This window comes from Triplophysa rosa, linkage group LG12 (assembly GCF_024868665.1).
Source record: "Triplophysa rosa linkage group LG12, Trosa_1v2, whole genome shotgun sequence".
In the NCBI taxonomy this organism is placed as follows: Eukaryota; Metazoa; Chordata; class Actinopteri; order Cypriniformes; family Nemacheilidae; genus Triplophysa; species Triplophysa rosa.
This window is the reverse complement of record NC_079901.1, coordinates 15021196-15165374: the sequence shown is the minus strand read 5'-3', so window position 1 is coordinate 15165374 and position 144179 is coordinate 15021196. Positions and strand designations below refer to the sequence as shown.

The 144179-nt window shown below is 38.2% G+C and overlaps 4 protein-coding genes across 7 annotated transcripts in view; 1 reads left to right on the top strand and 3 right to left on the bottom strand.

The window, feature by feature from the left end:
* The first annotated feature begins 66892 nt into the window (after positions 1–66892).
* Positions 66893–80792, top strand: rgma (repulsive guidance molecule BMP co-receptor a). Its single transcript, XM_057348425.1, has 4 exons — positions 66893–67415; positions 69204–69319; positions 75274–75791; positions 77460–80792. The coding sequence occupies exons 1-4, from the start codon at positions 67402–67404 to the stop codon at positions 78159–78161; spliced, it is 1350 nt and encodes a 449-aa protein (XP_057204408.1). The 5' UTR covers positions 66893–67401; the 3' UTR covers positions 78162–80792.
* Positions 80793–81437: 645 nt separating this feature from the next.
* chd2 (chromodomain helicase DNA binding protein 2) lies at positions 81438–118056 on the bottom strand. 4 transcript variants are annotated; one of them, XM_057348716.1, is made up of 44 exons: positions 116897–116999; positions 115372–115617; positions 114483–114508; positions 113854–113912; positions 113659–113705; positions 111221–111275; positions 107044–109036; positions 102726–102960; positions 102490–102576; positions 102256–102317; positions 100782–100904; positions 100155–100325; positions 99897–100033; positions 99520–99745; positions 99304–99404; positions 99172–99213; positions 98915–99084; positions 98613–98737; positions 92645–92861; positions 92467–92556; positions 92184–92374; positions 91809–91997; positions 91483–91645; positions 91239–91391; positions 90704–90775; positions 90158–90307; positions 89748–89896; positions 89542–89638; positions 89345–89440; positions 88841–89011; positions 88125–88294; positions 88002–88043; positions 87570–87709; positions 87352–87490; positions 86993–87143; positions 86744–86866; positions 85752–85868; positions 85489–85626; positions 84428–84544; positions 84139–84317; positions 83933–84032; positions 83661–83844; positions 83301–83544; positions 81438–83212 (listed from the first exon to the last, which is right to left on the bottom strand). In XM_057348716.1, exons 7-44 carry the CDS (start codon positions 107103–107105, stop codon positions 82915–82917), a joined length of 5421 nt encoding a protein of 1806 aa, XP_057204699.1. In that variant the 5' UTR covers positions 107106–109036; positions 111221–111275; positions 113659–113705; positions 113854–113912; positions 114483–114508; positions 115372–115617; positions 116897–116999; the 3' UTR covers positions 81438–82914. The 4 variants fall into 4 exon arrangements, with proteins under 4 accessions (XP_057204699.1, XP_057204697.1, XP_057204698.1 ...); XM_057348714.1 differs by lacking the exon at positions 114483–114508 and having other exon boundaries at positions 107044–107155; positions 107494–109036; positions 116897–116998; XM_057348715.1 differs by lacking the exons at positions 114483–114508; positions 116897–116999 and adding an exon at positions 117944–118056.
* A 5723-nt stretch (positions 118057–123779) lies between these two features.
* st8sia2 (ST8 alpha-N-acetyl-neuraminide alpha-2,8-sialyltransferase 2) lies at positions 123780–135181 on the bottom strand. Its single transcript, XM_057348728.1, has 6 exons — positions 134865–135181; positions 132770–132817; positions 131823–131978; positions 131474–131731; positions 128833–129126; positions 123780–126579 (listed from the first exon to the last, which is right to left on the bottom strand). The coding sequence occupies exons 1-6, from the start codon at positions 134960–134962 to the stop codon at positions 126294–126296; spliced, it is 1140 nt and encodes a 379-aa protein (XP_057204711.1). The 5' UTR covers positions 134963–135181; the 3' UTR covers positions 123780–126293.
* Positions 135182–141175: 5994 nt separating this feature from the next.
* The window catches only part of slco3a1a (solute carrier organic anion transporter family member 3A1a), a 39183-nt gene continuing 36179 nt past the window's right edge, over positions 141176–144179 (bottom strand). Inside the window, exons 8-10 of the mRNA XM_057347642.1 lie at positions 144027–144179; positions 143701–143765; positions 141176–142831 (exon numbers count right to left, since the gene is read on the bottom strand). The exon at positions 144027–144179 is cut by the window's right edge and continues 20 nt beyond it. Coding sequence (XP_057203625.1) covers positions 142458–142831; positions 143701–143765; positions 144027–144179 — 592 coding nt within the window. The 3' untranslated portion in view covers positions 141176–142457. The remainder of the gene's footprint in view (positions 142832–143700; positions 143766–144026) is intronic.

Sequence of the window (144179 nt, the reverse complement as noted above, 5' to 3'; positions counted from 1 at the left end):
TCACTGCTGAAAGGAAAACCTTCAAAACTCAAATGGAATGGACATGCCAGTAATGCCTTCACTAATCTCAAGAACAGTTTCACGACAGCACCTATTCTCAAACATCCCGATCCTAATCTACCTTTTATCGTTGAAGTTGACGCTTCTGATTGTGGAATCGGTGCAGTGCTCTCTCAACGCCATGGGCATCCAGGCAAGCTCTATCCGTGTGCTTACTTTTCAAGAAAACTTACTGATGCAGAACGCAACTATGATGTTGGGAATAAGGAGCTCCTCTCTATGAAAGCAGCAATCGAGGAGTGGAGACATTGGCTTGAAGGCGCCATTCACCCGTTTCAGGTCATCACTGATCACAAAAACCTTGAATATATCAAGAGTGCCAAAAGACTAAACCCACGTCAAGCCCGCTGGTCGTTGTTTTTCACACGTTTCCAATTCACAGTTACCTACCGACCTGGCAGTAAGAACAGTAAGGCTGATGCCTTGTCACGTAGATATGATGCTCCTCACATGGAGCCCATGCTGGAGTCTATTCTACCCTCATCTGTTATCATAGCACCTATCTCATGGGACTTGATGGAGGAAATTCAAAGAGAACAACAGAATGAGCCTGCTCCACAAGGTTGTCCTCCCAACAAACACTATGTTCCTCAAACTCTCCGGTTACGAGTCTTGCAATGGGTACATGCCTCACTGTGCTCTGGACACCCAGGCATCTCAAGAACTCTTCATCTCACACGAAACTCTTTCTGGTGGCCATCCATGGTTAGAGATGTGGTTAATTATGTTAAATCGTGCTCTGTTTGTGCACAGTCCAAGACGCCCAAAGAATTACCTTCAGGTTTGTTACGACCATTGCCCATTCCTCATCGCCCTTGGTCACATCTTTCTATTGACTTTGTTACTGATTTTCCCCCATCTAATGAATTCACAACAATCTTGGTTATCATAGATCGCTTCTCAAAAGCTTGCCGTCTAATACCCATGAAAGCCCTTCCCACTGCCATTGAAACTGCTCTAGCCCTGTTCCAAAATGTCTTCAGAGTTTACGGTATACCTGAGGATATAGTTTCAGACAGAGGTGCGCAATTCACTTCACAAGTGTGGCGGTCTTTTTGCAGTCAAATTGACATTAACATCAGCTTAACATCTGGATATCACCCCCAGTCCAATGGCCAGGTGGAAAGGCTGAACCAAGAGATTGGCAGGTATCTACTGTCGTATTGTGCCCTTGAACAGCACCGTTGGTCAGAGTTTCTTCCATGGGCAGAATATGCGCAGAACTCTTTAAGGCATTCGTCCACTGGTCTAACCCCGTTTCAGTGTGTACTTGGGTACCAACCCCCTATGTTCCCGTGGTCAGGAGAACTCTCTATCGTACCGGCAGTTGACGACTGGTTTCGTCGGAGTGAGAGGGTGTGGGATAGTGCTCACTTACGTCTGCAAAGAGCTGTCAGGCATCAGGAGATACAAGCCAATAGACGACGTCTCCCACATCCTCCCTACCAACCTGGACAAAGGGTCTGGCTCTCAACACGGAACCTCAAGTTGCGGCTACCTAGCAGGAAGCTCAGCCCAAGGTATGTTGGTCCATTTAAAATCACAAGACAGATTAATGACGTTACCTACCAATTAGAGCTTCCTGTTATTTATCGTGTCTCTCCATCCTTCCATGTTTCCCTCCTCAAACCGGTTCACCCGGCTGCTGACCCCAATGTCGAGAATCGAGAGCCACCTCCACCGCTGGACATTGACGGAGCTCCTGCATATGCGGTCAGGGAGTTGTTGGACTCTAGACGTAGAGGGGGTCAGCTCCAATACTTGGTGGACTGGGAGGGGTATGGGCCTGAGGAGAGATCTTGGGTAGCCGCAGACGACATCCTGGATCCATCACTCATCGAGGATTTTCATCGAGCCAGACCCAATCGTCCAGCACCACGACCACGGGGACGTCCTCGTCGAGCGCCAGGAGTCGCTCCTAGGGGTGGGGATTCTGTAACTCCACGCCAGCAGAGGGAGCCCTCTCCCGAGTATTGACTGGCTACCGCACTCGCTGCCTCACTGGTTACTTCCTGTTCTTGGACTATTTAAGCATGCCTTTCCATTTACCCATTGCGAAGTATTGCCAGTTTATCCTGCCTTACCAAGCGTTTATTGTATCTGCCTTGTTTCCTCTGTTATGACCATTGCCTGTCCTGTTCGGTTTACGTCTCCTGCCACATCCCTTTGTTACGTTGTTTGGATTGGACTGCTTTATGGTATTTTCCCTCTGCCTGTTTCACGTTTACGCTACCTGCCTATCGATTTGGATTTGTTTGCTGTGGATTTTAATAAACGACTGCACATGGATTCTGATTCGGCTTCAGCCTCATTACAACTGTAAGGTACTGTAGTCCTGTAAAGTAAATATTTCTTAAATACACACACCTTACCAATCAAAGGTTGAAGAAAAACTAATTTATTTAAAAAAGTGTTGTTTTCTGGTTGTTTTATTGTAGTTTAGATTCTATAAAGAAAACTTGCGAGTCCTGGTTAGTCCTATGAGATTATGTATATTATTGCACCTGCTTGATTAATATTCTTCTCACATTCAAGGCTGTTATTGTGTGTGTGTGTGCGTGCGTGCGTGCGTGCGTGTGAATAAATTTCACATTATAATTCCTCCTGGAAATGTATCTGTATGCTGCTGAAATCCAAAACAATGAATTTCCCAGTTGCTGCAAAGGTCATGACATCAAATAAACATCAACAGTTTGTATTGAATGGCCAAAACAAACTAGTGTGAATAGTGGTGCCAAATAAAATAAAATGAAAATCTCAAAAAACGTTTTGTTTAAATAATTTTATGGCTACAGTATTGTATACTGTAATTGGTTATATTCCTTTACTGGTCAAAGACAAAATTGACAACTATGTTTTGGCAATTTTTTATTTTAATTTAAGCCATTGCAATAGAATAATGAGTTTCTCTATATTGAACAGAATAAGCAGGACAGAAAATATTGAAATTCAGATATTGCTTGCAGCTGTGTCAGAGGTCAGAGCAGTAAGAGGTGTACCATCTTTCTTTATTTTTACTTTCTTCATTTTTCTCCCCTTCCTTTTTTCTTTTATAAGATTTAAGGTTTCTTAATAATATTATACATATACTGGGGGCTTTATCTGCACTCTTAATATTCCCAATATTCTACAAAATATTCCTGAAATTTATAACAAAACTGAAGAGAGGATAGAATTTTTTTTCATGTTGCTTATACTATGGCCATCACTTTTATTTTGAACATTTGTCCTTTATAAAGGTCAAGGTGAAATTAATCCATGACCCTCTTATTGAAAGAAGGACCCTATGAAAGAGGTGTTCAATGAGGTGCCTGACCCAAACACAGTCGGGTCACACACACTGCAAAACTGCATTTCTGGAAATGTCAAATGTCCAGCATGCCTGACTGGCTGGAAAAGATCACAGAATTCTGTAAACTACGGAATCTGCAGTGATTGTATCTTGAGCTAACAGACACAGACTGAGTCTCCAGTGGTTTTGTAAATGTAATTTGTGATTGTAATTGTAGTACTGTCAAATTTGATAAATAACTCAGTTGCATTATAACATTGTTATATATGCTCAGTCGGTCACTTCGTACAACACTGACCTTTTCGGTATAAGACGCAAATAAACAGTGTTCATTCATCCAATTGCAAAACACAGTTTCATTCTGTGTTGGTTTTGTCCTTTGAAATGACGAATTGACTTGACCCCACTTTTTGGCACCAATGTGGTGATTTTTATTTCCAATTACATATGAAAATATGTTCTTTAAGGACAAGTAACCTCAGACACTGACTCATCACCACCTTCCAAAGCACAAGGTCAGACAATTTACAAGGTCGCTTTGAGATTGGGCTCGTTTGCGGTCCGAACTTGATTGTTCCCGGCGCCCCCCGCAGCGTTGGTTTGGTTTCGCACTCAACTTGATTCTGTCGAACCGTGGTGCGTTTGCGTTCGTCTTACATCATCAAAAATGTGCACGGCGCATGACAGAAAACAGAACACGGATCAATATATTGTGTTTTTATTGATTTGGAAACGCAGAAATACGATGCAGGCTCACTCTTGCTCGAATCCAAGGTCAATCATCAACACTATCATCTCTTACATGTGTTTTATTGAAGGAAATACATCGTAATCGTCTTAAACGCATACGTAGGTCACTTTACTTCCTCATCAAGTGCGCACCAGGGTCCGTGTTGCTTTCATTTTCATGCGAACCGAGCCACAGTTCGAGATCAACCGACCTCAGACCACCTCCTTCAGGTAGTCTCGGGTTCGGTAGCAAGGTGCGCACCCGGGTTCGCTTGACAGCTTTCACATTAGCGATTTTTCATGCGAACCGTGCCCCGTTCCGAACTAAACTTCAAGTGTGAAAGCCACCTATGACGATGGAGGCGGCTGGTTTTATTTGATAATAATCACATAGAGTATAGAAACAACCCTAAGGACATAATGTAAATAAGTTTACTTCTAAAACGCTTATGATATAAATTTAATGGTCAAATCGTACAGATTTTCTGAAAATGTGTCTTTTCATTGTAAATTAAACAATATGCTTTTAAAGTGCAGTTGAGTACTATACAGTATAAAAGGGCGAGTACATAGAAACGTTTACTACAGAAAAAAAAACGTTTTATATGTACAGTTTATAGACAATAATGTCTGTACTAGTCTCAGCATTATATTCCAAGCAATCCTGGTGTTGTACAAGGTTTCAATGTCTCTTTTAGATCACTAAACTTTGATGAATAGCATCTGTTAGCATGAGTCTGCTATAAACATAACATAATCCCTCATAGACCTTTAGCATTCACCATCCCAAACCCCCAAATCACATTTTCCCTTTCTAATATTTCAAACCTGCAGGGGCAAGACCATTCATGATGCACAAGTGCTTGTAGATTAATTAGGTACGATTTTTATCAGTTGGCTCAGCAAATCCAGTGAAGAGTAAAAACAGCCTTGTAACCATTGTAACATTGCAGTTCATCCTCTTTTTTCAGAATTACAAAAACTAGAGCCATTATTTGAATATAAAGTTACAGTTAAGTCTGGTTAATCTTTTAAGGGATAAAGGAAAAAGACGAAATTTCACCTCAAGATAATTTTCTAACAATTACCTCAAATGTTTACCCTGTGCAATACTATAGTCCAGGTTTAAAACATTGAAGCTGAGGATCTTTGGTTGCTTTGGTCATTCTGCCTGAGGGGAACAATCAATCAGCGGTTATATTCATTAGTCATAAACTTATGTTTCCAGTGTAGTATGGTATTCTTAACAAAGCCACAAACTGAAAAAGCAGCACAGCTAGCATGCACACAAATTTACTCTTCAAACAGGGTCAACACCACTTTTGTTGATCCACTTAAAGTGTAATAATCTCCAAAAATGGTTTTGGTATGATAATAATACAAACATTGTAAAGTGTACTGTTGGTCTTGGTGTTTTTTATTTCCAATTATCTTGTGCACCTGTTTGCAATTACCTTGGCACTTAAACTAATGCCACTTACAAATCTGCATGCCAAATAAATGAAAACATCTATCTGCAGTCTGTAATGACTGGCAACACTTTCTATCCACAAATTACATTAGTATAATGCACTTATCGTAATCTATTACATACATTTTTAGCAAACACTGAATTTACTTTTTGCAATAAATTCCGTCCTTCTCTAGCTAAACCATACATCCTCAGTCGATGACATTCACTTTGAAACATTAGTGTTTGAAGAAACTTTCAAAGGTGGCCAAAGAGATCAAAACTATAAGTGATTGTCTCCCATGGCAAAGAGGGGCTGGCATGCTGTTAGCCATAGTCACCTCTGCTGGAGAGACAGATTTGGATGAGAAACACTTTTCTCTCACTTTTCCTGCTGCTGGCAGACCTCAGGCAAGCTTCATCTATCCAGTGACCTTTCTGGATGGGACGCAGGTGCTCAGAGGACATGGGACTGCTGTGCCAAATCAGATTTTTCAGATGGGGCAGGTGTGAGTGTGTGAAGGGGTGTTTGTATGTGTGAGTGTGTTCATGTGAGAGGGCTTCATGCCAGTTTACCCAACTGTCACCTTCCTTATGGGACCTGTGCTGTGTTGTCACTACATTTTACATTTGTGGATCATGGGGTTTTCCCAAAAAATGTAGTTTTCTGGGGTGTAAATAACATTAATATTGTATGGTATACTGATTTATATATAGCTGGCTAACTTCTTCAATCTCATTTATCTGTTTAAGTACGATATGCTTTCATCCCAGTGATGGTTGTTTTTAGGTGTTTAGGTGGAGCTTCATTCTTGTTTTTTTTCTAATACTGGTATGATTTTGTACGATTCACATCAAACAAATTCATACAAAATCTCATAAATGAATGACATTTTCCTGTGAGATCAGGTTAGGATAACATTCGATGAGCATAATGGGTCACAATGAGTTGAAAATTATAAAAAATCAGTTACATTTTTCATATTTCTGGCAAGTGAGAATGTTGGTAGGGCAAGTAATTCCCCTTTGACTGCAGACTTTCACTGTGGTATTGTTTATGTGTCTATCTCACATTACCCTTTCAACGTGATATAAACAGTTTCCAACACTACGCCATTTTTGTCAATCACTTCTTTATTAATAGGATTGCACCATTATTTAGTAATGATATTGTCAGGGACATCACCTGTGAATAATAAAATACTCTTTGTAAAATGGTCTCAGAGAAAAAAAAACAGATCAACATACATTCAACTGAAATCGATTCAGCTCTTTCTCACAAAAATGTAATACAATTGCATAAAGTAATACAAAAATGAATGTTTACCCGTGTCTGTGAGAGATTAAAAGATCTTTGCTATAATCCATTTATTCTATCATAGAAAAACTGCAATACAGATTATTGTGCCCTGGTCCTCCCTACTGAGTGAAGCATCTGGGTGCCAGTCTAATTTGGAGGAATGCATTTGAAATTGTCATCAAATCCTGAAAGGTTTTTGGACACACAAGGAGATAGACACACGGTAATCTCAAGGGCTCTTACATGTGTAAGTGGAACCACTTGCATTTTCTCTAGTACCCAAACAAATAATTGAAAACACACCCACATTTAAGCCCATTTGCATTTTGGCTATCTGAAGAGGACACTAAATGAGAGAATTTAAATGGGATTCGGCACTCAAGCAATTCAATCCTTTCATATTTTACAGCATGCTGCCCTTTCAAACTGTTGGTTTATAAAACAACATGCAGACTCGGGCTATAAAAAGTGTTTCAAAAGCCTAAACATCCAGCTGCTGCAGAAATACAGCAGTAAGTACTCATGTCGCATTACTACTTTACAGTCATTAAGACCTAATTGCTTTTCTAAGTGAAGAATTAAATAAGTATAGGTATTACATCTATGACACAAACCCGTTTTAAACATTGGACAGCATTCTCCAGTGTGGCCAATCTCCCAGACATTTGTGATGTCATCGAGGGCTGTTGTAAGTGGAATTTTTGACAGTTCCTTATAATAGTAACCATTAGCACTAACAAGGACTTCATTATGTGAGGTTAGACACCATAGAGCACAATAATGAAACGCTCTACACATGCAGCCCACAGCTAAAGCATAGAAAGGCAGCCCTGTATTAGCCCAGACCTAAAATAAAAATTCATTAATGTCATTCAGACTTTCCACACCAGACTGAATGGTATAAAATTACACGCCCTGTTGTTGTAGACCAACACTCACAGTTTGAAAACATGAAATGTATTCAGTGCTCGCTATGCAAGTTAGAGATTACAGATGGGCACTGAGGCATCCAAATGGTGAAGCGGAGTCCCTTAGCTCATTAGCATCATGGAGCATCACAGCAGAGATAGTTGGCTCAAGTACAGATGTATCTTTCCAGCAGGATTATCCGCTCATATAACACTCTTCCTTTCTTGCAAAAATAAAAAAAATAGCGTGGGGGAATAACCTTATCATAGTATGTAAACGACTGAACTAACATACTGAACAATGTAAAGGACAATGAACTAATATGAACTACATATTTCATTATCAGCTTTGTTTGTATTGTTACAAATGTAATATTCTCTTAAAAATAAGCCACCAATAGATTTAAAGCACAATGCCATGAAAATCCATCTATAAACTTTAAAGAAACACAATACCAATACACTGATCTGAAGAATTTATAAGGCTATCAAGAACCTTTGTCATCATCAGGGAACCACAGATCTCTTTACAGCAAAAATGATTCTTGATATAGAGTGGGTTCGTCGCTGAACCTCAGGGGCATTGAAAAAGCTTTAAGAGTGTAGTCACCTGACATCTCATGCCTTCCTTTGGTTTTCATTCACAGCTAGAAATATCTTCTCTTATCACCCATTGAGTCTGATCTTTTCTATTGTCACTTGAAACGGCTCAGACAGATTAATTAGAGGACCTTCCTTTCTCTCTTTCTCCTACTCTCTTTTAAACAACAGGCACAGCTGCAGGCTGTCTCTCATTCTAGTTTCCTCACCGTTCCAGCGGTTTGCGGTACATTTCTCTCAGGTGCTCTTTCATAAAGCAGCAGGAGTCTTGGCTTTGCTCTGACAGTCATTTGGAGGCTCTATTCTCGCTACTTGAATCCAGGAAAGCCATTTTCTAATCTAACAAAAAGCTGTGGTGGAAATTGTGTGTTACACTGTGGTATACAGTAATCCCCTGTTAAAACTTCACATAATCCATAAATTACACTGCAAGAAGAGAATTGAGAAGGGTTCAAAATTCTTTAAGGATTCTAAGTGACATTACTTGGTGAAACCAATTTGAATTGGATTGGTACAATGTCTTGTTAAACCAATATATACTTGTCAGGGACAAAAGCATTTTGTCCAACAGATTATCAATTTGTAACACACAACATTTATTTAGATGTATTTTTATTTTTAACCTCTTAAACCCCAATCGATGCATTTGCATTTGTTACATAAAAGAACATAGTAAGATGTGAATTTCTCCTGTGAAAATAATGCAAATAATATTCAATTTCATATTTGTAGCACACAAACTCACAAAACGTAGATGAGTTATATATCAAATGAAAGCTCTTATTCTAAAGAATATCAATGTGTATTTCACAGATGTAACACTAGACATAACATAATTGTCAAATTTTAGGCAAATTGTTAAAATTCTGTGGGCTTTTTGTAAAACGACACCAGTTTTATCAGTTTATGCCAATGTATTGGCAATGTATGCCAATGTGGGTTGGGCACTCTTTTAAATTTAGCTAAGAGGTTAAACAAGGATATAACTATAAAACAATTCAGCCGTTTTTGTTCCTGATGAAAAGCAAAAATTGCAAAGCTAAGATTGTGATACTAGTTGTTGCTATATAAATGCACACAAAACACAATGACTTCAATAATAGTGACAATCAACAAATGTCATTAAATAAAAACATAACCACTGAACATCCCTACACAATAATTAACACTGGAGAAAGAAACAACAAAATACTGCATAAATAAAGACAGTAATCAGTCTTACAATGTTAACTGCATAATTTGTTTGTGCTGCAATGCATTCTGGGAGGCCACATGCCTTTAACAAATCAGGAACCTGTATCTTCAGATAAATCAGTTAGACTGTTTCGGGCATCATCATTCATTGTGACTCATGTCCTGTATGCCAAATTAAATTAATTGTTTTTACAGTTAAAAAATAAATAAAAGTTAGGCTTAAAGGGATAGTTCACCCAAAAATGAAAATTCTATTATTATTCACTCACCCTCTTGTCATTTCAAGCCTGTATAACTTTCTTTCTTCTCCAGAACACAAATGAAGATATTTTAATGAATGCTTGTAACGGAACAACAGCGGTACCCATTGACTTGCATTGGTTTTGTGTCTGTAAGTGAATCGGTACTGCTGTTCTTTGGTTACCAACATTCTTCAAAATATCATCTTCATCCAGAATTTTTATTTTTGGGTGAACTATCCCTTTAACATTTATTCTAGGAAATATTATGTTTTTGTTAGCGAGGAGGAGTGAAGCATGTAGATTGTACATGCTTAACAAATCAATAGGTTAATCAATAGAGGTCAATCCACTGACCTGCTCTGGTGAACCCATAATTTGTTGCTCATATTATATGCAGATATCTGACAGACATTAGTCACTGGTAAAGACTTGTTGATTTTGTTGACTTGTTGACACCTGAGGCTGTATGTGTGAGCGATTTGTCCTACAGAGTGAAGACTACGACTCAGTATAGTGCCAGTGAAGGTCACTCCCTAGTCCCTACGGTTTGCTGTAACTATGGAAACAGAAGCAGCTAGATGAATAGAGATCAATATAACACAGGTCAAAGGCCTGATGCTGTTCAAAGATCAAAATTCAAACATACATTTTCTAAACATAATGAAAAATTAATATTATCATTATAGCATGAACAGGATAATTAATTTATAATGATCACAGATATAGAATTAAACTCAACCATTGTTAATCTTTGCAAAGCTCTACAATCTCTGAGTGACAAATAATGGTGCAGGTATGTAGTAATTATAGTGTTTTTATGAAAAGTACACTTTGAGACTCTAAATACTGTAAATTGCTGTTGAAATGTGATTAAATGTTCAACAACAGCAGCAGCCATGCACCTTATGTCTGTGTCAAAAGCCTCCACCCATAGCATCAATAGGATGAAATAAATACCACTTTAGGTATCTTCAGGGCAATCTCTCTTTTTCTCAAGAAATGTGATTACACGTGTTCTCATTGACTTGCTGTTTTACAATGTGTAAGAGATCTTTGTTAATAGGATTATAGTGTGCAAAGAACCTGCTGTTTTCTCACCCCTACAGCCGGTCACATATCAACTGAAATTAGATGAAGAAAACTGCAATACCTATATTGCATGGGTGTATTGTTATAAAAACAACTTAATCTGGATTACGATCTCGGTTGAACGTGTCTGTGTGCTGTTGTTGTTTTATGATTGTTGGGGCAGAATTTAACAAATTGAAACACCACTAACCTTAAGAATTATATATAGGCCACATCTCATCCCACTAGCTGTAAATGATGCGTCACATCATTGTCATTAGACAAAATGTAAAATGCTGTTTTTTTGTAAGTCGCTTTGGATAAAAGTGTATGCAAAATGAATATGTGAAAATATAAAAGGACTGATATTACTTTTTTAAACAATCTGATGATTAAATGAGTAAACCCCAATAATGCATGTCTGTTAAAAGGGCAACTCAAAACATACCTGGGCTGAGAATATTATAGAGGCATTAGGTGTGTTCTTTTGACCACCCTTGCGTCCACTTAGCAACCAGCCAGAACAGCCTAGCAACCACAGAGGAATACTCTAAAAATCACTCAAAACACCCAAACACGTCAGAACAGCGTTCTTCAGAAAATATCAATAGCCAATTTATCTTAAAATTATTGCACATTGCTTGTTTAAAATATTATTTACCTCCATATGTGTGTGGTGAGGTAATTACATCATTAATTTAAAATAGAAATTTTATTTTAGTTCACCCCAAAATAAAGTTTTGTCGCAATTCACCTTCATGTCATTTCAAACCTGTATGACTTTGTTTTTTTTATTTTCAAAACCTATTAAAATTATGGCATCATTTCAATAAAATTATTATTTCCACATTTTATTAGCAACTGCTTCCTATTTGATCATCCAATTATAACACTGAACTCGTAGTGAAAGGATCACAGCCTTGTCAAGCAGGACTAATGAAAGCTACATTCTCATTCACGATATGTATGAAGATGTTTCATTAAAACTCAGAGCTTAACTAATACGGTCAGTCAACCCGAAGACGATTGTAATCGAGCACGAGCAGAGCTGCAGAGTCTGACAGGGAGGATGATGAAAGGAGCAGGTTATCAGAGGCACTTTCTCAATGTTTTTAGCATTCAGGCTGAGCTGCATGGATCCAGACTGCAGTGGAGAGGATGACCTTTGGTCAAGTGGCTGTGTCTGATGACTTAATTAGGGTCAGGGTCTGGACTGGGATGACTGAGGGATGCAGTTAGACAATAGCGCTCTAGGATGGGTGATATCAACATGTCATACTCCTCCTTTGTTCATATGACAACAGGAGCTATGCTTTTGTCAAGTTCCAGATAAGCAAAATAAATGTTTTTCAATTTGTTTCATGCTACCTTTTTTATAGACGTTATTTCGTACGCACGCACTTGGCCCGAAGTTAACTTCCGGTTTGGTTTAAATTTAACAATATATTTTATGTTTCATTTATTAGTTGTATAAAATTTTATTAGAACTACTCAACAGTTAAAGATTCTTTGCGGAGGTCTATCCGGAAGTTAAGTTTGGGCCAAATAATGTTTGTCTATGTTGTTACCGCTGAAACTGACTATAAAACGTTGATTGTTTATCATATCTTAAAAGGATAGTTTACTCAAAAATAAAAATGCTTTCATTATTTACTCACTCTTGTGTCATTTCAAACCTGTAATATTTTCTTTCTTCTGCAGAAAACAAAAGAAGATATTTTGAATGTTGGTAACAAACAACATTGACCCCATTGACTTCCATTGTATGAACACAAAATCACAGAACAGAGACATTTCTCAGAATATCTTCTTTTGTGTTCTACAGAAGAAAGTGTCATAGAGGTTTTGAACCACACGAGAGTGCGTAAATCACAACTTAACTTTTATTTTTGGCTGAACTATCTCTTTACTTGAAATTAATTTTTTTATAAATTTTCGTATAATATTAGACATTTGTACTTGCTGAAACATTATTATAAATAAAAAATATATAAAAATATATTTTTTATTAAAACTTTGTTTATTATTCCTTTTTCCCCCCCTTTCAAATCCCCCTTCACTTCCCACTCTTTCCCAAAACCACAGGTCCGATCTCAAATACCCGACACCAAGAGAAAGCTGATAGCTGACAGTAGGAAATAATCTGTTCTATTGATCAGTATGTCAGCCAATGACTTCAGTCAGCGAAAGGCCAGACACGCATCCATTAACCCGTTACTGTGACAGAAAGTGAATTTCCCAGGGCAAGTCTTTAATTTTACCCACTTCAGCAGAGTTTTGAAACCCCTGTAATTGTATTACCTAGCATAATGTTAATGATTCCCTCTGGTCAGTTGTCATTTTTATTAAAGTGTTGTGTTAGCATTAACCTGTGAAGAGTGGCACGGCGAGCTCCGAGGATTGCTTACTGGTGTCGATCTCGCTAGTTTGCAGATCATAGCACATATCCCAGGAGACACTGATAAACGTCCCAACTTCAGCTATCACCGAGAATCGCTGCATTATGTCACTGCCGCTATTGCAAACGCGAAGAAAAAACTGATCCAATTGTTGCCCACAAGCCCAGTGAGTCATTGAATATTTATCATGTCCCTGATATTGGAAAAAGGTTCTTGAGCGGCTGCAGGCCTCAGGGGAGGGTAATTCAACACCCTATTATAGAAGAAGAGCAATATGGCTGTCATCAGCTTCCCCTCGGTTGTGTTTAATTAATTATCTGTTAGCCCCCGCTGTTTAAAAAGCTTCCCTCACTCCCAAAGACATGTCTGAACGCATCATTTTTTAGCTTTAAAGACTGTGCGGTAGAACAGACTTATTTCCAGTCTAATTTAAGATGTAGGTAAGAGCTGTATCAAGAAGGAAGGGTTGAGTAAATATATTCTATTACACTATTCCTTCTTAAAATGACAGCTCATCCGTCTATCTCTGTATCAATCCCTCAGGCACATATCATAATACCATTTCTGGAGGTTTCATAGTATCTGGATAAACAAGAGGTGTGCGGTTGTTTGTACAGTAGGGAAATACCCCGGTAACTGTGGTAAAAGCAAAAAAACTGTTCTTTATTGAAAACGTTATCGATGGTGCTCTAATCCTCCAGCAGTTTGCCTTTAAGTTCCAATCGCTGTGGTGTTACGAAGATCGATTTTCTACAACAGGAACATTAGCGATTCTCGAGTTGAGGGTATTACACTCCAATCATTGTGTTCTATTGTTTGGCATGTCATATTGATTATCTCCCAGGTTTCACTGGCAGGAGTGAAATATTGGAGCCCTCAACTAGCATGCACACAAAGAATACTCTTGCCTCTTTAAATGAATGTACACTTTGGGATAGCAGGTAGGATTAAATACCAGTGGAAGAATAGAAAACATACAAAAAGGTTTTGGTGGCTTCAATGCAGTGTTTGAAGATAAGAATATCATCTTAAAGGGGTGGTGCAACGGTGTGTCATGCATTCTGACTTCTTTACAATGTTAAACGTGCTGTCTTCTCATGCTTAACATGGTCAACTTGTCAAAAAACGAGTTGGGCGTATTAGGTAGTATTTCTGTGCTCGATACACTCCCCCAGCGATCGTACAGGTTTCGGAAAGTTTTTTTCAAACATATAAAACTGTTTCGTAACAATTTTTCTTAGTCCCTTATTGGATAATTCTCCCGGAAAAGCACCCAGCAGCAAGGAGAGCAGGAGAAGGAGCATGCGCAGACGTCACTTTCACTTGTGTGCAGGAGAGAGAGAGAGAGAGCATACGTTTGCGAAGTTCAGGTGTTTGTTTGTTCACTGCATTTGGGTGATGAATGTTATATAAACGATGGATATAACACTGGATTTGGTGATCGTTTGAAACTGATATATGGAGCTGTCCCAGCACTAAAAGATGCCGGACATGAACCGCATGCGGTGAGTGAAACTGATGTCTGTGTTTTGTTGGCAATGGATGCACACGTGCTTTAGTTCTGCCTCCCCCTACATCCCCCCCCCCCCCGCACACACCGTATGCTTTCGGAAAAAAACCTACAGCTGTATCTATCTTTTATAAATGTGATCAAACTAAATACTCTTCGAAGACACGAAGTATGCAATACTACTCTATAGGTACTCGAGATTAATATGAGATTGGGAGAAACTGCGTGTGTTAGGGCCGCTTTAAAGCAACGCTATAGAACTTTTGCTCATGGTTCCCCCATGTGGAAGATAAGCGCAACCGTCTGTTACCAGTGTTGTAAATAATGGCGCTGTATAAGCTTCCGTGTGGGCAGCGCAATACACGTGAATTTGTTTACTAAGCTGATGGAATCGGTGAATGCAGCAACGCTGTTTGGAAACCATGACGTACTCTTCCACAGGCAGGGGATGGGCGGGGCTGTGTGTACCGACCTGAACACAGAACTTACAGAGTGTGATTGTAGCCGCTATGTGGCTGCTCAGGTAGCAGCGGCAGTTGAATTCGTCCAGTTAAGAGTTGTTCTACTACTGAAATAATTTTAGAGACACTATTTTAAGGTCGAAAAACTACAAGGTGTTGCTTTAAGATGGATGTTTGTGTTTACTAGGGAAGAAAAGTTAAAGTCCCTTGAATGCACAGGTTGGTGTGTCCAAACCGAAATCTGGTTCATGTATGTTTTCATGTCTACAGCAAGATTTTACCTGAGGCAGTTGTCATTGCTGAGGGTGGATTGTCAGTCTGGTGTGTGAAGGTCAATACTGTACGTGAGTACATGAGTAGCCCACGGCTATCCAGACCGTTTGGACAGTGCGCAGCAGACAGCATAACGTGTTAATAAAATCCCCTGTAATATTCCACTGAAGCGGCGAGGGCTTTGACAGGAAAAGTTTTTCGATCATTAATATGCTCACCTCTAAACCCCTTATTATTTTATACCTGTTACAAGAGAGCTTGCCACCGGGTAGGCTGGTGGCGAACTTCGATCATGCCAGTCGCATGGGACTCACTCTGCATGATAAAGATAAACTTTCTTGCCCGGGCGTAGATCGATATTGCAGATTCACCAAGACAGCTCTCTCTTTTTCTCCGGCAAAAAACTGGTATGTGTTCTTTTACAAATCTGAAGGCAAAGCATTGCTAATCCTCCATTGGAATTGCACTGAATCTAAAGCATTTTGTTATGTAACAACCTTTTATTCGACACCGTTCATGCAGATAGAAAAACGAAATGATTTATTTGGAGTAATTAATACCCTCATGACTGGGTATGATAATTATATTTTCATGCCTTATAATTATGGAAATACAGTATGACAACAGAGAGCAGAAATATTATCTTTGTCTCAACGTTCTGCATTAGGATGGCTTATATGAAGGATCGCATTTTAATTGCAGATATTATATTCAAAGCGTACTGTGTGAGACCGCAAATACACCCTGAGACTCCTGTAGAGGGGAGATAAATTAGGAGGGTCCTGCAACATTTCACTAGAGGTTAAGATATCATCACAAAGCGGCATTACTGCAACGTATTACTATTTTTGATTACTTTCCAAATGTATAATTTGAGCAGGTGTATATGCCTACGATTTCTCAATTGTCCACCACAATTTTAATATTATTTGCACCTCATCCATTGACATAGTTGCACCCCATCTCACAGTAGATATTAGCGTCAAGTGTTGAATATTGATGAAACAGAACGACCCCAAATGACAGCCTCTCCATGATGGCCACCCCTCTTCCTACAACTCTTGGCAGGACTCAGAGAGAAGCTAATGGCCATGCAATGCCTGTCATAGTTTCAAAAGCACTGCCTTTGTTCCAGCACCGCTTGCCACCGCTCCCAACCCCACCCCCCCATCCCCCCCCCACAGGCCCAGCCCTTACTAAAAATGTCAGCGAATATTGATTAGGTGGGGAGCTACAAAGACTTCACTAAATGATAGCTCCCTTTGTGCTGCGCCGATGAAAGGGCTAGACCTTTCCCCACCACTCCGGAGCACTTCGATGATGCTTAGCCCATCAATATTTCATATCCGTCTTACTGCAAAGTGAAGACAAATTGATAGAAAGCAGTTTAATACGCATCCGAAAATGTTTACGGTGGGCCAACATGATGTATTTAATCAAACCAAGTTAAATACACTCACACAACAGGTTTGTTTGTTGCTACTGTTGTGTTTGTTTTGCTATTATTTAATACAGTACTATTGCGCTGATAGGGAATACAGAGTACGTTCACACCTGCAAAACAAACAGCACAAATGCTCGCTGATGGTAAGGGATGTAAGAGGATATGCAAATTGAATCATAGTTCCAACAGGCTCTTCATGTTTTTTGCTGTAGACTTCAAAGAGAAAGAATTGGGGTTATGGGGGTTGGGTTAGGGCAGCTACATTCGGTAATAATGCAAATTAAATAAAATATCTTCAATCCTCCCTCGGAATACCCACTGGTTTTACATGGATATGACCCTCTAGCATAAACAGTGGATTAATGTGATTTTGAAATTTTGAAATTTCATTTTTATTGTTTAATTACAGTATGTCTTGATGAGTGAAATCCTACCATACAGCAGTTACAGATGGCGACAAGTCACAACAAGCTATTTACATGTAATAGGATCACAGGGAAAATTATAAGAAAGTGCAGTGATAAGTTACAAACAAAGTAAAGTTTAATGGACTATTATATAATTTCTACACTGATCCAATGTGTAATTTTTTGGAAGATCTATATAATATACATATGTATAAAGACCTAACGTAATGAAGCGTTAGGTTTTTATTACCTTAGAATGAACAATTTCTATCTACATACGTACACTATGGGTCCCGTTGCATAGAATTTTCCATGTTGTTTCTACAGAAGCCATAAACAGACAAAGTGCTCTACATAGCATGTTTTGTAAATGCGTTGTCTCCTTCAGCAAAGAAGCAAAAAGTCTTTGTCCTGTGTCAGCCACCGTAGTGCTTCGAAAGGAAGGGGTGGAGTGAACCGTTGGTTGCAATTTGCAAACTCACCACTAGATGCCGCAAAATTTCATACACTGAACCTTTATTAATCAATGTTAATCTGATGTTAAAACAGGAAGCAATACTTTAAGGAATTGTCTTAAAGCTCAGCATGATACAGTGCTTCCTTTCCAATGTCTTGCATGACCAGCTTTCAATTACGCCTGTTTGAAAATGGCAGGAAACTCATTAGAAATCAGCGAGTGGAAATAGATGCTATCATATTAATGGAACTTTGTATAGCACTTCTCCTACGACCTTTACATCTAAAATAAAATGTTACATTTTAATTATACTGGTTCAGTGTGCTCTGTGAATCCTCTAGCGTGACACGCTTCTTTGAAGGTCAACAGAGAGGACATCAATGTACAAACACATTAAAATAACTCTCCAGTGCCAACTTTCTATTTGATTATGCTTTTATCATTCCAGAGCTCTATTAATCAAATACTTCATGCATATTTTTTCAACACCAACTTTCCATTTTTTTGCAACTCACCGTAAAACTTCTAAACTAGGAGCAAAGCTGTTGCTGAGGCCTTTAAAGAGAAAGGGAAAACCTCTGTGAGTCAAGATGCAGGTAATGAATCGAGACAAGTCCAACAGCAGCAATCTGGTTTAACAAGATGCATTGTAGTGGGCCGATAAGCTGCATCAGGTATCACCTCTAGATGCAAACTGAAGCACCGAAGCACTTAAATTGTGGTTTGAAGAAACTATCCAGGATACATTTGTGGGATTTTCCATATAAACAGGGTTCTAAAATAGTAGACATATCTAATGGTGTGTCACAGATTTTTTACCTTCATTCTAATCTCATTTACTTTTTCACCAGATCATAGGGTTCTCCGTAAGTGACCATTTGTGGATGTAATTCAAAATAAAAAGCTACTTTCTCTTCAGTTTTCAAGGCCTAGAGCGATGTTTCTTGCCACAGCGCTCTTTTGTCATGACTGATTTAATGTCATTTATTTTGTTGTTATTTTAGTACAGTAAAGAAATGTCTGATGGTATATTTTACTGTAACATGTATCAGTCATTCCTTCCATCGCAAACCAAATCAAAACCTTTCATTGGCAGAGTGGAAGGAAGGTTTGGCTCCGCAAGAGCAACTTTCACAAAGAAAAGAAAGAAAAAACATTTGAATGACAGCACTAAATCTTGCCTGCAGTATAGCTGCAATTAGTAAGGACAACCCCGTAGAGGTCAAACAAAGCCAGTAGAAACAAAGCTTGCTGAAAAGAGCTAAGACATGTTTGAGCAGTGTTGAATAAAACAATGAATAACCAGATTCATTCCTTGGCAGGAAAAAAACTAAGTTGAATCTTTAAGTAAAATGATAGTTAGGAAAGACATACAGCCAAATATAGATACAGGGAGAGAAAGAGAGAGTGACAGAGATTGATAATGATATGCAATATACTGTAAATAAATAAAGCACCTTGTGGAAAATCATGAACAAGGCAGGACCGTGACAGAGCACCCCCTTAATGAACACCCCCAGGTGTTCACCAAGGGGTCGACTAACAAGACATGACAGATTGGGACATAGATAAGAACCAAATACACATTGAAAACACAACCAAGGGCAATGCAGAAAACACAATAACTGGGTTGGGGTGGAACAGCAAAAACAACAAACATGGGAGGGGGGGTGAGGACAGACAAGGGTTCATAGGGGGCAGTCCAAAGGGGCTGGGACTGGGGGGAATAGTCTTAGTCCCCGAGTGCGCAGAGTTCTGGGGGAGCTAGTGTGGGAAGTCCTGGGGGGAACCGCCGACTGGAACGTCGGCGGGACAAGGCTGGGCGCCGGCTGGAAGGCCGGCCGCACAAGGCTGGGAGCCGGCTGCGTTGCCGGCTGGAACGCCGGCTGCACCGGACTGGGCAGCATACTGGGCACATGACTGGACATGGAACTGGACACCGGACTGCACGCCGGCTGGATCACCGGCTGGATCGTCGGCCGGACAGGACTGGACGCCGGCTGCACCGGACTGGACACCGGACTAGACATTGGACTGGACTCCGGCTGCTGCATCGGCTGGGACGAGGCCCGCTCTGCCCGCCGCTGCCTCTTTTCTTCAGCCGAGCCATCCGCCTGGAGGTCGGCTGAAGGAAAGAGGCGAATGGCACGGCTGGCTCCGGCTGGGACTCCTCAGACGTGGACCCCCAGGATGCTCGCCTCCGCCGCTTGCCAACGAGGCTGGTGGATGGTGGAGAGGCTGCCGAGATTGGGGAGGATGGCGTGGCGGTGCCCACAACCCCGATCTGCAGGGAACCACGCTCAGGGATCGTGACCAGCGGAGATGGGTAGCTGGTATGTGCTGAGGCCGTGGACTCCGATCGCTCCGCGGCAGACAGCCACACGGCGTCGATGTCCAGCGGCCTCAACGCCCTCATCTCCGCCCGCGAAAGTGGGTCCCTGAGACCGGAGTTAAATAGCACCGCGAGTTCCTCCTCCCCAAAGATGCCATTCTCGGCAACGTCCAGGAACCTCTCCACGTACTCGTCCACGCTCTCGCTCCCCTGGCAAAGTCCGCAGAGGAGGCGAGCTAGGTGGGACCGCCCCGTGCTCATGCTGCCTACTGGGTTCTGAAGTGGCTCTTGCGTTCTGTCACGGATGTGGAAGGAAGAACCCAATTGCAGGACAGCAATGAAGGGGTTAACACAAAAATACTTTAATAAAAACAAACAAAACACCCACGATTGGGGAAAAATAAAGGAGACAAGATAACTAAAAACTACTTACAAACACACTAAGACACGGGGTGCTAAATTATAAAGTGCCAGACCCTGATAGGGAATCCACAGGGAAGACTAGCACACAGGACACGGAATACAAGGCGAGGTTAACAGGCATACAGGGTACACCGAATACAACGCAAGAGCACAGGACAATGAAACATGAGGGCATTTTAAAGAGCTATACAAACGAAGGATAATTAACGAGGGCGGGTGGGGAACATGAGACACGGCAGGGATGCAATACAGGAAATGAGAGGGGCGGGGCCAATGACAAGACACGAGAAAGCACATGGGATGTAAAAACGTAAACAACTCATGACTTTCTCACATAAAACATAAGGGATCTGTCCCGATCCTGCCACATGACTAGAAAATCATGAACAAGGCAGGACCGTGACACCTTCTGTTTTATCTCTAAAGACTGCCTCAAAGAAAATCACAATTTAGTATGTAAATAGATGTTAGAGAGTAGACCAACTGGAACTTTTTTAAGTCTGTAATTGCTTGAGAAAGAACTAGATTTGCATCTCCTGAAGGAAATAGAAGCTCTTGTAAGGCAACTTTTAGGTTAGTTTTTGCATCACATTTTCAGTGTAAAAGCAGGCACGAATGAATCAAATGAAATAAAGTAAAATAATAATAATAATTTAATTATTAAAAAATGAAGCATTAGATATTAGAGGCATGGGAATGGATGTAAAAGAGAAGATAATACAGGTGCTGGTCATATAATTAGAATATCATCAAAAAGTTGATTTATTTCACTAATTCCATTCAAAAAGTGAAACTTGTATATTATATTCATTCATTACACACAGACTGATATATCGCCAGACAGCAAACTCGCCTGACCTTAACCCCATAGAAAATCTATGGGGTATTGTGAAGAGGAAGATGCGATATGCCAGACCCAACAATGCAGAAGAGCTGAAGGCCACTATCAGAGCAACCTGGGCTCTCATAACACCTGAGCAGTGCCACAGACTGATCGACTCCATGCCACGCCGCATTGCTGCAGTAATTCAGGCAAAAGGAGCCCCAACTAAGTATTGAGTGCTGTACATGCTCATACTTTTCATGTTCATACTTTTCAGTTGGCCAAGAGTTCTAAAAATCCTTTCTTTGTATTGGTCTTAAGTAATATTCTAATTTTCTGAGATACTGAATTTGGGATTTTCATTAGTTGTCAGTTATAATCATCAAATTAAAAGAAATAAACATTTGAAATATATCAGTCTGTGTGTAATGAATGAATATAATATACAGTACAAGTTTCACTTTTTGAATGGAATTAGTGAAATAAATAAACTTTTTGATGATATTCTAATTATATGACCAGCACCTGTATAAGGGGAGAGATGGACACCCCTAAACTGTAAATTTAACTCAAATGCCAATTGCATTTTTAACAGGAATTGTTTACTTTGTAGTGTGTCAAATGATTCACGATAAATAAATAGTAGAATATAATACAATCTTTACATTAAAGATATAGAGCAACACAATAGAATGTGTAAGGATCAATACAGTGCTCCTGCCTTATTAAAAGACAAAAGAAAAATACTAATACAATATGATTTTTATTTCCTTCATTACCATTGATCTTTGGGAAACGCATCTTTAAAATAGAATTTGGCAAGACGTTCTGAATGAAAGATCGTAGTTTAAAACACAAGAAAAACATCATTGTATTTCCATCTGATACATAATTTACGTTGTTTGTTCGTGAAGTGAAATCAATTCCTTCTTGTCTCATGGGCTCTACTTCTTCAATCCCCAAACAGTTTGAAAATGTAGCCACACATATCAAATCAAACTCAATTTGACAGTAGATTTTCCCTCACACGTTGATAGCTAATGTAATTTTCTTGAATTCCGTAGCAAAGTGTCTCCGGGGCTTTCACGCATTGCGTGTTTTCTTTTCTTCTGAACACAAATGTTCTGTAACAAGTAGCAAGGGATGGTTGGTATGCATTTGGACAGCCCTAATATTTACAGTATATCCTACAGCTGTAGACTTTACAGTATGGATTTTTCTTACTGGGCACAGATACAGATGTCTAGAGAGCGGAAGTTTTTAGATGGGACTCAATGGAGATTCCTGTGACAGATTGAGATTCATCACCAGTTTCACTTGGGACCTGCCTAAATGGATTGCATCTCATTAAAGTCTTTCAATTATTAATCTATCGTTCATTTGAGCTTAATGTCATAAAATATAATAATTCAGTGTTCTTTTACTTTAAATTAAGTTCATTTGACATAGTATAAAGCTATTTTTAACTGTAAAAAAATGTAATTTTCCAAAATTTTACTGTTTAATTAACAGATATTTCACATATTTTTATAATTCAATCAAAAACGTCAAATTACAGAAAATGACTGCAAATTTATAAGAAAATAGGAAAAATGTTTAATTTTACGGGAAAACTGTTATTTTTATGGTATTTATGGCGCCCCAGCTGCAGGAAAATGTTTTACTGTCTATTTTTGAAATATGGCCAAAAAACATCAAATAACTGAAAAGACCATGAAAGAAAACCATGTAATTTTACAGGGAAATATTGTTTATTTTACAGAATATTTCTGCCGCCCCAGCCTCCAGAAAATTTCATTTTATTTACAGGATTTTTTTACAGTGTAATAACGTATGTGAAATCATGTTAAATGAAAGCATAGTTGATACATGAAGGCACTTCGTCTGACATACTTTATTGGCTAGTGTCATAAAGACAGAAAGACCAGCAGTTGGAGGGAACAGTTTTAAGAAGCATGGAGCTGAAAGTCACACTGCAGCTTACAGCATTAGGTTTCAGTTGTCGAAGTGCCAGGGACCGTTCCAGGAGCCAGGTGGTACTGAAGGCCTCTGTGTAGAGGTAGATATCAGTCGAACACCAGCCTAATGAATCCTTAACTGAGCTGCAAAAATCAATGGTGCTCTAAATAAATGGGGTTGTAGCACATTATGTTGGCATTAGTTTTAATTTAATGAGATTGAACCATTCTGTGCTGGTGGGATAGATCTTTTTAATTGCCCTTGAGAAGTATGTTAAAAACGGAGACCTTTTCTCGACACCAGAAACTTTCTGTATAGATCTATGAGAACTTTAACTTGATTAAGGAAGATTCTCATGCATGACCCAGATGGATTTCGATCAGGTGCTGCTAATTGATGTCGTGTTTCATGGTGAGCAAAAGTGTCTCACAAATATTCTGTTTGAACTACCTCAGCAGACAGAGATCAACTGCAGAGGACAATTATAAGGCATATTTGCAACATCTTTTGTGTAAAACATAACAGTCACATGACCATTTTGCTTATAGCTAATAGCTGTCAGCAAAAACAAACAGTTTGTTAGCGGATTTTGTTGCAGGGCTCCAGCATTAGCACCATGTAATTGCAGCGTTCAGCACTGTTGCTCACCTTAGGGGACACTGTGGTAAAATTACATGGCCTTTTGTCCAAGCAATCATAATTATCCATGTCAATTATATGCAGCTGCATAATCTCTTTACAAAGACATGTGAAAACCTAGATTAGTGACAGAATGCTTTTCCCTCGTGCTTTGATGGCAATGCTGCATGACATCCGATCAGACTGCTTTTACTAGTCTATCATATATAATTAGGATTTCTCACAGGAATAAAACACATGCGGTGACACTAGGGGCTGTGTGTAATTGTGAAAACAGCTTATGTGATGTGTCTTTCTGCATGCAATATGTCAAGTGATCACCCTGCTGTCTTTGATTTTTCCCATGATGCACTGCCTGTGATGCCTTCAGGTGCCACATGGATTGGTGTTTTTCTCTGGCACCTGGAGAGCCAGTGTGAAACAATGGCAGAAGACTGTGATCTGATCTGCTTTATTCTTTCGCGAAATTCTGTTTTGAAAGTCACAGAGCAGAACAGCTTGATTCTAACAGAATCTCAGTGTGATTATTTACTACATGATGATATGTAAAGTACTAACTGTTTAAAATAATCTCTCCACCCTGGTAACGGGATCTAACTTTTATTGCATGTTGAATATTGTTAATTAATCATTTTCTTGTATGTGTAATATTTGTTAAAGGTGCTGTGTGTCATTTTTGGAGGATCCATTGACAGAAATGCACTATAATATACATAACTATGTTTCCAGAGGTGTATAAAGACCTTACATAATGAAATGTTATGTTTTTATTACCTTAGAATTAGTTATTTTTATCGACATACACCGCAGCTAGGTCCCCTTGCATGGAGTTTGTGTTGTTTCTACAGTAGCCCTAAACGGACAAACTGCTCTACAGAGCGTGTTTCGTAAATACGTTATCTCCTTCAGCAAAGAAGCGAAAACGTGACGACATCTAGTGCTGTGTCAGCCACCATAGTGTTTCGAAAGGGTGGGGGGAAGGTGAGCCATTGGTTGCAATTCGTAACCTCACTGCTAGATGCCACTAAATCTCCAAATTAGTCCTTAAAAAATGTGCAAAAAAAGAAGTTGCATTCTTTTTAATTTCATATTGTTTTATGAATCTTACTTATTCTTACGTTCTCATTTTTCTACCGTTTTAGCAACTATACAAAGTAAAAAGAGAGTACGATCTTTTGCATTGTAAATCCATATAAATACCCTCCCTCCATTCATTATTCCCATTGTCTTTCTTTCTTTCGCTTTGGCAAAAAAATCCCGCATCCTGACATCCTCTGTACCTAACATACCATTTTCCTTCCTTTTTGTACGGCTTTTGTTTGCCTATGAAAAGAGGCCACTTACGAAGAAGTAATTAGTGTATTATGTCCACAAACCTTGCCGTTTGCAAACTCTCTCAAGTGGAGTTCCCACCATTACTGTTGAACTTTGTTGAACACACCGTTTTAGTTTTTCATCTCATTAGGGGCTCAGCATTACACAACGATGTTTGCAGTAAAGAGATTGCTAATAAAAACCAACACAGTTTGTAAAGTATTCATGTATCCTCTAATCTAAATAACGTAACCCTATTCAGCCGTGTCTAGACAGGACGTGATCTGCCAGCAGTACCTCACGAGGTTATTATGCTCAAAGCTTCACAAATGCTTTTGAAAGTGTCTTGTCAGAGAAACAAATTGCCCCTGTGTTTTGTGGCCAAACTATTGAATAGCCTTTTCTAATCTGGCTCCTTTTCTGATTCTTTCAAGTTTTTGATTTAAAATGTTTTTCTTTTTTCGAAAAGGTAATGAAAGCACACTGCAGTTTGATCAGGGATTAGAAGAACTCTGTGTTTGTCTGGCCCAGCAGACCTCACAAGAGGTTGCTCATATAAACTCATTTGTGCTCATGAGGAAAGAATGTGTCACTGTTTATTAGTTGTATGCCATGTAATGTGACATGACAGCAAAAAGACTGAGCTCCATAAAAGTCAGAACACATGTCTGTGAATCCGTCATCATTTCTGTCGCTATTATCTTGTTTATGTTTTTATCTATTGTGAACACATGACATACGTATATTGCATTCATTAGTACTTTTCCTTTCCTACGAAATGAATCTTTTTCAACAACAAAATCAAACTTCCCCAAAATTCACAGAGGTGATTAATTGCCTTTGATACTTTTAAGTCTTAAAAGTAAGAGTTGTGAGTTGTGGAAGAGTTGTGTTTGAAAGCATTAAACAGTCAGCCAGACACCTTTGATGGTGTGTGTTTTAAGCTTTCTAATGCCCCTGACAGTCATCTTTAACAGCCCCAGTGGGGTGCTAGCATAACATGTATGTTATTGACCATTGTTGGGTTGTGGCGCCCTACCACCAGGGCTCCTTCACGTTGGAGATAAAGGACAGTGCAAGTGACCCAGTGTTTCTGTTTGTTCCCCAATTTGTTCTGCAGGATATCTGGCTCCTGCAAGGTGCCTTCGGCCAGAGCCAGGATGGCGGTGGCCTACGTTTGCTTAACTGCCTGAAAAATGAAGATTTATCTGCACATCTGTGAGGAACTCCCCAGACATAACCATGTGATGTATCTTAACTGCCCTCACTTAGATGGTGGGAGCGGACCCTAGGAGTCTTGGTGGGTAGATGACGGCGTGTAATGCACATATACAGTAAATGCAACTCTCTCTTTCTCCCTAACGCAGCCACGATGTGGGAATATTTACTGGGCAACAACAGACAATGATGTGAGCCAATTTGGCTTGTTTATTCTGTCAGTAGCAGGCTTTATAAGCCCACAGGGCCAAACCACCTCCATTTCCTGTCCTCTTTGCCCTCTCTCCCTCTATTGTGACCTCTCACACAGTGAACCCTATGAATGGACAATACTGGCCTTCACCACTGCCTCCAGGACAAGCAGCTCTGCAGCTGGGGCTGTTTGCTACTATGCTTGCTTGGCCGACCCTTAGGGCACACAATGAGATGAAGAGGATCTTTTGGATTCTGCGGGGCCACACAGACCTTGCTCTTTTAGTCCCTTTAAGCTTCCATATTATGGGCACAATGAATTAAGGGCAATTTAAATGTATGTTTTATATAGGGGTGATTCGCACTTTTATGTCCCTGAGCTTAAATTGTTACAAAAACAAATTATTTATTAAAGGTCTAGTGTATGACATTTAGTGGCATCTAGTGGTGGGGTTGCGAATTGCAACCAATGGCTCACTCCCCCCTCCCCCTCCCTTTCGAAGCACTACGGTGGCTGACACAAGACTAAGATGTCGTCACATTTTCTTTTCTTTGCTGAAGGAGATAACGTATTTACAAAACAATCTCTGTAGAGCAGTTTGTCCATTTAGGGCTACTGTAGAAACAACATGGCGAATTCCATGCAAGGGGACCTGCGGTGTATGTAGATAGAAATAGCTCATTTGAAAGGTAATAAAAACATAACGCTTCATTATGTAAGGTCTTTACACACCCCTGAACACATAGTAATGTATATTATATTGCATTTCTGTCAATAGATCCTCCAGAAAATTACACACAGCACCATTAAATATATTTTTTTTCTTGTACTTAATTTCATGCTTTATTTATGTTATATTAATGCAATAAATACTGTTATTATTATATTAATGGTAATTTTCAAATGTCTTTCACAATAATATTGTGGTGGCCGCCATGGCACCTGATAGAAACAGTTCTTCTTTGCTGAGATTAGGGTTAGGGTTAGGGTTAGTTATACACATCTAGATTTAGTGTAAACAATTCAAGTGACAGCAAGATATGTAATGGTGGTTGCTAAAAATAAGTTTGTTTTTTATCAAAATTGTTTCTGTGGAAATTATTAACAAGCCTCATACTTTTGCTGACACTCCTGGGGGCTTTATTGAGAGTTAAAGTGACTCATAACGTGCTGCCATTGTATTGAATCCACCCATCCAGATATTTATTAAATTGTCTCTTTTTGTGTGCTGCAGAACAAAGAAAGTCAAACTGGTTTTGAATGACATGAGGGTGAGTAAATTATGACAGATTTTTTGTTTTAGGGTGAACCAATCTTTTAAACACAATACATAATTTGAAGTCTGATGGATCTTGTGACAGAATTCTTTTGTGTGGCATTTATGTCCACTATTGCGTGTGGCTAAGCCAAATTACACAAGTGAGAATATGGAAAAGTGGGTTTTTTTATTTTGTGGAGTCCATATGGCCATAAGTGGCCACGTTTGTGAAAAAGACCCCGTAAGCAGAAGAGAAGACGGCACAGTTTCGGCATGACTCATTAAGAGTAGTTATTTGAATTTGTCAAGGTCAGCACTTTAGATTAATCACTGAATAGATGAAAATGCTTATATATTCATAGAAAGTGGGTGAAATTTTTGCCATTCTCTGTATGTCCTTTAAAATGACTTGATGGATTGCTTGAGCAAACAAGATAATGGATTTCCTAATTGAGCGATACAATGCTTTATGTTAGTATTTCAGGGTGATAATTTGTCATTCCTTTCCTTTATGCAAAGAGTTCAGCAGCTTCCTAGACCTACGGTTGAGAAATCCACACTTCACTCTATCAGTTGCTTTTGTTGCTCTGTGACTCCATAAAGGTCGAGACTCTGCAGGGAAATTGCTTCAGTCTTGTGGAATGAGCAAACAGAAAATAGGGGTATGCATGTCAAATTGCCCAACACACTGCCTCTTCAAGATATGTTTTGCTTTCTCTTCCCCTCCCTCATCCCTTTCTTTGAGATAGCACACAGTACAGGAGTCATGATGAAAGGCAGGGGTATTATGGGATTACTGAGAGGGTATCCTGAAAGGGCAAAGAAGCAGGCAGAGTGGTAAGTGATTCTTTTCAGTCAGTGGATTAACCCCTATAGGGTTGAAAACCCTAAACAAAGTCCATTATCACGGCGGACAACAATGCAGAAAAAAATGAATAAAAAATGGTTGTGATACATAATTTTTCGCTTTATTTGGCTCATCTATGTCCTATGAGTGTGCACGCTGTACATGAATGCTTGCGTGGCATGTGAGTTTGTGTATATGTCATTTGGAACCGGAATATCTCTGCCAAACAGTATTTATTTGCATTGTCAAATGAAGGGGAAAGCTTTGCTATTATTCATTCGTTATTGACCAACCAGAGTAAACAGATTGGGTGTGAACTGCACACAATGTGTGTTCCGGATTGCTGATAGCTGGATGATTGTATCCTTGTGTGTGTGTGTGAAGGGGGGTTGTAGCTTATGTTATGATTTCCTCTCAATTTACCTTCTTCTGGACTCAGAATCACACCCTGTTCTTTAGGTGCTATACACTATGTCCTGAAAATCTGAAAATGTCTCGGGGTGTTTTAAGCGTAGTAATTGAGGACAGATTTAAATTATAGAAGATTAATGCGCATCTGATGATGGTAATGTGAACCTCATTCTTGTTCATAAATCTCTTGTTTATAAAAGTGCTTTGTAGAAGAATAGAGCGTGAGTGTTTGCGTCGCTTCGTCTGTGGCTCTCATCACTGTTAGCCTTTAGCTTAACAGTGATAACACTGCAAGTTTTGATTTAGCTTTGCGTTATTAAAACAAGGGGTGTCACAATATATCTGTACCTTTAATAACCGTAATATTAAAAACCATGATCATATTAACATTGTGTTACAGAAAATTTTAAATTCTGTTAAATTCACCCTCTTGTCATATCAAACCTGCATGAATTTCTTTCTTCTGCAGAACACAAAAGAAGATATTTTGAAGAATGTTGGTAACCAAAGCCCACGGCGGTCCCCATCACTTTCAATTGGTTTTGTGTCCATACAGTAGAAGTGATGGGAACTGCCGTGGTTCGATTACCAGCATTCTTTAAAATATATTTTGTGTTTTGCAGAAGAAAGTCAGAAAGGTGTGAAATGACAAGAGGGTGAGTAAATGTTGACAGAATTTTCATTCTTTTAGTAGTGCACATGATATTATTGTACATAAGCACCCATTTAACAATTTGCCTTGGTTACAAACTCTTCCTCTCCCTACACTTGTATGGTGAATGTGATGCATTGACCAAGAAAAAAAACACAAAATAAACATGAAAGATTAATTTGACAGATTTTTATCTAAATGTAAAAAAAATTAATAGATATGGTGATAATACTGTTATTGCGAACTTTTTTGGCTGCATTAATTGTGTAATGAAAATCATGTTTTCTATGAACCTTGGAAAAGACAAGAAACTAATTGTCACATGCAATTCATACAAGATAATGTAACTAGAATAAATTATACACCACACTGGTATTTAGCAAATAGTGCTACTTAAAGCTGTGCACTTCTGTTTGAAATTTCACTGAAACGCAGGACTGTGCCGTCTTTAACTTTTCCTTTTGTGTGATGTGTAATGCCTTTCGGCTAAAGCTGAATGGAGCTGATTTCTTCCTGTCTTTCTTTTTGTGTAAGTGTCAGGGTGGCCGATGATTGGTTCATTTGTGTTGGAATATTTCAAGGCTAATTTAGCTCCCGTAATGAGAAATGTTCTTTGGTAGTTCATCCCCCTCAAGATCATGTCAGAATGTTTCCATGACAATAAAAGTTTTTGTTGCTTGTTTTGGTGTGTGAACCTGTAAAATATACTATGATGAAAGCTTCAGTTGTTTTGATTAAAAGGATGATTTATTGCTTTCATAACAAAACATCAATCGAAATATAAACTTTGCTCAGCTTGAGCCTTATTAACTTTTGATACTGTGTTAGGCAGTGTTCGAATTGTTTCAAAGCACTTGGGGGGTCCCCTAACCATCCCTCAAAAAAAAATACATAGACGGAGCTGCCAGTACAGGCACCAATCACATGATAGTTTGGATCACAGTAATTTGACCACATTAAAATGTTGATAATCCATTAAAAGAGATCCACATGTGGGAGAGACTGAAAGATATATTTCTTTATTTTTGGCAGTGACCATGCTATCGATCTTGTTGTTATTTTTTAACTTTGCATTGTAAAAACACATTTCTTAAGATTTTGCCTAGGTTTAATGTCTTTCTTGATGAGATTTCGCTCATTGTAAAATCTCTTAAATGTATTGATAACGATAAGAATGCGTTTTTCAAAATGTATGATTTATAAAAAAAATTCTTACTAATTGAGATTTTCCTTTCCTTTTATTTTCCTTTCTTCCTTATTTATTTTCTTGTCCTTTGATTCTTGTTCGTTATATTATTGTAATGCAGTGCTGTTCCCCCTTTTTGAATATTAATTTACAAAATCCTTGGAGCGAGTGAGGGAGAGGACGCATTAAAGTCAAAACGTCATGTATCTACTAAGCCTGACTCCGTTCTTCCACCTGTCTGTCTCACTAGCAGAAAACCAAATTTTTATTTCATGTAGACAGATAATTTTCTTAAACTTAATGGTAGCAAGACTGAAGTTCTCCTCATAGGCACTAATTCCAGTCTTTCTAGGTCCTCCAGTTTTTCTTTATACATTGATGATTCCTTCGTCTCACCTTCTCGCCAGATTAGGAACTTGGGGGTCATCTTTGACAGCACTCTTTCATTTGAAGCTCACATTAATAGTATAACTCGGTCTTGTTACTTTCATCTTCATAATATTGCTCGCCTTCGTTCATCTCTTACCCCACACAGTACTGCCATTCTTGTCCACTCACTTGTCACTTCTCGCATTGACTACTGTAATTCTCTCTTATTTGGTTTACCACACAAGCTTCTCCATAAACTTCAGCTGATTCAGAATTCCGCTGCTCGTATCATAGCCCGGACTCCATCTATACAACACATTACCCCATCTCTTCAACAGCTTCATTGGCTTCCTATCAAATCTCGCATTGAATTTAAAATTCTTCTTCTCACTTATAAAAGTCTCCATAACCTCGCTTCACTTTACCTCTCAGATCTCATTCGGCCCTACGTTCCTTCTCGAACTCTCCGCTCTTCTTCACTGGGTCTCCTTCATACACCTACGGCCCGTTTAACCACCATGGGTCACAGAGCCTTTAGTCGGGCTGCTCCTCTCCTTTGGAATTCTCTCCCCGCTAACATCCGTAATTTAGACTCGTTACCTCAATTTAAAGTTAAACTCAAAACTCTCTTATTCAGAATAGCTTATCCTACATGATTAATGTCTGCACTTTCTTTTTTTTTCGTAACTACTGTTTTTCTTCTTAGTGTTTTATTGACATTGATATTTGTTGTTGTCTTCTTTATTACTTCTGATGTACGGTGACTTTGAGTGGTTTGAAAGGCGCCTTAAATAAAATGTATTATTATTAAAAGTGGCTGTCTAAACGGTTCTCCCAAACCAGCCAGTCACCATATCAGAATGATAGTAACTGTTGAGTTTTAAGATAAACGCTTTCAATATGGTAGTATCCATACGTTGCGACATCTCTGTACAAGTCTTCATTGAACACCATGTGGTGCGCTTGAGCATGCATGATATTTTCTGATAAAAATTTAGTTTTAATTTGCATCTTATGAAATTTGGACAAATAACAGACAATAGTGTTTTGTTTTAGCGTGATAAATTGCCAAAAATATAATTTTGGGCTTTCAGTCTAGTTTTAATGAAATTCCATGGGACCCCCAAGTTCATTATTTAAGACCTTATGAGGGGTCCCCTAAGGCACAGCCCCCCCGTCAATTCAAACCCTGGTGTTGGGTCATGATTTGATATGCAATAAAGAAATGGATGCAGAAGCAAAACCATGTGAAATGTCATCATCGAGGAACACAATTAATGTTCACCGATCATCTTAGAAATATCGCCCTAATGATGTGTCTGTAAATAGGACATGACGTTAGACTGGAGCACACTTATCCAGATCCTCCTAAGAGTTGCAGACCCTGACACCTCTAAATGAGTGATCATTAGCATAATATGGCACGCTACTGCTTAGTGATTTCTTTTCATCAACCCCTGAGTCGCTTGTAATTAGCTTCCAGTTTCTAATACATTCAATTTCTGACATCCTTCGGTTGTGCAATAGAAGCGATTATACTGTATTATCTCCCTGCCTGAATGCTGATTTGCATGCAACCTTAAATTCCAAACCTGGTCACTTTTTTGACCTGAGCTAATGGAATTTCTCATTCTCATTTAGCCATCGGCCCATTGTATACCATCTCTGATGCTTTTTGTTGTTGGCAGTGACATTGTACCTGCTTATTGCATTACATTATTGAGTGATTAGGTTGATGTCAGCAGGTCAGACGCACGTTAATTGCATATTGTGAAGACCCGTGATTTATTAGTTTTTTATTAAGACACTAATTTCTGTCAGGACCACTGTCATCAAATATTTAACAACAGCATATATTTAAGGTTGGCGGAATGATACTGTTCTGGGCAAACTCTCCGCCCGTCCATGCAGCCTTGCATGGACATAGCGGGAGCGCAGCAATACATGTCCCCCCGCCTGGGGAACCAGAACAGTTCATGATGCGTAACAGGATTAAATTAAAGGGGTCATATGACGCGGCGGCTAAAACGAATATTATGGTTTGTTTTAGATGTAATGCAATGTGTATACACGATTTAAGGTTCAAAAACGCTGTGTTTTACACATACCGTGCATGTTTGTATCTCCTCTTTGCCCCGCCTCTATGAAAAGCGCAAATTTTTTACAAAGTTCATCACTCTGAAAAGCGAGGTGTGCTATGATTGGCCAGTTAACCAGTGCGTAGTGATTGGTCGAATACTGCAAGCATTTCACGGAAATGTAACGCCTCTTACCATATTCGGAACATCATGTTCGCACGCAATACTCCTGACAGGTGATCAACTGTCATCGGTACTTCCTTATATCAATTCGAGCCCGAATTTGATATGGAAAATGAAGATGATCAAGCCGATACATCAACTTTGCCAGCACGACTTGAGCAGGATGTAAAGGTTTGGTAAGGTTTAATAAAAAAATTATTATGTGAAATAGTTAAAAACTATAGCTAACTGTTTTACCTTTTATATACGACGTTATAAAGACTATAAACAAACAACCATATACATCATACAGAGTTTGTGTGAGATAGAAACAAGCTCGCATTACAGCAGGGAATGGTAACATAATTAATAACGCGAGCGCTTTGGCCCTTCTTGATCAACCAGTGTTACGCCACGTCTCGACGCGACTCAACAAAGACAATAAACCCCATTATAAACACGACATTTGTTGCCTCTAGTTGAAACATAATTACTGATTATTAGGACTTATGTTGTCTTTTTTCACGTTGCGCGCGTGTCTGCATTTGCAGATCACAAACACACGACAAACTCAACTCGCGTTAGTCCGTAACGAAGTCTTTTACAATGAAAATATACTTACAGGCTGCGAATTTGAAGCGCCAGCGAAGTTGTAATGGTTGAAACGGCCCCACTTTTTAACCAAAGCTTTCGCGCATATCCGGTCTTAATCTCTCTCCCACGTTCGTGAAGCAATCGTCGGAGAAATGCGCTGCACAAACTTGAACATTCGGATTGTACTTTTCTGTAACAGTGTTGTAAATAAAATGTAACCATTTGTTTTTAGTTGTCTCATCTTTTGGCAGGGTAAACAAAGAGTCTTTCTTTTCGCAACGAAACACACAGCGTCTCCGCGACATGGCTGCGGCGGTGATGATACAATGAGATTTACAAGTACGCCCACCTCACTTGCGTTTAGATTTGGGCGGTCTTAAGTCAAATCATGTTACGAAGTGACGTACATTCGTCGGGGTGTGGTTACACGAGGCGTTTCAGGCAGGTCTGGGTGAGCATTCGCTTTTAGATAGAATGCATCTTTTGTTCCGACACTTTAATTTTAGCAATTTTACGTGTCTAATACATGCATGGATAACTTATATAACACAAAAGACACAGAAAAACACGTATTTCCGCCATTTGTCCCCTTTAAATTATCCGACAGATACAGGCAGATATGGAGGAGATGGGATGGAGGTGGGTTTTGAGTGCAGCACGATTAGCAGCTGATAAGGAGCAAAGAAAAGCAACTTAAATAGGATGCAGTCTAGTGTGTGTTGTATGACAATTGGTTAATGTTGATTAGCTGCACCTGATGTGATCGGCTGATGTAAACTAGACTCACGTGACCTGCCAGAACTAACACTACGCTTGATATGTATGTCATTTCACCTGTCTCTATTATTATTAAAAATCATGGCTGCTTTTTTGTTATAATGCTTTGAATAAGCGTACATAATTAAATGATTCAAGTTCAATGTCAATAGTTCAATAGTTACGTATACAATACAATACATCTAAAGCGACTTATACTGCATTCAAGGTTCATTTTATCAGTATTTGTATTCCCTGGGAAATAAACCTATGACCTTTGTGCTGCAAACCCTATGATCATTCTCAGTTATTGATGCTCTAAATAAGTAATTTCAAGAATGGTTTACTTAAAAATAGATCTGTTTGTTCTAACTTTGCATCTACTCTCAAGGCTATGGGTGTCTCCGGAATGGTGCTACAAAGGTTCAGGCCTTACCTCTTAGGTAGGTCATTTAGAGTTTCCTGGAGAGGTGAGGTCTCTAAGTCACTTCAATACAGGGGTGCCTCAGGGCTCAGTGCTTGGGCCGTTGCTCTTTTCTGTATACATGACATCCCTTGGCTCTGTCATTCGGAAACATGGCTTTTCCTATCACTGCTATGCGGATGATACACAACTCCACCTGTCATTTCAGCCTGACGATCCGTCTGTTTCTGCACGCATTTCAGCATGCCTGAGTGACATTTCGCTCTGGATGGAGGACCATCACCTGCAGCTGAACCTTGCAAAACAGAACTGCTTGTAATCCCGTCCCACCCTAGTATCCATCACAACTTCTCCATTCAACTGGGCTCATCAACCATCACATCTTCCAGAACAGCCAGAAACCTGGGAGTGGTGATCGATGATCAGCTAAACTTCACATATCAGGTTGCCAGCACCACTCAGTCCTGTAGATTCATCCTCTACAATATCAGGAATCTAATATCAAATTAGACCTTTCCTAAACGAGCATGCTACGCAGGTCCTAGTCCAGGCTCTTGTTCTGTCCAGACTAGACTATTGCAATGCGCTACTAGCTGGACTTCCTGCTTGCACAACAAAACCTCTACAGATGATCCAGAATGCAGCAGCAAGAGTGGTCTTCAATGAACCGAAGAGAGCACACGTCACCCCTCTCTTCATTAAGCTACATTGGCTCCCTATAGTCGCTCGCATCAAATTCAAGAGTCTGTTCCTAGCCTACAAGACCATCACTGGTTCGGCACCCCCTTATCTTCATTCGCTAATGCAGACTTATGTACCCGCCAGATCCTTACGCTCTGCAAACGAATGACGTCTTGTGGTGCCATCCCAAAATGGTAAAAAATCGCTCTCACGAACCTTCTCTGGATCGGTTCCATATTTGTGGAATGATCTGCCCGCTGCTACAAGATCAGCAGATTCTGTGGCCATCTTTAAGAATCGGCTGAAAACACATCTCTTCCGTCAGCACCTGACCGATCAGTTCTGACTTCTATATCTTTTCTACTCTATCTATATATAAAAAAAATCTTTAAAAACTTAGCTCTGTACACTGTAGTAGGCTTTGTGAGACATGTTTTATTGCACTTATGCTTTTTGTTGTCCTAATGCTGACCCAATTGCTTCCGTTGTTTACCCAACTTGTAAGTCGCTTTGGATAAAAGCGTCTGCTAAATGAATAAATGTAAATGTATTTGTTTTACCTTTTATCTTTTTACTAGTTACTGTTACTGAAAAGAGCGAATCTTACACTAGTTTAATATGAATGGCAATGGTATATTTCCATGTATATTTCACTAAATATCGTTTGTCGTCTGTGGAAATGGCTAATAATAAATATAATTTCCAGCTGTGTCATACACACACTTTAAGAATATTTTGTACGGTATTCAGCTTCCTATCTGTCTAAGCTAGAAGCACCCCGAAGCCTTGCTGTCTTATTCCCATTTGTCAGAGAACTAATTTCCCTCCGCCGCCAGCCGCTGTGTGCTCAGAGCGATCCAGAGGATATTGTCATGCATTGTAGTATTCAGCTCTTCTGCGTCAAAGCTTTGTTTCTCCACAGGACATACAGTAATTGGAGTTCTGAAAGATAATAACAAGAAATAAATCCAGCGGCTTCAGAACGCGGCAAGAGACCACAGGGGTGGGGGGTTGGAGAGACAGAAAGAAAGAGAAGAAAAATGTTGTTAAAATTCATTGGGCGAGAGAAGGTGGCGAATGATGAATTCATTTCACAGAACTGGCGGTCTCAAGGACACTCGGAGGTTAGGGTGTGTCTGGCTCAGTGTCAAGTTTACATCGGTGCAGGTGTGTGTGCGTGTGTGTGTGTGTGTGTTAGAATGAAGAGCACTGGATCTACAGTAGGCAGACAGATTGACTTGCCACTGTCACATGGTCATTACCTCAAAACATTGTACTGTTGGGACCATTGGACATCTGTGCTTTGAGTTACAGCCTAAACTGTTTTCTCGCGGGCCAGTGTGCGGGTGTGCGAGCGCAGTTCTGACCTTTGCTGCTGGCGCATTGTCTTACAGCAACTGGGAGGTTGTGAGTGTTTATCAACGGGAGCGCTTGTGTAATGCTATCGCATCTCAAACCGTGATGGATGAGCTCTGCGTCTATAAGGAAAAACATTAACGCTTGGCATTTGTATCGGGTTTGCAATAAAACAGATGAACGGTTAGTTTGCAAATCACACGTAGTGGAATTACGCAGCATTTGAGCGTTCTGTGGAAAGGCCATAAGTTATGCAACCTCCTCTATTTTGGAACTGACTGTGTGTAGCATTACACACGTTTTTTGTACATTATGTTTTCCCTTATTTTATTTGTGCAAATAGTGGGAAGCAACAAAATGTAATGAGAGAGAAGTGGTTGACTTATCACAGTAATTATATTAACTATATGTAGTTACATATAGAATTACATAATGAGTTTCCTATTTTAGATACATTTTTTTACTATTGCCAACATTTCTTTGCTTTTCTAAACACTTTAGGTTTTTATAGTACACGCACACAGCTACATACGTGCATAAACACACTTCCCCCAAGGATATATGTGTCTGTGTCTCAGCAGTACCCCTCCCTGCAGCTGTACACCTGGAGAAGCTTCCATTCCAACACTTCAGTGAACCCAGACACCTGTTCACACCTCCACACACCGCTTACACCTCGACAACCATCTCACCCTACAGCACTGAACACATGTGGCTGCGCAGACACATACAAGCAACAGCTTTTGAAATCCTCTCTGACGTTCTCACGTGAAAAGAATTGGATCACTTGACGTTTAAAGAAATGAATGTCAGTCTTGTGTTTCGTTTTTGGTTTAATGTCAGATTTCTTATTGTGCTATATGGCGAGTGTAAGAACAGGTCACGGGGAGATGACACTGCATAAATGTGTCTATGAAATGTTGCCTGAAGTCTCAATCTAATTATGAGATTATGAGCATTAAAGTTTCAATCATTAATCACAATGACCTCGATCTTTGACATGAACTCACTCAGTCAATATTAAAGACATCAGGTTATATCATGTATAGGGTGATTTATGTCAAAAGCGGTTAATCACAACAAAATGACTTTAACTTTGTTTTCAAACGCAGGGTCACAAATATCCTAGTTTTCCAGTAAACGTATATCTAAAGGTATCTTGACATGTAATTCTGACGTAATGGCAAACACAATTCAGCTTTCTGACCGTAACGTTGGCTCCTAAATTGTTATGGCTGACCACTCAAACTGACACACATTTTGTCTTGATCGTGTGAGTTTCAAATACTGCCTTTATTCTTAGCCACAGTCCCCTATCTTCTGTGAGATTGCAAAAAGTGATTCCACAGACGAATGTTCCCTTCAGTCGAGCATCTGTCTGACAGGCAGACATTGATGGCCCATTCTCATTTGGCCCTATTGTTTTTTACAGCACTCACAACACAGTAAACCCCATCACCTGTCTTTCACTCTGACATGCAAAGCCTTTTGTGTGACAACAGTTTTCCCACATGTTGTTAATTTTAGTTCGGCAATCGGCTGTTTTACTCTACAAGTGGCAGAGCTTTATACAAATTCTCACCTGAATTAGCTTTTTCTTGGTTAGCATGCTGTTTAGTTAGAATGTTGGCGTGGTTGAGCAACAAGTGAAAAACCTTTCCATTTTGTTGTGTGTGAAGAGAAAACTAATGTGCCAACATATTTTGAGACAATAACGTACTTTGTACATCACTAAACAGTATCGGCAAATATTGACCCTTGGATATGTTCATTTAAAAAAAAAGCGTGCTACTGAAAATTATTATATCGACCATATGTTCGGGTTAAACATAGAATAAAGAATGTGGGATTGCCAGATGAGTGAAAACACACATTCGACCACCTCAACTTGTGGCCACATGTAAGACCAAAACATCATTCTCTGTTTGTTGTGACCTAAACAAACACCATTCTTTTGTGACACCTCCCAGAAAAGAAGCAGAAGGTCTCATCTGCTCATAACCTTCTCCTGGTCCCACACAGAGGTGCTAGAAGCTGTTGACAAGTGGCCTATCTCACTCCACCATATGCTTCGCTCTTACCCTTCTCTGGACCTGTTTATGGCTTAAAACTAAATGGATCTAGCGTAGCAAACAGAAACATGTGGAGGATAACAGCAGAGTTTCAGAAAGCTCCCACAGATAGTAAGACTGAGTGTAGTCCATCCAGTTTTGTTAAATAAATTGCTTAATATACTTTCAATTGTATCTATAATGTGTCAAGAGGTTTGAAACAGGATGACAACAGTGTGCTTTCAGTGCCGTTGAATGATTGAATAAGTGTAAAAAGAATGAATGAATGAATGAATGAATCGGTTAACAAATGAATGCTTCATGTTTGGTTCTCAGGGAAGGAATGTTCAAAGAAAGGCTAGGAGAGCTCTCCAACTCTGAGACTCTTGGAGTAATATACTTTCTCACACTTGCTTGGTCATTTGTACACAATGCTGCATATAAGCCTCGCCCACCACTATTGGAAGCCCAATTAGATTCCTATTGTCACAGGTCCGGCCTCAAGGCCTGCTTCCGTTCTAGTGTTTTGGGCTTGCTAGTTGCTTAGCGCTGCTGTATTCAGCATGCTCATTAGGAGCTTTCTGGCATCTCGGCTCTCCATACAATTTTAATTCCTGTAGCTCGTCTCTGAATTGATGGGAAGGGCAGTTGGGGATAATAAGCTCTAGTCTATGATTGGTGCTGGATCTACTCCACAGTTCCTCAGTTATTCTCAAGGCCCAGGTGCCTTGGTACCGAGGGCTCTTAGGCACGGATGCCACATCAAAGCTAAATCAGCCTGAACCTAATTGGCAGGCTGATTTATTTTTCAGCTTGGGCAGCCACTTCTGCCCTCCTGTCAGAGGATCTGCTGTTTGGCTCCCCATGGCCCCAGTGAGTATGTGACTACGCATCTACCCTACCACATTAGCGCACTAGACACAAAGCGCTTCTCCTGCCACATTGTAAATAAGAAGCACATCTGCTCATTAAATCAAATTTTCTTTTCCATGGGTTAGAGCTGAATCCTGAAAGTGTCCCATAGCAACAGTCGCTTTGTCTTTTATCAAATGGCAAGTGCTCCCGTGATGTGTTCTGTTACATACCGTGAAAAGTTTAAAGGAATAGTTCACCAAAAATTATAATTTATTTACTCATTGTTATGCCATTCAAAACCTGAGTTATTGTAAATAATTGAATCCAAAACATGCCTTTTCTTTACTATAGTGAATGTAAATACAATTGTGACAAACTGACAAACATTTTAAGAAATAGTTCACAAAAATGAATTTTAATCCATAATCTACTCACCCTCATGCCATCCTAGGTGTATCTGACTTTCTTTCTTCAGCCGTACATAATTTGAGTAGTTTTGAAAGATGTCCTGGCTCTTTCTTGGTAATGGCATTGGACAGTGCTCCATTTTTTGAAGCAAACAGTACATAAATCTGTCATAAAACTAATCCATACAATTCCAGGGGGTTAATAAATGTCTTCTGAAGTAAAACAATAAAGTTTGTGAGGAAAAACTTTGCGTGGATTGCGTTAGATTTTGAATATGTATAGATGGGAAAACAAAACAATCATGAGAGAAAAGTAGGAATGTCAAATTTGAATCATTTAAGTTTGGATCTTAACAATGAATCAGTTCAGCCAGTTCACTAAACACATTGAATGATTCGTTGACTCAGTTATTCAGACTCAACTCGCTTGACTCAATGAATAAACAGTTTCTTAGGAGAGAAAATAATTAATGAATAAATACTTAAATTTTAGTCTTTGTAAGAATGTTTGACTTTAAATGTAACACTCTTTTATATCACTTTTTGGTAGTTTTGGAACTTCAGTTCCTTTTGTTATATAGGAAAGAGTGGCCAGACGAATAGTCTTGAAAAATATTCCTCAGATATAAAATGTTTTAGAGGTTTGGAATGATGTAAATGCAAGTGAATGATAAGTACATTTTAGTTTTTGGGTGAACTCATTCTTTTAATGCGAAAAACATTTCAGAATGATGCATGTAACCGCATACAAATTGACCTCTTTCTCTGTTTCTGTGAAATAAGTGATTTTTGGTGAGAGTGCAGCATATGGACTAAATAGACACGGTGATCTTTGAAAAGAGAGGGCAGAAGAAAAGCTCTAACCTTTATTAGGCAGCCGTCTAATGGTGGGCTCTCTGGAAGAAAGGGCTGAACAGAGCATGGGGGTGGCCACATGAAAGAGAGTAGAATAAAGACAATCTTTAATGTGAGACTGAATGTACAGCCTGGACAAACTCCATTGTAACCAAGGAAACCGAAATGTTTCCAATGGTTGTCAGTCATTATGTCACGTGTCTTCCATCACAATGTGTTTGGAGGATGCCATCAGACCGGTCAAAAATTCCATACCGTTTCTTAGTAATGGCACATGTAGTTTCAGCATTACTAACAACCTGCAAATAAAGTATTATTTGCTTAAAGTGTAAAAAATTAATGTTTTTTGTACAGTTTATGCACTTTTTACGTGCAATAATATACTGTTAAAGTCTCCAGAGACACATCCAAGCAATTTCATTTCAAGTCTATGATGCATTTAAAACGGGTTTGTCAGGAACAATGCGAGCAGAACTATCACTGATGCTCATATAAACAGAGATTCACTGAGGTAAACACATGCAAACACACGTGCAAACACTCGCATACAGCCACATGTGCAATTTGACATCTGTGTGTTCATCTTCTTGTATTGTGGAAAACCAATTGTTTCTGTTGGCCTCTTTCCACTGGGGATTGTTTTCCACAGTTTCAACATCTGCTTACCAGTCACGTCTGCTGGACCGGCAAATTATCTGTAAGTCTGCCAGTGTCCGTGCATAATTTGGACTTTTCAAATTCGAAATGAGAATGAACTGGCCATTTGTGAGGGTACACTGGGAATTAATGGACGACAAGAGTGAGAAAACGGAAATCCAATTTAAACTAGGTTAAAGGAACAGTTCACCCAAAAATGAAAATTCCGTCTTTATTTACTTACCCCCAATTTGTTCCAAACCTGTATAAATTTCTTTGTTCTGATAAACACAGAGAAAGATATTTGGAAGAATGCTTGTTACCAAACAGTTCTTGGCCACCATTGACTACCATAGTAGGACAATTTTATTTGTAAATTTCTTTGTTCTGTTTAACACAAAAGTAGATATTTTGAAGAATGTAGGAAAGCAAACAGTTCTGGGGCACTTTTTACCACCATTGTCATTTTTCCTACTCTGGTACTATGGACCATTTCTGAAGCTAAATATGGTTTAATGAAGGAGGAAATGTGTTTGTTTATGTTGTAACCAGTTTTACAGGGAATGGTTGACTGTTTATGATCACTGTCATGGATGATGGCGTTTGGTCACGCTCATCTTCACGCTTGGTAACGTCAACTGCTCGATCTACCACAGAACAAAAGGAGAAAGGGAAGTGTGGTAGAGAGATGCAGGGCTGAGGTCTTGTGTGCCTTTTTAACATTCTCCCTCAACGCTCAAGATAATAATCGGGCAAATCCTCATCTTGCCATAATCAGGCGGTATACTTATACATGTATTTTTTTGCCTGGCTGCAAAAGAAGAGGAGGGCTTCTTATAAACACCCAAAAAGAGCTGCGCCTCCCACCCGCTATCACTTTTTTCTGTCTGCAGGTAAGAAGCCACCTTCAACTTTCAGTGCTTGTGCAGGAAATTGCTTTTTTTTGCTGCAAGGGTTCAAGGGTCACCCCATTCCCAGTGGGGATTTCTTTTCTAACACCAAAATGCATCAGGTATTATAGCTTCTACAAGAGGGCTTAGATCATTCTGTCTGTCTCTCTCTCTCTTTCTCCAACTTTAAATTCCTTTCTGGGCCTCTGTACCCCCACAGCCTCGGCTGAATGAGAAATCAGCATCTCTATAAAACGCCCTTTTACGCCTGACCCCCTCCTTCTGTATTCAACCCCCCCACCCCAATAACCCCTTATTGGCCTCTTCTCTGAAGTTAGGAATCCATTTATTTAAGATGCACTAAGCGTGAGAACGACAGGGTTGGGAAAATCCATCCGGCCATGCTGAATGGACGGCATAGAAGCATCGTGCCGTCATTCCAGAATTGGACATCTCCGGGGTCTTTTCTTACACGCTCCCAGCACAACTGGGTTTGTTCTCAGTCAGCTCAAACAAAACCAGCTGTCGCCCATACAGAAACGCCATTGCCGCAATGCCGCTTTCCCCAGTTGAGCCTTTCTGTGGTGTCACTGGAGGTCTTTTGTCAACATTTGTTGTCTGTAACTTGTTTCATGATTTGAATATATTAGATGTGCGATAGTGGTGTGTGTTTGAGTGACAGATACACAGAAGCAAGAAGCTGGCCGTAGAAGTAGAACAGAGGGGACAGATCACATGCTTTCTGTGAGGTTTAGAGAATGCTTAGTTACTGGGCATGAAAAGAGAGAGGCTCGCACAATGAGTCCCAGCAATTTTATTCACATCTCCCCTCATTTGGATTTCCTACCAAGATTGCAGCTGAGACCCTGTTAGAATACCATTAGAGAAAATGGGCAAAAATAGCAAGGACAGTGTTGTTTTTTTTCCCCATTTTCCAAACTAAAGCGGTGTTACCCGCAATGAGGTCCAATTCAGCCATCACCGATATGAATAATGCATCATGAATTTTATTTATCAAGTCAGTTTGTCTCACTGTTTTAGACTAGTTAAAATATTCATATGAAATATTAGCATTTCAAATTTTACTGCCTTGGCATCTTTGGGTAGTCAGTTTTAGTTTCAGAGGTGCTTGGGTGAAATCTTTGACCTAATCCATCATCTGACCCTAGACTTGCAAGATGATTTTACTGTAGTGCTGAAATACATGTATTAAAGGGATCATTCTGTCATCATTTACTTACCCTCTTGGAATTTCAAACCTGTACGTCTTTTTATTCTGATATTTTGAAGAACGTTGGTAACTGAACAACGGTGGTATCCCACAGACTTGGTTTTGTGTCCATACAATAGAAGTGAATGGGTACCACCGTTGTTCGGTTACCAACATTCTTTAAAATATTTTACTTTAAAAAAGTGTTCTGCAGAAGAAAGAACGTCATACAGGTTTGAGTAAATGATGACAGAATTTTCATTTTTGGGTGAACTATCCCTTTAACCTATCCAACGGTGCTGTTTTTTTAACTACACACAAAATGTAGTATTATTAATTTATTGTTTGCTCAGCACTGACATTTTTAGTAAATTAAACTCTAACTATAGGTAAAATGTGTTATATAGATAATAATCATTAAGATTCAGTTCAACCCAAACTGTTTTGTCATTAAACTGGAATTGCTCTATTAATCATTTAAAAGTATGTGAATTTATGAATGCAGTAATGATGTTTATACCCTGCATATTTATAAATTGGTGTATTCACAAAGCTTAAACTCTAATTTGTATCTTTTTATTAAACAAATGACTTTGAGGCACAAACTATCATTCAAATATTATGTGATTTCAAACGTTCATATAAATAATTCATTTACAATTAACATTAATAAGCATTTGAATGGGTGCACTATGGCATACATATTGAATTCTGTGAGTTTATAATTGTGATGTGTTTAATTTTTCTGGTTGTTCTTTGTTATGCTGATTTCTTTAATTACTTGTTTTTCTCTAATGACTGTGTTTTTTATGTTTATTTCTTCTGATTGTTAGGTTTTTTGCATTGCTTTACTATCAATTTATTCATTTAATGTATTTGAATATTATTACTGCTATATTAGGGTTAGTACTGATGTGCACCAATGATTCTAGGTTTAAACTGAATTAAATTGAATAAGATCTTAAAATCTTGTTTTAATAAATGACTAAGAAAATGTAAAAAATAGGGGTCTTTGGCTAGACTAAAACCCACAGTCCCTTTAACTGCTGCACTGAGACTTGATACGTTTACCAGAACATAGCCAGAGAGATTTATAGCATTCCTTCCCTTTACAGACAGAACTCATGCTTGAGCAATGCCCCAGTCTTTCCTACGCACCTTTGATAGTGCACCTATACGATGGCCACCTTTTTTCCCATAAGACCAGTTTTGTGAACGAAGCAGTCAATGAGACTAACCTGCATTTAACATGTTTTAGAAATGTATTAAAATTGATATGACAGTAATCCTCCCAACAATGTACCATGTTATGCCCCCCTCCCCATCGTTTTTTTCCGCAGAATGTGCTCAGACATGCCAGTCAGATGGCAGACTTGTGGAAAATGTGGAAAAACAGCTCCCATACGCACTGTCCCATTTCTCCCTGCATAACTCTTGATCGTTCATTGAACATTTCATGGCTGACAGATACTGAAGCTCGAGCCTTTTCACTGCCACTATGTCAGAGCAAAACAATACTGATGTGCTTTATATAGGTAGACGTGTATATTAATAATCTATTACCTAAATGCAACATTGACAATAATGCGTTTACAGTATATGCCTGTGGCCATAGACATAGTGTGTGATATTAAAAACAACTGAGTTATTGTTGTACCTTCTAAACGCTTATTTAACTCTGCAGCAACTGCTCCTGGTATGAACGGGCCTTTGATATGCTGCTGCTTGTTGGCCACAGAACTAATGAATGAAAATCACGTTGTGTTCATTTTTATGTACAGTGAAAACAGAGTGTTCAACATAAATACATTTACTACAGATTTACTATGGTGCATGTGTTTTGGAAGACATGGGAAATCATTTTCAGTGACACTAAGCGTTTCTTCCTTTATAAGCACAAATTGGTCAACAGCAGCTGTCATGCTTTTGTCATCACTTGTAATAAACAACATAATGATGGCAGTGTGGAATTGTGGCAGTCTGATCAACCAGTTTTAATTTAAAGCACTGGACCTATGGTTGATCGCAAAAAAGCCAGAATCCACAATGCACTTAATACATGAATATCGTTTGGCTACACATTTTAATCTGTCACAACAGATTCTGCGTCTGAAAATGATGTGCTTCCGCCATGCCTAAATACACACGTTGCCAAACTGAACACTTCTGAATCGTGCCAAAATAGACATTTCCGACCCGCAAATTTCCACACGCTGCCAAGTAAGGGTATATTTTTCAGAAATTATGCAGAGTGAGGCGAGACAGTATTTTGAATATGTGCAGAAAGGTTCATTTTGATTCAAACTGAGGGTGAATTTGATGGGCAATGATTGGGTAGGTGGGAGGGTCACAGGTGTTTTAAACAACAACAGGCAGGTTTGGCTGACTGGTAGACAGATGCTTCCGTGTCAGAGCAATACAGCTGACAGGTGGCTGGACTGGGCTGAATACAGCTTTCAGAATTCAGTCATAGAGAAGAACCAAGATTTAGGCTGCTAATGACCAACAAAACATGTGATAATGGTACATCTACATTTTTGATGCACAAAACAAAAGTATTATTTATAAAGAGTCGTCCTTTAACAACAGTGTCGGACAAACTAATTTAACCAAAATTGCTATGATGCATATCGTCGCTGTCCTTCCAAAACCTCGGATGTCCAATGTTGTTGGATGTTTTTGAGGAAATGGGAAAAATTTAGTTTTTAAATGATTAAATACTGTGCTGTCAAAGTTGATAAGCACATAGTATTTTTAGATATTTGCAAAACTCAGTGAAAAACAAAGGGTGACTATGATTTAAAAATAAAAGTCACGAAATATGGAGATTTATTAGTTTTTTATTGTGATTGTATTCATATTTTAAATTAGCTTTTATTTTTTGTTTCAGTTTTTATATTAATTTTATTTTATTTCAATTGATTTTCTTTTTTCTTTTTTTCCTGAAGTAATTTTGTTCATTTTCACTTATTTTTACTTTTTTGTTGATTTTGTTAATTTTGTTTTGTTGATTTGTTTTTATTTCAGTTGTAGTTTTGTTAATTTTACACTTTTTTTAATTTTGTGGATTAATTTGATTTCAGTTGTAGTTGTAGTTTTTATGTATTTTTAAATTACTCGTTTTTGTGTCTCAACTTAAACGTATTTCAGTTTATTGCTAAGGCAACATAACTTTTGTTTAGTTAAAGTTTTTGAAATCATTTTCTAGCCTTTTTTTACTTCAATTTAACAGAAAAGTTTTATTAGATTTAATAAACTAAAACCATTTAAATGCAAAGTTAAGAATACGGGTTGACAAATACGTGTGACATAGCAAACAAACCTAACAATGAAGATAAATCTCTCTCGTGCTATTTTATAATATACATATGAATATTAATAATAAAAAATAATATACTATTAACAGTTTGTTTTCTAAATGTTTGCTTTCACACCATAGGACACTTTACATTATTACTGTAATGTAGACATGATAAAGCTTAGCTCGCTCTCTCTCTCTGTCTCTCTTCCATGTGACTGCATTACAGCAAAGTATCGTGCACGTTTGAGTGTGTCTGCATGTGTACACTACACACTAGGTCAATGTTTGCATGTGAGTGTGTGTGTACTTGAAAATGTGTAAGACCTTGTCTCTTCTCATTAACTGGATCCATAACCCGCTCTAGTGGAACAAATGGGGTTGTAGTTTCAACTTGCCCCATTCTGACAAATGACTTATTCTCCTCATCCACTGCCTCCTGCCTGCCCGAGGTGCTGAAGTGACAATGATGCAGGTATTCTGTGTCTCAGCCAGCACAGCTTTGAGGTTTTCAGAAAGATCGCAAGCATGGACACCCCCAGGTGCATTTATGTCTACTCACACACACAACTGAACATAGATGGAGGGAAAATAGGAACATGCACACAAAAGGAACACAAAATAAATACTGAAGAGTGAAATCATCTTTTAACAGCTGCACCTCTGTAACACCTCACTCAAGTTCATGGATCCAAAGAGCAACAAACAAACACGCATGCACACACAGAAAGCGTGCATACTTAACATATCCAGTTGCAATCCAGGCCCTTTCTGTACACCTGAAGCACAGCAAGATTTAAACAAACATTCTCTCTTTTGATTGGTACGGTTTTGAAGAAAACCACAAGATGTTAAATAATATCAGTTTGTTTTGCCTGGATCTCCAGGGAGTTTTGTGTTTGTTCTTAGCTGGCCCTTAATCTCCCTCTTGTCAACCCAGATTTGCTGCTTTTGACACTCTGCTTTGCAGTGGCACAAATTCGGCCGACAAGCTGACAAACCGGGTCAAGGTGTAAAGTGATCTTGCACCTGTGGCTCTTTTGTTCTTCCAGCACGCTTTATAAGCATACAGACTGCTTTGGCGTTTTGAAAGCACCTCTAAATTATTTGAAATATGTGAAGTCTATTGTTTTTTACTGTTAAGCATAGTACAGATACTCTTTTATAGCTCAGGAGACTAAGTTATATTGTTATAATGTGTCCTCTTAACTTGTTAAATTGAATTGTTAACATACAGAAAGTACGTAAAGCTTTGGTGGTTTGTATAATAGCTCAGGTTTTTGGGTTATAGAAGAATTGAATGAGAAATGTTTGAGTTCATGAAATCTCTGATTTTTGATTGCAGATTTTGGTGTCTTGGCAAATCTGAGCACAGTCTGTGACATTTTTGAGACCTCTTCTGAAACTACACGAGACAGGGATTTAAAGGTATGGGATTTGTTTTTCAGAAGGGGAGAATAAGGAAACGTATGCAAAACTTTCTATTTCATCTCATTTCTGTTTAGGAGAAACAATTGAGACAGATGTCTCATTTGTGATTTTCATTTCCTATGGGTGCATTGTTGCTATGCTCCACACCAACCTTCCGGCCCAGCCCACCCTTTACCCACTACCCTGAGCACCTCCATGTTGTTAGAAGATATCCACACTGTAACCTAAGATTTCGTACCTGCCACAGTGTTGCCGCTGAACAAAGAAAAAAGAGGAAAAAGAAAATACACGTCAAGGCTTGTTCTGCAAGCCTGCTATTCTGACACACACAAAGACAGCACTCATCCAGGCTTTGTGTTAGGGATTACTAGAGCAGATATGCTAAATCCAACCAAACTGAGATTATGGCTTCTGTCTTTCCCAGACACATCGCACCAATTACAGGTACTGCCCTGTAACGTATTTACCTCTTCACTGCAGTTAGGGTCATTTCTCAATCACGGAGACGATGTCCATGAAAAGAGTCTGGACACTAAATCTTTCTGCTGGGATGGTGGAGGGGTATTACTGACAATGTACATGGGTTGGTAGGCGGGGCTGAGAGAACACATAATGTGTAACTGCTGACTAGTAGTATTAGTTTCTTTTGAATGATCGTGTCTTACCCGTTTGAATAGAAATGTGCCTCTCCCTACATGCCCTTTAGAAATTTGAGTTTATGTTGTTGTAAAAATCATGTCGTTTAAATCCCCAGAAGGATTTAAGTGAATGCGGCATTCATGTCAATAGTGAGGCAGAGCTGGTATATTTAATGCTTAATGAATGTAACGTTTGTAATAACTTAATGCAAAATAAACTTAAAGTCATATTAGGTCTGTGCACGTTAAATTTAACCGCTACCTTTTAAACCAGGTTTAGGTAGTTGCCAAAATATTGAAAATAAGAAAATCGAATGACCTTAAACGGCTTTTGCTTTTTCACATTGTTTGAGGCCTGATTTGGAAACTATTTTACAATCAAGTGACTCACATTAGTGAAGCATGCCTTTTCCTATTTATTCTTTCTGAAGCATTAAATGGGCCGCCTTTGCTTTCCAATTCTGGTCACAATCATTGTCACATCACTAACAAAAAAGCATTTTTGGCCATTTCAGCCTCCACCTGGAGTTCATCAGGTAGATCTGACAAAGCAAACAATTCATGAGGCTGATTTAGTGTATTGGGTTTATTCATGGCATGAAACCACAGTTGAGAGGTTATCAAGAGGAGCACAAGCTTGACTGAACACATATCTGTCATTTTAATAAATGTATTTGCGCCTCAGATGAACTTTTACAAGTTTGTTTGGCAAAGGTGGTGAGGACGTATATGAGATTTAAGGAAGGAATAACCCATTACTACACCCCTGATTGCAACAGAATTCAGAGAATCGATTTCCATGTGTGCTGATGAGTGACATGTAAATGGTTTTATTCTAGCGTCTGTTGACAGTGGTATGATGTTGAACCGGACGAACCTGATACCGTAAGTCACAGCGCACCTTTAAATAGCAGCTACTTGTTGCAGATGTCCTTGTTATAACAAGTAGTGTCAGATGCCAGTGCAATTATGTTGGCAGATAGCAGTCATGTTTTATTACCATACCCCAAATGCTCTTAACGTTTTCAGTCTATACAGTATCTGAAGCATGAGTATATTTTCTTGCCTTGTGTATTTATCAGGGCAGAGCAGTGAGAACGCCTTGAGAAACAGAAACTGGCTCGGGTGAAAAGTTGCTGAAACAGAAAGGCACAAGCCCAACTCGACTGCCATTGCCAAAATAATACCAGTGACTCACAGTTGCCTTCAGGCCACGCTGCCATTCTCTCTCCTGTTTCAACATGCAGTCTAGTCTACTCGCCATGAACTTTAATTAAACACACTATATATAGAGACTAGACTAGATCTTGACCACCTCACTGTTTGGAAACACTGGGTTAAACAACTGAAAGTGACTTTGATGTTTAAGGAATCTACCAAACTTGTTTTTGCTAATTCGAGATATGTGGCATCACTAAGAGTTAATCTATAACACGACTGATTTCTGCAGACGCTTTTGTTTCCCTCCCAGATGGAGGCTGTTTTATTCTTGCCATGTGGGAAACATCGAATCCAGGGTTCCTCCATGACATGAATAAAAAATCTCACTGAAACAATACCTGGCAAATCCTTTTGAAAACGACTCTGTTATCCAAAACAAGTAAAGTGTGGGCGCTTCGACCTTCGGGCCAATACAAATTCCCCTGGATTGGTATTCAGGCAACACGCTGCAAGTTTAAAACAAGTGTTTGGGTATTGTAGTGCCAAGATGGCCTTCTCGGCGAAGCTGGAGCAGAATGCCAATTCAAACACAGCGGTGTGGCAGAAATATGCTCAGCCCACTTAGTGCTTAGGACTTGTAGAGCTGAGAAAAAGCAGGATGGATAATGTTATGTAACCACAGTCCATTCCAGTGTGTTCGCGTCAATACAAACAGACAGCAGCAGTTTCGACCCTGAATGCAAAAATTAGACTGGCAAAATCTTTGCAGGCAGTAAAATGAATCCTTTGTCTTAAGCATACGGCAGGATGCATAGCGTTTGCTACAACTTATCCAGATGGTTAACACATGTTTTTTTTCCCTGCAGCAGTCAGTCACTTTTTTTTTTTTTGATGGTAAGGTGATCTGCACAAGCAGAGACTATATCTGTCTGTTTGGCAAGTTATATTGTTTTAGCAGTGCAGTGATCTAAACGCCACCACTCACAGTTAAGAACCACCTTTATTCCATTTGGCAAAGGAATGTATGCATACACACACACACACACGCACGCACACACACACACACACACACTCCAACCGCAAGAGGAGCAACGCTATAGCACATCCCCAGACCGTGCAAGGCAGAGTTTCAAAAAGGTGGAGGAGAAGGTAAAATGTGTGTTCGGCTAATACCAACAAATCATTTCTGCTAAATACGTTATCGATTCAAACCTATTGATTTGTGCAAATGTGTATATGACATCATGTATGTGTCTGCACAAGAGTGTGTAAACAGCTGCTCTTGTGACACATTGGCATTCCTGCCAATATCTCTCAGTATGGAGCTCTGAAAATAAATCCTGAGCTTTCAGCCGTCTCAGCCCACACAGAGGAAATTTGAAATCACACAGCAGTTTCGGATAAGAAAGTCACAGACTTCAATTGCTGCCAGCCAGAAACTGCCCGGGCTGCAGATGCTGTCCATACTCGCCTCTTCCTTGCATCTCTATCAATATTTAAGGAAGGTGTTGGCTGCTTTTGTAGCATTAAGTATGAGAGATGCTAAGTAAACAGCTGGAGAATGAATCGTCACTGTTCTTGAATTGTTTGATAGAAAGACCTCAACTCACTTCAGTCAACGGCGTTTCTTAAGATTTCAACAGATGATGGATGTCACTGCAGGGCTTATTCCCTTTTCTCAGTTTTTACACAGCAGTGTTGACTACATTTGTCAAGCTTCAGACTTCAACCCTGATACAAAGGTTAATGTAAGTTAAAATGATTCAACATTTTAATATTTTGTATAACTCATGCAGAATGTACTGTATGATTATTAACTACAAACCAAGATTTGATCACAGCACCTACTTAAAGGGGTGGCTCAGCCAAAAATGAGAATTCTGTCATCATTTATTCAGTTTTGTGTCATTCAAAACCCGTATGACTTTCTTCTGCAGAACATAAAGAAGATATTTTGAAGAATGTTAATACAACAATGGACCCCATTGACTTCCATTGTGAACACAAAACAACTAAGACATTTCTCAAAATATCTTCTTTTGTGTTCTACAAAAGAAAGGGACATATACTGTACAGGGTTTTAACCACATGAGGGAGAGTAAATCTTTTTATCTTTTGGCTAAAATATCCCTTTAAAGAACTCGAAATAATGGCTAGAACAAATTTGAGGTCATTTGTTGGTTCACACACACTCAAGCACCCCCTTCCTTTTACTCCATTCATGAAGGCGTCCCTTTGCACCTGCAAATGCTTTAACACAATGCAGCTAACTGACATAAAGGTGAAGCCTTCAATCACACCGAGGCAACTGACAAGCAATGAGGCTCCCTCATAAAAAGAAGAATAAAATACAATTTTAAAAGGCAACCAATGCAACCACAGAAGAAAACAGCAAGAGAGAGAGACAAAAATGAGTGTGTGTGTTTGTGTGTGTTTGAGAGTAATAGACAAAAGAAGAACAGTGGCAAGCCATACCATAATTTGGTGTTATTCGCCCAGTAGTCCATGTATGCTGAAAGATGAAAAAGCGCTACTGTAGCTATAGCATATTACTGGTTATGTGTCTGTTCTGTTTGCTGTCGTGATGAACAATTAAAGGGATAGTTCACCCAATAATGAAAATTCTGTTATCATTTACCTTCTTGTCATTTCAAACCTGAATGACTGAACACAAAAGAAGATATTTTGGAGAATTTTGGTAACCGAGTGGCCGTACCTATTGACTTGCATTCGAAGCAATAGAAATTACAATTGTCTACAATAGAAGTGAATGTTAAATAACCTACATTCTTCAAAATATTGTTATAATGTCCATTTTTGGGTGAATTATTCCTTTAAAAGAGTCATAAAGTTGTTGTTTTATGTATTTGCATTGTGGGTGATAAATACTGGGAAGATATACATTCCGCCCATAGTTATAAAGCCTGCTCTCCCCCTGATCACAATACTTGGTCAAATCAGAAAATATTCTGATCTTTGTTACTCTTATGCCATGAAAAAATAATTGTTATTTTCATCTTTGGTATTTTTCAGCCAAGCCGTTGGTTGATATGCAAAGCATGTGGGGGTCTTGGATGGAGTTCAGTAGTCTATTTCATCTTATTTTTAAAATGCAAATCTTCAAGTTGTCTTCTGCACATTTAGATACAGCTCAGCGGGGAGCTAACTGTCCCACAAATTACTTTCACATGCTTGTCATTTAGTGAGAAAATACCTTTTATGTTGTTTGTAGGTTTTACTCCATCTTAAACAGTTCCATTGAAGAAGGCAAGCTGAAGCAATCGCATTGTAATTTTACTGCAAGTGATCAATAATAGTGTAATTTAGCTCATCGGAACTGTGCCTTTGAGTCAGGAAGGCTGGTAGGATATCTGTAAGTCATTTTCTAGTAATCACTTGTCAGTGGATTTTAATTCTTCTGGACCTTCACAGACATTTAAGCAGCCTGTTAATGACTCAGAGTGCATTCAGTATAACTAGTTGAACATCTCTCACTAAACTCTTCCCAGCCCACAGGACATTTTAATCCCTGCAAAGTATTCCATTGTTACTGTTATAATAGCTAACGCTTAACTGCTTGATTAATTTATCCTTATAAAGACTGCTGAACAACTCCAAACTAAACCCATTTAAAATATATATCCAATTTATTGGATCAAAACAATAATTGACAATATATTTAGCAGAATCCAATATGTTAATCATTTAAATCTATTTGTACTGCCCTGATTAAGCTATTTTACTTAACAGTTATTTATTATATATATATAATAACATAATTTTGTGATATTTCTCGCTTTTTACCCCTTTAGTTTCATATCCCTGCTGTCCTTCTGAAACCTTGTATCTCCATATTTCGATTTCATAAATCATTATTATTAGTTTGTGTTTGTTACTGGGTTTTACAAATAACTAAATTTAATCATTTAAAAAGTACTTTTCATTTCATTTCATGAAAAGTAGGACAAAAACAGGAATTTGGACATCTGAAGTTTCGGAAGGACAGTGACTGTCATGGCTCTGCTTCCTTAGTCATGTTTTTCTTGGTCCTGTAGCAGAGCCATGACAAAGTCTTTGGTTATGTGTGGAGAGAAACATATTATTGTCCATTTGACAATAGTGTACGTTCTCTCCAGTGTCTTGTCATTGACCCCATTCCTCTCGTTTCCTCGTTATCCTTCCCTGAGTGTTTCATTACCCACACCTGCCCCATGTCGTTATCCCTCGTTTGTCTTACCCTATATAATACCCTCATGTTTCATTGTCCTGTGTTCGGTCATTGTATGTGTTTGCTATGTGCCGTGTGTTTCCAGTACGTTGTGTTATTCGTGTCATGTCCAGCTTTTTCGCCTGTTCCTGTTTCCCGCTGTTTTGTCCATTGTAGTAAGTGTTAGTTTAGTTAATCCTTGTCTAAGTTTTTGTGAGTCCAGTGTTTAGTCAGGTTACGTCCCTGTTACTTGTTTGATTTTCTTATTGTATTGAGTTTTTCCCCATCGTGGGTTTTTGTTTTGTGTTTTATATATATTAAAGTCTTGTGTTAACCCCTTCACTGCCTGCCTGCATTTGGGTTCTTCCACATCACCAGTCGTGACAGTGACGATATTATAAACTATTATAAAGGGTAATATAAACTTTAAATTGTAAATGGTTTGTTTATTTCATGGAAAATGTATAATTTTATTGCCCTTCAGCAGTTACGTGAGAAATTATATTTTTCCCACAAAACCAACTAATAAGCTGGCAATAAACATCATATCATTTAAGCTAATAATATAACTAGCTATTATTTCATGACTTATTAATACTTTTTTTTAAACCAATACATCATGAAGCAGTCCTGAAATGTTTTGATGCTGCAGTGTTTTAGTGCCATATAGGCTTTCAAAGCAGAGAAGTTTGTAGTTTTATAGTCTTGTTAACTTACATGTAAACACTGTATGTTTATTACTTAGTTGATGCAATTCTTCTGAGGTGGGACTACTTCTTTCGGTGGATGAACATTTTTGTGACATGGACATAAATTTTGTGGGTGGAGTTTACATAACTTCCTTGAAAACAATGTTTTATAGGTGTATACATCATCCCTTCAACCTACCATCTGAAAGTAACCAGATTTACTCCCTTAACAGATTTACAGGTTATGATATGAGTTGACAGATTTGATGTAACATTGTATAGACAGGGGTGGTAACCAATTGTATCACATTTATAATGTGAAGTGCAATGGGTAGATTTTCAAAATCACTTGCCTGATATACTTCTGTTATTACTGTATTTAATCTAAATGCATTTCCCTGAATTATATAAACTGAAGAAAGACTATAAAAGATTGTTTGGCAATTGACTGCATGCCACAGATGTGGTATATAGTTGCAGTTAGGTATGCATTTAGAAAAGATTTGACTCTGTTGAGATCAAATAGAGTAGAGCTGAGTCTAATTGATTTCTAAACTCTCTCAACAGGGAGATTCTGATTCAATTACAGCTCTAATCCATATCAAGCACTATGTCGAAACAGCGGTGTATTAAGCATACGTTTTGCTGGTGCGAGCGGAATTAACATTTCTCATCAAAGTATGGGCAAAGTATTCTGTTTATGTTTTTTGTTTGCCTATAATTAAAAGTGATTTTATCCAAATTGTTATGAAGAGAACTAGTACAATTGCTTTGAAATGATATCCGCTATTCCACATATAAATTTACAGCATTAAACACCTGAGCCACTGTAGAGCCTCTTAAAGTGTTGGTTCTTATTTAGAACCTGCGTACTTCATCTGAGGGCTCAGAGAAATCTGAGGTCTCATACATCATTTTTGTCTATTGCAGCTCTCAGGGCAGCTGCCAACTTCTGTCTGCCAGACACTGAAACTGTGAAGAATCATGAAGGGTCGATAATTGGCCCGCAGCTGTAGTCATTTTCACTGTGGACCTCTGGCCTGTGACTGGACATTACAAAAGGAAAAAAGGACTTAGCCCTACAGCTGTGCATACAAGACCACTCCACAGGACCCTCTTCCAATCTAACAACACACCCATTAGAAACAGGGGAAAACTGACATGAACCTGACATGAATCACCACCTAGTTGCTTGTTGATTCTTATCTCTGTACGCCACATGTTGTTTATGATGATCTCTGGCTTTAATAGCACAGTTGTGTGTGTGATTTATTTTTGTTTTTTAATACAGTTAAATGTGTTCTGACGGATGTGTTACTACTTTGTACTTTCCAGTAGATAGATATTTTGTAATGATTAAAATAACATTGTAAAAATTTATTTGCAAAATTTTAACATCCTACAGGTACACACTGATATAGGCTACAGATATGGAAAAATTACATTCTTATAGATTGGTTTCTCTTATTATTTATACTAATGTCTTTATAAAGGAAAGTAAAATGTAAGTCCTTTGTATAAAACAATGCTTTGCCATTAATGGTTACTATGGCAACAAAGATGACAGTAGCCATTGTGTTGAGGTCTCATGTTGAACACTACTTTTCACCATGAGCACAGTCTTTGAGACTCTACTACAAGAATCATTACAACAACAGAAGGAAATATAGCTCTACACAAGTAATTTGCTAGCTAGTTTCCAAAAAAAAGATTAAAATGTAGTGTTGTCATATGGGTAGTTGACAAATAAGCCGCACGTGTCCTGTGGTGTGACATAGCAAAAATTTACAAGGAAGATAAATCTCTCTTATGCTGTTTTAAATGATGACTATACATAATAATATGAAATAATATACTGTTAATAATTTGTTTTCTAAATTTTTGCTGTCACACCGTAGGACACATGGTACGGTTTATTTGTCAACTACCCATATCTGTCACGGCGGTGCGTGGTGAAGAACCCAAATGCAGGCAGGCGGTGAAGGGGTTAACACAAGATTTTAATAATAAACAAAAGACAAAACAAAAACCCACGATGGGGTGTAAACAAGAACAGGATAATAATAAGTAAAAGGGACGTAAACTAACTAAACACTAAACTAAACAACACTAGACATAGACTAAACTATACACTTACTACAACAGAATAAACCAGCAACAATAGACTCTGGCAACACAGGGACCATCAGGACACTAAACGCAGCACCTACAGCACATACAATGACCCACACAGGACAATGAAACATGAGGGTATTATATAGGGAAGACAGACAAAGGATAACGACACGGGGCAGGTGTGGATAATTAAACACTCAGGGAAAGATAACGAGGAAACGAGATGGCGGGAACAGAGACGAGACACTGGAGAGAAAGTATATTATTGTCAAAAGGACAATAATATGTTTCTCTCCACACATAACCAAAGGCTTTGTCATGACTCTGCTACAGGACCAAGAAAAACATGACTAAATGAAGCAGAGCCATGACAATATCTGCCAATGGCCAGAAAACTAGTAAATTATCCATGTACATGTATACTACTGGTTATTTTGCACTTCATGTTTATCTATTATCTATATTATTTATCTTTAGTCAATTTTATGGTTTTGTCTTTCTATTGGGCTTTTTATCGGGGCATTTGTGACAACACAGGTCAATGTCACTTAAAGACAAATCAGTCTTTTTCTTCCTGGAAACTCCACAAAACCATAAAAAAAAAATATAGGCCTATCGGTTATGTCACGTGTAGAACGTAGGAAATGCACGATCAAAGAGCGGTAGCTCCAGAACAGGTTTTTAATAATAAATCCAAGTGACCAGAATCACACGGCACCAGAAACACAGTAAGCAAAACAATAGCGGACAATGAACGAAAGGGACAGACAGGCTTAAATACACGGAACATAATCAGGTAAACAGAATCAGGTGAAGGACTAATTAACTAATAAGGACATCAGAAACAGAAGACAAAAACAAAACAGAATATAACCGTGACAGGTTAATGCAAAGAATATTTACATATGCTGCAACACGTCCTTTTGTATCTCCATGTTTTGTGATTTTTTGGCATAAATCCATATTATTAGTCACCCTTTATGTTGGTCAATGGGTTTTGCAAATATCTACTGTTTTTTCATTTCCTGAATTTTTTTCAAAACAGCCAATTTGGACATACAAGGTTTCAGAAGGACATCAAGCAACAATATGAAGGTTTATTCTTTAAAGCCGCAGTGTGGGATTTTAGCGGCCACTAGCGATGAGTTTGAGAATTGCAACCAATCTCTCAGTCCTCCGCTCACCCCTCCTTTTCGAAGCATGACGGTGGCCGCCACAGTACAAAAAGATTTTTTCTACACTTACAAGGAGGAAACATTACTTCTCTCGGAGGTTATGCCCATTTGTATCTCAAGCTATGAAACAATAGGTTTATTTACATTGCTAAAGTTGGATTAGTTTACCAGTCCAGCAGAAAGTCATCTGTCCCTACTTCATCTGGCAGAATTAAGTTTGCGCTTCTTTGCCGACAGAGATTCACACTCTGCCAGCTCTTGTGCACAATACGCATGGTCCTCCATTTGATCAAAACTTCTGACAAAGAACGATCTATACGCTTCAAATAAGCCAGATGTCTACTACTAGTAAGTTATTCCTTTCCTTCCTCCTACTACTACTTCTTCTTTAGAGTTCTTTATAAACCTCTGAAGACATAGTTTTGTATATTATATTGCATTTCTGTCAATATATCCTCCAAAAAAATCCCACACTGGACCTTTAAATTGTAAATATTTTGTATGTCATTGATTTGAAAGTCTTGCACATTACATATGGCTTCTTTATGGAGGGTCAGACTATGATTCTTAAGATTACATTGCAGTTCTTTCAAAGTAACCACCTGCCCAAATCCTTGTTTTGCATGATAATAACTCGGTAGTTAAGCAATTACAAATCATTACATTATGGCTCTGATGGATTTTGCCTAATGAAAAGATCTCTGTCTGAAAGGCTTATTTCCTTAATTACATTGTATAATCTGGTAGAAAATGGAATACAGCGAAAGCAACTTAAGTCTGGAACAGGACTTTTGTGATACACGTTTTTGAACCCTTTTGGAACTGCCTATGTAGTTTAAGAGCCTACTTTTGTTATGCACCTTACACCCAACTTGCTGACGTGGAAGTTATATTCATTTTGATCATCTCTATTTTGCCTTTGGGATAATTTTAATTGCAGACCGTACTTGCCTCTAAGTGCAAAGCAGGAATTAAAAGCATGTACAGCTCTTGGTGGACTGATATATCTGTTTGAGAAACATCTAAGCGTACCAGCTTTCAAGCTGGACGATGTTTACATAATAAGACGCCCCATTCCCCTGTCTGCTTATATGCTCTGCTAAGGATTCACATCAATGCTGTCGGAGTCTGATAAAGTGAATGTAATGATGCCTCCTAGGTCTCCCCATAAGAGGTTTTTGCAATGCAGACAGTGTTAGACAAACCCTCAATCGCACAGATAGATCACAATTTTAAGTCTTGTGCTATTCTTTGTGTTGTGGGTAGCGCCATGCGAATGGCTCTTGTCTTCCTTTATATCAGTCATCTGTTTCTTTTTCATTTGCTCTCAAGGCCAAACATTTAATTTTGTGTTTCATCAAGGAGGAAATTGCACGCCTGCGAGAAGAAGCCAAGGTGATGTAAGTGCACTGAGACACAGCGCACCACTGAATCCTTTCCTCTTTAATTCAGCGAACGTTCCTGATGCATAATGCATGTCTAGGCAGTCATCAGTGGGGTCTCGGCACAGCGGGTCTATGTATTGTGTGTTTGCATGTGTGCGTAATATACTGGAGGGTTTGGGAAAAGCAAATAACAATTTCTGGTCATTTGGTCTGTGAATCATTAAAGCAGATTTAAATGCTGGGATGTGAATTAGGATCTTTATTTTCTCTTATTTGATGCACTCAGGCATTACATAAAGTATAGCATGTTCACAAAGTACTGCATATAAGTGATGTAGCTATACATGAAAGTAGAGAAAGTTTAATGTTTCACTTTACAATGAGGTTGTATCTGTTAACATTAGTAAATGCATTAACTAACATAAACAATACACAAAGTTTTTTCAGTATTTGGTACATTTGCGCATTTGGCAGACGCTTTTATCCAAAGCGACTTACATTGCATTGTACGTTACATTTACATACCCATGACCTTGGCCACTGAGCCACAGGAAAGCACAATGGTAATCTTTGTTCATGTTAGTTTATGCCAATACAATTGTTGATGTTAGTTCATTGTGCATTAACTAATGGTAACGGTCACGATTCTCGGGTGAGGTGAGAGACAGAGGACCCAAGTGCAGACAGGGACGTAAGGGGTTAAATAAGACTTTAATAATATAAACATACAAAACAAACACCCACGGGGGGTAACATAACACAACATGGAAACAGGAACAAGGACTAACTAGACTGGACTAATACTAACTTGACATTAAACTACAATAAACTAGACTAACTAAAAGACAGTAACTCACCCACATGACACAAACCACGACACAACAATGGACCAGCACAGGACAAGGAAACATGAGGACTATATAAAGGGGATGAAATCAAGAAGGAACAGGTGTGGGAAATGAACTAATTAACAAGCAATAACGAGACGAAAGGGCGGGAACAGAGACGCCACACCGGAGAGAGGGAGTATATGGAAGGCCAAAACTGTCTCTCTCCACATAAAACAAGAGGTTCTGTCATGGCTCTGCCACAAGATCAAGAAAAGCAAGACAAGATGGGGCAGAACCATGACAGAAGCCCCTCCTTAAGGAGCAGCATCCTGATGCTCCTCAAGGAAAAAACAGGACCAGACAGACTGTGACAAAACAAACCATAACCATACATAACCAAAAACATGATACATAGAAAAAAACTCAAACAAGACATGGCGCCGGCTGGATGGCCGGCTGGACAACACATGATGCCGGCTGGATGGCCGGCTGGACAACACATGGCGCCGGCTGGAAGGCCGGCTGGACAACACATGGCGCCGGCTGGAAGGCCGGCTGGACAACACATGGTGCCGGCTGGATGGCCGGCCGGACAGTACATGGCGCCGGCTGGATGGCCGACTGGGAGACCGGCGATCACCGGCTGGGCAGGCCTGGATGTCGACGAGACAGGAAGTCAGTGGCTGGGCAGCGCTCTCTGGCAGCTGGGCAGCGTTCTCCGATGGCTGGGCAGCGTTCTCTGGCAGCTGGGAAGCAAACAAGGACAGGAACAACACAAACACATAGGGTGTCGACTTCGACATGCCTGGGTACCAGCTGGGATGCCGGCAGGGATCTGTGGCGGGAACAGGACACCAGCGGTCTCGACCCAGAAGGGGAACCCGACGACCTCAACCCTGGAAGGGAGCCCGGTGGTCTCAATCCTGGATGGGGTTCCGGCAGTCTCGACCCTGGAAGGGAGTCCGGCAATCCCGACTCTGGACGGGAGCCCGACGGCCTCTACCCTCGAAGGGAGTCCGGCGGCTTCAACCCTGGAAGGGAGCCCGGCGGCATCAACGCCTCCCACTGAGATCCCTCAGTCTGCTGGGTCCAGAAGTGGCTGGTTCATTCTGTCACGATTCTCTGTGAGGTGAGGTGAGAGAGAGGACCCAAGTGCAGACAGGGACGTAAGGGGTTAAACAAGACTTTAATAATATAAACATACAAAACAAACACCCACGGGGGGTAACATAACAAAACATGGAAACAGGAACAAGGACTACCTAGACTGGACTGGACTAATACTAACACTTGACATTAAACTACAGTAAACTAGACTAACTAAAAGACAGTAACTCACCCACATGACACAAACCACGACACAACAATGGACCAGCACAGGACAATGAAACATGAGGACTATATAAAGGGGACGAAATCAAGAAGGAACAGGTGCGCGACATGAACTAGTTAACAAGCAATAACGAGACGAAAGGGCGGGAACAGAGACGCCACACCGGAGAGAGAGAGTATATGGAAGGCCAAAACTGTCTCTCTCCACATAAAACAAGAGGTTATGTCATGGCTCTGCCACAAGATCAAGAAAAGCGAGACAAGATGGGGCAGAACCATGACAGGTAACAGTTTGATTGAACAACATTTGATTTTCAAAATGTATTAGTAAATGCTAAAATTAACATGAACTAAAATTAATAAATGATTTAGTATTGTTCATTGTTAGTTCATGTTTTGAAGTTTTGAAATCACTTAAAAAATATATTTGCTTTAAATGTTGCTGGACAATTTGGTGTCAATATAGTTAACAAATGTAGAATTCCCATTGCTGTGTATACGGATAGAGAAATAGGCTTGTGGTGCAGATGGCGTAAATGCACCATCCACCAGTAGGGAATAAGGGACATGCTAAACAGCCAAATCTTGATTCCTCCATCAGCTTTAGTTACACTCAACCCCCTCTTTTATTTTCCCTTAGGGACCCTCCTCTAAAGACAACTTGATGGAGCTGCCAGTTTCACACTGATTTTTCCCCAGAGTTCACCTATTACCATTAAACTTTACCAAGCGTCCTTCAATTGATCACATTTCCACTCAAATAGATTTTCCAATACTCACAGACAACTATGACACAAAAATGTTCACCGAGTATGCATAATTAATAGCTTTCTATTTCATTCGAATATGTAAAACAATCAGATCATTAATGATCATTTGTGCTAATGAAATAATTGAAACCCTGTATTTTTAGATATGGTCATACCTAAGCAATTATAATCACTTGCCGCCCATTCTAGAGGATTAGGTTAATGCATTATGCATGAAGTCTAAAGGAGAGGGATTATCCAGATGTGCTTTGGGAAAAAGAGATAAATTAAGGTAGTTATTTCACTTGGCACAGCAATCACAGATAGGGGGTTCCTAGCAGGCAGTTCTAACATATTTGTTTGGAGTTTGTCTACGACATGCTTTGCTTAATTTCTTATTAGTTATTGCTGAATCACTGAAGTACCTCATACGCTGGAAATGGCAACAGGGTCAGTCGGGGATTCTAGTCAATCTCTGAAGTTGTCGAGTCAATTTGCCTGAAGTGAAAGTCATTTTGAACTTTCAGACTCTCATTCTGCCACAGCAATTGTTTTGCAGATGAGAACAGAAGAGGGGAATTTTGTGTCATTGTGAACGCTGTCTGTAGAATCCTAAAAGAGCTTGTGCTCTGTGCCTGTGTACAAAATGGGGTTTCATGAATTCCTTAAAAATGGCCATCACCTTTTGCTTAAAAGCAATTTGTTTGGTCGAGGTCATGTCAGGATGAGTATTCTTTGCTATTGTAAGTCAGATGATTAGAAGGGTGATGAATGTGACAAATCTGTTTGCTTAACAGTGCTGTACAGCAAATAACTAATAGGAATGTACAAACGGGGCTGACTGAGAATGTAAACGAACCTGATTCCATCAGTTCTGTCATCTTCAGAATTTATAATTAGGAATGAGATTCCACTGATGTAATAAAACGTGTTTATGAGGTCGCCTGCTGTGTTGGTCATCACGAACAGTCCTGTCTGGAAATATTGTGAGTCCCTTATCATAAAAACTGTTCGAGCCAAGAAAATCACTTTCATTTTGGATGATTTTTAATATGTATCTAAACAACCAAAATGACTCTGACATTTTTAAACAAAGGACCTTTCTATTTATATTTATTATATGCAGACAGAGGTTGAACCTAATTAACCTTAAAGGGACAGTTCACCCAGAAATGAAAATTCTGTCTTCATGTACTCACCCTCAAATTGTTCCAAATCTGTATAAATTTATTTGTGCTGATGCATCAAATGCATCAGTTTGGGCTCACTGTGGAATAAATATATAGTATGTTTGGTTAAACATCTAATGTGCCTAAGACTTTTGCAAAGACATAACAGCAGGCAGAAAAACTAAGACTATACAACAGCCTTAAAGTGATAAAAACTGTCAACATTTACTCACCCTCGAGTTGTTCCAAATTTGTATACATGTATTTGTTCTGATGAACACAGAGAAAGATATTTGGAAGAATGCTTGTAACCAAACAGTTCTTGGCCACCATTGACTATAGGCCATGGACTACCATGACCAACATTTAATTTTTTTGGGTGAAGTGTCCCTTTAAATTGCTTTGTTATCTGCATATGTTTCTCAACTTTGAAAAGAAAAGAGAACAGCCGAATGGGACCCAAAGCATTTCACAAAGCATTTTTCCAGGCGCATGTCACTTGCAGTTTCAGGCAAGGTGCCCCTGTAAGCAAATGAGCATTAGAAACTATACACAAACTCCATTATTGCTGCGTTGAGCTGTGAAGATAACATGGCGACAACCCTGTTAAATTCTCGAAAATGCTGTTTGAATAGCTAGTGTGGACATTCACTAGTCCACATATACGCTGATAAACCCTCTAACCAAGGGTCAAAATGCCTGTCCAGCCATTATTTTAACTTATCTCCCTAATTACACTTAACACAATAGAAATTAGATTAAACCGTCCTTTGATCGTGTTTTTGGTATTCTTGTATGCGTTCCTTCAAAATGTGACCATGCTTTAGAGCGTCCGTAAAAGCAAACAAATCATTAAAATAAACGTTGTCTAGATTCAAGCGCTGTGCCCAATCTTTTTCCTTTTACGAGACAAAGTGGAAAATGAATGGTTTTCAGCTAGATCAGGATCACGTGGTCATTTTCCATAATTATGGGCTGAAAAGCTTCACTCTCTGGCAAGTCTCATCCTCACCTCAGATTCTGTTATAGTGGCCAGAGCTTTAAAATATGCCTAGAACTGACAGAGCGCCTATAATGAGTTACATAAAACATAATGAGATTGGCCCCGACAGGATTCAGTCAAGAAGCAAATGAAAGGAAGTCAACAGAGAGCAAAAAGGAGGGGTCTTATTGATTTTTCTTTTTTTTGCTGTGGTAATAACTATAACTGATTGTATCTGTTTTCATGTCTGAATGAGTGACCACAGAAACATATTGAAATGTCTGAGTCTTTGTGTTGGACCGAAATGTAATAAATTGCTTTCCCCCCTCATTCAGAGCATGTGTGACACCCTGATGTCAGACTCCTATTGCATTTCTATTTTCACTTACTGTGTTTTCTCTGCCAATTGCATATATGGCACTAAATGTAAAAGTTACAATGTCTGCCGAACATAGGTGTCAATTGAGCTTTTCTGTTTGCCCTTGCACCCCCCTTTTCTTGTCCTCCACCAGCTGTGTTTGAGGTGAATGTCCAGCATCCGGCTATTCTAAAGCCATTCCCTTCACACCAGGGTGGAAGCCTCTCCCTTGGAAACTAGCAGATCAATGTAAAAGCGATACCCATCCAGCAACTGTCATTGTAATGGGGACAATGTCAAATCACTGAAAATAAAATAGAATCATGTAACAAATAAAGCCTAAATTTTTAGTGTCGTTAAGTAAATATTATTGACTCCCATAGTATTTATTTTCCTTACTATGGTAGTAAATGGGGTGTTGTTGAGTAAATACTATTGAGTCCCTTAGTATTTATTGTCCTTATAATAAATGGGGGGGAGATCTGGTCTGTTACTGACACTCTTTCAAATATCTTCCTTTGTGTTTAGCAGAACAAAGAAATATATACTGGTTTGGAACAATCTGAGGGTGAGTAAATGATAACAGAATTTTCATTTTTGGGTGAACTATAATTTTAGATTAGATTAGATTAGATTGGGTACCAGCACATGACTCAGAGAAACCAGTCTTGTTTTTAGCACTTAAGTTTCTTTCTGGATCGATGCCATTTACATTTAGATTGTCTAATTACCTTTTTTTGTATCCTGAGTGGTTTTAGTGTTTAGATATTTGAATGACAGTGTTTGTGTTGCACATGTTATGCATATTTTTAAACGCAATAATAACAAAAAAAAAACCATGTAGGCCTAGAAGAATATGGTCCTCTTAAAATAAGAATAATGATAAATATTATGTATATTGTTGACATCAACGTGTTGAAAAAGATAAACCTGAATTCAGTGGTGGGGAGTTTTGCGACCGCAGCGGCGTCACGCAGCGCTGATCATTGTGTCTCACACTTTCAAACTAGTCATTTCACAACACTGAGGCGAGGAAACGAGCCAGCGCTATCAACAGTGCTACCCCGAGGGCTCTTCCTACTGAAGTCCCGAGAGCTAGAGAAGGAATTTGGGAATACCGCAGCAAAATGAAGAGCACTATTGATGCGAAAAGAGCTTCACGAGGTTTCCTTTTGAATCGTTAATGTCTCGCTAAACTGGTTGACGGATTCTACCCTCATTCGCCGATCGTCGGGACACGGATGAAAATAACATCAGACTAGATCAGCAATCCTTAGAGAAAAGACTATCTATCTCGCTATTAAAATTACCGGGGAGTGTTATAAACACAAGAGGGAGCAACATGCAGGGGCGACAGCAGAGTTTCACCTCTGTTTTAACAACGATGTATAGATTTAAATAGGATTTTGGATTACTGATACAAGCACGCGCTTCAGTTCGGATCCTACCCACTGTAAGCTTCATCCCGGTTCTGCAAAGAAACTCAACCCGAAAGTGTTGAAGAGCTCCATGCATTCGAAAAGGTTGGTATGTTTTAAAAACATATGTAACAAAACAACGTAACTTTCGTTCTTTTAAAATGCATTACTCTTGAACATTGTTACACACATGTTTTTTTTATTGGAACACCCCGTTTTGCAGCTATTTGTTCATTGTCAGTCACTGGTGGAAATTATATAGGCAGCATTGAACTTTATAAATGCATCGCGCTGCAGGTTTTTTTTTACTGTTGTTGATAGTGAGAGTTTGTTAGTTAATCAGCATTATATTACAAGCAGTCCAATGGTTTGTCTAATCTAAAAGGATAGCCTACATTGTGGTAATTTCAGTATAGTAATTCACAGCAAATGACTTATAAAATGAAACAGGGAATGGGGTTTTATATGTCATAAATATTACCATCACTATATAGGCTAATTTGCTGTATTGTGGTCATTTGCTGTAGCCCCAAATTTTAATATTTTATATTGTCTGATTATTATTTTTTCTTCTCTCGCCTTAGCAGAAACTAAATACGTTGCATTTTAACTATAAGTGATAAAATAATTGTTTTCCCCAAAACGTTAAGCACGAGTATGTAAATCTGGAGATATCATTCATTCTCCACCACTGTGCAAGCGCCATCTGTTGGATTGCAACAGCTGACCCCCAAACAAACCACACAGAACAGTCACTTTCCCTCCACTTCATAGAGTAGACCCTTCAATTAGTGACTTGGCTTGTAAAGATTCCAGAGTTTTAAAAGGAATTTTAGGATCTTGTTTTTTCTATTTTAACTCGAGTTATACGTCATCTTTTTGGTGAACAGTATCTTTATAGCACTCCAGTTTTATATTTACATAAATAAGAGTAGTTCCATGAAAACTGTTTGTGCTGCAGTAATGTGTTTTGGACATATATTTTGCATGCTATTGTGATGCAGTGGATTAGGCCATAATAGAGATCTGTCTGATTCTTGTAACACACTGTTAAAACTGAGTGTAGAAAGTTGTTAAATAGAGATTGGCTTTATTTTGACGAATATGTATGATGCTCAGAAAGTGCATTTAACATGGTCGTGCATTATGATGTTGTTTAGACATGAATGGTGTAGGATATCTTTCCCATTACTAATTGTAAATACCTTTAATGGCAAAGCATGTCTCCCCACACCATGCCCTCCCTAAAATCAATATAGCCTACTGTCTGTATACGTAAAGCATAAATGTCAATGTTAATTAACATTATGCAAAAAATTATTTAAAATTCACTTTTTCATTAAAATAAACATTTAATGGTTAAACAGTGTATACTACACATTTTGTATGCATTTGTTTGTTATTTGTTCACTTGACGGTTCTTTACATTTAGATGTTCATGTATACATATTTCCACTTTTTGGCCAACTAGCGTCAACTGCAGAATTGAAAATGCGTACACATTGCATGAAGGTATTATTCACATCTTTGTTTTTAGTATTAGGCTGTCTATTAAAGAGTAACAAGCGATACGTTCATTTGCACGGGTTCTCAGTTTACAAGGCGAACGGCGAAGTAGTTTTCAAAGCTCAGGCGTAATTTGAAACTAGTGAAGGGTTGGTGGCGAAACAGCGACTTCTTATTGGTGCTCTTCACAGTATAGGCTGCACCCTCTTGACTTGGCTGGAAGATCGATGGCACGTTTCTAGCGAGGCTTTGGGAATTTGTGAACACTGAGAATACCTGAGAATAAAAAACGACGGCATGATTTCGGGGTGTTGCGATACTTCAGCAACTTATAATCAAAGGGAAAGTCGCAGTGCTCTGAATCCTTCACTTTGTTGGTTTGACTAGGGAGAGGAGAGGAGCGCTGTCCCGTGCTGGATGGATGGTTATGGGGAAAGGAGCAGGACTATCGGCGCTAGAAGTCTGCGAGTTCCTTGTGGTGTTTCTCTGTCTGTTTCCAACAGGTAAGAAAAATGCATGTCATAACAAATAAACAAATCTAATGTATCGGAGTCTGGATGTGTAAAACGAAGACGTGTTTATATGTCTCTGCATTTGTCGAGTTGTTAATGTAGCTTAATGGCTACAACGTAACAAAAACAGCGCACACTCGGAGCAGTTAAACGTGTTGTAATAAGGCGAACAATTACATACTTTGTTACGTGGTTGCAAATTAAACGCAGTTGGGTGTACCTGGGTGTTTTGTTTAGTCATTGCCCAATTATGTTTTGAGAAAACGTATCATAGAACTTGTCAGTGTACATTGCTTGTTAAATATAGGTGATTTGTTGAATGATGTTATTGTTTGCAGCATTTCAATTAGTTTCACAAACTGAAAAGATATAAAAAAAAATGCAAAGAAGACATTTTGTTCTGTTTATGCGCCGTTATTTTACACTCAACGTTGTGTTAGGGAAGTTGTTTAAAATGTGATGTAATGTTATACTATGGGGTTCGGTTCGGGTTTGCATTAATACAGTGTTTCCCACAGCACTGTTGTGTTTGGGGGAGGGGAAGCGAACCCGCGTTAATGGCGCTTTCTCGACATCTAACATGCCTTCACTGTTCTTTCGTTGTATTTGTGAGGGCCACATTTACGGAAAAATCCCCACAAACACGGGCTTCGAAACACAGACTGGCAAAGAGCGACGTTACCATTAAAACAAGATTCATAATGCGCTAAAAAAATCTTAGTCGAATTATAAAAATACAACGTTGTTGAAAAGTCAAAGGCGTTTGTGTTTTAAATGTGGTCTAGATTTGTGTGTGTGATGATTAATTCATGTGTATCTCAGCATAATGGAATTTATATGGAAATGGTGTTGGGTTCTGTTGAGGTTCTTCTGGTCAGTTGTATGCAGTGTTCAGTTTGATTTCACACTCTGTGTCTCAGTCCCTTTCAAGTTATTTAATGGTCAACAAAGGACAATCGTGCAAGGGCTAGTTGTAGACATCTTAAATTAGCTAATTGTCTCTTATCAGATGGATGATAAATGCCTTTTGTTGCTGGTAGGTGGAAGATGTGTTAGCATTTGGAAACAAAAAGCTTGAGTTGTGAAGAAAATCAAACAAGTGTACTGTAGGCTTTTAAAGTTTTGTGTTGATGTTTCTTTGTAGAGTAATGCACCATGAAGGAGTTTACACAGGATATGTATTTTTAGTTAGCGTATCCTCAGATTCACTGAATGTCATTGTTTTATTAAACACAAAAGATCATCTTTAAATACAAAACACATGATTTAAAAGCCTCCAGCCTTCAAATCTTGTAATCCGAGGAAGGGGGAATGTGCGTTTGCCTTTGATTATGGCCTTTTGCTCTGGACAGGTGGCTATCTCATATCCAGTTTGACCTGTGGAATGGTGAGATCTACCATGTGTTCCACCCATTGGTCCTGGAGCCAGTTTCTCTCCAGAGATCCTATTTCTTTCTAAGGCAGTCCTCAGCCCCCTTCTCTCCTGCCCTGCATGGCTGATGAAACTCTACCTAATCCCTTTACACAGGGCTAATTTATGACTCTGCTGGTTTCTTCTCAATGGAAAATTGCATTGTCTTCATTCAGGCTCTACACCCCTCCCACGTGCACACAGACAGCTACCCCCTTCTGTTAAAGCCTTAAGTAATTTTTTTCAGATGTGCATTTGCCCTCGCTTCTTGAGGTCACTGACACCCACAGACCTTTACCAAAAAGCACCCCCGCGATCTTCTTAGCAATGCAAAGAGACAGCTCAAGGTGTGAATGTGTGTGGATTTGATATGAGATGATTAGCACTTCTTTATAATAGACTTTTGTCAATGCGAACTTGTCACGCTTATTTCCCGTTTGTTTTAGTGCTGTTAATCTGAGTTGCACCTCAGACAATGTGTGAAATTACTATATATTAATCTGAGATCTGGAAATCAGTCAAGAGGTTTTCAATATAGCATACAGTCAGTTTGCCAGTATAAAGTGATGTCATTCATGGTGAGGTAATGAAGTTAGATAAGCCTGTCAAGGGTTTATTACTTTGTAATGATGCCTATTTAGATGCGTAGTGCTTTAGGTTTTGTATCTCAATAGCTGTTAAATGTCGGGCCTTTACTGTTCTATAGGCATAATCAGAATATTCCATTAACATTTTGAATGTTTTGCATAAAACCAACTAGGGCTGTAGCTATCAAGTATTCTTCTAATTATTCCATCGATTAATCGAGTATTCGGATTATAAGTACTTTTTCTTTATTAAAGAGCAATACTAAATATACAAGAGAAAATAAGACAGGTTTCTTAAAATGAACATCTAATTTGTTTCCTTTTTAGAAAAATATTTTTTTTTATTACTGAAATTGCACACATTAATGTCTGCGTAATACAAATATATAAATAAGAAACTAAAAATAAATAAAAATAGAAAGAATAATTTCAAAGGTAAACAACTAACTTCATCTTATACATGATGCATTTACTTTACCTTAATTAGTTTTAATTTTTCAAAGTTCTGGTTTTTAGTTTTACTATTAAATAGTAATACATTTGTCCACATAAAACTACTGTAGTTAACCGGACTTTTATTTTGGCAGGTAGTCGGAAGACGCTTATTTTTTAGTGTGTGTTTGATAGCTTCACTTCACATAGCTTCACTCGGTAACTGAACTGTTCTGAAATAAACTGTCAGAGCAACTCTGAGTGGAGATGCAAACACACTTCACACAAACAAGCCGCACTGTACAGCCCTGTTAGCCGCGCAAGTGTTTAAACAGCCACAAAGACCGCTTTCAGCCTTTGGACATAAGACGTACTGTAAACATTATGGGATGCGCGCTAGTCAGACAGGATAAACTGCTGGCTGAAGTCCTAAACGTTCGGTTTAAAGATTTAAGGAACGTACCAAGCACAATGTTCTCTCATCATTCACGCACACACGCAGTCTCGCAGTTATCAGAGCAGAGATGAAAACCTCTGCCCTCTGTATATTTTTCTGTAATTTATTGTGCAGCGTCTTCTGTGTTTACGTAACATGTCCAGAGTTTAGCGGGCTGTGCGTCAGTAATAATGGTCCGTGGGGAAACGCAGTGCTCCATGTGTACTGTAGTTAAATGGTATTAAACGAAGCTTCAAGGCAAAAAAATTGCCTCAATTATTTTTTGTATTCAAATTACTCGAGTTATTCGAAGAATTGTTCCAGCCCTCAAATATTGCTTGGCCTACTTTTTTGCATTTTATTTATTTATAGTTTAAATTTTAGGCCACATCCACACGTAGCCAGAGCTTTCCCTATCCAATCTTATTTTTTCCTTTCACGGCGTTGTCTCAAGAAATATCTGCATACACAAGAAACAGTTCAACCGACTAAAAACAACGTAGTATACCCGCCAAATCAGTATGTGGCGCTGTAATTCTGCCACACAGAGATACACTAAAAACGGAGAATAAGACTTGGAGCATGCTCATAAACTGGGGTAATGACATCGTTTAAGAAAATATACGAATCGGCTGTACACACAAAAACGCAAGGGTGGGGTTTTCAGATTTATCCACTCTGCAACCCGGTTTAAAAAAATTGCGGATCCGTGTGGGCGAAATGCCGATATGATACAAAATCGTTATGTATACAGCTAAACGCGTCTCCGTGTGGATGGCCTCTTAAAGGGCAACAGGACAACAATAGCCTTGCTTTATTGTACAGGAAGAGCACTTAGACTTGATTGAAGTTGGCAAAACACAGAGCCTTGGAATTGGTTTGGAATGTTGCTTTTTATTACCGATGGAATTAAAGCCTTGCTTTGTCCAGATGTGGAGAGAATTTGTGCGTTGTTATTAGCACCTAAAGCACAACTGGCATTTATGAACAAAACATAATAAACCGACCTTTATTTAAAGTTCAGTACTGAAATAAGTTAAATAAATGTGTATGTCTATAAATATACATATATATATAATGTGTGTGTGTGTATGAAATGTTTTCCTGTAGTGATGTTATAGCTAAGGTATGGCAGACTGTTGTGTCAAGAAAACAGAAATTTCACACTTCTGTTTCTCGAAAGTCTTTGTTTTATTTCAGCTGTTAGTTTACAGGGTTTTTCCTGGCTCAAAATGAGGCGGAGGTGGTGCCATCCTGATCTTGTACACACACGTAGGCCTACCGTACCTTTAAGGGGCTTAACCAAAATGAATTTGACATGTTAGAAGTTGATTAAAATGACAATTATTAAGTTATATAAAACATTACTTTTATTCAACAAAACAGAAATGTTTTTTTAATCAAATAAAGCTTTTTATCATTTTCAAATAACTTTTAAGTCCACTATAGCCAACTGAATTAACCAGTCTTACTAAATGACTCAAATGAGCAAAGCTCATTCACATCTTGCATTCTCTGTGGTTCACTTTAAATGATTCAATGATCTCTTATATTCGCTAGTGACTGAAAAGTTCAACAGTTTAAATGAATAGGTTCAAATGAGACATTCGTGTGCGAGTCGTTCTGAACGCAATGTTGTTCATAATGGCGAACTTCCTGTGTTAAGTATAATGCTGATTCAACGATGCAACTGCACAGCTAAAGACGTTACAATGATGTACGTCATGTTAATTTAAGAAATTTCAAGAAATTAAACGTACTTGGATGCAAAACAAACAGCCGCGAAACACAGCCAGCTCTTGTTCTGCAACTCTTTTTATAGCCTCAGTGTGCTGATAATGAAACAGCGCCTCTACTGTGGCGTAATGCCGCAACTGCAGTTACAAATGACAGTCTGTTAAATGCACGCAGCATTTCTTGTGAAGACACTAGGGCTGTGACGGTGGCAAAGTGCCATGACGCCACCGGCGGTAGTGCACGTCACTCTGACAAATATAGGTGTAATAAATATGAGAGTTGCGATAACGATTGCTAGTTGTAGCCTTTCAGTTGTGGATGGTTTTATTTGAAAGATTTTACATTAACAGAAATTATTGGCATACGTTTCCGTCGGTGCGTTCGAGCGCGGGCCTGCACGGCAAAACCCAGGTTATTCTGCGGGTTCTGCAATGGATCTTGTTGTGAAATGAACAGATACGTAAAATCAAAACTGGCTATGACCCGCTTGCTTTGTGTCGGAGCGCGCGCAGGTTTTGCCGCGGTTGCGGAGAGACATCTATTCATTTGCGCTCCTGCGCACATCTTCTGAACGCGCATTTAGTGCAGCTGTACACATTTTAATTTGGCCAATGTCAACAAGTAAGCTTCACATTAACGAGTAGGAAAAAGTAAAGTTTTTATGGCAATCTGAATAGGAAAGCCAATGTAGGTTTAAACAGTTTGTTTCAAATGGAATCGTTAAGGACAGTAAGGGTTAATATGCCACTGACTGAAGTTACTGCAACGAGCTTTTTTATTTAGTAGGCCTATTTAGCTTTCTTATATCATTTAAGTTTTCATTATTTACTGATGTTTATTTAAATGTTTTATATGCTGTAGTGTGCCATTTCACTGATGGATTTGCGCGTTAAACATTGACGGATGTTTCATCCTCATTTATTTCAGATATCATATTTCAATTTCAAGTATTTAAATAAGGTCTATATTTCTCTTCCACTCGTCATGTGGTTGCATCACGCAAATATAATAATATAAATATTATTTATATAAATAATATATATTTCTCAACCACCGCGGTTGATTTGTCTATTACCACCGCTGTGGTAAAAAACTGCCACCGTCACAGCCCCAGAAGACACCCAACATAGTTTTGGTGAGAGTCTGAGGCGGCACGACATTTGACGGAGGCGGCCGCCTCCAATTTCTCTATGCAGGAAAACCCCTGGTTTATTCATTTACAACTTTATCTCAGCTTTATCTGTTTTGTCAGCTACTCTAAGTTGATACTCATACTGATTTAGTTTACTCTAAGGTTGGTTTGCTCTTGGCAGTGTTTACTGTATCTCTCTTTTCTTTTCAGCAACTCTGCAGTGCAAGATCCTCAAGTGTAACTCCGAGTTCTGGGCCTCCACCTCCAGCTCTGGCCCAGAAGAGGAGTTTTGCATCGCTCTGCGAGCTTATAACAACTGTGTCCGTCGAACTGCCCGTACATGCCGAGGCGACCTAGCCTACCATTCAGCTCAACATGGCATAGAGGATCTAATGAGCCAACACAACTGCTCCAAAGAAGGACCTACTAGCCAACCTCATGCCCGCACACCCCCTCCCCCGGTCCAGCCACCTCCTCAAATAGACACCCATGTTCCCTCAGATGGGCCAGAGGTGTGCCACTACGAGCGGAGTCTACCACGCAATGCCGCACCGCCCAATTACACCCATTGTGGCTTTTTTGGAGACCCACATCTCCGCACATTCAATGATGACTTTCAGACCTGTAAGGTTGAGGGAGCCTGGCCACTGATTCACAATAAGTACCTGTCTGTGCAGGTTACAAACACACCGGTTGTCCCCGGGTCTTCTGCTACAGCAACTAGCAAGGTAATAACCTTTTTTGACTTTCTTGAAGTAATCTGAACAAATGTATGTGGTCACATTTTAGGAGCAACTCTTCAACCATAGTTCCATCAAAGATGGTTGGCAAAAGTTTTCAGCAAGGAACTAGTTAATAGTAAAAGTGTGGTTTTACCAGTGGGAAGAAAAGGCAGGCCCTGACTGAGTACATACTCTAGTTAACATTTGGATCGGTTCCACAGATGATGTGATAAGCGGAACAATTGATGAAAATCTGTTAAGTTTTTTTAGGGAATGCCAGAAGTAAAACAGAGGTTATAACAGCTACCAGGCTCTTTCATTTTTTTAGGCTGCCAAGACTAGTGTTACTGTATCTGTGGCAGTCCTTGCAATTGTTTTCTTGTAATTTACAAGCCTTGTTGTTTTAACTAAGTGCACAGTTCTTACAGGAAACTGCTGATATTTTCTCTGCCTTAGTTGGCCCTCGTACCTCATAAATTATCATTGTTTTGCTTTACGGTACATTGGATAAAGTGGGGAGCTGCCTTAGAATTAGCCCAAGGTAGAATCTTTTTTTCCCCTCATGTCTGATGTCCAGTTGAACTTTTTTGAGCTCCTTCTAGAGGCCCCTGTTGTAAAGCAGTGAGGGTGGGAGAAAAACACAAGAACTTTGTGCTCAGTCACATTAAAAAACAGACCAATTTTCCATCATCAGAAACCTCTAATGATTCACCATTAAGTAGATGGACCCAGAGTTTTAAAGGGATAATGATATTTTTCTTAACCTGGCTGGTTTTAAATAAATGATAGAGGTTACTCAGCTCGGACAAAAGCGAAAACGAGTCTGCAAGCAGATGGCACCTGTGCAAACAAGACGTCTCTTGTTTATTGATAGGCCCTTTGCTTTAAACAAGCTCTCGCTGTACTGTGAAGAACTAGCCTTGGGTGGGTGGCGCTAACCGGGGGCAGATGACAGCACAATTAGTGATTATAGGGTGGTTTGGTTTAACTGACTCTCCCCTCAAATCGGCCACAAATGCACACATATCATCGCCCTCCCTTCACCCAAGATCAGAGCAGCCTGGACATCCCGAGGTCACACATGTGTCAGCAGTCCATTGGCCTCCTAATGGTGGCTTGCTGGAAGAGTCAGAGGTAGGAGCAGCCTTCTCTAATTAGCCCGTGTGCAGGCTGTGCTCTCTAGCTGGCGCAAATCCACTCCCTGGAGCTGAATCTGGGGTTCACAGGCAGGCTCTGAGCAGCATGAATGGATTGTCTTTGTGTCTGCATACTGAGGCCTGCTGTAACATAGACTGGACCTGTGTTTCTCCAGAGTGCGTTTACATTGGCCCCCTGTATCTTGAGCTGCTGTTGAAATGTGACGTTACGAAAGCTGCTGGCTTGGAGGGTCTGCACTACACAATCCTTTGGTTTTATAAATACAAGGCACAGTTATGTTGCATGTAGTTGCGTGTAGTACTTCGCCACCATCTTCTTCTACATTTGTAATGGTGCATGAAAAACTTCATGTCCTTGGCTTCACTTTGTTGTCTTAACAACTGTGGCATATTTCACAACAAGTCAAAACATTGTGCACTGCAGTTGTTCTGTAGCTAGAAGTATTTACTTCCAAAATAAAACTGATATCTTGTAAATAGTTTGTTCACATTTTTCCTTTTTCTCTCTTTATCACAGCTAACAATAATTTTCAAGAACTTTCAAGAGTGTGTAGACCAGAAGATGTACCATGCGGAGACCGATGAGCTACCAGCTGCTTTTGCTGACGGTTCAAAGAATGGAGGTGACCGCCACGGGGCCAACACCCTACGTGTGGTGGAGAAGGTGCCTGGTCAACATGTGGAGATTCAGGCACGATATATTGGCACCACTATTGTAGTTCGGCAAGTTGGTCGCTACCTCACTTTTGCCGTGCGTATGCCCGAGGAGGTGGTTCATTCAGTAGAGGACCAGGACAATCAGGATCTTTACCTCTGCTTGCATGGTTGCCCTGCCAACCAGCGAATTGACTTTAGGAGCTATAGAGCACGGGCTGCAGAGAGCCACGGCTTGGGCAAGGGTCGACCTGGAAGTCCTCCACATGGCTTCACCTACCAGTCAGCCATGACCAAGTGCAAAGAGCGTCTACCTGTCGAGGATTTATACTTCCAGTCGTGTGTTTTTGATCTGCTGTCTTCTGGAGACATCAACTTCACCATGGCTGCCTACTACGCTTTTGAGGATGTTAAAATGCTCCACTCCAACAAAGACAAGTACCACATCTTTGAAAAGGATACGATATTCAACTCTGCCTCCAAACAATTACGTATTAGCTTTTTTGTCCTCTTCAGCCTTGTTACTGCATGGTTGTATACTGACTTGTGTTCCATGTGTCTTTAGTCGCTCATTGTTGAAGATAATTGTAAGAAGCTGTATGCATGTGATATGCTGCTCTCACCGTGTTGCATTCCATCAACCAGAGGCTGGGCTTCTCAGCCAGAACCTGAGCTTCTGCCGAGGGCTTTCATTCTGGTGTGTCTTGTGTCACGCTCATCTCTTGCCATCATCATGTATGTCCATTCATCAGACCCCAGAGTAGGAGCGTTCCTGCAGATCCACCGGTCTCTATGGTCATCTTGCTGATCCTATAACTGCTCCGTGATGGGGAATGCAGTGCTGAGAGGTCCCGAGACTCGGTTCAGATTAAACCCTGCTGGTTCCCACCAGGGTGACATGCCACTGACAGGAGTAAGAGGGGGATGATCCTTTGCAGAAAAAAAGTTTGGAGATGTTTTTCAGTTCACTTGATGCCAAGTGAGAGGTGAAGTATGTGTCCCGGAGCAAGGCTGGAGGACATGACAGGAGCTTTTATTAATGTCTCCTAAGGATTGAGGGCCGCCAGGAGTCCTCTCTTTGAAGAAGCTCCAGCTTTGGAAAAGCGTTAGCTTTCTAGAGAAAGCCCCCTGGCCAAGGCCATGTCAGACTATTAAATCATGTTGTCTACAGTGGAGATTAATAGGCATAACATCAGGCCTTTTGTATAGTTTGTCTGTGTGTGTGAGTAAATGAGAATGGTGGTGTGTGAGTGAGCAAATCATGTGTCATTGTGTGTGCGTGCGTGATTATGTTTGTGTCTGTGTGAAGTGTTTCATAATAGCTGTATATTGCACCCAGGGTCGTACTGTAGCTCTGGTGTGGTAGTTCATTGGTCAGTAAGATATTTTACTGCCTGCCAAGAGCTCTTCTCTACACTTTATAAAAAAAACATGTGTTCGTTATGTCAGTCAAAGTGTCAGACAATATACAACCACACTGCTTAGTTGTTAGAAGATTGAAAATATTGATTGTATTTTCTGTCAAATTGGATGTTTGAATTTAGTCCAAACTCATTTTCAGGCACATAGAGAACAATCTTTGTGTTTACAGAGTACAAGCAAAAATGCCATAGTTTCATTAAAAACAAATAATCCAAGCCATACAGTGGTATGGTCGAAGACCGAGTTGAAAAAAAAGAAATTGAAAAAGTTATGCTGTCATTTTGCAGTAAGTAACCTAACCTAACAATCAAGGAGAGCCAAGTTTCACATGCAGTTTAAGCAGTTTGAGATGAGACCCACAAGCCCTATAGGCAGATCCATCAGTCATCCTTATGGCTTCTTAAAGAGTAACGCCTAGCTTTCCATTTCAAAAGGGTGTAGACGTGGCTGTGCTGTAGGCCTCGTTTAACACGCAACTCTGTAGATCTGTGAATTTATGGCAAAGGCTTTTTGCCAAAGAACAAGTTCTGATGCCAACATTTCCCAAACAGCTGAATTTTCTCTTTCTTGCTTTCTCATGGGGCCTTTGTGGTTTACTTAAATATTTGGGCTCAAACCAGATGTCCTGATTGTGTATAATATTGGAAGGTGCTGCTAACTACATTGTGGTGCAGGGAGCTATTGAGGACATCTGCCATTCATATCTTGTGACAGTTTGAAATGGAGGGAATTCTCTCTTAAGCCATTCGCCGGCACAGGAGTATTGGCACTCAGTATTGTCCATAGCAGTAGCAGTATAGTGACAAAACATACGACACGTAGCGTCACTATTTTAGGGGTGGGACGTACCAAAAATGGCTTGTTTGTTAGATCATAAGTCTAGATCAATTCTCTAGTTAATAATGTACACTTTTCTCTTCAGGATTAGGTTGAAGCGCATGCCCAAACTTACGGGCCATGTCTAGAAAGTTTTTGGCAGATGAAGCCCAACGCACATCTTAATGAGATCATCAAAGCCCTTTTCTTCATGCGAACATTTGTCATGCTTTTCTCTTAACAGTGTTTGTTTTCTCTTAGTAAGAGGTTTTAACTATGAAATTATGGTTTAGATGCAATTATACATATAGAATTCTTTGAGGGAGAGAGAATTGCTTCATGGTAATTTATTCTTACACTGTAAAGTTTTGCAAGCCGTACTACTGCTAAGAAATATTGTGTTGATGTAGTTCATGGCTTCAAAGAAATTTGAAAGTATACAAAATGATTGTAATGATGTGTGCTTAAGCGTGTTTGTGTTGCCAGTGCTTTTTGGATTTAAATGTGTAATGTGACGTATTAAAAGTATGTGCGTGTTTTTTTATCAGAGGGTACGGTGAATTTTACCTTTAAATTTAAAGGGATATTGTGTTCACAAACACCACAATAACAACAGGATCATATTTGGTACGAGAATAAAAAGGAGTTGTCATGTCCTTAAGTAAATAATATGTAGGAAATGTGTGACTTGTGGTGTTTATGTGTTGTTTATAACAAAAGCACTTTATGTTTCGAAACTTTAACTTAGCTCTTACTTGGTTTTAACTTGATGTGGAGAAAGTTTATCAGATTTGTAACTAAATAAAAGTAATTGACAACATTTTCAAATGTATTAACGTTGAATGGGAGATGCCAGAAAGCTGTTTTTGTATGTAGGACTAAAGCGGTGCCACACACCACCTGTATATACTGTAAATTATTTATTTGAAGACAAAATAAAGTGTCATGTTAAATTGTATTTGACGTGTGTATTATTGTATTGCGTTGTGCACCATTTGTTTGCTTATATTTTACTATGGAAATGTTCTCTAGGATCGCCGTTTGTGAAATAGTCAAAGGCTTTCAATGAAAGTGCTGTACATTTGGTTAATACTGCCATCTGATGGTATTAACGGTAAACGTTTATATATTGAACCATTGAACCTATAATTTTTATTGCAGCAAAACTTCAGAAAGCAAGAAGCAAAAAGATGATTTACGATTTCTTCGATTATCTGCCATTTTGAAGGAATAAATTATATGCGAGATACATCGAAGGAACGTTACCATTACTCCAACTGTATATAGTATATAATTTGACTGTAGGTAACATACAATCTAATGCTATTAATATATTGAGATATATATTTAAAGTTATATTTCAAAAATATCAGAAATATGGCATGAAATACATTACCTCAGAAACCGCAGCCGTTCCTGTGGTGGAGTCAAGCGCACGCTGGACAAACAAAAAACTCGACAAACGTTGGCACGTTTTTCCTCTTTGGGAATTTAAAGTCAATATAATTCTAAAACCACTTCGATGAAATAATAAAAAATAATGCCGACCAACGTTGTTTCTTTTGCATCACATTGAGTAATAAAAGACACAGACATGTCCAAGATGTAGGAAACTTTAATACATATAGGTCTATAAACATTATGTACAGTACAATTAATCTGAACAGTGGCTTTTCACAAATATAAATTATTTAAGTTGGCTTATCACGAAGCTTAACACACATCTGTGGAGTGTGAGCAGGACCTTGATTGGGAAGAGGAGAAACATCTTCAATATTTCAGAGCCCACATCTCACTTCACTGCCACCATGATCTTTTGGATTTCAGCGCACCAACTTGTTCCCCACCCACCATAGCTGGCTGAACATGCATTTCATTAAAACTCCATCCTGGCAAATGTTTTAAATACACAACAGAATAATACTGCATCTCATACATCCTTATACCAAACTGGTGTTTCAGTCTACACAAGAATAAGGCACAGATGGAGAAACACAACACATAAACAATCAATGAATGGTATTTACCAGCATGCCAGTCTGAGAATGTTTGGCACGAAATAGCTTGTGACACCCAATCACTCTATGAACACACATCTTTCCATACACACAGTACTCATATTTCCACTTGAAGGTCAAAAAGATCGGCATTGTTAGCACATTCAAACCGGGAAAAGAACTTGAGAGGAAAATAAATTCAGGTAATGTCTATCATTACTACATATTCAAAAACAAGCGAGTAGCTGTCCTTTAGTGCAATACAAAGATGCTACAGTACAGATTATACGACAACTGACCAGAAAGTGGATTCAGATGGTGCCATGTGTTACAGAAAATAAGACAACGATAGCTTACATGTTATAATTATCTAGTGTTCTGACAAACAGGTCTTCATAGACCCTGAATACTGTTCAGCCTAATTTTCTTTATAAGGCTACTGTCCTCTGAAAGGGTCTTTGTGCATTGCATTACAAAAAGAGGACCTGCACACAAATTTAATTCAATAAATTGAGCAAATGTTCATTCTGCTGCATCACAAATACAGAATTGATAATATCGGAGACCGATTTGTTGTCTTCAAAATATGTTTGATGACAGGAAACAGGGAAAACATATCCTACATGTTTTAAATAGCTCAACAGAACAATGACTAAACATCTGAAGGTGCAGTTAAAATCATTTTTCCCTACAAAAGGCTACTTTCATTAACCATTTTTTTTTTTTGCACAAATCAAAGTTCACAAAACAAAAGACATGAAAATCAAATTAAGGTTTGCTTCTGGGATACACACAAAAAATACACGAGGCACTTCCAACTTGGGCATAATTCAACACTCAATTATTACACCATAGTCCATAGGACTAACCATGCCTTATTTGTTCATTATCCACAGTCAAGAAAATGGCAGACCTAACCTGGTCGCTGAAACCTAGAAGACAGTCAAAGACAGTTGATAGGAAGAGCTCCAAAATTTGGACCTGGTTATGTCTCCTCCATTTACTGGGTGGCACAGACAATGGCCTTTCTGCCAAGTGGCAGCACCAGCGGTCTCTGCTCTGGCCAAATATTTACTTTAATATTCACGTTTTCCTGCTGTTCCAGTTGAAGTCCGTCACAGATTTCTGCTCTCCAGTTCTTTCTGCAGGTGAAATTGGTTCGAGAGGGGATTTTTGGGCTTGAGGGGAACGAGGATCAATCAGGGGTGGGGGTTTGTCTGGGTGAAAAGGGCGGTAGTGATCGGGCCCCACAGGGCCGTGATTCCCAATCGGTCCCCTGTGATCAGGCAACCTCCTGAAGTCTTGTGGATGCCCTCCTCCCCCTTGATGGTAATTCGGGGAACGGTATTCATCCGAGCGCCTCCTCTTGGGGTCTGGATGTCTGAGAGCAAAACAGCTATATCTTAGTGGTCATGCAATTATTACTCACCCTTTTGTTTCAAGACGGTCTAAAGAACAACAATGCTCACCTGTCATAATAGTCTCTGTGGCCCCGATGATCTCTGTCATTACCATATTGGTCATAGGGACGCTTGCGAGGTGAACCACTGTTACGGTAGCTCCCTGAGCTACGGTAATCATTGTGAGGCCGGCGATCGCCATAATGGTCCCTGTACCTGTGAGTGTCGTACGGGTGATGCCGATCCCCTTGCCAGGGTTGACTGCTGTTACCTGGGTAGCCATATTTACGGTCCCTTTGCCAATCTCCCCTGTCTGCCAAAAGATGTACAAGCACCACATGAGAAGTCACAAAAATGGCATTTACATAATTTGATTCCAACATCAAACTGTATTTGAACCAATCGAGGTCTGATAGTTCTGCAGCTCACCATCATTAGGGAAAGGCCTTTTATTAGATTGGTTGTATGGCTCTCTGTGATGGACATGAGGGGGAGGAGGTCCAGGCGGGTGATTGGCTGAAGGGTGAGTGCCTGTTGAATCCCGGCTTGACCCTGATGGCTCAGGTCGAAAGGGCTTCTTCTTGGCAGGACCGTCCTTTTTCTTTTGATCCTTCTGTATGAAGCATGAGAACAGAGTGAGTAAATGGTGGATAAAAAGAAGTGTATCTGAATAAACCTTTTAGCCTTTAAGCTGAGCTTACCTCTTCCTCTTGCGAGCGCTTCTTTTGAGCCATCTTATACAGCTTATGCAGCTTCCGAGCCCCAAACTCAGTAAATTTGGACACGAAAATCCAGAGGTTTCTGAAGGAAAAAATGTCAGTTAATGTTTTTCTTCTCAGAGTTCAGCATCGATATAAAGCGATGGAAGGATGACGGTTGATGTTTAGTGTGCTTGTGTGTGAGATACCTGCGCCACGTCTTGACGTGCTCGGGGTCGCTGTATGATTTGAGGCACTCAGTGATGCGGTCTCCGATCTTCAGCAGGCAGGTACGAGTGTGCTGCAGCTGTTCTTGTACTGACAGACCCTCATCTGGTTTATCCAACTGCTTCAGAGCTTTCTTCACTGGCCTCATCCTCTCCTTACACTAAAACATCAAAAGCAAATATTAATCACACAGTAGTTTGTACATACTAGTAAGATGTCTTTTAAAAGAATGACAAAATATCAGACACAAAATGAGAATTTAACACTCACAATACTGAATGTCTCCTGATCCAACTCATCATCTTCCTCTCCAATTGGTATCGGCTCACTTCCAGCAGTGATGTGCACTGGACCCTGAGCCTTCTTCCCTTTGCCTCCTGGTTTGGCCTGAAAATTTGAGAAGTTGAGCAGATGAAAGACACAATCTCATTCACAGATAATATATGGTTTTATTTTACCTCTTTATACTGGTATTCAGGTTTACAGAACCTGGATTCAAACACACTTAAAGGAACAGTTCACCCAAAAATGAAAATTCTGTCTTCATTTACTTATCCTCAAGTTGTTCCAAATCTGTAGAAATTTCTTTGTTCTGATGAACACGCAATGATGAACCAAAACAGTTCTTGGCCACCATTGACTACCATAGTAGGAAAAATGGCTTTATACATTTCGTTGTTCTGTTGAGCACAAAATAAGATATTTTGAAGAATGTACAAACGCAAACAGGGGCACTTTTGACAACCACTGTCTAATTTTTCCTACTACGGCAGTCAATGATGACCAAGAACTGTTTGGTTACAAGCATTCTTCCAAATATCTTTCTCTTTGTTCATCAGAACAAATACATGTATACAAATTTGGAACAACTCGAGGGTGAGTAAATGTTGACAGTTTTTATCCCTTTAAGGCTGTTGTATAGTCTTAGTTTTTCTGCCTGCTGTTATGTCTTTGCAAAAGTCTTAGGCACATTAGATGTTTAACCAAACATACTATATATTTATTCCACAGTGAGCCCAAACTGATGCATTTGATGTATACATACTGCAACCTAGTGGTACCTTTTAATAATGCATTTTATCTCATGCACAAAATGCAATACAGCCTGAATACAGCCTAAACTTAATTGTTTTTTTTAAAGAGAAATTATTATATTGGGAACGTAGACAATTAAGTTATAATAGTATAATTAAACTTTTGGTTTGTTAAATCAACTCACAACCATTGAGCCTAGTATGGTAGTGAAATATAGCACTTAAGCCCAGGTGTCTAAAGGAAACACTCTGTAGAGAAACATAATACTAAAGACTCAATGGCAGCATCTGAAATACCTTCTCTTTTTTGGACTTGCAGCGCTTTTTGTCCTTCTCCCCCTCCTTTTCTTTTTTAGGAGTTCCTGTTTTTTCTTTGTTCTCTTTGTTATCCTTTTTCTGTTTCTTCTTTGTGGGTGATTTTTCTGCTCCGTCGTCCTGGAAAAAAAGAGAGAATTGTAAAAATGCAGTCTAAGCGGTTAGGGCTGTTTATTTAGATTCCTTATGTTGTTGAGTCTATAGTGTTAGACAGTATGAGATGTGGTGCACTGAAAATAACATACCTTCACTTCTCCCTCCTCTGATGGGTTGTCAGAGAGACGAGGAGAGGAAATCTCATTAGCCAGCTCGTTGTTTGGGGCCTTTTTTTTCGTTCGAGGTTTCCTCTTTTTGGCTTTGGTCTGGTAAGTGGAAGGACATAGTTTAATCTTCAATCATTTTAGTCTGCAATTTATTCTTTGAGGTCCAAAACTAGTTGGTTAAATAGTTGTTGGAAATTATATGAAAAAATATTCAGGAGGAATACACTAAACCCCACAAACCCCTCAGACTGATGATCAATGTACATTGGGTCTCATTCATGAAACACGAGCAGAACAAATTTTTGTGTAAATCGTTCGTAAAGTCATTCCAACATAAATTTTGGGATTCATGAAAATGTTTGTATTTTCAAAATGTTAGTTGGTATGAAAGAAATGTACACCTGCTCCATACCACGTGTAAATAGTGCGTAAAACCGCATGTAGCGTTCTGTATTATTTTAGACAAACTGATGACACTGCATTTTGATGCACTATGTATCATAATGATATTTCACGAGTTCTTTTGCCCAGTCTTTAAACATTTTTTACTTTTTAACTTTGGGTAAAACGCAGAGCTCGTCACTGTCCGTTTTTACACAGCCGTCCAATCACAGTGAAGAAGAGGCGGGACAAACACTACCTTGACAAACCATTATGCACAACAACGGAGAAGTTAATATTAATGGTAACAGCATTTTCATATTAAGTAATATTCTTCTAAATAAGATACTAGTAACAAGAAGGCTAACTGTTGCGGATATTCTAAATCACAGCAACCAACGCATGTCCGGAATAAAGCGCGGTGCCTCCAAAGCGCTCTCAGGCTCCTCCAGCTGGTCGTTTTCAGAAGAGCATCAGGTATTAATATTTTAGCTGGCTAAAAACGCTTTGGTGGACACAGTTTAACAGATTGGCGGGGATTATGCTAATTGTGAATGAGCGTGCATGCTTGGTTGTAGATTGCTTATGATCACCTCATCTCCTGCTTTTGCTGTATCTTGGTTTTCCTGTTCTTTCTTCAGCATCTTGAGCAAGTAGTCCGCTCGCATCTGTAACTGCTTTGCCTGAGGTTTCTTGTTAGGGTCATCTGGTAGAATCTACAAATACGGACAACAAGAAAGTACTTAACGTCAATTACACGGCCAACCTGAGCATCAGAGATCTCTATTTTTTACCTCCCAGGAATTTTTGAAACATTCATTGGCAAAAAACTGACTCTGTACCTTCTCTGAGAGTTTGAGATCAGGGTCGGTCTTAATCAGGTCCCAGTTGCTGTAGCCGTGCTCGAAGATGCCCAATAACAGCTGAGTGTCATCATTAATATCCCAGTCTACATCAAAATGGGGTGTTTTCACTCGACAGGTCAGCTGAAATCTGGCCATTAAAAAAGAAGAAAGTCATTCATAACCATTGCTCAGCTTTATGAGAACCATCCAATCAAATTCAAGAGGGTTGTAAATCTCACTCCAATGACCAATGAGTATTCCACACTGCAGTCAAGTAATATACAACTACTGAATAACGTCCTACAATAAACAAAGATCACTATAATACAGCCTTGACATTTGTGATCCGGGCTTACTTGCTCCTTTCCGCAGGATTTGAAGGCACAGATTTATGGAGTGGCTCTAAATCTTCTTCATGCTGGATAATGGACTTTGCATTGACCTGAACCCCTGAGATCTTGATGTTGATGCCTCTTCTTTTCCCAGGTCCTTTAGCTTCAATAAAAGTATTACATACATTAAGAGAATGTGTCATCTAATATTATTTTACTTCAATTTGGTAACATTGACAGACCTTCCACAGGGTTTTCCTTCATGTGTTCCTCGTGCTCTTGTACTGCAGTCACACAGCTGTTGTGCAGCAGTTCTCCCAATCGCTTCAGGTCTGCTATAGATTTATCTACCAGCTCAGAGTCACGGGCAATCGCCTCCAACCTGAAGAAAACCAGCCGTGACCGGTTAGAGTATTGCTTTTTACACCACATGAAAATAAAGATACGTCATAAAACTAAGAGGGTCAAAACACATGAAGATCATTAATTAAAAGTATAAGCCCATGTTCCAAGCTTTCGAAAGCCATAAAAACCTTTGTGTGATAAACATTACAATAATACCAGTTGTTATTCCCCGTAAATCTTGGTAAATAAGTAGAAAAGGAATATTTTTGAATTACAACACAAAACATCTAAATTTATTGTTCTTCGTAACAAACTGGTGTATTTCTTACTTCTCAAGCGGTGCTCCAAATTTCTTATATGCCTTTATGAACCTGAAAGCAAACAAACAATTAAGTGCTTAAACAGTTTAAATGTCTCACTTTAATAAGAAACTGGATGTTCTGTTCTCTTACCTGCGGATCTCAGCGTCTGTAAATCCCTCGACGTTGTTTTTGCGAGCTCTCGGCCTGCCTCTTCGCTTGGGCCGTTTGTCATCCCCGCTGTCATCTGATTCGCTGTCAGAGCCTGAGGTTCTCTGCTTCAGTTTTGATCCCACATCACTGTCACTGTCATTAGCTTGTGCCTAAAAACATCATTAAACTGTTTTAACAAACCCAATCACCATGTTTTCATGTAGCTTTGCAGGCTGTACTGTACTTGTATCTGTTGGTTTTATGCCCTTAACCAAACAAAAGCAATATTAAAAAAGTGATTTAACTCAATATTTTGCGCTAAAACATCTAAGCAAAAAAATCAAAACAAGAGTAATGAGCATGTGGTTATTAACGCACACATTCTTATCGCTGGGGAGTCCAGCACGCTGTAAAACTTAATGACTCATTTCCAAAAGCTACGATGCCACATATTTGCACATGTTCTGCTATCCCGGGGGAATGCAGCACTCGGCTATAAAATCTAATGAGTCATTGCGGTCTGCGTAACATATCACAGATCCAGCTTAAGGAGAGAGGACGAGTGTTGAAATGCCACAGGGAGCCCTTCACACTGCCCTCTCATGTACTTACATTAATGACATATGTGTAAATGTACACTGACTTGCATGTATGTACTGTACATATGGTGACGCTAATACGTGGATCATCAGGTTATTCTAGAAACACCTCCTCACCCTTTTGTTGGAGCTCCTACTTCTGGGCAGCATGTAGATGTCTTCCATCTCTTTCTGTTTCTGTTCCTCCTCCACCTTCTTTCGCTGGTCTTCAGGAATGATGTCATCCCAGTCTCGCACAGGCTTCTCCTCAAGCTCTGGAGTGCTTTCATCCATGGTGAAGTTTGCTACCTGCCAGAAAACATACCTAGTTCACGCTCAGACCAATCAGAAGCCCAGGAGAGAATTTTAAGGTTTGCCGATTAACAAAACCCTAGAATAGAAATAATCCCGCACTTATTTTTAATATTTCAAGTACAGCACCAGTCAACTCTGGAAAAAGTGAGAGGTTAATGATATTAACCCTTTTTATTAAAAAAAATAGTTCGCAGACAATATCAACTGTTTTAATTTTGTAATCAATATTGTAAAAATAACTTTTGTCTGATAGTACTGACTGCAAATGTTTTTAGATGTTTCAGCATCATCTGTGTTTGCATTTGTTGTCCATAAACTCCTTAGTACCTTGAACTGTGACAGAAGCTCATCTGTGGCACTCCCTAATCCCTGATCACTCTCTCTTGTTTCAGCAAGCCGCAAGATCTCATCGATGTCCATTTCCTGTAACAGAACGTCGCCTCATTACCCAACATATAAAATTCTCCAATGTCTATGACAAATGTGAGATTAAACCAGCTTATGTTTTTGATGATGGTACATACCTGTGGTTCTGATTCCTCTCCCTCAGCTTCTTTGAACAAATCCTCTGCTCCAAACTTTAAGATTGCTGTCAACTCTTCTTTATTGAAGGGGTTTGAGCTAGAAAAAGTGAACAAGTAGATACACATTACTTGTTATATTTTGAGTTGTAAACACTTTTTGTATCCTCCCGGTCAATATTGTCCCCGTGTAATTTTGAGGTTCACACTTTGAATTTCCAGAGTTGTTATCCAGGACGGTTCGCCCAGTGGTGTCCATTCTCTGAATGACGAGATGGTCAAGAACCATCTTCTTTTTTGCCCTTTCTATAATGTCCTCCTCCACCGTGCCTTTGGTGACCAGACGATAGATATTCACCTATGCAGGTAATCAAGTACATAAATTGAATTGCATGCATAGACGCACGCACTTAATATTAATTTATTTAATATGTTTTTGTATACGAATTGTGTTCAATTGAATTAAAACTACTGAACAGTTATAGATTTTTTGTTGAGGTCTACCGGAAGTTAAGTTTGGGCCACATAACTTTGTCTATGTTGTTGCCCCAGAAACCGACTATAAAAATCTCATCCTTACCAATGCGTGGTTACACATTACATCAAAAGTTTTACATACTTGTTTTTTCTGGCCAATCCTGTGGGCTCTGGCCTGGGCCTGAAGATCATTCTGTGGATTCCAGTCTGAGTCAAAGATGACCACCGTGTCGGCAGAGGCCAGGTTAATTCCAAGCCCTCCTGCACGTGTGGACAGCAGAAAACAGAAGTCCTGAGGAAAAAACAGAGAAATTAAGTTGGATGATTACATTTTTATCACTGATTAGGCTCAAATTAACTGTATAGAACCACAGGACAGTAACTAAGTGCTTAACATGATTTGAGCTGATTTTTAAGGTACTACATTGGTTGCTTTTATATGTGCAACATACATTTGCCTTTATGTACCAATCCAATGCAATAATTTAGATTTGAATGGCATTGTCGCTCTCCTATCTCCAAAAATTGCTCTAGGCCTGCATTTCCCACAGATCATGCATTCCCAGCAATGAGCTCAACTGAGCTCTGACGTAAAGCGTTGATGGACCATCACAACCAAAACAAATGTCTCAGGACATTGAAGTTCTGCCCATAAAAACAAACAGCCATGCCACATATTGCTTCTTACCTCAGAGCCTTCAGCATTAAAGTGGTCCAATGCTTGCTTTCTGATCTCTCCCTTGATAGAGCCGTCCAAACGCTGAACATTAAAAAACACACAGACACAGTTAAAGAATGTCAAACCTGGCACCTCAACCAAACTAGGGCACCTCCGGCTAGAAAAGCTTCCACAAAATCCCAAAACCCTCTTTAAACCAATATTCCTTTAAGTGCGAGTGAAGATATTTTGGCACACCAAAACAACATCGAGACGCTAGCTGTGTGAACGTTCAAACGATCAAAAAATAACCGGTGGATAAAAATAGGAACTTGCTGTCAGAGCATCCCAACTGCAAACCTGACACATGATTCCCTAAATCATCCGAGCCAAATACCAGCCGGCTCGAACACAAGCTACACCTCAAAAACTTACCACAGATCTAAAGCTAGAACAAAAGAGAACCTGCAAATAAGTAACTCAAATTTTTTTAAGTAAGTTGTATTTTTCTGCATTATACCTATTAGCACTATTCCTTCAGCACAGTGGTTATCTTAGATCATACCTGGAATTGATATCGTTTGAAAGACAGGTAATCTGCAAGTATGTCCAACATGCGGACCATCTGCGAGAAGATGAGAACACGGTTTCCTCTCTCCCTCAGTCGTGTGAGCAGCTTATCCAGAAGAACCAGCTTCCCACTGCCACGCACCACAGCCTGAACATACACCAACCAACACCTTGAAACTAATGTTCTACAAAGACCAAATCACTGTTTTCCAATTTCCACACATCTCAGTCAGCTGTACCTGCAGCCGCTCTTGTGCCGTTTCAGTCTCACTGTCCTCCGGGTGTTTGATGAGGAAACCATGGTTACAGCATTTCTTCAGCTCCATCACGATGTTAAGAAAGCCAGAGGAGCTGCCCCGGGTGCCCTTAGACAAAGCTTTGTAGTTTCTTGTTAGGATCCACCTTAAAAATGTCACAGGAGCAATGATGAAAGACCTGCATTCCAATTGAAATCTGGAATCTAGATTTGGCTCAATCATGAATTTGGCATTTAAGAGCTACGTTATCAAATGCACGAGCCTGCAGACTTGGAAAGTAGCGTGAAATTGGATGAAACTGTCCTTACTTGTAGAACTGTTTCTGCTGGGCGGACATGTCGACTCGGAGGATTTGCTCCACTTTAGCAGGCAGGGATTTCTCGACGTCTTTCTTGACACGCCGCAGCAGGAAAGGCTCCAGAACTTTGTGCAGGCTCTGATATCCGTTCTCCCTGCCTTTACCATGCTCATCCTCAAAATCCTCCCAGGACTCAAACCTGATGGGAAGTAAAGTCAAAAGCATTAATGGCTGCTCTTTCATCATCCAAAGTAAACCTAAACAGAGCATCATCCAGATCTTGGTTCCTGTAACCAATGATAATCAAATATGCAACACATTTTTAAATGGGCCACGTACAATAACATTTTCGACGCCCTGAACTCTCATGACTGTGTCCACCTACTTTTCAGGCATCAGAAAGTGCAAAAGGGACCACAGCTCCTTGAGGGAGTTCTGCAGCGGAGTCCCTGTGATGAGCAGCCTGTGATTGGATCTGAAGTCAATCAGAGTTTTGTACAGAAGTGAATCATCATTCTTAAGCCGGTGAGCTTCATCAACTCCCAGAAAGGCCCAGTTTATATTGCCCAACACTCCCTGCACACACAAGCAATATCTCGCTTATTAAGCATGTATTTCCACGACACAGATTAAAACAAAAGTGAATCAAATCCAAAGACTTGTCATACCTTATCCTTCAGTAGAATTTCATACGTGGTCAAAAGTGCATTGAACTTGATTCTTTTTGTCTGCTGATGGATCCATTCGTAGTCACGGATCTGGTCAACAAGAGATGGTTATAGCTCAAGATGGCAAAGTAAGAGGTCGTTTCTGTATTTGAGGTTTGATTATCTCAGCATGGCTTACTGTCTTTCTGCTTGAGACATCTCCCAGGTAGACCACTACATTCATATCAGGTGCCCAGATATTAAACTCCCTCTGCCAGGAGGTGAGAGTTGACAGGGGAACCACCACCAGGAAGGGCCCATAAAGCTGATGTTGATGGAAAAGGTAAGACAGGAAGGAGATGGTCTGAATGGTCTTACCAAGACCCATTTCATCAGCCAAGATAACACTGTTACACCTGCAGAGATGAAAAAGAAACACTGAAAAGGTTATAAAATGTCCAGCCAAAAATATAATTCTAAGAGGAATCACTTTTACAAAAGCATGATACAATCACGTAGTATAGGGGTTTACAAACATTTTTGTCATTTTTCAGGCCAAGTCATATTCCTTTAACCGACACTTTATCTAAATAGTCGAAACCAATAGCGTTTTAAAGGGAGATGTTTTGAACCACTTTACGTAGTACTGCCAGTTTGCGTATTATAAAAGCTATTTTAAATCTATGAAAAATTATACTTGCCTAGACAAATAATCAACCATCTACAACTTTTCAGTGCATTTTTTAATTTATCTTATAAGACCAAACAATGTTTTCCAAAACTCTTAATAATTAACAGAAAAAAAGAACAAAATAAAAGCACCACTAAAGACCAAACATTTTGCTTGTATTTGTCTCCAGAGTGCTTTTCACTTTTTCTGCCTTTGGCTGTGAAACCATATTCCTGAAGCTTGGCTACACCTGACACCCGTCTCAGTGTTTGACTAGCTAGAGTGACTAGTTACAGTGTTTGACTAGCTTTTCCAAGGCGACCGTTAAGAAGGTAGCCTATCCCTTTACGTCTCCCAGCGGTAAGTCAAAACTTTAACCATAGTCTGTGTTCCTCCCACTCATCTGTTATAAATGTTACTGCTTCCAAATGCATAGAGACTGTGTCTGTCCCCCGAATAATACTACAAAATAACAAAATAGCCAAATCTCAGAGAAAAAATCTAATCGTGATTAAACCTGAGGACAATGTAATAAACGACCAAAACAAACTCATAAAGTTCGGCCTACTTAATATTAGATCACTAAATTCAAAAGCAGTTATTGTAAATGAAATGATCACAGACAACAATTTTGATATACTTTGCCTTACCGAAACCTGGCTTAAACCAAATGATTATTACGGTCTAAATGAGTGTACACCACCAAGCTACTGTTATATGCATGAGCCACGTCCGGTTGGTCGAGGTGGCGGTGTCGCAACAATCTTTAGAGACTTTCTTACTGTAACTCAGAGAACGGAGCATAAATTTAAATCATTTGAAGTGCTTGCGTTGAACATAATTGTTCCAATTGACAGTAAAAAACCATTGCTTTCTTGTACGTTGGCTACAGTGTATAGACCCCCTGGTCCCTACACTGATTTTCTGAAAGAGTTTGCGGACTTCCTATCGGACCTATTGGTTAACGTTGATAAAGTACTAATTGTCGGAGACTTTAATATCCACGTAGATAGTGCTAACGATGCATTAGCAGTGGCGTTTACAGAGCTATTACACTCTTTTGGAGTAACACAACACATCAATGGACCCACTCATCGATTTAATCATACACTAGACTTGATTATATCTCACGGAGCCGATCTAACCAATATAGATATTATACCTCAAAGCGACGATGTCACTGATCACTATCTTATAACATGTACACTGCGCACTGCAGAAATCAGCCGTTTAACTCGTTATCGACAGGGTAGAACAATTACCTCGACTACTAAAGATAGTTTCACAAAGAGCTTGCCAGATCTGACTCCTTTAATAACCATACCAATAAATATAGAATCGCTCGATGACATGACCAGCAAATTGGGCACTATTTTCTCTAATACATTAGAAGCTGTCGCACCTATGAAGTCAAAAAAGATTAATGAGAAAAACGCAGCACCATGGTACAATAGCACCACTCGCGCCCTTAAAAGAGAAACACGTAAACTGGAGCGCAAATGGAAACAAACCCAATTAGAGGTCTTTAAAATTGCGTGGAAAGAGAGTGCAAACTGTTATAAAAAGGCACTAAAAGCAGCAAAGGCTGAGCACCTCCGTAACCTCATAGAAACTAACAAAAACAATCCAAGGTTTTTATTTAGTACAGTTGCTAAACTAACAAATAAACAGACTTCACCTGACCTGGGTATTCCGCCGCACCTTGGTAGCAATGATTTCATGAATTTTTTTACAGAGAAAATCGAAAACATACGAGACAAAATAGTAAAAACTCAACCTCCAAGTCTGTCCTATAAATTAGTACCAACCATCGCCCCAAAAGAAAGGCTACAGTGTTTTTCACCTATAAAACAGGAAGATTTAATTAAACTTATTGCAACATCTAAACCTACAACTTGCTTATTAGACCCCATACCAACTAAATTATTAAAAGAGTTATTACCCGTTGCAATTGAGCCCATTTATAACATTATCAACTCGTCAATTAATCTAGGCCATGTCCCAGGAGCCTTTAAACTGGCCGTCATTAAGCCTCTTATCAAGAAACCAAACTTAGACCCCAATGAACTAGGAAACTATAGACCGATTTCAAATCTCCCTTTCCTGTCTAAAATACTAGAAAAAGTAGTGTCCACTCAGTTGTGCTCTTTCTTACAAAATAATGACATACACGAAAAATTCCAGTCAGGCTTTAGACCGCATCATAGTACTGAAACTGCGCTCGTTAAAATTACAAACGACCTGCTTATAGCATCAGATAAAGGTAACATCTCACTCCTAGTCCTGCTCGACCTTAGTGCTGCGTTCGATACTGTAGACCATAAAATACTTCTAGATCGCTTACACAATTATACCGGTATTCAGGGACAGGCACTACAATGGTTCAGATCTTACTTATCAGACAGACATCAATTTGTCCATTTAAATGGGGAATCATCAAATCTAACGCAAGTAAATTATGGATTACCTCAGGGATCGGTTTTAGGACCCTTGCTATTCTCCATATACATGCTGCCCCTTGGAAACATTATTAGAAAACATGGAATTAGCTTCCACTGTTATGCAGATGATACTCAGCTATATATCTCATCAAGACCAGATGATTCCTTCCAACTATCCAAATTGGCAGAGTGCATCGACGATATAAAGCATTGGATGACTTGTAATTTCCTTCTTTTAAATTCTAATAAAACAGAAATATTACTTATCGGACCAAAGACACGTGAGCAGAATATTTCGGATTATGACCTGCAAATTGAAGGCTGCACTGTTACTCCAACAAATACAGTTAAAGACCTTGGCGTTATATTAGACAGCAACCTGTCATTTAAAAATCACATCTCAAATGTCACAAAAACAGCCTTCTTCCACCTTAGAAATGTTGCCAAATTGCGAAATATTTTATGTGTGGCTGACGCAGAGAAGCTTATTCATGCATTTGTGACCTCAAGACTTGACTACTGTAATGCACTGCTTAGTGGTTGTCCTGCAGCATCAATAAACAAACTACAGTTAGTTCAGAATGCAGCTGCCAGAGTTCTAACCAGGTCCAGAAAATACGATCACATAACCCCAATGTTATCAACCCTTCACTGGTTACCCATTAAGTATCGTATTGACTTTAAAGTTCTTTTAATTACTTATAAAGCCTTAAACGGTTTAGCCCCTACCTACATAACAGAGCTTCTACCACACTACAACCCATCACGCTCTCTAAGATCTCAAAACTCCAGACTTTTGATAACACCTAGAATAACTAAATCCACCAAAGGGGGTAGAGCTTTCTCATACGTAGCACCTAAACTCTGGAATAGCCTCCCCGATACTATTCGAGGGTCAGACACACTCTCCCAATTTAAATCTAGATTAAAGACACATCTTTTCAGCCAAGCATTCACTAATACATAGCTAATGAACAGCAGCTACGCTAATTATTCTCTTTCTGTTTCTGCCCTCGCCTCGGGATGCCCATCCCGAGGTAGGGAGAGATTCCGCCAGGCCCAGATGAACGTCATATGCCCATCCACAACTAGAGATTACGCCAGCTACATCGGAAAATCCCGTGCCATCCTCCTGCGAGAGCCTGCGGACTGACTGACCATCCAGCTCCATCCAAGGCAATTCCATCACCACCCAAGAAAAAGGCGACCATCTGGCCGGCCCAGCTCAGACAATTCCATCCCCAACCGAGAGCAAAGACGGACTACCTGTCACATAAATGCTAAATTTACAATACTTGGTATTTAATGCTAAACTTACATCACACGACAGCAGTTTGAAGTTATGGCTGCACTCAGTGACTTTGATTGGAGGTAGCTGGGTGGGTGTTGTAGGGAGTGGGGGGGCTTGTTGGTTGTGGTTCGGGGCGTTTCATTTGTTGGGACTGTGTGGGTCTGGTCTGGTTGGTCTTGTTTTGTGGTCGATGTCGGACAACAGAGGAATAAAGTTAATTATGCCATTACTACTTTTCCCTGGTTGTTCCTCTGTTGTCTGTTGTTGATCGCGGAATGGGACCGGGTTGGACCTGCACGGTTTCGGCGGGTGGGGCTTCCTGGGTCGCGGCTCGTGGGCTCTCCCTGTTCTTCGTGGACGTTGCTCGGTGGCTTTGGTCGGGGTCACTGAGTGCAGCTATGACACGTCAGAGGAGATCTGGCCCTCCCGGCTGAGCCTGGTTTCTCCCGAGGTTTTTTTTTCTCCATTATTCAGCATTGGAGTTTGGGTTCCTCGCCACAGCAGAGCAGTGCAGTGTTGGCTTGCTCACCGGGAGACTGCATTTATTTATTTATTTATTCATTTATTTATTAGATATTATTTATTATAATGATCTTGCTTGGTCTATAAACACCATGCACTGTGCTGTGTTTTACCTTTCTGTGTTTTTCTTATTTGCTCCTGTAAAGCTGCTTTGGAACAATGCACATTGTGAAAAGCGCTATATAAATAAAATTGAATTGAATTGAATTGAATTTAACATTTCCATGGCGACGCGGCACTGCTTATCATGTGACACACCGCAGAGCCACAGCAGCTGTATGACTGATGCATTGCCTTTGTGAATTTTTTTGAGTAAAAAAACAAAATTATGTAAACTTTTAACTATGTCATGAAATATCTGACATTCCGATTGTCAAATATGTGCATGTGAATGTGTTTTGTTGTTTAAACACTTTTATAATGATCGCGTTAGTTGAGCTATAAGCGGGCGCCGCCATGTTTGTTTCTGCCGTGGTCTGAGATCTGTCGGATTTACATCACGTGAATTCATCCACTTCTCTTAAGAACACAAACGCAAGTGCCTGGTGAACTGGTAGAAGAATTGAGTGATCTTAACAACTGCTTACATTGCAGATCTGTGTCTGATGTGAATAAAACACATCCGTCAAATTACATTTGAGGAGATTGTTATTGCCGTTTCCATAGACGTCAGTGTGTATTATGCAATCTCTAAATGTATTTTGTGCTTGTAGGCACGTGTATATGTCTGAAGCCTAAATTAAACATTATGTGGTTGAAAGCACTGCGTAGTTGTGATATGTGACAGGACTGAGTCTGTCTCTGGCTCAGTGCCAGCCAAAGCCCTGAATGTTCTGGCAAAGGGTTAACATTATGAAAAGTGAATACATTTTTATCTGTTTTTAAGTTTCTTTATGTACGTTTTTGTAAGTTTATATCAGAAGTATTTACATTGCTATTATTGTATATTTCAGAAAATTATAACATTTAATATTTGTGCAATGTACAATTACAAGTAAAGTACGTTTAATGTAAAAAAAAACATTTAAGCTTTTACATTTACTTACAATTAAATAAGTAACATTTCTTTTCAATTTCTTAGTTTTTGACCAGAGAGTACAGTATAGAGAGAAAATGATTGGATGAGAGAGAGGGGTAACTCGGGTCGGCCGCAGTGCTTTTTGCGCAACATGTCACATCATGTTAGTAAATGCAAAAAAATAATTTAATCTAAATATTTTGTCTAAACTTATGCGTTACATACCTGCACCAGGAGTGGCCGAGCCAGTTAACTCCATCTAACTGGTAATCTCTGAGTTCAAGGTTCTCATCTCCAATGTAAGAAGGCTGTTTCTTCAAGGGTAAAAACCTTGGCCTCTGTTTCAACACCTTGGAAATAAAAAGACAACAGGGTTTAATGTGTGGTGCACATCACGCTCTCCTGGGGCCAGAAACTGCACCCACAAAACTCCATAGAAAGTAAGTAAGATTTTGACAGAATTGGAACTCCAGTCATTTCCATCCGTGAACAAATAAATACCAGAACTAAAAGACTCTCTTCCTCACCTTACAGTCTTTGGAAGGGATCGTCTTACAGGCATTCCTGGTTTGGAAACTATCAACGCACGACTGGAATTTCTTTGTAATTAATGCTCCATCCTCCCAGGTGCACTCGGCATAGGGCAGTCCCATCCACTTACACAAGTACTCGGGCTCACTGGAAGTGCTTTTTTGGGCTGTTGTAAAACATTAGACATTTATTACTCACAGTACAGAACATCCCCCTGGACTGTGTACATCAAACATTAAAAAAAAAAACTTACGTGAAAAATCTGAGGATGCTTGTGATTTTCCTGTTCTCGTGGCTAGCAAATGAGAGAAAAGATGTGATGTCTTTACACGTTTGTGGTGTTTGTAAAGGTACGATTATTTCATTCTATAACATATTCACTTACCAATCACTCTCTCTACAATTTGGAATTGCTTGCTCAGGTCATTAGTTAGTTCTTGCTGGCAGTTGTAATACTCTAAATCCTCAGGTGAAGCTCTTTTCATCCTGTAAAAAATAGAAAACTGTAATTTACAAGTATTTTTCATACGCAAAGTCGGGAGTTAAGCTTTGAGATATATTTTTAAACATCATATAGACATGCATTTGCAGTGTTCCTCACCAAGCATTAAGCTCTTCGTTTTTCTTCTTGAAGTTGTCTAGCTTCTTTATCCCTTTGACCTTCTGCTGCGTGAGAGAGTCCACACTTTCCCAAGTGTTGTGGATGTAGGACCAGCCTTTCCACTTGATGAGGAACTGAGTTTCCCCTTCCTCTTTCTCGGGGTCAAAGTCTGCTCCAGGGTCTCCATTTTCCTCAACAGCATAAAAGGTTGTGGAAGCTCCAGTAGCTGTAAACAGAGAAAGGCGGTGCTTCGAATCAGATGAACATACTTCATTCAAAATTATGAGGTTGTATGGTTCATGCTGTATGTCAGACAATTTAAACAAATCTTCTTAAAGTTCTAACAACATTTAAAAGGTAAGTAACCTAGGCCTTACCTCCTTTCTTTCCTATCCTGGTCTCAAGAACCTTCTCAATGGTCTCACTGTCGTCATCCTGTTGCTCCTCAGCACCTTCTGCCATTTCAATGAGATCATCTGAGTCCGTCTCAAAATCATTCTGATCCTCCTTGTAACTGCAGACACATGCTTTATTATTATTATTCTATTATTTCTATCATTGAGTCACAATACTTTATGCATCTCCTAAATAAACACACACAGTCACAACTCTTGCTGCTTAAAAACAATCCCCACCTGACTTTAGTTGCTGCTCTGCGCCTTGTTTGTCTTTTTGGGGTATCCTCCTCATCATCATCGTCATCATCATCATCATCATCGTCATCATCTTCTTCTTCGGAAGACTCTTGTTTCCTCTGTTTTCGTGCTTTTTGGGACTGCTTGCCTGCAGATGACTTGGTCTGTGGTCTGGAAGGAGAATGCACACACTCGCATATTAACCACTTATTCTACACACTAGACTACTTGCCTCCCAGTCCCCCATCCCAGATCTTGATCAAATCGTGCCTGATTTGCTAGTGTAGCGATTCATTTGCACGCCTATCAGCCTGACTCATGAGCCAGTGGCCTTGAGACAGCTTTCAGACAAACAAAGCAGTTTAAATGTTCAAATCAGAGCTATTGTTTACATTTATTATATGCTATGCAAGAATGAATACATTATATTTACCAATGTGGCAAAAATTGGAAGCATGCTTTAACAAGTAATAATTTGATCAATTCTATGAGCAAAATCACTCCACCAATTTCATTCAAAGCATAGCGATCATTGTTATGGTTTTATTCGCATTGGAAGGTAATAAGAAAGCTGGCGTTATACTTCATAATGTGCTGTCTGAAGGCCAGGCTTCGCTACACTCTTACCTTCTAGCAGGAAGTCGTCTGGATCTAACTTTTTTCTCTTCCTGCTCACTCTCTGAACTGCTGGCCTCTTCCTCATCATCATCATCATCTTCACCATTTGAGTCATCATCTTTCCAGGTTTTACTTTCAACACAAAAATACCAAAGATTCACCTATTGTGCCTCTAATAGCTTCAAACCGCTACCCTACCGAAATGCTGCAAGCCAGTCAGTTCCACCCATTACCCACCACACAGGAAGTTCAGCATGCTGTGAGGGGTTAAAATGATTCAGTGAAATGTATTGCAACTATAATCTATTTAGTTCTATACAAATTGTGTGTAACTGGTTATTTCAAACTAGCTTTACTGTATTTGGATAGTTCTAGCAATAGCAAGTTAACTGGAATTAACTCTTTGTAACTTTTTCACTCCCTTTCAATAATAGTAAGGTCAATAGAACTACAAAATAAAATACATGTAAGTATAGGAATTGATGAATGAAAACTTGTTGGATTCTTTGCCGTCACTATCCAGCCGTTTAAAAGTTTTAGTTTAAGACATAAATATTATATAAGAAATATGCACACAAGATTTATATTTACTACTTAAAAGACCTTCTATACATTACGAAACATATTTAGTCAATAATAAAACGTTTGACTAGTGTGTTTATACATGTACAAACACACACAACTAAGCAAATGCATGAATGTACTAATGTAGCTGGTTTTCCACCAACATTTGAAATCAGATAGTGTCTAAATGTGACCCTGGACAACAAAACCAGTCTTATGGGTCAATTTTTCGAAATTGAGATTTTTACATTCTCTGAAAGCTGAATAAATAAACTTTCTGTAGATATATGAGTTGTTAGGATAGGACAATATCTGGCTGAGATACAACCGTTTAAAACTCAGGAATCTGAGAGCGCAAAAAAATCAAAATATTGAGAAAATCACCTTTGAAGTTGTTAATCAGGGGCACTGTGGCAGACCATCCACTCACAAAAATAAAGTTTTTATATATTTAAGGTAGGAAATTTACAAAATATCTTCATGGAACATGATCTTTACTTAATATCCTAATGATTTTGACCCACACAATGTATTTTTGTCTTTTACTAAAAATGTTCCCGTGCTACTTAAGACTGGTTTTGTGATCCAGGGTCACAAATACATTGTCTTAATATCGGGTATCTACTGTTTTATCATGTAAAATCTAACAAATCTGATTAGCATTTTGTTTTGTTAATTTTGTTAGTAATGCAATTGGTTCAATTTTTCAAATATTCTTGGGTTCACTATATATGAATATAAGCATGTAGTATGTGTGAAAAAAATCCAGAATACATTTTACATGAAAACATGAGGGTGAGTTTATGTAGCAAGCAAATCAAAATTACATACAGTCAACATTTATGGGAAAGAAAAAAAATCACATTTCCAAGTAAATTATAGAAAACAATGAGCTGAAGATTTATTTTAGTACACTTACTCTTTCTTTTTCTGACGTGAGCCTTTTCTTTTGGGACTTTCACTCTCTGAACCACTGCTGCCCTAAAAATCCATCAGAATCCATTTTGAATGCATGGCACCATGCTTAAATCTTAGTAAGCAACCATGTCATTAATTATTGAAATGCAACAAAAAATCATCCAAGTGTTTCAACAGTTCAGCTACTACACTAGGGGTCAGTGTTGACAATGAAACGTCTGTACAGCCAGCCTACCTCAGCTCCAATGTTGAGGCGGGCAGGCTCTTGTCTGCTGCGACTGGATCTTCTAACACCATAAATATCTGGATGTTCTTCCCACATCTATGACCAGTAAGGATGCAGTTATTTTAAATTAATGTAAATTGCTTAAACACTAAATTGTAGAATTAGGATCTCAATGGGGAATGTTTGAGGATTTCCCAAATTTTGATTGATTTTTCTAATACGCTGGCCTATCTTTAAGCCATTACCTTCTTCACATCTGCCAGGTTGTCTTTCTTTCTGACTGGTTTGTCTTTGCCCTGTGCTGAAGTCTGGCGAGACTTGGACCCAGTGGATTCACTCTCCGACTCTGAGTGGCTCTCTGAATCTGAGGTGCTGTTGGACTCGGAACGCCGGGAACGAGGCCTATCACTTCCTTGCTCACTCTCCGACTGACTCCCAGATTCTGACCCAGAGCGGTTTGATTCCTCTGACGCTGAGTTGCTACAACATTAAATATGCAGATGTTCAGAAAAAGTTAAAACATCTCAGCTGTTTCTAAATCATCTTAGGTGCACAAAGTTTTAATTTCCATAACCTCCAGAAAGACCCAATGATTCATCTTATTAACATCAACAGGTGACTTTGTAAATAGATAAAACTCATATTTATGTATGTTTGATGGTGGAAGTTTTTGTTCACCTTGATACAATTTTGGTAGTGTTGGGTCACCACTTATGTCTTATGTAAAATCTGGGTCTGAACCACTAACCTAAAGCACTTAATCAACTTACTTTATTTAGTAAATTGGTTACATACTCACTCTGAATTGAATGTCTTAAACCATGCTGTATCAGAACACTGTAGCAGAATTTCTACTGATGTATAAATTAGGGGTGCAACAACACACTCGGCTCATGATTCAATATAATACACAATACAGGGTTCACAATCACAGTATTATATTAATATACAACATGTTAATTTTATTATAATTTTTGTAATGGTATGTTAGTTGTTTTGAATTAGTTGTCTGTTGTTGTTATTCTGTTTTACGTTATGAAATTTATATGTATCGGGACCCCCTTGAAAATGAGACTTTTGAGACAATTGGTATATCCATAGAATAAATTTGTTGAACGCAAATAATGATTTATTTTTAAAACATTATCATATGTACATCTAGTTAACAGTACTAACAAATTCTACGTGAGAATTAATTCAATTTAAAACACAAAATAAAAAGAGAAATAAATTAAAACTAAGAAAGGAATTAAGCTAAACCCTATCAAAGAACTAAATTAAAAACACATATTAAAGTTGAAGCAGGTCAGGTGTTGGCTGCTCAACCAATATGATTAAACAGACGCCATATATTAAATATACCGTCATAATAAAACAATCCAGTATCGTGATACATTGCAGCATGATATTGTTACACCCCTATTATAAATTTAACAGCAGTATGCTACAGTAACTTTTGACACCAAACATACTTAACGCCTTGAGAATTTGTAAGAATTATTTATTTGACAGCAGTTTTTTTATTTACTGCTCAATGGTCAACAGGCACTTAAATATAATTGGATTATTCCATTTATTCAACTTTCATAGCAATTGCATTGGAAACTGATATCATTTAATTATAATTCTAAAACTATTTGAAAAAACTGTGAATGTCATTGTTGTCTTTCAAATGCACAACTCTAAATCATTCAAAAACTACTATTTAAAAATAACTGAATGATTGTTATCTTTCAAATGGGCAAATTCTAAATCATTTAAAAACTACCATTTAAAAAATGTAATATGATTGTTATCTTTCAAATGAGCAATTCTAAATTATTCAAAAACTACTATTAAAAAAACTGAAGGTGTTTCTCTTTCAAATGCTCATTTCTAAATCATTTAAAAACTACTCTTCAAAAAAGCCGAATATGATTGTTAGCTTTTAAATGGGCAAAAAAACTATTTAAAAAAAACTGAATTACTCTTATCTAAAAAAAAACGGTGAATATGATTACCTTTAAAGTGTGCAATTGTAAATATTTAAAAAACTATTTTTAAAAGCTGAATGTCAGTGTGTCAGTTATATAATGATGCTCTCATAGAAACATTTAGACTACACAATGAGATCAGCTAATCTTATGTGACCATATCATCTGCTCCCCTTTGCCCTTTGAGTTTAAAATTGGGTGCAATGGCCTCTGTCTGAAACAAGGCACCCCCATCCCCCAACTGTAAATGTATCCAACCTTTAAAATAGAAAACTCACATCTTCCTTACATGGCTAAAAAATGAGCTAAGCAACTATGGTGTGAAATATTAACCATTATAAGATACAGCTTTACTTTACTAGAATTCATCTTTAAAAATGTTCATGTAATTTATTCGATAGACTGGTATTGCTATGAAAACAAAATGCAGAGCTGAATGTGATATCTGGCACATTAAGTGGTCTGACAGAATGCTAGATACAAAGGCTTCTGTCATTTGCTAGGTGGAGAGTAAGGCCTGCTGACAAAGCAGTCTCACAGGCCAGACTGTCCTTATATGGTTGATGACATCACATGTGTGCAGATCCAACCTCTCAACTACATTTTCATTGGTTGGTTATTGCTAGGCACAGGAAGGCCCAATGAAACAGCAGAATGAAATCACATGACCTCACAAGTTAGTTCCTGTGTCCGCTTCCTGTAGTTCCAAGAACCTTTTATATAATGCAGCAACACTAATACAAGCTATGCAGCACAAAGCAAGAGCCATTTTGTGACTTTGAGGACTTTCAGCCATTTAATGAAAGCAGTCTCATACAGTGATGAAACAGAACAGTGTTTTTTTATGCAACATTAAACCATGTAAACACTTCAAAGAAAGTACTAGCATCAACCTAGAAATAAAATATCATGCATAACATGTTTTTCAGCCCTTAGTATTGTTTAGAAAATGGCTGCCTGTGCAGCTGAACAGAACAACAATCCTTGCATTAAATATATCATTTTCTTTTGACCTATGAATGTCAGCATGTTCTTTTGAAGCCATGGCAGCATGACAGTTCTAAAAACACAGAAACACTGTTACATTTCTATTTCAAAATACAGAAACAGCATATAATAAACCACATTGTTTAAAATGATTAAACAATCTGTTGTTTTACACATATGCAGGAACTTGCGTAAAATTTAATTTCTTGACAGATACAACCATGAGAATAATAACAAATCAAAACACAAGCATTACAGAACTTACTAACTTTAAAGCATTCTTGTGCACTGTAGTGACACGCTGACCACTATGAGATACACGGTGATGCTTCAAAATAATTCAGCTTATACATTACAAGTCTACCTTTAATGTTGACTGTATAAAGCTGTATAAAACATTTCAAATGAAATTCTTCAACTAATTTTATGTTTTTACATTTAAAAATTTACTAAATAATAAAATGTGGACTAAAACTGCACCCGTGTTTTTTACTCAAATTCCCATTAGAAAACCTGTGAAGAATAATTAGCCTAAACAAATAATACATGTATTATATTACAAATAATAATAAAGTATTACTTAAGACTGTAATAAACACAACAACAATAGGAAAACATTTGGAATTAACTATAATTGTAAGTTAAGTGACCATAATAATTTATTTCCATTACTGTATTTTTTTCATAGGGTTTTTAGTTTTGAAATAGATGATCGACTGCTAAACATTTCATATATTGATATGGCAATGTGAGGTAGCATAACCCATGCCACTGGGGAATTCTTAATAAATGTTTGGTATCTTAAAGCCAGAGTCATATATTCACATGCGTGACCCCAAAAACATAACCCTTAAAAATGGGACACAACTTTCGGTATTGTTTTTTTATAAAAAAATGTTAACACCCAAAAGTGATTAACATTTCCTGTAATAAATGTTAGCAATTCAAGTAAAATCAGACAATTGTACAGTAAACAATAAAACATATTTCTTTGCCAAATCTAAAAAAAATCTAATTAAAGGATGTGTGTGCATAAGATTTTTTTAACAAAATGCAATAAAGTTTTTAAACATTTTTAGTGGTACATTTCAGTACAACATTTAATAAAACCACAAACTCTTTGACTCTGTGTCAGATTGAACAGGCAGTGTGTAAATGACTGCATCAATTTATAGCCATCAAATACTAAACTGTATCACAACACCTGTAATGTTAGAGTAAAACTGATAATAATATCATTATCTTTACATAGAATGGTGCAATGCAGCACATACTAATCAGACAAGGTCATTTCACACTGTCACTTTAAAACTGAAAATATAATAACTCTCAGCAATGCTTAAATCTTAATAAAAACACATGGCATCTTAAGTATAAATCTGTGTAAAGTCAATCAGTAAGGCCATGGGCCTTGCATTCAGTTTTAGAAATGCTAGCAAAATCAGGGTGTGGCTATACATATATCCCAAGGTCAATGATATGAAACTAGATTATTTCAGACACATTGTGGTTTAAACTTCTGCACAGGTGATCAACCATGCTTGTAAAGGTAAACATTCAAGACAGATGTTAAAAAAAGGAGAAAAAATAGTGAAGATCGTACCTGGAAGCATTGCTTTGGGTCGAGCCTTCGTCTTCCTGCTTTTTATTCTTATTCTTCATCATGATTTTGTCTTGAACTTTTTGTTAATGATGGTCTTTTGTCCAGGTAATAACTGTCAAAAGTTTAAAGTGGGATGAACCATCAAGCGAGTCAGTCCGCTTTCAAAGGACGGCAAAAAGTCTCGACGTTGCGAAAAACTCGAACGACTTAAAATAAATAAACGTTTACAGTATTTCTAAAGTTATAAAGCATCGGAAATGAAATGACACCTGCTCGACTCTATTCGTCGTCATAAAAACCATGTGTCGATAGCATATCAAGCAAATAGATTCACACAGCCACATACATAAATTCCTACTGCGTCATCAGACAAAGGACGATTAAAACAACACGATGAAACACAACGAAATCGACAATAGAAATTAAACAATATAAACAATGTAAACATACCTATTCCATTGACAGGAGGAGGATTGAAGCACTACATTCACATCTGACAAAAAATGCGATTTGTAACTTAGTCCATTAGAACAAAAAATAAAAATATTCCACAATTCAGGTGAAAATGAAAATCGGAATAATATTCGAAAAGAAAAATAGCTGCTATAATCCAAGGATGGCTATTTGAATAGAGAGAGAGTGAGAAGAGCCCAGCAGAGCGCACTAAAAATGGAGGACCGCAATGGCTGCCAGTACAAGGCAGGGAAAACAACGACTGGCCACTCTACGCACGCAGCACAAGGTTTTCGACGAAACAAGTCACAAAATCTACGCATTAACGTCTATATATTCCGAAACGTAAAATAAAGAACGAATTTGCGCAATAATTAAGTCCCTAGTGGGATCCAAAGTTCACCAAAGTTGAGATACAAGTGCTATTGAGAGCCCTGCGAGGCTCAACGCTCTCCCGTTCCCAAGGTTCATCCGCCATCTAAAGCTCCTTCCCAGCTCTGAGAGCTTAGCCTTTGATTGACGTTCTCTCCATTTACCCAGGACTCAGGTGATGCACCCAAGTCCCACCCCTTTTATTTTAAAATATAAACTAGCTGTTTTATATTTATTTTTAATGTTCAAGTTATAACAACCCTACAAGCATTAGAATAAATGATTAGTGGGCATCAAGAGAAATCTTTTTGTGCTTTTATGAAAAAAATATTTCTGAGCCTTCACTTCCTGCACAGACAGGAAATGAGGCAAGAGGAGCCATTTTGCAGTGTTGGACTACACTGGACACCATTTTAGACCATTTAGTTTTAACCCTTTACACTTGGCTCTGCATATGTAATTGTATTTCATGTTAACAGGATATTTGAAGATGAATGAAGACTTTGACGTTGTTTTCTGGTCATTAACTGCCTATTTTATTTAAAGAAATCAGTGGTTGTATCAATGATTAGAATATTATAGGTGCCATAAGCCAAAATAATTTGCAAAAGCCTTATTATTGTAGGGATATAACAAGCCAGTTTGGCTAAAGCCAATTAAAGAGCCCTAAACCTTGGTTCAATTTAAACATATTGACTCGCAATGGTCCAATAGTAATTAATTGTTGATAAATGAAGTAGCGAAGCAAAACAACTAGGCAACTTAAAAATTTGTTCAATTAAAATGGAAACAAATTAAACCCGGATTTAGTTGAGATTGGATGTATACTGTAAATATGTAAATATCTTTAAAAACGTAATGATTTTTTCATCCAATAAGAGCAAGTCGCAAAATGTTCAATCACAAAACTTTTATTTTTCTAATAAAAACAAAATAGCATACTGAAATACAGGCATAGTTTCAACAAAACAAAAACAATAAAATATGATAGTGAGGTACATGTAAAAGAAAAAATACAAAGATTGAGAACATGAGCGAATTCGCACGTCACAGCAAATCTTTCTTTCCAAATCACAAGCAAATCTTTCTTTCCAAATCCAAAAGCAAAACCTGAGCCGCCATCTTCCTCATTAAGCAGTCGTCTCCACTTGACTGTCCAGAATTGGTTCTTTAAATCAAAAAGGAGAAGGGAAAAATGTAAACCCCAAACGTATTCGAAGTTACGATGATAGCTTTTTATAAAAACTAACGCATAGCTAGGGACAAAACAATCCGCGACAAAATTGATGGTTATAAAAATAAATCCAAACTATTGTACAGTCCTCTTTCAGGCAGTTCAACTAGTAATTAAAACTCATGAAAGTTTAAGATAATATCTAACCTCCAGAGGTAGCTTAATATGGTCAACTGTCATCTGCAATGTCAACGTTAACTGACATGCATAACTCCACCATAAAAGAAAATTATAGCAAAATGTGTTTTCCATATATGCACATCTGATAATAAAATGCTAGCAGTAGCATGCTATCTGCAGATTGTCGCAGATGCTTTTACACAAGTTTTGTTACATTTACCTACAAATGTATATGGCAATAGAATTGGACAATTTCTAAGTTACACATGAAACAACTCTAATTAAATCCTCAAGAAAACTTTCAAAAGAAATCATAGTACTTAAGCCACTTTCCAGTTATTACATTGGTGCTCAAAGTTTCATAACAGCAGCACAACACAATCTCAACATGCATTAACAAAACAACATACACTGACTATTTTAAATACTACAGTGCTACAACATATGTCTGTCATTAGCTAACGTTTTCTGAAGAAATTGGTAGATTAGTATTTTTCCTTTATGCTTCATGTATTTGTTTAAAAAAGGTAAAAAAAAAGTTATTAAAAACTGTGTCAAGTATAGATGTATAGACTGAAAAGCAACATCAGTTGCCAAATGTAACACATGGATGAAAGCCAAGTAAACAATGAAAAATTCAATTGTTTAAAATATGGCCGTCCATACCATGTTACAACAGCATTATTACAATGTGTATAAGAAAATGTGAAAGATGGGAAAGTTTTAAAAAGAGAATTGTAAATGTTATATTGTTGTCATTCAAGAACATTTGGCCCCCAAGATTTGAGTGCCTCCAAGAAGTCCTTATATTACTAATAACTTTTGTCATCAAGTTATGTTAAACCACCACAGAAATGAGGATGCTGAAAATGCATCAGGAAAACAGCACACAAGGAAAATGCACCATTCTAGTGCATATATGATGAGATTTTGTTTTTGTAAAGATTGTGTCTCATAACATGAACCAACATATGAGACCTACAAGCTGAATGCTAACAAGATAAGACTCTGAGGTATGTCTTAAAAGCAAAACCTTTCAAAAGTGTCACTTAAAAAATGGTATTGAATTGAAAATTGAAGTCACTTCATTCTCAGTGAACACATGTCATTTGTTTATTCCATGGAAAAGTCAATAGCCCAACTCATCACTATGTAATAAGAGTTGACCAAATTAACCAAGAAATGAGTATGAACTGGAAATGGAATCCTTTATACTCATTTGTCCTCCAAATGTTATTATACAATAATTAGATGGCTGCTCAAATTGGACAGCCCCAAAGATGAGAACATGGGCTCATGCACTGAATGAGGCTCACTATTTGGAATCTAGTGGAAAAAACCTTGTTGTCAGTTTCCTTTGAGTAGTAGTTCTCCATTCTGATCCAAAAATCATGCAAAAGGTTGAGCCATCACTCAGGTAAAAAGAAACTTCTGCGTACTCCAGTAAATGCGACAAAGCGCAAGTGAGAATCAAGCATTAACTTGGCAAATGAAGCAAATGAAAACTAAAGAAGAGGCCAATTGTGGCACAGAATCAAGAAAGATGTGTAAAACAAAGCTCCACAGGACAAGACGTCACTGATCTCAAGGACGTTTTCAACTGAATACAAGATCCAACGATGACAGCACCCAAGAATGATCAGGTACTCAAGGAAAGGAAATGTATGGTCAATCCAGAGCAGAACATGCAGCCTTTCCAAGCTGTGACAGGAAGCTGTATTAAAAATTGTTCCATTCCTCTGAGGTTTGAATTTCATTTCAGACACTGGAAGTTTTTCATTTTCAGCTAAATCAAAAAGAACTGCAGCAATTCCAAAATTGTTTTGGACAAAATGTAATTTCTTTTGCTGTGTACACTGCTTCAAATTACGAACTTTTCTCACAATAAACATTTACTAGAGGCAGATATTTTTAGAGCTGTAGGGTCTAAATTAAGCTAAAAATGACAGACATATGAGGTAGCACCTTTATAATACAAATACCACTGTGATGACTTACAGAGCAGTCTTCTATTCCTTGGACGTCTGCTGCAGAGTCCTCAGGCAAACTTCTCCTGCATGGAAAAAAGACACTCAATGAGATCAGATGTATAAAACAAAACAGATACTTTTTCCTCTCTGTGATTTCTTGAACAACTGTCAGTGGAAAGTACTTTATGAGTTGGTACTGTTAGCATCACAAACTAACTAAATTACAACCTGTCTGTTGTGTTTAGTAGTTTGACTGTTGAAACAGACTAAGTTTTAAAGGGATAGTTCAAGCAAAAAAAATAATGTTATTTATTAAGCCTCGTGTAATTCAAAACCTGTATGTCAATCTTTCTTCTGTGGAACACAAAAGAAGATATTTTGAGAAGTGTCTCTGTGGTTTTGTGTCCATACAACAGACGTTAATAGGGGCCATGTTGTTAAAAATAAGTTCTGTTTTGGTCTGCAGAAGAAAGTCATAGAGGTTTGGCATGACATCGGGGTGAGTAATTTATGAAAGAATTTTCATTTTTGGGTGAACTATTCTTTTATGGAGTGTCTTGTGTAATTTAATCACAAGTCGAGATAGACATCTAACAGTAAAATTCATCTTGTAACTGGATTTTAAGGACATGGTCTCTGATTCAACACTAAATACTATGTCAGTAAATGAATGCATGTTTATAAAGCACATTTAAATAAAAGTTTAATCAAATTATAATTATTAAGAGGTATTCATTGTGATATGGTTTGTATCACTGTCCATTTGTACATCGTTTCCATTTATAGTGGTGAAACTTTTAAACCGATCACTTTGAAATACATTATAATACCAGGTGTAAATGAGGATCATAGTCTATTTTATTCAATTGTGTTGGTGAACAGAAATGATGGCAGATTCATATGTAAATTATAAGATCATTCTTTAGAGTTGTAAGGAAAAAATTAGGAAGAATGAAAAAGATCGGCTAGACATTGTTTGAGCAGCGGTTCAGTGGAGTTTATGTTGTTCCCACTTTTCACCGCATTGCTATTTACTTGAGTCCTGTTGCCATTTCATTGGCATTCTTTTTTGCTGCTCTCTTGCTTGTCTGGAGAGAGTGTGCACATCTGACGACTAGTCAGTCGAATTTCAAACTAATCTGAAATAGGGTTGTTCCGATTGACGATACTATCATGTATCGACAATACTCAGACATATCAGCAGTAGCTGATTCCTTCGACAGTAGTTGGCTGTTTGCCAATATATGTTGCAAATTAATATTACAAACGCGCATTGCGCATTTCTTTGTGCAAGAGAGCTTGCAATGCACGCAGCTCAGGCTTTTCCTCAGGCCAGAGAGTTTATAATGTGCGCGGAAAACTCAAACCCCGCACAAGATAGCTTGTGATGCGTGAGTCTCAGGCTTTTCTTCGCGCCAGAGTGAGTTTGTACTTTTCGGTTTTTGCACACGAGAGAGCTTGTGATGCGTGCAGCTCGGGTTTTTCCTTGCAGGAATTGCTATGTGCGTGTTAAAGATCTGACCACGAGTTGTTCCCGTTTACACCGCGGGTCAATGGCACATTTGGATAAGTGATATTGACCTACAGCAATAGTTTACTTTCTCTGGTTTAAAAGGTTGTGGTGGGAAGTAACAATGTTGCCAGCTGCACTGAACTGCTAATTGCAGTCACACATGAGCATTTTCTAGCCACGTACGCTTCTGTTTTTGTCCACAAATCCAGCTTGTCATCAATAAATGCGTAAATAGCCCCGCCCCTCGATACTATCGCGTATCGGCGATCCATAGGCTGGCAATAGAACGATGCGACTATAGAGAATATCGCCCAACACTAATCTGAAATCAGTTTAAGCACATTTGAGCGTCCTAAATGTGAACACTAATTGAGCTTCAAACACATGCTGCAGTTCAGACTTCTCGCAGAGTAGGCGCTAACCTAAAACTTTAAATGATAAACTTAAATAATATAGTCTGTGTTTGGCCAAAGTGAGACCCCACTTCCAATAAAAATATAACTTGAGTAACAAATAGTTACTTTTAAAGAGTTAAATTTGTAAATTTAAAGAGTAATAAAACAAAACAGTACGAAAAGATGCAACGACTACAATTTGTAATTATGACTGTGCAGTCCAAGCTTTTAGGTATACTGTATAGTGCAATATACTTATTAATAATTGAATTGCAAGTTAAAATTTCACAAATGTTTGAGTAATTGTAGGTAATTCTAAATGTACCGTTTAAGATTGTTTTACATAATTGGAGTTCGCAACGAGCTACAAAAAACATGGTTATCACAACGAATTCATGGTTTGGATTTCATTCAAATGGTTACGTTCTTACCACAACAGCTAGGCTAAATTTAAAGCTACATAAAAACATACACAACACACCAAAAAAGGTATAACATCAGAGAAAAGCTAAGGTCACAATTCAGTAAAACATTTTAAAAAGCTGTTTAAATACTTACAGCAGAAATTATTTTCCTCGTCATTCCTTGACATTAGGCAGAATGACCTTTAAAGAAAAAAATATTTTATGTTAGATTGAACATTTATTCTACGATAAGTTACGGCACAACCTAGTGGTGGCCGATGATAACAAGGTAATTAAAGTGCACAGAACGCACTTGAGAAAAGATCAACAAAAATACATTAACACTTACATTTACAAGACATGACACTGAAGGAAACTCCATCATCTTTTGTCCAGTTGTTCTGATGCCTGTATATGCAAAAACATTTTGGAGAATTAGTTTTGCTTTAGCTAATTTAAATATGCACTCACTTTGGTGTTACACTATTTAAATTTACTCATGCGGTTTCTATGCATAAAATACAATTTCTTTAGCAAGCAAGGTAAATTGAGAGTACCGTTCTTCATTTCTTTTCAAATACACGACATAGGTAAAGTAAAAGAACTTCATTTACACCTACAATTGTACATAAAACAGAAATCTAAGATATATAACCATCACTGAAAGTTGTTTTATTTTCATATGTTCCTACATGTTATATTGTTAAACTCTTACTGAATGGTTTCGACAATGATGTCATCTACAATTCTATATACATATTTTTTTGCCGACACCTCTTTATATTTTAAGGCCAAGATATTATTTTAAAGAAAGACAAACTAAAACTACATTACTTGTAGAAAAGCACATACTATAAGCTAACATTCTGATAACAATCTTTTGTGGAAAGGTCTACAATTAATATGATTTTTTTTGTAACATTTATCAATATATTTTTTGTATATTTTAGATAATTTAGTACTTAAAATGGTACGAACCAGGTGAAAACGCATTTCACATAATTCTGTGAGCAAAATGGAAAAACAAAAGGAAAGACACAGGTTTCTTATTTTCTAGAATAATACAAAGCCCTTTGTGGATTACAAGGGGTTAAAAGCCAACACCCTATTATTTAACATCGAAAAATAAAGCATAAATGTTTTTCAAAACAATAAATACAAGTGGATACATTTATTTAAGTACATCATCTAACAGAAAAGTTGCATTAAATGAATAAGGATTAAACATTGCATTTTACACAAATAACAATAGAATCTTAAAATAAAGTAAAACATCAAAATTATGCACAAAATCCTAAGGGAAGTTGAGATATTCACAATGTTTTTAAAATAATGCACATCCAAAGAAAGAAAATCACATTTTACAGTAATTAAGACACAATAAGGCATTAAAATATTTAATAAAATTGTGTATTCAAAGAGAGCATTTAAAATCATCAAGAAGGTAGTCTAAATGTTAGGAATGAAGATGGTACCTCCAATATCGCATTTTTACAACATTATTTCTATTTAATATATTTTTTCTGCCATCGAGTGTTACAAGGACATTTGCCCTCCCAAGGACAAAGCAAATTTAAAATGCGTAGACAGTTAAATCCTCGCATCTCTTCGTTGTTGTCAGCTGAAATCTTCGCAGTTTTCCTGTAACACAACCCTGCATTGTTTTCCTAAAATTTAACATCGTTTTAACTTGGAAATCGTCGATTTATTCGACGGAATGTCTTTATCCAGTTCTTGGCAATGGCCCCATCATGGCCATTTTACACCACCTCGTCGAGTCCGCTCCTTTTCCACCATATTGGTGCGTATGTACCACTAACGTTACCTCTAATCCGTTTACAAGTTACAATCTATAACAAAATCTTACCCGGATCCAAAAGTTGCGATCTGCTCTTTCTTCTGAACCCATCGAGGCCATTCTCGTCGCTAATATTCTTGGTTTTAGCAGGATCTTCTCGTTCAGATGGCGCCACATCACCAGCTTCACTCACCTCTGCTGTCTCTTCTCTCCCGTCTGTGCACGTCGTTCTCTCTGCCTGTACTGTTATACTGATCGAATGGACAGCCCTGTGTTTCAGCGTAAGCGCAGACAACTTCCTCTCACTGCGGCATTCTGGGTAGAAGAACCCAGCGTCCATTACTGTGTCGGTAAACCAATGCTTTACTGCACGGACTTTCATTTGACAACGAATATGTATATTACAACAACTAGCATCATTCCTATTCCTATAAAAACGGATAAAAATCAGGTTTTAATAAAAAAACATACTAAAACATGCCTCTGACTGCTGTAACTATGGTACTTGCTGTTAAACATTCCAGGGGTTCAAGCAAAAAAATCCTGAGCCTGAATTTTGAACATTATTTCCCCTGAAACTAACTTTGAACATTATTTCCCCTGAAACTAACTAGTAACATGCCGTTTTTGAGCGTCTCAGACAGACGTTTCTTAAACTTTGATGGTATGCCATGTGTATGGACCACAGAATGACTCGAAAGATGTGGGGGCATAATTATAACCCACAAAACCATAGTTTTATGCAATTATGGTATGTAAAAACATAGATTAACATACCAAATTAAACAAAATTCATCATAATAAAAATCCTACTTTTTAAAAAGAAAACAAATAAGACTCGCATGTTTTGACCTATCGAGGGTGGAATTTTGAGCGCAAAATGAAGTGACCAGATCTATGATTAATTTTGTACTCTACTAAACTATTCTGTGCTCTAGTAGTAATTTAATCATTAGTTTCATAGGTGTTAATGGTGATGATATGGCACATCCACAACACATAGTAATGAGATCACAGTTGGTCAAAGCAGGTTAGCATAAATGAGCACTCAAAAAAGCAAACGTGATGACCTTTTTGAGCTCGTTTTTTTATAATAATTAGTGGGGGCAGATTTATTTCCCATTTTTAAACTCCTACTAGCAAATTTTGCACTACAAACTGTGAAACAAAAACAATATAAGTTCCTATTAAAGTTACAAAGGTTACGGAGTCAGCAAGCAGTGAGTGGTTCTCTTTCATATCAACCACATAAATAGCAGGAGGCTGCTGTCACTAGTGTATTGATATCCGTTCTTTCTCAACTTTTTACGCTCACTTCAGACAAAAACGACCATGTTTATGACTTAACTCTGTGAGATAGGTGCAATAAGCTGTGAAAAAGTTTGGAAATGATTTAGACGCTTTAGAAATCGATCCTTCATATCTCAGTTAGCGCGCGCGCATGACGCACAGAAATGGAAGCGGAGGTCTGATTAGATGATTTGCCGAAACAACACAGTTATCGATCTTTATGTCATAGTCTCCAATTTGTATATGTCATATTTGTCATGATGGACTTAAAAGCTGCCCCACGCTTCAGGCTTTATAAACTTACTCTCCATGACTCCATCCTGCCGACTGTTCGCTTGCTAACGTACTCTCCAACGTGACGTCTCCACTCCGGCAACCAAGACCCGCCCCATTTTAATTCTGATTGGCTAGTAATATTTGTTTGGTTGCGAGTGATAGCCGTGTTCCTCTCATACCATTGGTAGGCGAACTTATGAACTCGAACTGATATCAATAAGATTTTTAAAGTAAATCTTTTTTTCCGCAGTCAAACGTCGTAAGCCGGAGATCCGGCACGGTGCCGGAAAACTTTAAGCCCTGACATTCTATTAGTGTACATTAAACCATATTAACATTGAATCAACACAACAAAACAAAAAAGTAGGCTAATAACCACAAGTTTTATTAACAATCATTTTTTAAATGGTTTATTATTATCAGACTATCATTCTTTATGCATTTCTATTTCACTTCAAAATAAAACACAATTATCAACGTGTTCTGCTTTTTTTTCTGTATGGTATAGTATTAAACAGGCATGACTGGGCCCTGGTTTTTCAGCCTATAAACGTTTTTCACAAATCCTTATTGTTTTCTGTTTTTTTTCTCTTTAGAAATATGGATATTAGACATACGTGGTTTATACTGTTTGATAAAACACTTAACAAATACTTTTCAAGGCTCAACTGCTTGATTGTTAAATGATAGGCTACATAATGCATAATGAATATTATAGTAGTAATTTGATGAGTCTGGCCAAGAAAAGGTCTGTAATCAATAAGCTAGGGGTCGCCAACTAGCGGACTCCGGTCCGAATCCGGACCGTAAAATGCGTCCGTCCGGACCGCAAGCTTTTTGACATAATGAAATAAATAAATGCCAAACGCTATTTTCTAATGCAATCAGATTTATACCAGGCACATAATGCCGCTCAGTAGCAATTTGGGTACGGCGCCAAGGACAGAATGACTGTTGTTGCTGTTCGAGCCCGGGTTGTCTCATTTGCTCGGAGTCTGTTGCGGTTGTCAAAAGTGGAAACCTCAAACGGCATTATGAAACTAACGTTAGACATACACACTTTGAATAAACTTACCCGCAGCAGTCCTAGGTAAGGGGACGGAAGATAAATGAGCTCAAAGCCAAGTATGAGCGATCTACACACGGGTCCTCCCTCACTCACTGAATACAGTGGATTTTAGGAAAACTGATGGGGAAATAGTAAAAGAGTGCATGGGCGCTGCGTGTGAAACACTTTTAGATGGAAAAGAAAGACATGAACTAAAAGAAAAAAATAAACAAACCTCCCTTTCAACTGCAACAGCCACAAGAAGAGCTGAAATGTTATCAGAGGATGTCCAGTCACAACTTGATGCTGCTATTTGTTAATCTCAGTTCATCAGAAAACAACACTTTAGTTTTCTTTTAAAGTTGTTATGTTGAAATTAATGTATGTTCGGTGCAGGTTTAGAGATTAAGGCATTTTGCACAAGGCATTTGTTTCCTTCATTATATTGTTGTCAGACATTGTTACTGGTTGATCTTAAATAGTTCATAACAAAGCAACTTTTAAAGGACATTACAGAACAGCATTGAAAGATATATTTTGTGAAGGATTACTTGTGTCGTCTTAGATATGAAAAGACATGCTCATCCATATGAGAACATAATACATTTTGTTCAATAAAAATGTTTTCTATGCTCATTTCTTTGGTCTGCCAAAAACCATCTATTCATGTTTTTAGGTATTTGATTGTCCGAATCTCGGCTGGTAAGGAGGGTTCATTTACTGGACCGAAAGCAGTTTTAGAAGACCCCTGCATGCTGTAGAGTATTTATGCATTGTGTTTGATTTGTCTTGTCTGATTAATCACCCTTAAGAAAAATAACCCTTTAATTATAATAATCATATTTACAATAAAAGTGTATATTTGATAACAAAGTGGGTAACAATATGTCTAACATATGGTGTATAGTCACACCCCTGAAAGCCACCTACCTGTTTCTTACTGATGGCTGAATTTAGTGTAATTGAATGCTTTTGCAATACAACGATCAATAGCCTACAATACATCAATAATATATGACAATAAATCAGTAATATAATACAATACAATTAACAATAATATAGTTTAACAGTGCCACAAAACACTGAATTGATGTTTCTACAATATGAACAACTTAAGAGTATATAATAAAACATACAGTAGGTGATCAACAACCAACATTTTTTTTAGGTACTAAGGGCTCTGTCCTAGGACACATTTTAATCTTCTGGAAAAGCTGGTCTACATACCACAGTTGGTTACTTAGCAACTGTAACTGGATCAGCCCTTGGATCCCTCCCACTTCTCAGTCCTGCCACGTAGGCATCAGGAAACAGACCAGGTGTTGTTTTCTCATAAGGAATGGCCCTAATATAACCACACTCTCAATTATTTGTATACATATACAAATAAAACTACTTTAAAGAACCACATTATATTCATAAAACAAAGGTGTTCACATTTAGATGCTGTTGTTTATTCTGTGAGTACTGGAGTATTAGAGCACTGACTCCCATTACTGATGTGGTACTACATACATTTAAAGAGATTTTGGTTGAAGTGAAATGATATAACAAAGAGCCCTCTTGTGGCCTTTTCTTTAAAATCTGTGGTGATATTGGACCTCTGGTGATATTAGTATGTGGATGCAAAGTAGCAGTTTTGTTCAAAACAAAACCATAAATGAAAGTTTGTTGACTTATAATAAACCTATATCCAAACTGTACTTCTTTAAAAGTAATTATAATGCTTATTTGGAAATAACACAGATATTAGAGGAAAGGACAGTCATACAGTTGAGTAATTAATTGAAAGAGCAAAATAAGCCACCAACCCACACCAAGACTTTGAAAAAATGAATTTGATTTCAACTAATATTTATTGCACTACATAGCTACTAGTAGTAGCAGGGTCGACTGACTGAATCTGTGTTAATTGCGCCATCATGTGGCATAGTTGTATAATGGCACTGTGTACAAAAAAATTACACATTCTTTCTCACCACATTCAAATACCACCTGAGCCTAATCTAACAATAAAGTATTTTCTTCTCTTTGACTTCATACATATTGCCATCTTAAAATAATGATATTGACAAGCATGAAACCATTACATATAATGCAGACAGACATACCTGGCAACACTCGTTTATAATTTATAACTTACAAGTTTAATTTTCATATATTAATGTTAAAATATTTACGTTAGCCTACTTCAACTCATTTTCAGCATAATGGCCAGAATTTAATTACATGTAAAGTAGATGTAAGTAAATTTGAAATTTAACAATGTTTACAGTGTAGCTTTCTGTCAGTGACAATTTGTAGCCTATAGGCTACGTAAAAATGCTTAATGTGAGTTCATACATTTAGCAGTACAATACAATATAAAGATCAAAGTCAAACATGAGCATTTGCATATGTAAGTATATTTAAAAAGCGTAGGGAGTTTAAAATGTTTAGAAGTCTTTTGTGCAGATAAACTATGAATTGTTTCATAATTCATCAGACTTGTGAAACATTGCCAAAGGTGGTCAACACGCTTTTCCTCTTAAAATGCAAGCATGCGCATCTTCCATAACCACACGTTGGTTTTTCATCTCGAGGCTCTTCCGGATGTGAATAACGCACATTTCCTCCTGCCGACAAGCATTCCCAGGAAAACATCCTGGATAATGCGCTGAGCGGCGTATTAGTGGAATACAACGAATCAGACAGAACACGGACGCCGCGGAGGAACAGATTAGAACCAAATACAAGCAAAATACTGGAGATTTCTGATGGCTTTCTGGAATTGTGTCTGAGAAAATGCTGTCTGTGATTTTTCAACATCATACGTCTTCCAGCTGTTATTCACATTTCGAGTTATAGAGCGCAGACCTTCGCCATACTGACTTTTGATTATACAGGACATTAGGGAAAGTGTTGAATTTAAAACATTATGTTGCCGTATTGTTTTACAGTTGCTCTTATTGTTATTGCGCAGCAGGTCAGCGGAGAACCGCGTCCATCCTCAGCAACGCAGCTGAATTCAACATTATCCCCTCCAGAAGAATATTCATTACATAATGCTACAGACGCAAATGTTGGATCTCGCATTTCTACCATTTTAAGGGATCTTCCTACCATCAAAGCAATTTCGATTTCCATCTGCGTAATAACAGTCTTGCTTATCACATGCCTCGTCATAAAAATATACAGGTAGGCTAACCTATAGAATTTGACACAATGGTTTAATGCTTTATTCGTTTCTGAGTTCGTGCAAATAATGTGTTTGTAGTTTCTAAAAAAACTGCATCTATTCTTGTCATCTGAAAACGTTTAGCAATTTATACACTGTCATTGGACAGTATAGAGACAAATCTGGATTTCCTTTATACATAGAGGTTAACTTGTTATTCCGTCCCTGACTTAATCCTCTAAGGGATCAGAGGTGCCTGACTAAAGTACTCTCAACTCTATTAAATATACAAATTATTAAACCATTTTGCTTATGTGTTGTCTTATCTCCATTGTTTTATTCAGATCTGGTAAGAAAATCAGAAAAACTCGGAAGTATGACATAATCACGACTCCCGCCGAGCGCGTGGAAATGGCACCTTTAAATGAAGAAAATGACGATGATGACGACTCAACACTGTTCGACGTCAAATACAGGTGAGTGACACATGATATAATCTGCAATAACATAACATCAATTTAGTTTCGTTTTACTTAATATCGTTAATATTTCTCATTTTGTGCTGCTGGGCACATTCTAATATGTAATTGAATAAGAAGACCATTATCAGTTCATCAGTTGCCTGTGAATGTGAGTGACCTCATAGGTCACAATGGAAAGGGGTGCGTTATTTGGAGGGGTTCCTGAGCCTCGATAGCTGACTGCTCCCCTTCCGTCCTTTCAATTGTTCTTTGACTGAGAACCTGCTTCCTTTCGCATAGCTTCTTGTTTGCCAGCGATTTATTGCCAGTGAGACTGTTTGATAGTGAGGCAAAGCAGTTTTACTTTGACTTTTTTTGCATACCTGAAACTTGATCATGTGTGTTTTTATTTTTTTGTTAATCCTATTAAATTACTGCCTTTGCTTACTTGTAGGTGAGGCTACATTGTGCATTCAGAGTCATTGCTGAAGATCCCTTTTTGGATACCCCTGCATGAGCACATCAGTAGCTACAAGGATTGTGTTCCCTGCATCACTGATTTTATATTTTCCCAGTAGCCTACAGCATAATCTCCAATGGAATCATCTGTCAAATTATATCAAACATTTATTGGTGTATTCATCTGTCCTGAAATCCCAAACCTGTCAACATGAAATCTGAGTTTTTTCCTTGTTCCTTTGTGAGTATCCATTCCCTAAATGCTTAAATTACAGTCTTTATTTCCAGTGTTCTGTAAAAAGGATTATTCAAATTTCAGGCAGCTTATACCCATTATGTATATGTTTTATCAAAGCTGAAATTCAAGGTTAATTTTATGTGTATTTGACAAGTTTTAGATGTGCTTAAATCAACTGGAAAGTTTTACAAAGAATAGATCATAGGACCTATACGTAATAGAGGTGTTTGTCTCATGGATAGGATCTGATTATTGACGATGTTAAATGTTTGTTCCAATACTGAAAAAAGGTCTTTATTCTGTTATGTGTATGTATTGTATGCAAATTATTCATCCGAAATTGTTTATTTTTAGAAATCAAATCTTATTTTGATTTAATAAGAGTAATGTATTACAAACCTCTATATTTTGAGAATATGTATCTACTACCACTAATTGTGCAACACTGTAAGGGTTGAATGTATGTATGAGAGAAGTGGGGTTGGAAGATTATTGTTGACATATTGCTGCTCTCTGAGGTTGGATATACACACCCCTGTTTTTTAAGATGAACTATTTAACAGTGGAAAACTGCTGCTCCACATGACATGAAGGGTTTAAACATGTATTATGTTGTTATCATGTGAAATGCACCAGATTTAGAATTGCATTGTGCTTGGAACAGCACTTTTAAAATGTCTTAAAGTTACAGCGTAATATTGATGTATAGGTTTATATATATATATATATGACCATATCTTATCAAAATGCTCCTATATAAATGAGTGATGTCTTACATCTTAGGGCCAATAAGAATATTTAATGAATTCCAATTTGTTTATGTAGATGTTCTTGACTGACTAGAACATGTGCTGGATAAAGAATCTAATTTGTTTAACATGATTGGTGAATATATTTTACGCAAGTATAAAACAACACAATGTAATTTTACACTGTTCCAATTTGAAGGAGGTATTGAAGATAAGCTTTGCCTATGACAAGTTTAAAGGCTAATGATTTTTGAAGTGGCTGTAAAGCTGCACTCTTAAGAAATTATTTCTTTGACGGTTGCAATAATATAAAATTTTAATTAATTTATATTGCTAAAACCTTTTTGTGTCTGACATGTTTGCTATACACTGGACAATTTTCTTTCTAAAGACAACGGTATCTTTGTGTGAACTGAATTGTAAACCTTTCGTAAGTGTATTAAATCTTTAAAAAAATGTTATGTACTTTTTCAAGATTTATGATTAGCACAAAATAAAGGAATTAATAAATACAAATTTATCAGAATTGTCTGACAATATTTGTTGAACTGTGCATAAACTGGGTTGACCTTGAAAATAAGTTAGTATATCTAAGAGCCGGCACATATACATACGCACTACCGCTGTTAACCAGTAACCTGCAATGGCTATTAAGCAAAGAACAAACTATTAGCCTTAGTTTTCCCATTTACTCAGTTTTTCCTCTACCTCTCCAGCGAAAAGTCGGTTTATGACCCTGTAATTTTTTTGTTAGTATTATAACGTAGCATCAAATTATTTGGCAGACAGTTTGGCTTCATATTTATTTTCATTAGACAAGTACAGTACATGTCACTTCAATACTAACAGAAGGCAGACACATTTTGTTCCACATTCAAACATTTTATGTGGAACTTTTTTGGTAAATGAAACTCCCATCCTGTGTGGCATCCTGTTTTCCTTCATAAATGAGAAATAACTTGTGAAGAACCACATAGAATATTGCACATTCCTTTTTGCCCAACTTAAAAGGGCTATTTATTCTGTTAAATCTTCTTATGTAAAAACAAACTTATAAAGCTGAAATCATGCTATGGGTCGACTACTCCTCACTCGTTGGTTACCCACAAGCCTTTAAAACCCCACCACATTTCCAGAAATTAGCCTGACAATACACCAAATATCTTCAAAAATGCTGTGGCTCAGAAATAATAAATCATGTTATTTTTCCTGGGCAGGAGTCATTCTGCGGCATCCTGTGTTGAGATTCTCCTCTCCTCAGTTCCTGCTCTTTTTTTCTTTATAGCATAAATCTTCCACTAAGCCATATCACTTTCCTGTAAGTTGCTTCAGCTCGGGTTTTTGAATAACATGTACACTGCATGTCCTAAAATATGCCCCGGATGCCAAGAATTTCACACAATCTGTTTTAGTTCTGTTATACAGATGAGACAAAGAAGCTCAGAAGTCCAAAGAATTTCCAAAGAAATGCACATCGTATGAGCTATTTTGGGTTTAAGTTAATTGGGCCTCCAAACACACAGGTCAGTCATAAAATAGAGACAAAAGCATCTCCACTCTTTCCACGAAAAAGAAAACACTGATAATCATTAACATCTTTAAAGCAGGGAATGTGGACGGCTTCTGAATGTCCTAAAACTGTGACCCAAAGTCGGCTGCACCCTAATTAAGTTGAGTCATATTGGTTACAGACTGTTTCTATTTTTTTTTTAAAACACAGAGGTTCTTTTGCGGATAAATGCATTCATTATGCCGATGGCCCTGTTGACGTCTGTGGTGAGACAATTATCTATTTTTAACTTAACTGGAGACATAATAAGACCAACATGTAGCGCAAGAGGCTTCATGTTTTCTTGACGGGTCACATGGTTCAAAGCACATAAGTGGATCCTCGCTAGCCTGGTGGGTGCAGAAAAAAAAAGTTAAAATACTTGATTAACTGAAATACTTTTCTCCCTCTAGACAAGAGGAAAACATGCCCAACTTCTAAGAAATACTTATCAGACCTGAAAGCAAATTTAATAAATGTGTATGACAGATACTTTTGGAAAAATGTGTCATGGATGTTTTTAAACACGCTGGAAAGACAGCAGTATTTTCTTATTATAAGTTATCACAAATACATTTATTAAACATGTAATGTATCACATACAAAAGATATCCAAAACACGTCACCCCCTGCCTCCCCCCCAAGAAAAAGCACCCTTAGATACAGAAATACCGTCAGTAGTCCAGAAACATACTTTGTGGCTTTAACAAACTCCAAAGTTTACATAGTGAACGTCCCTAGACGCTGTTCACAGATGACCATCCTTTGGTACACACGAGTGTGTGAACAGCTGGGTGTGTACTGGATTTGGCTACATTTTATCTTTCCAGTTAACATTCAGTGTGTGGCTCCATTCACTGTGATAGCTGCCTTACTATGCAAACACTATATCCCTCAGAGGCTTTTCCAAGGCTTGTTCCACTTGTAACACAAGCATTACTGCACATTTCAGAGCTTCGGTAAATAAGACAGAGTACATTTAACAGCTGCTTACTGTCACTACTTAACACTACTACACCTCTTTCTAAGGCAACTTTATCAAGTGTCATTTGAGTATTGATGCAGCATAACATTCTTTTCCTACTTGAGGCACTACATTATTGTCATTGAAAAGAAATAAAGTGGTAAAAATCCTTGTTTAAAGAATTAAATGTCAAACCTAATTAGAAGTGGTGCAAAAATGACAAATATTGACATGACTGCCATACATTCAGTCATGATGTCTATGGGCTTAACAGACACATAGACTGTAAAGGCAACAAAAATGACATTCTCAACATAGACTGTTTACAAAAAACTTTCCCAGAAGGCTAATGCTGTTTTAATACTAAATAATGCAAGTTTATCCTTTTACAGAAATGCTTCCATCTTGTGGACAAATTGAAGACATACAGTACAAAAAAGTAAACTGTATACAATACATTCAGTGAATCACAATGAATATAAGACTTGTTCTGGGTTATGAAGAAATAAAACATCCCCAGGGACAAAAATGGCTCACCTTTTTAAGGTTAAACACTTCCACAAAAACAAATGCCCCCTTTTCTGCCCATATTGCATTTTCACATTTGGTCATATTCACCTGAAATATTCAGGTAATCACATTTTTTCACAGCATGTTTCTGTCATTTTGTCTATGTGGGTCACATTCTAAAAAGTCCACAGGTCCTTCTCTTCCAGTGTGTGACGCACAATCATTTAACCACAACACAGAGCTAACCTCCTTAAAAAAGCACCATCCAAATTGCTGTAGTAAAGCAAAGCTCACGTTGGATGTTTACATGGCCCAGTGTGCAGTCGCAGTGCCCCCTGTCTGTGAAGAGCACTTAAAGTCCTAAATTCCAGAGGCATTGTATGGGGACCAGCGCTAGATGTGTACCGGTAAGTTAGTGTGTCGTAATAGTGATATTTAACTGGTTTGCCATCGGGATCATTAGTAAAAGGCCAGAAGCCATACAGGTGGATTTCATCACAAAAGCGTGTGGCCATGGTGTACATCAGGAGTCCGGTGGTAGGCCTCTTTATCTGGACATGATTGGTCAGCCAGTACCTGCAGAAAGTCAATGAATATCAAAGTTTTTTAATTTGTTACACTCTAATGCTACCCATATGTCCATCTAAAGGGGGAACATTGCTGAAACAATAGAAAAATATTAAATATTAATATTAGATAATTATTATATTATTATATAAATTATGATATAAATATTATTAATATATTAGTTTGGTGCAAAGTATTCAATTACATACAAGAAACTCTTTGTAGTTTGGGACGGACTACAACATTGATTGAGATTCGGTGGTTTGATTGCATCATTTGTATTGCTTTATGGAGGGGGACTGGCAAATCTTGTTTCTATGGTAACATCACCTGCTCTGATTGGTGGGTCTCAAACAGTTGGGGTCAAAATGGGTTCTCAGTCCAAAAATCTTTAAGAAATCCTGCTCTAATCAGTGCGTACTTATATTATATAATACTAATATTAGTATTATTATCCATTTTGTAGAATCAAATCCATTATTTGCTTTTGTAAACCTAGTAAAGGAGGAAGAAGACACCTTGCACAGTGGCATGCTTAACTGTTTCAAATCCATGAGCAAAATCCATAATAACACTGAAAATGCAACCAGGAAGTAAATAAACCGAGAGCTAATGTAACTGAAGATGGAACTTCAGCTGCTGAATATAGGCTGAATCCTTTTTTCAAAATATGCTCGTGCAACACTCCCCTTTACACAAACCTGATGGCTGCACAGCCCTTCTGCATTTAAATAGAGAAGATCAGACAACTGAACAATGTGCATTAAGATGCACTGAGCCCTCTCCAGTCTAAGCAATCCACTCACCCCTGAATAACCTTCACAATGGGGCTCTCTCTGTGTATACGTGAGGTGACATTCATTCAGAACTGCTGAGACCAAAAAAGGGGGGCTGGGAGAAAAGAGCTGGAGATAACAGGGGGTCTCGGATCTGGTATCTCAAAGCGACATCTGGACTTTTCATTCACTTCAGTTGTACATTCTTAGGGCCCTTTTTTCTCAAATTTCGTTTGAATCTTTCTAGTGTTTTTACTAGGCCTATACAATAGTAATATATTTACCCACATGAAAAATAGCTAAAAGTAACACACAGTATACTGTAGTATTTACTCATAAACTATAGTAAAAAACCTACTACAGTGTTTTTAAACTTTATGGGGAGAAATCCATAAAAGAAGGCATAATGTACAACCATGTTCATTTATATCAGTATCTTCCCAGTCCATTCTCATTTTTTTCTTTTCTTTTTTTAAGTCTACAAAAATTTAGCTTGTATTTTTTAATAGCACATTTACTTTTATTTACTAGTAAATTAGACTATTTACTATGAAATTACTGTTATCTAAGGAAATGATAAAGTTTATACTACAGTTTTTAGGTGTGTTATAATGTGTTAAGTTAACAGGACTTAATTTGATTTCAGTGTGTACATAAACTCTCTCAGAGCTGTTCTGTAGATTAAGTTTATGCTACGTTCTGGTTAATTAAAAATTTGCCAAATTCCGTGCCATTCTGCGTTATACAGCAAATTCTGTTTTAACAGCTGGATTTCACAATTTGTCCGTGTTTTCATAGGACCCTACATTCTGGGAGAATGGCAGATTTGTTGAGATTGCTCAATGATGCTTCACAGTGTTTCAAAGCAGTTCATATTATAACTTAAACAGTACATTTATATAGTTTAGCCATAAATGAAAACTATGTCGTTATTTATTCCCCTTTAATGAGGTTATTTGTTCATAAAAAACACACTTGTAAAAGAACCCACTTTTTAGCATTTAAATAGCTACCACATATTGTAATGGTGGTTTGCTCTCAATAGAGCATACAGCGGACAGATGTCTCTTGCTTGACCTTTAATCTCATCCTGGCCACCCACATTATACAGATCTAAGGAAAAACCTTCCTGCTAGGTGTATTGTGAGAATAGTAGATTCCAGGCACTCTGCTCTGAGGGAAGCTTGAATAGCCCTCTTGAAATATGCAGGGGTCAATGGAAGAGGCAAAGGTTGTGTTATTTAAAGAGAACCTCACAGCGGGCCAACTACAATTGAGCCCAGAGGAGATGGAATTCACTGAGCAAATTTACAAAGACTTTCTGTAAGAATACAGATATATAGATGTTGGTGCGCACTAGAGCAAAGCTCAATCGATTCATAGGAACGGCCGCTTGCTGTGAGGTGGCGGATTTGAACTGTATCGATACTAAACTATAAATAGCAAGAGGTTTCATACACCTGATGATAAATACACAGACACATACCCTCGGACCGCATGCAGCAGGCGCAGGGAAGGAAATGCGGTGCGGACATTTACAGTGTGTAGAAGAATGAGACGGATAGCCCACTCCACTCTTTCCTCTCCTCCTTTGGCCATGAAGGCGGGGATCCACAGCACGCTTCCGCTGAGGCTCTGAAGCCTGCGGACGAAACGCTGTACCCACTCCTCGCTGTTCAGATCCTGGAAGGCACGTTGCACCACGGAAGGATTCATGGTCACCAAACTGGTCCGCAGTCCCACGTCTGCTGCATACTCCTCCACTGGAGCCAGGTTACACCTGCCAAACATACACAATTAAGTTAACAGTTATTTCAGGTTAAACTGATCACATTACACATCACAATACAGATCCAAAACGTTGATGAGCCCTTTAATAGTGCCTAGTATGTATACCTGTACAAATGCTATTTTTTGGATGATTAAAGGTCCAATGTGTAATTTCTTGGAGGCTCTAATGACAGAAATGCAATATAATATACAGTACATACTGTAACTGTCTTCAGAGGTTATGTTTAAGCGTTATGTTTTTATTATCTTAGAATGAGCTCTTTCTATCTACATACACCGCTGGTCCCCTTGCATGGAAATCACCATGTTGTTTCTACAGTAGCCCTAAACGGACAAACTGCTCTACAGAGTGAGTTTCGTAAATACGTTATCTCCTTCTGCAAAGAAGCGCAAATATGTGACGACATCTTAGTCCTGTGTCAGCCACCGTAGTGGTTCGAAAGGGAGGGGTGAAGTGATCCGTTGGTTGCACTTTGAGACACTATTGCCCTATTCCCATTGAGAGACTGCAAACAACAAAACGAGTTTATTTCCCAACATACCTTCAATTTATCAAAGTATCCAACACAGAGTCTGCATTATCTTTAATCGTCTAACAGATTATGTCCATACAGAAGACAATTACTGAATACTCTAGGCAAGTATCTTTCAGATCTCATCCATCATTTCACTTCAGAATCCATAAAACAAGACAAAGGACACATTACGCTACTGACTGAGAACAGGGTTACTGACATTATCATCTTACCACAATACCTGGAAAAACCTTTCCACTCAACGCTGGCACCATGCCGGCTGCTGAGGCTCACCTATCACTCTCACACATCCACACAGCCTCGTCCTTGCCGTAATGAACAGCCATGCCAACCACACAGGAGGGGTTTAAGTTCCTCCATTACCTAATCTGAGAGGCTCTGTGTTTTCCTGGACCAGGACTGAATGACATTAAAGCCCTCAAAGTCACGTCTGGACTGGGCTCTTGAAGAGCAAAGAGCAACAACAACACCTTTTTCTGTGGTAACAGGGAAGTTTGTGTTTGTATTTAACCAATAATAATATTAGTTTCAGGGCATTTCCTATGTCTTATATACATAAACAATAATTCAATTAATTTAAATATAAATGATTCAATGAAAATAAAAATGAATTATACTACCTACCAAATTCACGTTCTCCATCCAACACTTACACCATCCAAATCATCAAACACTACACTAATTATTGCACAAAGCACATTTCTGTAAACAGGAAACTCTAAGCAGCCAGCCAAGAAACCATTGTAGTCTGCAGGAAACACATTCAGAAGACAAATGAACCTTTGTTACTTTCAGGAGACAGTCTAATTACGTTTCCAGAGCTATGACTTAATATGACTTATACAAATGTCAAATTTACTCAGATGGCACCTAATTGCAGTACATTTCACCCTGTGATTCTGAAAGCCTGCGGGCAATCAGCGATTGCAAGTTATGCCAAAGAACAGGACTGACAGCTATACCAAAAGAGCATTGTGTCGTGTCCAGATGAGATTTGAGCTTTAAAATCCAACTGCATTGCAGTTCAAACATGAATTTGGTGCATAACCAGCTGTAATAATACACGTGTTATGTTAGATTAATGTTACATTAAAAACGGAATAATAATGTAATAAAGAAATTGTTATGTGGTTCCATGGTAATATTAATAAATTAAGGCTGGACTGTCAAAGATACCGTTTGAAAGCACTAACACTATTACTGATGATGAAACATCAGTGTAATATTTATATTACAGTTATGAGGAGACTGGGGCTGCTAACCACATCCAGTATTAAAGGGATAGATCACCCAAAGATGAAAATGATTTCATCATTTATTCACCTTCATGTCATTTTGTATGGCTTTCTTTCTTCTGCAGAACAGAACATATTTCTGTTGTAGGAATCTGGCAACCTAACAACACTGGACCCCATTGACTTCCATCGTATGGACACAAAACCACTGAGACATTTCTCAAAATATCTTTTGTGGTCCACAGAAGAAAGAGTCACATACAGGTTTTAAATGACATGAGGATAAATTATTTATGACAGATATTTATTTTCTAGGGTGACCTAAGAGCACAAATACTATAAGAGACCACAAAAATAAAGTTGGCCTGAGAAGGGTATTACAGCGATCAATTAGACAATCATATGCAATGTTTTTTTGGGGGGGAGGAAAAGGAAGTTTAGTTATTTATTCTCTAATATTTCATGAAAAGTTGTTTTATGACACCGTTTTATGAGTATTGTTTAAATTTGGTTTATCTCAATATGACAAAACAGCACATTGTCTCTTTGATAAAGAAATGTTTACCTAATGACAAAGTCGTGTGAATCAATCTCTTGACCACAGCTGCTATTCAGTAATATCCCAGAATTCCCTATGATTGCACATCGCTTGTGATGCTGGTTCTTCATGGGGGATGCTGTCGGCAAGAGGTGATACAGGTTCTCAGTTATGTTTGTTGTGCTCTGGCGGTCAAAAATATAATGAATGACATCTCCAGGCTTAAAGGTGCTCTTAAGAATTGAGATGTCCCTCTCAGCATCCAGAAACCTCAAGATGTTTTTCCTGGATAAGGAATCACAGCATAACTCATTAATCAAAGTCAGTTTTAACACATTCTGTATTCTTCAAAGTTGCCATTGTGCACATGTTATACCTAATGAGGTTGGACAAGGTTCTGTTGAAAGTCCATTCAGGTGAGGACAAGTTGCCTGTTTTGCTTTGTATGTGTGAGAGTGAAAGTGGAGAAGAAGAGGCCGTGCCTCTTCTGTAGCTGACTAGTGAAGTAGGGTCAGCATTCAGAACTGAAGTTCTGCAGGAAAGAAAGACATAAAAAGTAATGTGTGTGTGCAACTTCGACAAGGCTACAAAAACAATGTCTTAAAAAAATGGCTGCTATATCTTAAAAAATAATACAACTAATTCTCAAAACCTAAAGGTCCAATGTGTAATTTTTTGGTATCTATTGACAGAAATGCAATATAATACACAGTACATAACTATATCTTCAGAGGTGTATAAAGACCTTACATTATGAAGCGTAATGTTTTTATGACCTTAGAATGAGCTATTTCTATCTACATACACTGCTGGTCCCCTTGCATGGAATACACCATGTTGTTTCTACAGTAGCCCTAAACGGACAAACTGCTCTACAGAGCGCGTTTCATAAATACATTATCTTCTTCGGCAAAGAAGCGAAAACGTGACAACATCTTAGTTCTGTGTCAGCCACCGTAGTGCTTTGAAAGGGATGTGCGAGCGGTGGAGTGAGCCGTTGGCTGCAATTCGCAACCTCACCACTACATGCCGCTAAATTTTATACACTGGACCTTGTAACCACATAAAATAGCTCACATTTGATTAAACATTAGCAGATATAAAAAATGTTTTAGCACTCTGGGTTCATTTTAATCTCAATAATTAACATGCTTCTAAAGAAACAGGTCGTAGCATAATTTACATTTCAAAATCCTTACTTTAGCCTAAAGGGCCAAACCACAACTGAAAAACCAGGGAGTTGAATATTTGCACATTTGCATGTATCCTAATAACATTTTCTCTGAAAAGATCATAAAAGATAAAACACATCAGATTACAAACCTGTTAGACTGAAGGACAAAGCGGAACTTCTGTGAATCCTCAATGATCCTATGAGCAGGGGGTATAACATATTCATCATCATTAACCAGTAATATCACCATTAATAATTTGTTTTAAATCCCATCAGTGAGTAAATAATAACTGAATTTGTGTAGATGCGATTATGCTTAGAATTGTAGAAACATTATTTACAATAATAATACATATTTAAGACTGTAATGTGGGCCTTTTCACTTTTCTATTTGAAATTTCCTAACACATTTCTAAAATACAAAACTATTGATGGGAAACTATTGATCAGCATGTTTTGTTAAATGACAGAACCTATACTTATTTACCCATTAAATATTAAATCAATGTGGTTAAAATTGTATATCTTATAAGATATATACTAATATTGATTTCATCTAATAATTGTACAACAGCATTTTTTCAGCTATTGAATGCAAGATGCTTTGTTTAGAAGATTTATACAGTGTGTTTATCTTACAACTACTAAAAGTCTAGTTGATAAACCTGATGAATGTGTATATTTTACTTGTTAAACAGCAATATTAATGTTTCATTGAACAAATCAGTCCAATTTGTCTACCAACATAATAACGTCTCATACCAAAGTCACGGCTAAATCTCTCAAAATTCAAGGCAGCAGATTCAAATGCAATTTCTGTTTTGCTGTAAGGCTTTATAAACTGCTCTCAGACTGTATTTGCACTGGAGATACATTGTTTGATATTAAATTTTAGAATATAATCACTTGACAAATCTCACTGATAATCTGAGCAAAAATGACATGAGGTGTCCTCTAATGTGTCTGTCAACTAGCAAATGAGGCGTGAAAACCCCAACTGGGAAGTTTACAATTAAATTCTGTCTCTGGGATATTTGGGGTAAGTTAGCAAATATGAGGGAGCAATTATTCCCTTCCCAAGCTTAATTGATAAACATTATTCAGTGTGGCAGAAAAATGAAATAAAAACACTACTTTAAAGAGCAAGCAAGCCTATACTTTGCAGAAAATGTAAAATGTGTTAAATCAAAGCATGAATCATTTGATAAATTAGCCACACCATGCACATCTTATTTGAACCTGTAAGAGAGTGTTGTTTTTCCTCATGCATTTATTCTTACAATTAATCTATCTATGCCTAAACATTCTGCTAACTCGAGAGCATTAAAGTGTATGTCCCAAGGCGGTAAGATTTGCAATTATGTAAGCCTGAGGATTTCAGCCACAGGGTTTAATTATAGCTGAAGAAAGGCAAACTGTTCATTGTTTGTCTCCGAGCTGTATCTTTAAATCAAACTGTAATCCTGTAGATGCCACAAACCACAGATGAGACCGACTTTTCACTTGTCAGAAGGGAGAGCAAACAGAACACGGTCAATTGCAGAACAACTCCAACAGACCTACCTAACATTACATCCAGCCTTTAGATCACCAGGGTCAGCTACATTTGTCTAATGATTCTCATTCAGGATATTTTACCTAGAAAAGTCTGAAGATGCTGATATGCTATCACGAAACTTGATTAATAAACTTGCTAATAAATGGATATGAGATTAACCATCAAATATTAATGATAACACATTCCATTCCAATTACAATTCTACAAAACTACCAACAACTAAACCAAACTGATAAGAACTAAACCAATTGTATTATGTGTACCCTCAAATGTAAGTATGCCCATGCACAGGCTGTTGCTTTGCAAACAATAGTCCTCCTCAGGACCCAAACACATTGTCTCCCACATCCCCAAGTCTCTCCCTTTCCCTGACTTAGAAAACGCATCCAAATCCATGCTTGATGTCATACCGAGCCCCAAATATACAAAATGCGCAGTCAAAATAAAACACATAGTTGTTATCTTCCGGCAAACATCTGTACGACATTCATACAAGCATGCCGTTTTAGATGGACTGTGTCCATTGTTTGAAGTAAAGCGGTCAGGCTTCAACAAAGTCTCTCTGGCGAGAAGCAAAGCGCGGAGGAAAAGGGTTAACACAAAGACGTATTGAAACAAAGAGGGGAAAATGTAACACGGCTGTAAATCCGGATGGTTTATTGCAGGTTATTCCCGAATTTACTTACGCGATTTCTTCTTCCACTTCCGATATGTCGGCTATAATGACAAATAAAACCAAGGCAGTCCCGATCCCAAACATCAATATCCTCAGTTCAATAGACATGACTTGACCGATGAAAACGTCTTCAGGTTAAACTATAAAGCGCAATATCGTGTTTTCTTACACAGGGCAGCACACGCGGGTTCTCCTCTTTTATCGCTCGACCATTCTCACTGCCTATGCAGGATAACCGACAGTATATTACATTTCCCGTCCATCAGATTGTTTCATCCACCTTCTGAAAGTGGCATTGAGATCATGCAAACACGGGCGCCCTCTCTGCTTCTCTACTTCAGCTGACACTATGAGAGGTGGAGGCTTGCCGTTCCCTTGAAACTTTCACCAGCATCAACTCACATAGACGCTGTTCACCACTGGAACTGGCAGAATATGAATATGAATATAAAATACCAACATATTCTTAATATGAATACAGTACGCAGGCACGTGTTTACTTAGTTATCTAAACTGAGATATTTCACAGACTTCTATTTTTTTAACTAGTTATAAATGCCATAACCCAACAGAAAACCTGCATTTTTACAATTAATATAACGTTGTATTTTTACTTTTAATTTTTTTTTCACTTTTTGGAACAAATTAGTCCACAAAATATAAGTAGCCTACGTGCACGCAAGCGGTTGTTTTTATATAGCCCATTGTGGGGACTTTATACACATAATAACTTTGATACTGTACAGACTATATACAACCCTCACCCAACCCTAATAAAAATCTTTATTGTATTTTTTAATTTGTGCAAATTTGTCCCCAAAATACGGTTATAGGAGACACCACACACAAATATATGTTTTCCATATAAGGACATTTCAAATACTTCCGCTGTTTTCACATCAGGATAGTTTTAACTACTTAAAACTATAAACTAATCAATTTTTATTAGTGCCCTTTTTAAATTTATGTTTCATAATTTGTTTAGCTATACCTGAACATACACAACTGTCATCTCTGGATTTAATTAAGCGGCTATTTGCACTTAGTGTAAACGGCGATGCTATTTACACTAATTGAAAATAGCGACATATGCTATTTACACTAAGTTTCGATAGCAGTAGGTTCTTTTTACACTAAGTGAAAATAGCAGCATTTCTTAGCGATATGCTATTTACACAAACCGAAAATAGCTGTATTTTCTTTGGATTAAGTAGAAATAGTAGTTAGTTGCTATTGATATAATTTGCACCTCAGCATTGTTGTGCATCAGTGTAAATCATTATATTTATAAAACATATTAAAATGATGGCAACTTATTGAGATATTAATTGGTTCCAATTCTCAAACTCACCGCTATTGGCCGCTATAAATCCCACTCTAGACCTTTAAGTGTTATGAAGTGAAACGCGAGCATTTTTGATGATCGAGTCTGTTCAGTCTGCTCGTTTCATTGTGTTTAACTACAGCTGTCGTCAGTGTTTTTGTTTGACAATGGCAGGGGAATTTGTTAAAATATCAAATTGGAGACTGTATTCTGTAGATTGTGGCACTAAACAACACAACAAGATGATATTTTAAACTCCTTGTGTAGCCGAATCTGTGCTGGTTTGTATTGGCCGTCTCCAGTTTTCCCAGTTTTGCCTCCAGCTAATGCCGTGACGTAAGCGTGACGTCGGTGCAAAAGGGGTCTATAGTCTCTGCCAACAAGGCGGGCTATTTGTAATCAGTGGTAATTCAGTGATCTACAAGCCCAACACAAACAGCAGGGCAGTCTAATTCTTTTATAGGTAAGATAGACTGGTTAGGCTATCACTCATAAAGTGTTTGAACACCAGATGTTATGAGAGGTATTAAAAAAGCTTTTAAAAGAGCTTTGAATTGAGTGCTGCCAGCAGACATGTGGAGAAAAGAGCTGACACAATCTTACTCAGCGATAGAATGTGGCTGACAGTTTTCACTGACTCCAGGTTAAGGAATACACTAGGAATAATGCTCACACGCCATTTCTAAACATACAGATGAAGAAGCTTCTCTCCGGCTGTGAAAGGAGTACTGTTTATATCAGTTTTCTGACAGTTCTAGCACTTTCGCAGCTTACAAAAATATACGACTGCAAGTTTGTGTTAGGACATACGGATTTAGTTCAAGACAGAGGCATTTAGGGTCATGAATGATGGGCCACAAGCATCATTAGCTACTTAACCAAAGCACTAATGAGAATACTTTATAAGAAAAACTCATTAGTCAAAAAGCGCAAAATCAAAAAAGAAATCTAGTTCATGAGCTAATCTTCATGATCATTTTCAAATACTTCAAGTTATCTTCTGTCATTTTTCTTGCTATTAAATAACATTTTTTAAATCCGTCTCATTGTTGTAGTTTTGAAGACACATGCAAATGAATCCACAAAACAGTGTTTGTAGATGCCGATCAAAGGTGGTTATAAAGACGTGCATGAATTTTTGCAAGAAGCAAAAGGAATCTTGATGGGATTATCGGGATCATCAGTGTGCAGTGTGCTGCCAGAAATGGCCTAGAAATTGTGTCGTCCGTGGAGAACGGAATAAGGAGAGGAAAAAGGGGGTCATCTTTTTTCCATATTTTTAATTTGTCCTCACAATTGCTTCACAGAGTCGGTATAAATGATGGTTCTAGAGCCTCTCAGAGCAAAAACCTGCTGTCAATTAATATTGTTTATTGTGTGCACGTGTGTGTGTTTAATATCTACTATCTGTCAGTGAAAATGCCAGAGTTCCCTTGGTTTTCCTCAAAGAGGATTATTTATTTGCCAGAACAGGTTATAAGTCAAACACATGATAAAGTTCTTGAAAGGTAACTTTTAATTTGTTTCGTAGGTCTGCTTTCATTTCACCAAATTGGACCAGGCTACTGAAGCTTGGCTGCGAATAGTCAGTAAACCACCTGACTACAAATAAACAAGCAACATTTCATGTCAGTGAGTCACAGCAGTTGCCGAATGCCTTGAGCCAATACAATTCATCTGGTGAAACATTAGGGCAGAAAAATGTGCCCATGTGTCCTCTGGCTCTGTGTGCCATTGCTGTGGACTAAGTTTAGCTCTGAATGTGTATAAGAAGTTATCTAGTGGAAAATTATAGCACGCTCCATATCCAATAGGATTTCATAATGGCAAGCAATGCTTTTTTGTAGTGCATTTAAATAATCTCCTCTTGCTTTCACACACCAACAGTCTTTTAACCAGAAGGTATATTTTGTAATTAAATTTTAATGTACAACAATATCCAAAGAATAACAGAAAAAAATTGCTTTGAGCCTTAATATAGAAAATATAAAACTATATAATACTATTATAGTCAAAATAAAGGGAAAAAAAGAGAGAGGATATTATAAAATGACTTGAGGTAATCTCGATTTGAGTTTCTCTCACATCTTATTTTGTAACAATGCATACATTTTTATTAATAACCATAAAGCATCAAGCTCCTTTTTGTTCCTAAACTCAGCCGATCTATATTTAAGCAGGGCTTTAATTCTCCTCTCAACCTCTGCTTTGAACCGAACATCAAAAATGTAAAACATAAAGAGCCTAGTGTCAATCCCAGCTATCCTCTCCTCTCTCAAATATTCTAATGAGTGCCGAGCATCAGCTCAGCTTCAGGGTCGTTCTTTTCTATTGTGTTACAAAACAGCAGCCAAAACAGCTTGTAGTTTTTCTACTTAAGATGACAAGTTATTCGATTATTACGGGCAATTGTCATTGGGCGCTGGATGGTAGGAATCATTTCCACATAAACTCAGCATCTGGTCTTCATGGCTTTAGTTTAATGCTAAATCACCGCTGCAGAATATCGACTTCTCTTAAATGAGATATTTACATAAAAATATTGTGTGCATTCTAACATACCAATCACATCGATCTCCTGAGAAATCAGACTCGGTAATGAATCCCCAAATTAATTATGCGCAGTTTGATGCGACAGCCATAGCTGTGATGGATTATTATGTGAAACAAAGCAAAACAGATGCATTGTGCACATCAAAACATACACAAAGCATGCCAAACCAAACCTTATTCCACTTTATGCTTAGGGTGCATTTCCATAGGGAAACACTGCTGATAATCTCTTATCTTCCAGTACAAGCTTGATTTGAATTCCCAACGTACCTCTGAAAGAGAAAGACAGTTCAGCTTGCAAAACACTGAATAAGACTTTCAAGTGCATGCAAAACATTCGTAGTCTAGAAGAAACGTGATTCAATTTCTGGAAGCTATTACGGTTTCTTTAAGGAGGGCTGCATAAGAAATTAAGGGCAAAAGGGGGGTAATTTAATTAGCCCTCTCGACTCTGTTATCGGTACACATCGGTTTAAATAGCTCTCTATTTGCTGACAATATTTACCCAAACAACAATGCACTGCAGTGTATACATAAATACACTGCATTGAAGTTGTAAAGCCTCATTGCTCCTGAGTTTGAGTCCTTGGAGTTTTGAAAGATGTATGATTTGGAACCGAGCAATATCTAACATGAAGACCTGATGCTTATGTTGACAGCGTGTTCAATGATGCATATTTGTAACTAGAATAAACCTTTTGTAGTCTTGGCAGATGTTTCGTCTTCTTGCAGGTGTTGATGAGCGGGACATTATGTGCTATAAATAAACTCTTGAATCTTTCAGTCGCATTGAGTACAATATTCAGTGAATGTTGCATTGTTGTTGTTCCAGAAATGTATCACATTAATTTTGGAAATGAGTAACAGTCATTGTTATATGTTATAATGGATGTGTCGACTATGACATCATAGAAACATCACTTTCTGAGATGGTGAAAACATAGACTCTTCTTCAGAGTTAATGGGTATGCTCTCCTTCCTTCAGTTCTTATCTGTAAAGGCTACACAAGGAGATCTAAACCACGTCAATAAAGACTTTAATCTTCTTACACACCAGAGCAGATTAACACGCAGTAGATGTGTCACCTCTGTTAAAGAGACACCGTTTAAAATTGATAAAGGATAAATACTCAAATAAATCAAAGAGGCAGGAGTTCAGTTTAAATACCCCCCGAAATCTTTACTCAACTCTGGTTCCAAAAATCATGACATTTGGCAGTCGTCTGGTTATATAAATAACTTCAAGGTTGTTGTATTTGTATAAGACCTTACATGTCTATAATTTACAAGAATATAAATCAGAAAGATTAGATGGCTTCTGAAGTTGGGGATGGTCCAGAGTTTAATTCAAAAGTACCACGGTGAAGTATTGTGCATTTCACCTTTAAAAACAGGCAGCTTCTTTATTTAGGGGACAGCCCAAGGTGATATGAAAGAAGACGGTTATTTGAAATAAGGCACTACGTGTCTTCTTTCATATCTTTTTAATAATTGTGTGGTTGAACGGCTTGGTGCAGCTCTGAGGGAGAGGATAAAACAATTACCATAATGGTGGAAACAAACACACAAAAACAATACGGACATGCTGAATCAAACCTCTCATCCCCATAGCGTACAAACCAAGTCAATGGCATATCATTTTCTCTCCTGTATTTTGTCCTAGATTTTATAAATAACCAAGTTGAGTCCTTTTACATCAAACGTATAATACAGGCCCTCATTCATTTTGTAATATGAATCAATTTTATGGAAAATGATCTATTGAAAGAAAATCCATGGAACATTAATATTGTAAAATAAGTAAATGGCAGATGGAATTTAGCACATTCAATGTATATAAGAAAACATAGAGACATTAAAGACTCTTACCAATTAGATTTTGCTACCTGTGTAAATTTTTTTTAGACCATCTAAGAGCTTCAATTTAAAGGTCCAGTGTATGAAATTTAGCGGCATCTAGCGTTGAGGTTGCAAATTGCAACCAATGGCTCACTCCAGCCCTCCCCTTCGAAGCACTACGGTAGCTGACACACAGATGTGTCACGTTTTCGCTTCTTTGCCGAAGGAGATAACGTCTTTAAGAAACTCACTCTGTAGAGCAGTTTGTCCATGTAGGGCTACTGTAGAAGCAACATGGTGAATTCCATGTAAGGGGACCCGCTGTGTATGTAGACAGAAATAGCTCATTCTAAGATAATAAAAACTTAACGCATCATTATGTAAGAACTTTATACACTTCTAAAGACATAGTTATGTACTGTATATTATATTGCATTTCTGTCAATAGATCCTCCAAAAAATTACACAATGGACCTTTTGTGGTAGTATAAAGTAAACTTATATTAATAAACTTCTTCAACGGAAAAGTATTGAAAAATATTTAAAGTTTTCATTCAAACGTCTTCTTTTAACATTTAGCCAAAAACACACATAAAAATCTGAGATAATCTGAAAAATAATTTATTTGCAAAATAAAATAAAAGTTATTTTGCCATTAAAAATGATATGAAAAGCACACTGCTTTAACCACAGTGACATATTTGCCTGTAAAACAATTCTGATGTGCTATTACATTTTAGAGAAAATTTTATATAAAATTGAAATTATGAACTCTTTATAAACAGTTGTGATCCCAATGTGATTTACACCACTATTTCTAATCTTCTAAAGAACCCACAGTGTCGTATATAATTGCAGTAAGTGAAATAAAGTCTTTAAATCTCAATCCATAGAGTTACTCAACACATTTTACATTTAACATTGCAACCGTATAAAATTCAATTCTCAAACTTTTTTGTCTGTGTAGGGCCATCCTGATCCTCATAACACCATGTTATTTGCTCTAAAGTGAGGACCCGACGATGAGAACATTACATCATTACTGATGAGAATGGCAATGTTCTTCTGCCACTTAATAAAACAAAAGAATTCTTCCTTCTCTTTCAGTCACGTCACAATATTTCTAGTCTACTCCATTACACTTCAATATTGTCATCTGGATATTTAGGCATTCTTATATTCATAACATTAATAGAACTATGCATAAACCCTTTGTAAACTAAAACATCTGTTTGTCTTCAACATCCCCCCTAAAAATCTAATGACAAATATATCTTACAACAGAGAAAAACATCTCTGGCTTTTTCCACAAAGATTCTCCCACTATTGCACAAATATAAAAAGATAATGACAATAAACAATTGTTTAAGAAGAGAAGAAAAAATGCTGAAAAAGCGCTTAAAAAGAAAAGCACATTTCTCAAACACTTCAGAAAGTGATTCAAGTGAATGTTTTGACACATAACTGATATTGTTTTCATATATAGTATAGAATTGCAGTATACACTATATTTTAGTTTCAATGATCTGCTCGGTCATGGTGTGACGTACAGTATCGACATCTTCCCCATTATAATAATGGACTTAGGCTTTTTTTTACCTTTTAACATAAAATAAAAAATGTTTTAAGTAATTTTGTGTTGGCATTTTAGTATGACAACAGCGCAGCTGGGTGAAGTTTAGCAAACAAGTCAACGACTCTAACAGTAAATTAGACGCTTAAAACGTACAACATTGTACTGGCACTGAACACATACCTTCATTGAAAGTACTTCTTAAAACAAGATGAACCCAGTAGAACAGTATGCGTGAATTGCGAGTACAGCAACAGTCCCATACGTCCTGGAGGAAGCACAATCCTTCAGCAGAAATACAGCGCTTCAACCCACTATAAAACAGACTCGATGTTCTCGCACCACTCGTGATCCTCCAGGTTATATATAAACTTAGTCCTGATGGCTTGGGTTTGACTGTCTTTTCCCAAACTGTCCAGATTCACGCTGGACGAGAACATTTCAGAGGGCGTGACGTATGCCTCAAAGTTTTTAATATATTTCTTGTAGTTTCTGCGCAAGCATTGCCAGGTGGTCGCGTAGAGGAGAAACGCCACCACCTTGAGAACTATGGCCATGCTGACGTACAGGTGTCGGTAGGTCACGTTGTCGTACAGCAGACAGGCACCTTTTTCCCCACACTCTGTGCTCCAGAAAAGGCATGTGGAGTCGATCCCCGTGCCAAATATCAAAGGTGGGGGAATGAATCCTGCAAGATTGGTGTTGTTGGGTTAATATGTGGTTCATATAGTGATCGAATCTGAATCACACAACATGTTGAAGACGAACTAAACTGTGTACAGTTTTTCCACTCGTTTCAGACTTTGATCTTACATATGTTTCTATATTTTAGCTCTTTTAAAATATCACATGTATTATAGGTAAGTTGATACTATTGCAAGCAGCAAGGTAAGCAATTTTATAATAATGAATCAAATACTGTATAATGATTACATCCTGTGGATACACATGTTACATGTGTACACATATTTTAAGTGCATTCCTGTTGCCCTGATTTTTTTTTTTTTTTAAAGAGACGAGACGAAAAATGTTGTCAGTGCTTTCATTAGAACTTAACTTGTATTAAACAGAAAATATAGTTCTTTAATTTTCGAAATAATAAAGCTTTGACATTTGAGAACTCTGATTTTAATTATGACAAACAGCTTCTAATTGACTGAGGAAACAATCGTTTTCTTAGAAGAGATGAAAAAAACTTTGATTTTAATCAAACAGTCTTTAATTGACTGACAGAAAACAATTATTTCTTAGAAAAGAAGTGATTTGAGAACTTTGATTTTAATTATGACAAACAGCTTTTAATCGACTGATAAAAACAATCGCGTTCGGCTTCAGGAAAAACGAAATATGAGGCAAATGAACCTCAACGTGTCCTCCTTTCACCGCACTTCGGATTAGCAGCCAAGCAAAGAAATTAAATTTGGTACAAATGCATTCTTAGCCCACTTTCAGTTCCAGCGAAGTAAATAGATTACCCTAGACAATATATCGTGGAAGCATGAAAAATTAAGTGTGGCTTCACTTGTAAATGTAATTGTATTGTTATAGATCTCTCACCTAACAACCGGAGCAACAGAAAAAGAACTCCAAGGGCGTAAGACTTCAGCTCAGGGCTCACGGTTCTGAAAAAGCAAGAAATACCAATTGAGTCAATATATGGTCACATGAACTAAAACACACTCTTATAAAGAACTGGTACAGTATGTTTTATTTCTTAGCTCCTCCATCACTAATAAAACTTTAAAAGCATCCCTATGCACAAAATCGTTCTAAATCATCTGTATAAAACACCAAATAGATCATGAAGATTGGGTAAAGAGTGCATTCTGAGGGTGCTTTGAACATCATCACACTTGTTTTTGTTCTGGTGACAGATGAGTCACCTGATGAGGATGATTACAGAGGGGGTCTGGGCCATGGCTCCAATCATACTGCAGGCACAGATCACACACAGGAAGGTGAGAAAGGCCTCCTGGCAGCCGGGCCGTGGACATTTTCCAGGCACAGCCGTGGCGAACTCACTGTATCCAGAGATG

Excerpts from the sequence above, each read along its gene's own strand:
- st8sia2 (XM_057348728.1), bottom strand. The coding sequence starts at position 134,962 with ATGTCTATTGAACTGAGGATATTGATGTTTGGGATCGGGACTGCCTTG. Across the intron at positions 132,818-134,864 it reads GAAGTGGAAGAAGAAATCGC|GATCATTGAGGATTCACAGA; the intron begins GTAAGTAAATTC and ends CCCTGCTCATAG. Across the intron at positions 126,580-128,832 it reads CTGCTGCATGCGGTCCGAGG|GTACTGGCTGACCAATCATG; the intron begins GTATGTGTCTGT and ends GACTTTCTGCAG.
- rgma (XM_057348425.1), top strand. Across the intron at positions 69,320-75,273 it reads TCTCTGTCTGTTTCCAACAG|CAACTCTGCAGTGCAAGATC; the intron begins GTAAGAAAAATG and ends TTTTCTTTTCAG. Across the intron at positions 75,792-77,459 it reads CTGCTACAGCAACTAGCAAG|CTAACAATAATTTTCAAGAA; the intron begins GTAATAACCTTT and ends TCTTTATCACAG.
- chd2 (XM_057348715.1), bottom strand. The coding sequence starts at position 107,105 with ATGATGAAGAATAAGAATAAAAAGCAGGAAGACGAAGGCTCGACCCAA. Across the intron at positions 91,646-91,808 it reads CAGCAGAAACAGTTCTACAA|GTGGATCCTAACAAGAAACT; the intron begins GTAAGGACAGTT and ends GACATTTTTAAG. Across the intron at positions 85,869-86,743 it reads CAGCAAAAGCAGGAGATGAG|ACCAAAGCCAAAAAGAGGAA; the intron begins GTGATCATAAGC and ends TCCACTTACCAG.